Genomic DNA, 144,179 nt, shown 5'->3' with positions numbered 1-144,179 from the left:
GATTCCAATCTGTTACATATTGAACAAGATGTTGGATTTGATCCATAACTTAAATTTCTCAACTGATCCCAATAAATTATAGCATTCATAAGTAAAGTACAGTATCAATGACATAAGATTTTAATTGATTAATTCAAAAATCTAAAAAGCAAAATCAACTTAAACACCTTAGCATTAGAATATATCTTACCACCCACATATACAAAATTACACACATATACATACAAACATACAATTAAGAAGATGAAGAACTCTATTTAATAAAGAAATGTCCAGAGTCCAAATTTAAGCCAACATAACTTTCTCAGCTGTAAGCCATACTCAACAGACGGTTTGCACTAATGAGGGGTAATCTGGGCTGAGCAACATAGGACACTGTGTTCCATTCTTGGCTGTGTTGGTGAATAACTGTGTGACTTCGGGCAAGGCAGTTAACAAATTTGGCCTTTGATATCTTAGCTGTAAAAGTGACTTAGAAAACTAGACAATGTACTACCACCTACCTCCTAGGCAGATGGTCAGAATAAATGGGAACGTGTGATGAGCTTTGAACTCCTCAGGGGACAAAAAAAAAAGAGCCTTGGAAATTGAGAGCAGGAAAAATGATAGGGTGTATAGAGACCTCTAAAAGTTATTCCCTCTACCTCATAATTATTCTCAACGTATTCCTCACAAATAATATATATTATTTATAATATATATGCACATATATGGCTATATAGCAACTATAATATTTCTGTACATATATGTTTGTGTGTATATACAAATATATACATATATACACATGTATATATATGTGTGTGTGTGTGTGTGTATTTTCCTGGTGATTCCTATTAATCACTACACTATTACCTGAAGTTTAAAAAGCAAGAATTCTTATAGGACAGTAAGTTTTAGAGACTGATAGGTTCATAGATTGTATCAATTTACTCTTGATGAAAATTGACACTGGCAAACAGATAAGTAGACATCTTGCTTAATTGTTTGATTGTAACTTAAAATTTACCACTGGTTATGTTGACATTAGTAAATAAAGTCTAACTTGAGGGAAGTTCATTCATATATTTAATTCAAATCTATTCTCTAGTTATTGAAGTACATTCAATCATACTATTAGGAAGGAGCTATCTTTTACTTGAAGAAAGTTACAAAAAGAAAAATGTAGTTCTTATTTATTCAAGTTTATAAGTATTATTATTTACAGAATAGGAAAGGACTTCAGAGATTATTAAGTCTGATGCTTGTCTTAAACATGAAACACATTTACAAATAAATTAATAAGACATATCATAGACCATAATTTCCTTAAGGGCAAATATCCTCAGAATCCATTCCAAAGTCTTGCACAAAGAAAGGCCTTGATTTTATTGTTCATTCATTTCATTCATGCATGACTCTTTATGGGGTTCTCTTGGCAAAAATAATTGAGTGATTTGCCTTTTTTTAAATCCAGATCATTTTACAGATAAGGAAACTAATGCAAACTGAGTTAAGTGACTTGTCCAGGGTCACACAGCTAATAAACATCTAAGACCAAAGTTCCAAGTCTTCCTGGCTTCAGGCTCAATGTTCTGTGTATCAGACCACCTCATTGTCCCGAGATGTTAAAAGGAAAGGCTAAATAACTTGTGGAATGTGAATATGATGCAGTTATTATGATGATATAAGCAATGAGGAAATAGACTTTGAAAAACATGGAAAGATGTATACAGTCATGCAGAGTGATGTAAAAAGTAATAGAAGAGTAATTTATACTATCAAATGACCAATTCTGAGCATTTTTATAATCTGATTAAGGATGAAAGGAGCAAAAGCAGGACAACATTTCATACAATAGGAACAATATAAAAATTCTAAAACTATAAAAACTATGATCACTACAATGACCATTCAAGAATCCAGAGGACCAAATAAACATCCCTGTTCTTCATAGTTTTGGTTTTATATGCCTTAACTGTGGTGGCCTTCTTTTTTAGGACATAAAATTGAAATTATGCTTGTCTCTCTTTGCAGTCTTAGAAACGGATGATTAAAAATTTAGTGTCCAAAAGTCTCCTTTTTTATGATTGAACCAAAATGATGATTATTCTAATTTTAGGTGCACACCTGTTTGGTGCAGAGGATAGAGCACTGTGTCAATAGTCTCGAAGATTTGAAATCAAATCTGATCACAGGCTCTTATTAGCTGAATGATTTTAAACAAATCACTTAACCTCTATTTATCTCAGTTTCTTCAGTTGTAAAATAAGGATAATAATAGTAACTATTTCTTAAAGTTTTTGTAGGTATCAGAGATAACATTTGTAAAGAGCTTAGCACAATGCCTGGTACATAGTAGGTGCTATATAAATCTTTTATTCAACAAGTCAAGAATTTGTAGTAGCCCTATTGTCATCAGAGAGACCCTTCCAGCAGATATCCAGATATGACTCCATTATAAAATTTTGGAAACTAACTGTAGGCTCAGCACCCCAACCCCTGCATTCTAGTGCTCCTCTAGTATCAATCTCTGAATACTTTTCTGTTTATGATTCTTCTTTTTAAACTATAGAATCCAGAACAACACAGATTTTCAGATGTAGTCTGACAAGGGTAACACAGCATAGGCTTGGCATTCATGAATACTAAAAACACTGGGAAATGGGGTGGCTAAACCACTTGCCATGCTCTTTGAAAGAGAACAACAGATGTAAAAGACAAATGTCATAACAATTTTTTTAAAAGAAAGAAAATGGAGTTTGCAAATTATAGGCCAATAAACTAGACCAAAATTATTGAGCAAATTTGACAATATATTATTAAAGATTTGATTAATCAACATCTTTAAAAGGATATGGTGATCATGAAGAGCTGACACTGCTTCATCATGAGAAACTAAATTAATTTTCTTTTTTATGAGATAGATAAAATTACTTAGATTTTATGCAAATATTTTACAGTCATTTCTCTTCTAATATTCATTTATTTTATTCTTGTAAAAGATATATTTTCAACTTCAAGCCAATATTTTTAAAATTTATTTTTTACCTTCTTCTCTATTCCCTATGTATTTGAAAGTTTTTCACATAAATATAGTTGGTAAATATCCCTTATCTTAACTCCTTCTAATTTGCTCATTGTGCAATATTGCAGATTTACTTCACAAATATATTTTCAGCTTATCATGGAACATAACATAAAAATTACTTTAAACCTATTTTATGGCAAAGGGCTTTCCAGCTTTCAAAATAGTTTTTTTTATTAAAAAGCATATTTTTTTCCAATAGGTGCATAGGTTTATTAAATGTCTGACCAATATTATTGATCACTTCTTTCTTGCTTCTCTAGGTTCTTCAAATGATCTACTTTATCTGTTGTATTCCTTTATATATTTTTTTAAATCCACAACAAATTAAATGTTGCTTTGGAATATAGATCTGCATCTAGTAATGCTATATCACTTTTATTTATAATATTTCTTGTTATTTCCCTAAATAACTGGTCTATAGACCAGTGACATCAAAAAGAAGTGGAAGCTACTGCTCCATAAATAAGGAGCTCTGTAGGCCACATGTTGACTTAGTTTTAAAATATATTTTGTATACTCATTGTATTTTAATGTACTTTGTTAAATATTCCCAATCACCTTTTAATCTAGTTCAGGGCACAACCATGAGTCTTATAAGCCACATGGGTCTCGTGTTTGACACCTCTGTTCTAGATCCTTATAAATGAGGTTATATTCTAAACCTGTGTTGCCTTTGGCAACCCACTCTCTCCTCCATGGAAAAAAAGAGTCAAATATTTGCTGAGTAAGGGCCTTTCTCAGATCTTTATTCTTCTTGTAGCAAGATATTTAAAATGGTAAAATTTCTCAATAGTTATTTTAATCAGTGTTAATATAATTTTTGTCTGTTTTCTTATTTGTCAAATATTAAGAAGAAGGACAAAGACTCATTGTGAACAAAATTGTCTCAAAAAGCAGAGAAATTGGAGAATAAAATGTTTACACAAAACTTGGTAAGAGAACTGAATAATCAAAATCATCCCAAAGATATTTAAGCCTGAAAACAAGTGGACTTTTCAGAGATGTGGGGGATTCTTTATAGATTACTCTAGCAAAATGTCTTCATTATTAAGTAAAATAAAATGAAACTTTCATAAGAGCATGCTAATCCTGAATGTGCTTATAGAACAAATAGAAATATCACTTTGTAGAACAAAGGAAGAATAGTCAAATTGAACCAAGCATGTATAAAAAAGATTTGTACTGGAGGACAGTGAAGGGGGATGGCACAAGTGTTTATTTAGCATCATCTATGTGCCAGACATTGAACTAAGTATATTACAGATATTATCTTATTAGATCTTCACAACAACCTTGTGAGGTAGGTGCTCATATTATCCCCATTTTATACTTGAGTAACTGAGGAAAAAAGAGATTATGTGATTTGCTTAGCAAAACTTCAAAAATAAATATCTAAAGGTAGATTTGAATTCAGGGTTTCCTGCCTCTACAACCAACATTTTATACTGCTCCATACAGCTGCATTAAGAAACATAATTATAATGGAACAGAGGTATTGATAGGTGCATATCTGAAAGAGTAGAAAACATCAAATACTTGGAGTGGGAGCAAAAGGAGAAGGAAAAATTCCAAAAGAAAACATTAAACTTTTTTTAAGTACAGAGAAAAATATGATTTATATGTTTTCTTTTTAAACTATTTAACATTTTCATGAGTCATATCTAAATGTATTCAGCACTCCCCCCAAAAATGATTATTAGTAAGAAACATACAGTATTTTGGAAGCACTATTAAACAGTGGGATGTAACTATACCATTTGACAATTAACTGAAAGATGTAATTATAAGATCTCATTGTACCTGTTTGTTCATTATGGAGAAACAATGATTTGGTAGAGGAAAACAGAGGCTTTTAATCTTTTTTCAAACAAAATATCGTCTATTCACAAGTCAAAATCATTCAATATAACAACAGAAATAAACATTGTTCAACAACTCTAAGAAAATATACATTAGTCGTGGCATGAAATAGGGAGATGCATGTTTAGCAAATGTTAGATGTATGTTCACCATTATATAGGAGGGGATTCAGTGCAAAGCACACCTCACTCCAAATGCTCCTATTTGGGGGACTTTGTGGTGATTGTTTTAATAAGCTCTGCATTCTTTCAGAGCCTCAGAGAAGAAATTTGTAACCATCAGAGTTGTTTGAAAACATGATTGTCCACAAAGGAAAGACCAAGTAGATGATGAATGTTTATCACCCAAATTATGACTTGAATTTGGATGGAAAACCCATAGAACTCAACATCAGTTTGCTAATTGGGAATAGAGAGAGAATACAGGTAGAAAATAAATTGAACCCGGTGCTGAACTGGAAAAAGATAGTGAGTTAGAGTGCTTCTATCATATGGCAAAGCCCTTTTAATAAGCTTCAAGTTTCCCATGGAAACAAAGAACTATGTTTAATATAAAAATTCTAGTGACAATGAAATACTATGGTCTCTGAAGAATTAAAACAAGTACAATGCAAAGATAGGAAAGAGTAAGTAGGCTGGAACAATGAAGCATTTCAAGAAAGAGAAGAAAAGAAAATCATTACCTAGGTGTATGGTAGAAATAAAACTTTGGATGGTCATATGATGAGAATGAGAGGTGGCAGTTAGACACTCATCGCACTCTCTTCTTACTCTCATGTTGTCAGGGGAATTCAAGAAATTCTTTGAGCAGATTGGCAACCCTCTCTGGAAAACTTTGGGAAAGATATGAGTAAGAATAATGAAGCATTGGAAGCAATGGATGGATTGTGATTTGTATCTTTGGCAGGATTTCTAAAATCAATGAGATCAAAGATCCATTTCAGTATGTAAGTCCTGAGTATTCTAAATGTTTTATTCTTTCTTTTTTTTTTAATTTTACCAAGTGTTATCTCTCCCTTAGAATCCTTCCAAATGAAGGATTTAGAGAGATAAAAGGGAGGGAGGGAGGGAAGAAGAGAAGGAGGGGGAGAGAGAGAGAGAGAGAGAGAGAGAGAGAGAGAGAGAGAGAGAGAGAGAAAGAGGGAGAGGGAGAGAGAGAGAGAAGAAGAAGAAGAAGAAGAAGAAGAAGAAGAAGAAGAAGAAGAAGAAGAAGAAGAAGAAGAAGAAGAAAGGGAAAGAGAAGGAGAGAGGGAGAGAGGGGAGGGAGGGAGGCATCTAAAGAAGAAAAACAAATTTTCATATTAGCCATTTCCAAAAATGTATGTCTCAAAATTAATTTTAAATCCATCATCTTTCTGACAAGGGGTATAGCAATCTTCATCTTCAATCCCATGAAATTATTATTAATCACTGCATTGAGCAGAGTTCTAAAGCCTTTCGAAGTGGTTTTATTTTATATTCTTCTTTTCTTTGCATACTTGTTCTAGTTCTTTTTACTATACTCTGCATCAGTTCATAGAGAATTTTTCTTTCTCTGAAGTTCTCCATTTCATTGATGCTTATGATACAAAAATATCAAATCCATTTATATCCTTTAAGTTGTTTAGTTATTCCTCAGTAGTTATTCCTCAATATTCATTCTTCCAGGAAATTAAGCATTATACAGTGCTTACTTACTATGTACCATGGACTGTGGCAAGTGCTTTTACAAATATCTCACTTGATTCTCACAACAACCCTGTAAGGCAAGTGCTATAGTGATCCCCATTTTAAATGAGGAAATTAAAAAGAGAGATTGAGTTACCCAGGATCCTCTAGACACTAAGTGTCAGAGGTAGGATTTGAACTCAGCTCTTCCTGACTTTTTACCTATTGTACCACACCAGCAGTAGGTAGGTACTCCATTTGTTTTTTGTGTGTTTGTTTTTCCAACAAAATTTTATTAACCACAACATTCAAGATAATGTGCTAAGCACTTACTACTTTTTTATCTTAGTATTTTATTTTATTTATTTTGCTTAGGCAATTGGGGTTAAGTGACTTGCTTAGGGTCACACAGCTTGGAAGTATTAATTGCCAGAGGCTGTAGTATTTTATTTTTCATATTTTTTCAATTATTTTTCAATATATTTTTCAAATATATGTAAAGATAATTTTTAACATTCATTTTGGAAAGCTCTATGTCTCAGATTTTTCTCCCTCCCTCTCTTACTTCCAAAACAGTAAGCAATCTTCTATAGTTCAAATATGTGGGCACCCCACTTTGTTACCAGTTTTTTGATACAATGGAAAGAAATGTATTGTGTGTGTGTGTGTGTGTGTGTGTGTGTGTGTATACATATATATATATATTTCTTTTTTATTTAATCTTTTTGTGTGTATGAGGCTAGAAATTCCTAGTTATGGACAGCTTAGTAATACTTGAGACATGGCTCCTAATCATTTTTAGGGATGGTTGAACCAATTCATAACTCCCCTAAGGGGACATTAATATGCCTGTATTTCCATGGCCCTAAATTTCTTTTTTTTCCTTTTGTTATCTTTGTCAATCTGACTAATGTGAAGTAGAATATCTGAGTTATTTAGCAATTTTTCTATTAGTGATTTGGAATATTTGTTTGCATGGTTATGAAGAGTTTTGATATGTTCTTTGAAAACTGTCTGCTAATATCCTTGAACTATTTATACATTAACCATACTGATTTGGATCTGTTTCTTATATATCTCAGATATAAAACTTTTATCAGATAAATTTTCTATAAGGATTTAGCCCTTTCTATATTTAAAAATATTAATTTTATTTTTGTAAAAAGTTTTAAATTTTTATATAAGCAAAATTATTACTTTTCTGATTCTCTTTATATCTTGTTTGGTTGACATTTTGTTTTTCCAAATGATTTTTTGTTCTTGCATTTATTTCTAAAATATATCCCTTTACTAATTATATCAACTTAATTGAAATTAAATTTATAAATTAAATTAGTTTTTATATTTTAATAACGACACAGCCCAAACATGAATGGTAAATCTCTTCAATTGCTTTTCTCCTTTATTTTTGCAAAGATTATTTTGTAGTTGTATTTTCTTAAATAGTGTATGTGTTGTGGTGGCTTAACTTCCAGATACTTTTATGTACATTGTAATTATTTTGAATTGAATTTATACTATTGCCATTTCTCACTAGTTTCTGATAATACTAGATAGAACTGCTAATGGCTTGTGTGTGTATGTTTCTGTTGTATTTTGCTACTTTCCTGAAGTTATTGATCATTCGAGTAAGTTTTTTCACCCTGGATCCTGTGTGGTTTTCCATTAATATTATCATATCATCAACACATAAGACTTAAAAAAAATTGTCTTCTTTCATTTTAGAAAAACTTTAAGAAAGAGTTTTTCAGTGCCTCAATAGGTAGATCCTAAGTTTTTAATAGCTTTCCTTCTGAAGTATCTGCCTCAGATACTAAACATACTAAACAGATTGAGTAAAAACGGATTACAATCACAAGAGACATATCTATCTATCTATCTATATCTATCTATCTATATCTATATGGATATCTATCTATATACCTATATCTATGTAGAAAAGTGGTCATAGTGGTTTTAAAATTCATAAATAATATTATCCCACAACCATAACACCATTTATGCTTAGTTAACATCAATAAAATAACTAAAGGGAGAAAAGAGATTGCTGAATAGAGAGGACTTTTGGAATCAATCACAAATTCCATTAGAATAAATTCCAGAAAAAAATCATTTACCGAGTACCTCCTAGATGAAAAGCACTATGCTAGTTACTGGAAGAAATAAAATATATATTTAAGAAATGGTGCCTGCCCTCTTGCAATTTGTGGCATGGCAGTGAAAGTTATAGTCCAATAGGTTAAACCCAGATCAGCATTACACTTATCATTCTTTAATATTTGAAATTCCTCTTAAAAGAGGTCATTCTTTGCCTCAATTCTTACCTAGCCTTAATCACTGAATTGGTCATTGCCTCAGTCAAACTAAGACTTGTTAAGACTTCTAAAAGATCAAAGTCTTCCAGGGCATCCTTAGCCATATCAATCTTCCTGATCTATATCTTGCCACTGAGCTCAGATGACTTGGGAGGAGAAAGTAATGCTGGTGCTTTTGCACAGTTTTTCCTCACTTAATTCCAATTCATTTGCATATCATGGAATTGTTCTTCTTTGAGAACAAAGGACAAACAACAAGAAGACTGTCCAAAGGTTGGACTGATTACATATCTCAAGAAAATACCTTCACAATACAGATATGTACCACAAAACCTGCACATAGAAATGTTTGATAAATATTTGTAGAATGGATAAATGAAATCCTTAGAAGCATTGAATGTATGGCTCTCATTATAATTCTGTATTACCTTTCTGATATTTCCTATTTATTTTAATATCTTGTCCACAAATAATACAATTCAAAAAATAATTTATAATCAACTTGAATGCATTGTAATGGACCCTAGACTAGGACCAGAGAAGCAGAACATAAAATTAGCTTCTGCTAAGATTGAAGAACTAAATTATACTCAGTACAGTAAGATTGGTAGTGGGAATGTGTTCATAAAATTTGAAAATCATAAATATCCCTTGAATAATTTATTTACTCATATTGCATTCATTTAAATTATCTCTTGCAGATAGAATTTTTGTGAATGAGATTTGATTCACAACTTTTTGAATTGCTTTAAAAATTTACATATCAATCTCATCATCTTTGATGATGAACTCCCAATTACTCTTATGGCAAATCTCTAAACATTTTACTTTTAAAAATTTGTCCAGTTTTTGGACACAGAAGCTATATACTGATTGTGCTATACCTTCTGCTTCCAGAATTATAACAGCCTGAAAGTTAAGCATGCTAAAAATGTCCTGACTACAAATCCCTACTGGTTGTGAACATCTGAAACAATATTAATATAGATCTATTTTCAGAGTCACAAAACTCATTCCAACAACATTCTTATTAAACATCTAACTCATTGTGTGAGCTGTGAAAGTTGGATTTTGAGGAATATTCTCTTTAAATTCCCTTCCCTATTTTTCAGTCACAGAATCTTAGAGTTGAAAGGGGCTACAGAAATCCTAAATTGTAATTCACATCTGACTTTTAAAATAAACAAGTGTTCATTAAAATTTTGCTTAAAATTTCTAGAGAAGGGGAATCCATTATTTCCCTCCTCATACAACTCATTATCCTTTTGCATGCCCCAGATTATTAAGAAGTCTTTTCTTGAAGCTAAGTCTGTCTCTTTAAAATGTCCATCCATTGCCCCTATTTTTGTTGCCTTGGGTAAAACCTAAAAGGTCAATTTCCTCTATTATGTGGCAGTTTAATGTACCACTCTCCCTTAAAAACACATATACGAACAATCATAGAATCTTCTCACAGTAAATATTCCTGGTAACATGCTACAAACTCAAGATACTTCAACATTTTGGATGTTCTCTTCTACACACTCTTTAGCTCAGGAATTTCATTTCTCAAATTTTGCAAGTAGTAAACAACATGAACACTAATAATATTCCTGTGGAACTGGGACTGATAGGATGAAGTATTTCTCAGTATTGTCACATGATCCCTGTTCCCAGAACTTTGGACCTTGGGAGTTCATTTGTTCTCTGGAGGAACGAACTTTTAACCCGAGATACAGGAAGTTCCAGGAAGTGACATGACCTGTGGGAGGCAGTCAACATTGGTGATTATTGGTCAAGGATGATTAGGTCCTTTTAGTCTATCCAAAGAGAAGGCTGGAATCCTTTGCCTTTTAAACCCTGGACAAGCTGGAAACTGGTCAGGCCAGGAGCACATGGTGGGACTTGGGATGGCTCCCAGGTGTATGTCTGGACCTCTCCCTGCAGGGATTAAATAAATGTTTTCTCTTTGTATCTGATGATGTCTCTGATTAGTTAATTGGATTGGGAAGGGGGTCTTGCACTCTACCTGTCCCACACACTGATAAGGTAACATTTGCTTCCTTGATTACTATAAAATTATCTCGAGCTTTCCATTAATTAAGACTTTCAGGTATGTTTCAGATGAACCACAATCTCACCATTCTACAAGGACAAAATTCAGATCAATTAAATCTTAGTCTATTTATTGAAAGCATTTTCCTCCTATTTGGTTTAGATGGCAAGAAATTAATTGAAAGAAAGGAACCAAGGATGTAAGTAGGAGTGTGAAAGATGGTTCCCTATGTAAATGAACTTATTTTGACATTGGGAATTGTAAACACTGCTTATTTTCAGAAAGAGTCATGAATTCTCGTACCTAAATGGGATGCCATTGGACATCAAGTTTAATCTAATACCTGAATAAGGATCCTCTCTACAACATACCTCATTGATGGTTACCCAACTTTTGCTTGAAGAATTCAAAAGAAAGGGAACTCACCCTACTAAAAATTTCGCTTGAAAGTTGCCCCTTCAGTTCAGCACCCTTTCAGTTTCTATCCATCGCTTCCATTTCTGCCCTGTATGGCTGAACAAAACAGATATAATTCCTCTTCCAAAAGAGAGCCCTTCAAGTATTAGAAAACAGCTATCAGGATTTTCTTCCCTGCCTCAAATCCTTCTCATCTCCAAACTAAATATCCCCTATTCCCCCACTTAATTCCCCAATGATTCTCATTCATTAGCAATTCAACCAACTCAACTAGTTAACATTCTCTAATGCAGGAAGTGTGAACTCTCAAGAACAAATCAGCAATCCAGAATGTCAATCTGAAACCTAAAGAAAAGCAAATGAAGAGAAGTAACAAGAGAGAAGATTTAGTGAGTTTATTTAACCTCCGGAAGAAGCAGGTCATTCTCTGAACTTGGTTTTACAAACACGCAGGAAACCCTATGAGGCATTGCCCAGGGAACTAAGGAGGACAAGCCCCAGCCTTGCTTTCCCTAAGTACTTTGACATCCATAACAACCACTGACTGTTTAACAGCTACCTTGCCTTCCCAGGATGTTACTGGAAAAACCATTGACATTATGCAGATTCTCTTCTCTCCCTGCAGTTACTGGATCCTGGATTCTATTCTCAGAAGGGCAAATCAATGTATTCGCTTCCCTGGAGAGAGGAGACATCAACAGGAAGTCATGGCAGACATGTCACTTTGTGTGTTCCCCACAAGTACCAAATGCTTTGGACACAAGTACCTCTCATCCCCCCTGCTGTCAATAATCCCTTCTCCCCAAACTACAAAGTCTTCCATGGCATCAGAATGCAGGTGCAGCACTGCATACCATTATTATTTTTTTTTAATCCTTAGGCATTCATCTTTGATTACAGAAGTTGAAACTTGAGAGCTCTGGGGAGGTCTGTTCCAAGGCAAGCACAACCTCTCCTGGTCCTCGCACAGTGTGCAGCTACTCGAAGGCATCCTGGTACATTATCAGCCGGCTCCATTTCCCTGCTTCTCTCTGCAGGTGACAGTGCTCAGGCAGGGCAGAACTGCCTAATGGGTCTGGTTTCACAACCTCCGGTCCCCTCAGAGAAACATTATAATGCTGCACAAAGGCAGACCTGAAAAGCCCCTGGAAGGTCATTTGACTTTTTAAAACTGTGCTTTTATTTCCTGGAAGAGGCTGGAGGATACTTCCTTTGCTCTTTTCAAAAGGTCCTGTAAGAAATGGACACTTGGGATTTTACAGAGCTTGTATGGAACTTGGGGAAATCCATTGTAACTCAAGTCAATCATTAGTCCATCAGATCCTAGATCTAGAGCTCAGAGAAACATGTATTTCCACTCTTTTATTTTACACTTGAGGAAACTGAGGCTTAGAGAGATTGATTGAACTAAGGTTATACAATGATGGATTGGAATTTGAACTTAGGTTCTTTGATTCTAAATTTTTTAGTTCTGTGTGCTATAATACACTGAAGGGACTATCAACCAATAAGCATTTAGGGAGTACTTACAAGGGGTGGAACTCGGTGTTAAGCCTTGGAGGAAAAAGGCCTTGTTCTCAAGTTGCTTAAAGTCTATCAAGAGAGAGATGTCCAATATAAAGACCAAATAAGTACAAAGTAGCTTAGGTAAGGAGGACTTTGGGAATTGGGGAAGAGGACTAGGAAAGGCTTCATATAGAAATCCTTTTTAAGGAGTAAGGGATTCCATGATTCAACAATAAAGAGACAATGCACTCCAGAAATCAGGGGAGACATTGAAGAGACAATGAAATGGAAAATGAAATGTTGAGTGTAAGGAACAGAAAACTGGTAGATTTAGCTAAAATATAAAGTTCAGGAAAATAATAAAAAAATGGAGCTAAAATATCAGTTGTCATGAAGTTGTGAAGGGCTTTAAAAGTTAAATATAGGAGCCAGGGAGCACAAAGGAGAGAACAGCAAATCTAGAATAGGAAGACTGATGTCAGATTTAACCTCAGATAGTTACTATATGTATGACTGGGTTAAATCCCTAAATCTGTTTGCTTCAGTTTACTCATCTATAAAAGGGGGATAATAATAGTACCTACTTCTCAGGTTTGTTCTGAGGATCAAATGACATTATATTGGGCATAGGAATTGAACCTTGACCTTCTGAATCAAAGTTCAGTGCTCTTTCTACTCTCATTCTGTTGTTATTCCACTTAGCAGTGACAATTCAAATTTTCACTTTTTCATAGTTAAGATTCCCTCCCGGTCTCTTTTCATACAGATAAGGTGTCCACTGGTAGTTTATTCTTTCCCCTGAAATGTTTAATTTATTCCCTTACTTTGAAATCCACTATTTTCTTGAGAGAATACCTCAAAGAGAATTAGTACATTAAACAGAGCCCTGACTAGAAATAGAGCACCTGGATATGAACACTACCTGTAATCTTTGCTTCCCACATGAACCTGTACAGTAATTTAACTTCCTAGATTTCTGTTTGTTCCTCTATAAAATGAGGGAGGTGAACTAACTGGCCTCTGAGATTCCTCCCGCTTTATGTCTCAGATTATATGATCTTATGAAAAATACAAACTGTAGTTACCCCTATTTGTTTCACTGCGAAATCATTTCCCAGTAGAATAGATTAAAAAATGCATAAACACATTTTCAAAGATTTTATTTTAGAAACTGGCACCAAAAGAGAACAGTGGGGAAAGAGAAAAACAAAAAGTTTGCTACTCGATTCCCCTTCACACCTTAATAATTACTAGAGTTCCACTTCATAGGAAGTCTCTTGTGAAATGTCATAATAAAAATATCTTAGACTTTCATTGTATAGCGAAGCCACAAAAGCATCTAGGTTGTAAATAACAATAAATGGATTTTTTAAGCTAGAAAGAAACTCAGAGATCAACTATTACAGTTTCTCCTTTTGCAGATGAGAAAACTGATTGTCAAAAAGGTTATACAATCTGTCTGAAATTACACAATTAATTAATGGCAGCTACCAAGAGGAATGTCTTTTCCTCCCTCTTTCTGAGGATAAGAGGATGCCCAAGGGGATTTTTTCCTAAATCCTAGGGGAAGGTCAACAGGGGACAAAGCAGTTTTATCAGTATAGCCTGCAGTATTAGCAGTCAATACTACCCCTCTTGAATCTTCCTTCTTAACAGAAAATCCTTAGCTATTCCCCACCATTACTAAGAGTGCCAATTGTGCAACTTCTAAATTCAGATGTTTCTGAAGTAAATTTTTGCTGGCTTCGACCAGATCATATGTCTTTACTAGAATGAAGAATAACAGTTGGGAGGATATTATTATAATTTAGTTAAGGCAAGGGCCTAAACCAAGGAGACATAGACAAAGCTGAAGGAAAACGGTTATAAGAAATGATGGAAAACTAGAATCAGTGGGAATGGTTAAGTACTTAATTGTCTGTTCTTTTAATGGGGTGGGTTTAGATTTATTTGTAAAATCATCTATGCAGACAACCTGAGGCAGTTAAAAAGGATACTGAATTTAGAGGCACAGGTTAAATCCAAGTTCTTCCATTTTTCATCTATGTGACTTTGGGCCTCATTTCCTTATGTTTCCAGACCTTATTTTCTTCATTTATAAAATGAGGTAATCATATTAGTTTGGATTTCTTAATGCATAGTCCATGAACTTTCAAAAAAAATATGATTATATTTCAATATAATTTGTTCTTTCTCATTTTATATATTTTATTCATTTAAAATAGTAGTCTAAGAAGGATGTATAGGCTTGTCCAGCTTGTTGCTTTGAATCCAGTTTTTTGTTGATATTGTGTCATTTTTCAATAGTGTCTGACTCTTCCTGACTTCACTTGACATTTTCTAGGCAAAAATACTAGAGTGGGTTGTCATTTCCTTCTCCATCTTATTTTACAGAAGAGGAAACTGAGGTAAACAGGGTTAAGTGATATGTCTGTCCATGGTCATACAACTTGTAAATGTCCAAAGCCAGATTGAAACTCAAAAAGTTGAGTCTTCCTCAGCATGGTCATACAACTTGTAAATGTCCAAAGCCAGATTGAAACTCAAAAAGTTGAGTCTTCCTCACTCCAAGCCTGGCACTTTATCCACTCTTCCATCTATCTGTCCCAAATCCAGTTCTAAATCTACAAAATTCTAGATTTCTCCTACTTGGCTGTCTTTATTTTTTTCTTTTTTTGTCAACTGGATCAATTGTAAACACACACACTTAAACATATACACATAGTGTTTTAACCATCAATTGCCCTTGGTTAATGAAAACTGCAAGCATACAAGGTCAGTTATGTAAACAAGTCAGCCAGGCACTTAAGCCCTTTTGCTTAACCTAAAAATAAATCTCCTACAGATGTCAAAACTATGTTCCACATATATCCCCCATTTCCAGGAGCAGAAGATGCATTTCAATGCAGTTGTTTATGTAATCAAAACCTTTGTAGCAGGTACCCTATCATGTCCTTGCCTCTCCCTTTCCTTCAAGAATTACCACATATCCTCCATCATTTCTCATGAAAATCACAGGTATAGAAGAAAGTACAAAGGGATACTTATTCTATCAAAGGTGAATCATTGCAAATCAAATAGAACATTTAAGATCATAGTTCTAGCTTTAGAACTGGAAGGGAACTCAACAATCATTAAGGGTAAATCCCCTCTCCCATTTCACAAATGAGGAAACTGAAGGCTAGTGACTTGTCTCAAATCACACAAATAGTACAAGAGAGAGTTGGGATTTGAAACCAGGTTCTCTTGTTCCAAAGCTAGTATTTTCCCCACTATGTTCTTCATAGAACATTTTTAGAAGAGGACCAGTGACAATGGGTGATGCCTTGGCTTCTCTGTGAATCAGATTGAAGTAAGAAAAAGTTACATAAAGTCATCCGTCTTACTCTCTGTCTAGGGCATGGGAGTCCAATGACAAGACCAAAGTCCAGTGATGGCCCAGGATACAATGGATGGCCTTGACATGTTTCATGTCCAACTGGTCCATAACACCTATCTCTGTCACCCTTCATGACCATTGAAGCAAATTGTTCTCATCTGCTCATTCCATAAGGGGAAATTTTAACATGCTTAGGGTAGACATCTCCCTAACTCACAGACAGGTTTGAGGATTGTTGGTTTTCCCCAGCCTGGTTTAGTCTTTTACCAAGATAGTTTTACTGGTGTATGGTTGTAGAACATGCTACAGCTTCTTGTAGCCATAAATAGATTTCCTACTCTACCACGCAAGAGAGATAAACGGTTCAGTCCCAGTTTCTAGAAGCTTCTCTCTTTGATTTCTCCAGATGTAGGATGGGGGAGAATTAGGGCAGATTTTTCCTTTTCTTTCCCGCAAGTATCTATCTTCCTATGGAGCATGATAATTCCTTGGAGAATAGAGTGTTAGATCAACAAAGAATAGATTCCAGGCATTTTATCATTACCATTTTTCCCAACAGCTTTAATCAACAATGGAGAACATTGCCCCATGTCCCTTAAAACATTGATGAATTAGGTGACAGCTCTGCGCCTGCCACCATGAAATTAATCAGACAGTGTCAGCTGCTTCTGGGACCCTCCACAGAAGGAACTTCACAGCTGCATGATGGGAAGCCCCAAAGACCAGACGCTAGCATGTACAAGATTCTTTACTTCTGTTTATTGTTGGAGAAATGGCCTTAAAAGAGAAATCCCTCCCCCAAAGAAGACAATGTAAAGAGATCTTCCCTAAGAAACATAAATTTTCTCAGTAAGACAAATGGACAGTATATTTGAATGAGAATAATTGTAAATTACCTTCCTGTTTTTTAAAAATTTCTTTTAAATTTACATTCTTAACCTTAGTGGGGAAGAACAAGATGCCTCTGGCATTTTGTTAGAGATTCTGAGAGGCAGCTTGACATATCAAATAGACAACTGGACTCAGAGCCAAAAAGACCTGGTCTCACGTCTTTCTTCTGACACAAATGAATAGTTTGATTCTGGAAGTTGCTGAGCTCTCAATGATCTAGCCAATTTTCTAAGTCTATAGTTTGTAGAGAATACTAATATTAGCTTTCCTTAATATGCTGCTTTCAAATGTGTAAAATGCTTTATACATATTATTTTATTTTATACTCACAATGATCCTATGAGATAGGTGCTATTACTATCCCCATTTTACAGATGAGGAAACTTACTAGGTATGTAACTTTGGCCACTTCAAAGTGACTCTACCAGGATCACACAGCTAGTAAGTTTGAGACAGGAGAGTAAGGAGATACCGTAAAGAGGGGAAAGGAATAAATATATCAACATTTGTAAAATACAACAACATATATATACAAACATACATAAATATACATCTACATATCTAAATATATATATGAATAATTTTAGAGTAATAGGTACAAGTATGTACATATACATATATAACAATGTATACTACATGTATTTTAAGTGTGAATGTATAATACATAAATATAAAACATATATTCACAATAGATATAGTATATATATATGTGTGTGTATATATATAAATGTGCATATATATTTTCACATATACATATATGGTGAATATATGCATGTGTATCTGGTGTGTACTCACACATATATATCAACTGTTAGAAAGTATTCTCCCTGAGGGTATTTTTTTTTTCATTCTTTATACCTAAATCTCTGATTTTAGAATGGTAGATACTGCACTTAGAAAATGCTTAATTGCATGCTTGCTTACCGGCTTACTTGTAAGAGACATTCAAAAAGCAAAGAGTTTCTCTGAAGCCACATAGCATGGCCCAAAGAAGGGTAGGTTTGGAGTAAGCAAGCTTTCATTTGAATCTAGCTCTTTCACTTACTTGGAAGATGATGTTAGGCAAGTGATTTCACCTGGCTGGGCCTGTTTCCTTCTCTGTGAATTGAGGAGGGAGAAGAAAATGACTTCTCAATCACTATCTACCTCTAAGTATATGATCCTGTAAAGGCCTTCTCTTTTTGTAGTTGGATTTGGAGTAACTCAGTTATTCATTGTTTCTCTTGCTTACTGAACCAGGCAGACATTCTTCAGGTTTTATCTTGATAACCCAAATCTCTTGCAAACAACTGTGATGAGAAACTGAAACTCAATTGTGAATAAATATATGATCCAAAGCCAATAGAAAACCCTATCCCATCCCCTAAATACCCTCCTCCTGTGCCCTAAAGGGTTCTATACACACTCAGGCCCAAGTTTCCCCAGGAGAATATATTTTTGTTCTTCTACTGCAGGCATTAATCACTAGCTATGTTATTTGTTGTTTTCTCAGTCACTTTTTCTCTATAGGTGCAAATGCATCTGAGCACTTCACCTAGAAAAGATGTAGCTGCTTTCTTGTAGCCTCTTTGGAAAGTGTGAACCACCATAGATTACCTGCTTTAACTCTGTCTATTATTACTCCCACTGTCCCTTAGTTCTATTTTTTGTTTAATATGCTTTGAGCTCATCAGATGAAGGATTCTATAGAAGTTCAAAGTCTGGTATTATTACTGCAAGCATCAGAGCTGTCTCCCCTCAAATCATCAATGAAATGCTGTTCCATTGACTGAAAGTTGTCTATTTTTTTTTGAAGTATGCTTCTATCACATCTTTAGGATATTACAAAAATATTAAAGTTCATACAGTGAATTGCAGGATGCTTTCTTTTTTTTTTTAATTCTAGTGTCAATCATTTAATCATTAATTAATTTAATTTCAAAGTGCTCACTCTTTATTAAGCAGCATACTAATTACTAGCATACAAATACAATGATTGAAACAATAACTAGCCTTAAAGATTTTGCCTTTTAAAAAGGAAGAGAGCAAAGAAATACAAATTATAGACAGAATAAATATAAAGAAAATAATTACAAATAAATTTGCATTGAATTACAAGGTAAGTAAATTTAGCTAAAAGAATGTTAAATACAAGGCAGCTAAGTGGTATGATAGATATATCAACAACTCTAGTATCAAGAAGACCTTAGTTCAAAACTGCCCTAGAAACTAGCTTATGTAACCTTAGACAAATTACTTAACTCTGCTTTCCTCGGTTTTCTTCATCAATAAAATGAACTTGAGAAGAAAATGGCAAATTGCTCCCGTGTCTTTGCCAAGAAAAACCCAACTGGTGATCCCAACGGGTAAATAAAGGATTGGGCACAACTGAAACAAAGTAAAAAAACAAAACTAACAACATGGTTGGGATATATAGTACCAAAAGTTGAAAGGATCATTAAGGCTTTGATTAAAGGTGGAATGGGCAGATGAGAACAATTTGTTCCAATAGTCATAAAGGAGGCTGAAATAGGTGCTGTGAATACTTGGTTAGAAAACAAAACTGTCAGAGCCAAGATGGCAGAGAAGACACATGTTTATCTCTGACATTCTCTCTAAGCCTCATAATAAATAGGAAATCCAGCCTCTGAATTACCTCTGAACCAACAGAACCCACAAATATTGGGTGTACAACAAATTATCAGCAGAAGATAACTTCAAAGATCACCAGAAAGGGTCTGTTTCAATTAGAAATGGGAGGGAGGCAGCTTATCACAAACAGCTGACCACAAAAGCCAGCACAGACAGCACAGAGTCCTGAGGTGTTGCTGACTGTGAGGCAGAGAATCTATGGGGAGGAATCCACAGGAATCTACGGTAGTGTTGGCTACTCTGCCCTGGTTGCAAGCCAGTAGATCAGCAGAACAGTTATAAAGCCTCCAACACAAACACAAAAGATCAATAGTGAACCCCAAAATGTCATAATCTCACAGTACCTGGCCATGCCCACCCAGGACCAGGAGTGAGCCAGCATTGACCCAGCTTGACTACTTGGGAAACTTCCCCTGCCCTAAAAGCAGACCTTAACTTAAAAAAAAAAATGAGTAAAAAAAGTAAAGAGGAATCCAACAACTGACAGTTTTATGGCAAAAGAGAAGAACGGATTTCAAACCCTGAGGAGATTAAAGGCAGATTGTCTACAGATAAAGCCCCAAAAGGTAATATAACCTGATTCCCATCACACAAGGCTCTCCTAGAAGAAATTTTCAAAGATCTTAAAAGAGAGCTAGAAGAAATGAGGAAAGGAAATGAAAAATTTGCAAGAGGGTCTGGAAAAGGCAACACAGAAACTATCTGAAGAAAATTCATTACAAAATAGACTCAGTGAAATGGAAAAAGAATATAACTCATTAAAAGATAAATTCAATAAAATGGGGGGGGGAGCAACTCCCAGAAAAACAGAATTTGTGAAACAGAAAAAAGAAAATAACACCTTAAAAAACAGAATTTGTGAAATGGAAAAAATTCCATAGAACAAAAACAACTTAAAAATTCATTTGGACAAATACAAAAAGAAATTAAAAAGTAAATGAAAAAAAAACTTCACTAAAATTCAGAATTGAACAAATGGAAATGAATGATTCAATGAGACAACAAGAACCAGTCAAGCAAAACCAAAAAAAAAAAAAAAAAAAAAAAAAAAAACCAAACAAACAAACAAACAAACAAACAAAAAAAAAAAAAAAAACAAAAAAAAAACCAAAAAACAAAAAAAAAAACAAGAGCCTAGACACTATCTTTCAGGAAATCATTAAAGAGAACTGCCTGAAATGAACATTGAAAGAATTAGCAGAATGCCTCCTGAAAGAGACCCCAAAATTAAAACTCAAAGGAATACTGAGGCTAAATCTGAGCACTATTGGACCAGGGGAAAAAAAACAAAAAAATATTACAAACACCCAGAAAGAAAACAATTTAAATATTGAGGAGCCACAGTAAGGATTACTCAGGACCGAGTAGCTTCCATTTCAAAGAATCAAAGGGCCTAGAATCTGATATTCCAAAAGGCTAAGGAACTTGGAACACAGCCAAGAATAAACTACCCTGCTAAATGAAGCATTTTCTTTCAGGGAAAAAGATGGACATTTAAAGAAACTGGGGAATTCCATGTATTTTTGATGAAAAGACTTGAGCTAAACAAAAAATTTGACTTCCAAATATAGAACTCAAGAGAAGGATAAAAAAGTAAAAAGAAAAAAAAAATTCTTGAGAACTATATTTTTTATGGGTATATATTGAGAGTACATGTATAATCTGATTTTATTATTATAATATAAAAAAGAAACTAAAGATGGAAAGGGGATTGTAACAGAAAAAAGGGGAAAGTGGGGGTAAAATGAGGAAAATTACATCTCAGGAAGAGGCAAAAAAAAATCTTATAATTGAGGAAAAGAAGAGAAGGTGATAAATATTGTGTAAATCTTACTCTCATCAGATTTGGCCCAAAGAAAGCATATTAGATATCTTTGGTTTCCCCGATAAATATCTCTCATCTTATAGAAAAGTGGGAGGGAAAAAGGAAAAGGAAGGGGTAGGCTAAAGAAAAGGGAAAAGAGAAATACTAGGGGGGAAGTATAAGAAAGGGGAAGGTTCTCTAAAGAGGAAGGGCTAAATATTGAGGAGGAGGGAAAGGGGAAAAGGAAAGAGAAAAGTATAATTTGGAGTTAATAAGATGGCAGGAAATACAGAATTAGTGGTTTTAATTTAATTTAATTTAATGAATGGGGTAAACTCTCACATTTAAAACAGACCAATACACACAGAATAAAGGTAAAAGGCTGGAGTAAAATCTATTATACTTCAGTTAAAGAACAAAAATCAGGGGTAGCCATCCTGATCTCAGATCAAGCAAAAGCAAAAATTGATCTGATTAAAAGAGATAAGGTAGGAAACTATATCTTGCTAAAGGGTACCATAAATAATGAAGCAATATCAATATTAAACATATATGCAGCAAGTGGTATAGCATCTAAATTCCTAAAGGAGAAGTTAACACAGTTGCAAGAAGAAATCGGCAACAAAATTATAATAGTGGGAGATTGTTATGGGCCAGAACTCTGAACTTGAAACAACGGATTCTTATAAGGTACTAAATCAGTGGAATTGATAGAGACAATGGTTGTTTAGCATTGTGCTTAACAGTTCTCTAGTTCATTACATGTACTTAGTACTTACTATAGTTCTAAAAGATTTACACCTTTGATAAGAGAGCATATAAGCCCAAGTCACTATTAATCAGAGAAATGAAAATTAAGACACCTCTGAGATACCACAACACACCTGTCAGACTGGCTAGAATGACAGGGAAAAATAATGTGGAATGTTGGAGGGGATGTGGGAAAACAGGGACACTAATACATTGTTGATGGAATTGTGAATACATCCAGCCATTGTGGAGAACAATTTGGAATTATGCTCAAAAAGTTATCACACTGTGCATACCCTTTGATGCAGCAGTGTTACTACTGGGCTTATATCCCAAAAGATCTTAAAGAAGGGAAAGGGACCTGTATGTGCAAAAATATTTGTGGTGGGCCTCTTTGTAGTGGCCAGAAACGAGAAACTGAATAGATGCTCATCAATTGGAGAATCGCTGAATAAACTGTGGTATATGAATAATATGGAATATTATTGTTCGGTAAGAAATGACCAACAGGATGATTTCAGAAAGGCCTGGAGAAACTTACATGAACTGATATTGAGTAAAATGAGGAGGACCAGGAGATCATTATATACTTCAACAATAATACTATATGATGATCAATGAACCTGGCCATCTTCAGCAATAAGATGAACCAAATCAGTTCTAATGGAACAGTAATGAACTGAACCAGCTACACCCAGTGAAAGAACTCTGGGAGATGACTAAGAACCATTACATCAAATTCCCAATCCCTATATTTTTGCCCACCTGCATTTTTGATTTCCTTCACAGGCTAACTGTACAATATTTTGGAGTCTGATTCTTTTTGTACAGCAAAATAATGATTTGGACATGTATACTTATTTTGTATTAAATTTATACTCTAATATATTTAACATGTATTGGTCATCCTGCCATCTAGGGGAGGGGGTGGGGGGAAGGAGGGGAAAAATTGGAACAAAAGGTTTGGCAGTTGTCAATGCTGTAAAATTACCCATGCATATAACTTGTAAATAAAAAGCCATGGAGAGAGAGAGAGAGAGAGAGAGAGAGAGAGAGAGAGAGAGAGAGAGAGAGAGAGAGAGAAAGAGCGCATATAAGCTTGGAAAAACTCAGCCAAAATCAGAATTGGAAGACAGAGACCATGGTGATGCTCCTCCTGCCTCCCCCACAAAAACCAAGACACATTCAGAAAGACCTCAAGAAGCAGGCAGAAGCAGAGAAGACAAAAGGCTGGCGGCAGAAGTTTAAACCCATGGAACCAAGGAGAGATATTGGCCTCTAAGAAAACTAGCTGAGTCCCAAGTGAAAGAGATAAGACTTTGAAGGAGACAATAAAGGATTTGGACTTTAATCTCTGGCTACTCATGTGGTGATTACTGAACTGAAACAAAGGCTACCTTCAGAGACTCCAAGAAAACATCAACAGAGAACATTACATTTTAAAGAGAATATTATAGGAGATCTCAACTTTGCTCTCTCAGAACTAGATAAATCAAACCACAAAATAAATAAGAAATAAGCTAAAGAGGTAAATAGAACACTAGAAAAACAAGATATGATAGATCTTTGGAGAAAATTGAATGGAGACAGAACTTTCTTCTCAGCAGTTCATGGAATCTACACAAAAATTGGCCGTATATTAGGGCATAAAGATCTCAAAATCAAATGCAGAAAGGCAGAAATAGTAAATGCATTTTTCTCAAATCATGATGCAATAAAAATACATTCAATAAAAAGCCAGAGGAAAATAGACCATCATGATCTGAGAATTAGGGCTAGTTCAATATTAGGAAAACTATTAGCATAATTGACTATATCAATGACCAAATTAACAACAACAACAACAACAACAACAACAACAACAACAAAAAACCCATATGATTAGCTCAATACATGCTGAAAAAGCATTTGATAGAATTCAACACCCAGTCCTATTAAAAACACTAGAACATATAGGAATAAATGGACTTTTCCTTAAAATACTCAGTAGCATCTATTTAAAACTATTGGAAAGCATCATATGTAATGGGGATTTCAATTAGAACCATTCCCAATAAGAGGGTGAAACAAGGTTGCCCACTATCACCATTGCTATTCAATATTGTATTAGAAATGCTACCCTTGTCAATAAGAGAAGAAAAAGAGATTAAAGGAATTAGCATAAGTAATGAGGAAAACAAATTATCACTCTTTGTAGATGATATGATGGTATACTTAGAGAACCTCAGACAATCAACTAAAAAGCTATTAAAAATAATCCATAACTTTAGCAGTTTTAGCAGTTTCAAAATAAATCCACATAAATCATCAGCATTCTTATATATCATTAACAAAATCCAACAGCAAGAAATACAAAGAGAAATTCCATTTAAAACAACTGTTGATAATATAAAATATTTGGGAATTTATCTGCCAAGGGCAAGTCAGGAACTATATAAGCAAAACTACAAAACACTTTCCACACAAATAAAGTCTGATCTAACAATTGGGAAAATATCAAGTGTTCATGGATAAGTTGAGCAAATATAATAAAGATGACAATACTTCCTAAACTAATTTATTTATTTAGGGCAATACAAATCAAACTCCCAAGAAACTATCTTACTGAACTTAAAAAAAAAAAAAAAGCAACAATTCATCTGGAAAAACAAAAGGTCAAGAATTTCAAAGGAATCAATGAAAAGAAAAGCAAATGAAAGTGATCTAGCTGTACCAGATCTAAAACTGTATTATAAAGCAGCGCTCATCAAAACCATTTGGTGCTGGCTAAGAAATAGAGAAATGGATCAATGGAATAGGTGAGGTTCACAGAACAAAATAGCCAGTGACTATAACAATCTAGTATTTGACAAACCCAACCCCTCCCCCCTTTTGGGATAAGAATTCACAATTTGACAAAAGCTGCTGGGAAAAAATGGAAATTAGTATGGCAAAAAGTAGGCATAGACCCACACCTAACATCATATATCAAAATAAGGTCAAAATGGGTTCATGATCTAGACATAAAGAATGATACGGTAAAAAAATTAGAAGAAAATAGGATAATTTATCACTCAGATTTATGAAGGAAGAAGGGATTTTTGACCAAAGAATAACTAGAGATTATTATTAATTATAAAATAAAAATTTTGATTATATTAAATTAAAAAGTTTTGTACAAACAAAACTAATATAGACAAGATTAGAAGGGAAGCAATAAATTGGGGAAAAAAAACCATTTTTACATCCAAAGGATCTGATAAAGGCCTCATTTCTAAAATATAGAGAATTGACTCAAATGTATAAAGTTCAAGCCATTCTCCAATTGATAAATGGTCAAAGGATATGAATAGACAATTTTCAGATGAAGAAATTGCAACTATTTGTAGCCACATGAAAAGGTGCTCCAAATCACTACTGATCAGAGAAATGCAAATTAAGACAACTGTGAGATACCACACACATACCTGTCAGACTGGCTAAGATGAGAGGAAAAGATAATAACAAATGTTGGAGAGAATATGGGAAAATTGGGGCACTGATACATTGCTGGTGGAGCTGTGAATGAATCCAACCATTCTGGAGAACAATTTAGAACTATGGTTTAAAAATTATCAAACTGTGCATTCCCTTTGATCCAACAATATTTCTACTGGGATTATATCCCAAAGAGATCCTAAAGAAGGGAAAGAGACCCATATGTGCAAAAATGTTTGAGGCAGCCCTCTTTATAGTGGCAAGAAACTGGAAACTGAATGGATGCCCATCAATTGGAGAATGGCTGAATACATTGTGTTGTATGAATGCTATGGGATACTATTGTTCTGTAAGAAACGAGCAGCAGGATGTTTTTATAGAGGCTTGGAGAGACCTACATACTAAGTGAAATGAGCAGAATCAGGAGATCATTATATATGGCAACAACAAGACTATACAATGATTAATCCTGATGGAAGTGGCTCTCTTCAATACTGAGATGATTCAATCCAGTTCCACTTGTGTAGTGACAAAGAGAGCCATCTATATCCAGAGAGAGAACCATGGGAACTAAGTGTGGAACACAACGTAATATTCTTACTCTCTCTGTTTCTCTCCATTGTTACTTGCTTGCAATGTGTTTTCTTTCTCAGTTTTTCTTTTCTTCCTTCTTATCTGATTTTTCTTGCACAACAAGATAATTGTATAAATATGCATACATATATTGGATCTAACATGTATTTCAATGTATTTAACATGTATTGACTATGTGCCAGCTAGGGGAAGGGGTTGGGGGAAGGAGGGGAAAATTTGCAACAAAATGTTATGCAAGGATCAATGTTGGAAAAATTACCCATGCATATGCTTTTAAGTAAATAAGCTTCAATAAAAAAAAATAATAATAAAAAGGGAAAAAAAAGAAAACAAAGACGTTCAGTGGATGACCTGGACGTCTTTGTTTTCTTTTTTTTCCCTTTTTATTATCCCTAGTTGTCTTGATTCTGTTCTGCCACTAGACTGTGATGACTATGGAAGAGAGAGTGAGGCTGCCAACTTCCTGCAATTTTGCTTTATTTAAATCCAATTTACACCCAAATAAAAAGACATCACCTATACCATTTTGCCATTTCTACTTACTTCAAAGTCCTATGGTGACAGGCAAGTGATGAAGCAGCAGGCACAGATACACTGGAAACTATAGTCACAACCCTGCACCCTGGCAGTCTGTGCCGTAGGGTCTTCTTCTCAATGGAAACATCAGTGAAATTCAGCACTCTCCAGGATCTCTGAGAGACCCTTTAAGGATTGCACTGTTCATCTTTTGATATCAGGAAGGGGCTGGAAAAATGCTCTAAAAATTGTCTGCTTACTCACCTGGCCTCTTCATGCCAGGTGGGAATGTCCCCTGTGGTTGAAATGCAAAAACTTTAAGGATTCAAATTCTACTGTGGTGCTACTGGGCTGACCATATTGCTTGCATACGAAATTTACGCTTGACAAAATGACTCATACAGGGCAAGCATTCACATAGTAGTCAGAAAAAAAGCAACACAAAGACATTCTCAAAGTTTCTTTTAGGAAGTTTGGAATTGATTATATGACATACAACATACTGGCACAGGACCATGGTATGTCTTCATCAGAAAAAGTCTTGTGTTCTAGGAGCAGTAGCTCATAGATGTAGCTCAAAATAAACATGAAATGAACAAATTTAGAGAATCCATCACAAATGTTAACATTGACTAGTATTTTACAATTTATGGTAGAACATTCTGAATTTGTATTGATCTGATCAGCCAGTTTTGCTCAGACACACTGTAACTTGACTCTAATATAGTGATATCATTTTGGTCCTTTTCGGGAACAAAGGACAACAACCAACCTACCTACCCACTAAGTCTTTTCTTTTCTATGTTGCCATGACAAAGTAGCACTGATTATTGTTCTAAATCTTTTCTTTTGTAAAGTTGAGTCAAGGACTCTACTCAAGTAGGATCTAAAGACTAATTCTCATCTCTTTCTTTTTTTTTCTAAATTCTTTTCTCTTTCTCTATCTTCTCTTCTCTTCTCTTCTCTTCTCTTCTCTTCTCTTCTCTTCTCTCTCTCTCTCTCTTTCTTTCTCTTCTCTCTCTCTCTCTCTCTCTTTCTCTTCCTCTCTCCCCTATCTCTATTTCTCTGCCTCTGTCTTTGTTACTCTATCTCTCTCTTTCCTTAAGGATTTATTGTTTAAGATTTTATTTTCATTACAAAGAAATCATTTTAGATAGATTTCTATGTTTGCTGTTGAGATCATAATTTCAGTGGGTAGTCTTCTAGATGGAGAGAGATTCCATCAATAAGTCAATGAAACAATTATGATAATTTTTTAGACTCCACCTTTCTTTATGATCTTGGAAAAAACACTAATCTATTTGAGCCTCACTTTGTTTTTTTGTAAAATGAGAGGGGTTGAACTTTATGTCCTTTTCAATTCAAAATATGTGGCTGCATGATCCATTTGCCTTAATAATATATTTACAATTGAATTGAGCATGCCTCTGATAATCCATGCATTTCACAGCCCCAATCAAATATTTCTCTTAATCAAAGTTTTATAATGTGTGTAAATCCATTAGCTCTGCCATCATTTTTGTGCCCAAGAACTCAAACATTCTAGGAATCCTGGCCCCAAACAGATTTATAGTACAGCAGACTTTTTAACAATTGACTAGAGGTGTAAAGACACCAATGGCAAATGTGTTAAGGCATTGATATTGGCCAATATTGTGTGAACAAATAAAATGGTGTAAAATAATGGCTATGTGTATATTCGTTTATTTATCCCATTCATTCATTTGTTTGTTTGTTAAAATAGTCTAGGTTTTTCATCACCTTGAACATGCATTCCAATGCATCTCCACCAGCTGGTCTGGCTAGAAAAAGCAAGTCAATTGACTATACTATAGATAAATTCATCAATCCTGTGTTTCCCAGGAGAAACCTTCATGTCTCCACTACTAGTGCTTTACATATATTATTTCCTTTTAATAGAATCCAAAGTCTTTGAGAAACAGAATTGTCCCTCTCTTGTATCTATGTTTCTTACATTCATCATTATCTGATACCTCATAAACATAATAATTTTTAAAATTCTTTTTCACAATTTTTATTCACTTATTGATTCATTAATTTCTTCATCTCCAGCTTTTCTTGGAAGACCTCTTTTAAAAAATGGCAGCAAATTTAACTCCAAATGATCATAAAGATTCTTCATATCATGCAGATTTCAGGGAGTAGTCACACTGCTTCACAGGTTTCCATAATATTGGGTAAAAGGGAATTCCTAGCTCCACATGTTGTATATTTTTTCATTAGTATGGTCACACAAAACTCCTTGAAGTTGTGCCAGGAGACAGCTATAGAGATATGAAGGCCCACAAATAATATTTGCAGTAAAATCTGTAGTCATGCTCAAAGTGGGCCAGAGGCAACAAACCTGTATCATCTGCCTAACTCTGTCGATGACTTGATTTGTGATCCTGAACAAACCATTTAACCTCTTTCATTCTCAGTTTCCTCTCTTATAAAATACAGGCAATGTCACTTACTAGAGAGGATGGCACAGGAAGAAATGGAATGATTGATTCTTTAAATGTCACTAATTCTTTTTACCAGGTCCACAAGCAGTCTGATCCCTGTTCTGTGTATGTGCACAAACATGGGTGTGCCTGGGCATATGAGTATATATATACATCTGTACACATATGTGTGTGTATATAGATATAGATATAGATTGTGTATATATGTGTATGTATATAATTGGGATGGAGAAAATGGGAAGCAGTTTTGAGAGTTCCATATCCATACTGGGCAGAATAATGAAGAAGTATTCAATTCCTATTCAACTCAGGCAGATTTCCAGAGTGGAAAGATTTTCACAATTGCTCATAAGATAACCAGTAAGTGATTAGGGAGAACTTGGAACATGATGGGGTCTTAATAAATACTGATTTAATGAATGGATTAAATGAGAAGTCACTGCAAATATATAGAATGGCTTCGAAAACCATTATAATAATGATGGTCAACATTTGTATAGTATATGTTTAAAACTTATTTGATTATTGTGTTTTCATTTTAATTCAAAAAGCATTTGATAAGCACCTAATGTGTTCCAGATATGGTGCTAAATAAGGGAGAAGAAAATATGAACATATATGAGTAAATTACCAGTAGAATATAAGCTCCTTGAGGGTAGTGCTATTTTCCCTTTTACTTTGTGTCATCAGTGTCTAGCATAGTTCCTGGAAGAAAGGAAAGAAATATATTTGAGGCAATTATGCACCCAGTACTATGTCAAGTACTTTGCAATATTATTCCATCTGATTCTCACATCAATTTGGGGAGGTAGGTGCTAAAATTAATCTTATTTTACAGTTAAGAAAACTGAGGCAGATAGTGGTTCAGTGATTTATACACATCTAGTATGTATTTGAGTCTGGATTTTTGACGCAGGATTTTCTATTCCTTCCTGTAACATAAAAATCTCCTAATAATTTTTTTATTGTTTTGCTGATAAATATATTTTCCAAGGGGGTATGACTAGTATCTAGGGGGATCAGAAAGTTTCACATAGAATGTGGCCCATTAATTTGCTTTGAAATAAGCTAGGAATTCTAAGAGGTTAAAGTGAGTAAAGAGTATATTCCAAGTATGAAAGCAGATAAAAGTAGAGCAGGAGAATGTTTCTAAAATGGAATTATAAAAGAGGTTCAAAAGATGTAAGCAGCATAAACATTCAAAAAGGATAATTTCCTTAATTCTCCATGTCACCTCAGACAAGAAACTTTACCTCTCCAGGACTCAATTTCTTCATCTGTAAAAGAAATGATTGAGTTAGATTAACTTTATACTTGGATATACTTGAGATGCAGAGAACTAGGGAATGAGGGTCCAGTACTTGGGGAGTAGTCTACAAAGAGCCTTAATCCTGGTTAGCTGATTATTTGAATTAGTTTCAAGGTAATCATCTCCCCTTCATCTTTTTATCTCTCCATTTCAATAAATGAACAAGATGAAGGAGAGAAAACCTCTCTACCCAGTTGAGAATCCTGTGGCTACTTTACATAACTTGCTATTTCAGATGAACTTCAAATTAATAAAATTTTATTACATTGAAATCATGTTAAATCTCATTAGAAGGTGCCGGATATTTCATATCATTTTGTATTGTGAACTTCTAACATGCAATAACAAAAGACCATTGAAATATTGAGAGGATAAATCTACCAAATATTAGATGCCATGGAAATTCAAGAATTTTCAAGTACTATCAAAATTCAATACCAAGGCTAATGATAAAGAATACTGTGAAACAGATAAAACTGGACTCCAGTGCTCTTCACCCTATCATTTTATTGTTAACTGGGGTAGTTCTTCTTTTCTGAAGACATTCAGTGGTCTGATATTATCTCCGGATTATCCAGTGTTGTCACATAAAATGTCCCACCTGATTACATAATGTCCCTTGCTCAGATAGTCCTCATCTTTCCATTAAAACTTGACTTTTCTTTTGTCTCATTATTCAGAGCTTGGCAGAGCTGTAAGTTTGTTACTAGAGCAATATTGCTGGTCACCAACATTTACTGAAAATAAAATTTAAATTCATGATTTTAAAAGATCAAGAAGTTTTGAAGATCATAACATGTTCTTTTAGCAATTTCATTACTGGGATAGAAGCTATCAAGAATAATTAGATAAACTAGGAAGTTACCAAGTGGTGTACTTCATTTTGCAATCAAATACCAGGAGAATTCCTACTTGTCCAACTCCACCTTGCTCCTAGTTATAAATGGATTGCCTAAAAACAATCTGTAGTTCAGGGTCTCTTTCTCTTGTCTTTTTCTTTGTATATATGTATGTGTCTCTGTCTCTGTCTCTGTCTTTCTCTCTCTCTTTCTCTCTCTCTCTGTCTCTCCCTTCCTCTCTCCATCCCTTCCTCCTTTTCTCCCCACTCTCTGTCTTTGTGTATATGTCTCTGTGTATTGTGTCTGTCACACACAAACACACACACACACACACACACACACACACACACACACATTCTCCCTCCCCAAGACTGATTTTAGGGCATGTTGTGTGGTTCTTGCTTCTGGCTCCAAAATTTTCAACAGTGACTTTGGGAATTTCTTCCTTTTCATAAGCCAAAAGAGTACTTAATCAAATAAAACATTCTCACAACAATGTAACTACTTTATTTTATCTCTGGTTATATGATGTTTTCACATCCATAGAGTGGTGGGAATATGAAATGTAATAAGGGACTGGGCAGTGAGATGCATTTATAAATGAGCATTTATACGGATTTATAATGTGCCTCTTATGAACCAGACATTGTATTTAGCACTGAGGATACAAAGAAATGCAAAACACAGTCCCTACTACTATTCAAACTCAATTAGGAGGGGAGGAAGATATACAAACAACTATTTACAAACCAGATATGTACAGGATAAAATGGAAACAATTACTTGTGACTAAAAGGCATCAGGATACTAAGATGAGAAGCAGGAGAATCAATGAGTGAAAACAGTCAAAGAAAATGGATGAAGTCAGAAGATGAAGCATTGTGTTTGAGGAACAGCAAGGAAGCCAGTATCACTGAATCTCAAAGTATATTGGAGGAGTGAATGTAAGAAGACAGGAAGGTAAGAGACAAGTTACAAATGCCAAATAAAGGGATTTATATTTGGTCCTGGAGATAATAATGAACTACAGGTTAGACATTTGACTTTTGGAAGATAATTTTGATAGCTGGATGGAAGATGGACTTGAATAGGGAAAGACTTGATGTACTGATTGATGTGCAAAATAGTGTAATGATCCAGGCCACAGGTGATGAGGGGCTATACTAAGAAGATTCTAGATATGTTGGAGAAAAGAAGGGAAAAATAAATGAGAGATGTTATGAAAATAAATTCAAAAGGACTTGTAAACATTGGATTTGGGGAGTGAGAAAGAAAAAAATGGAGTAGAATATGTCAACGAGGTTGCAAGCTTGGGTGATTAGGAGAATGGTGGTACTCTCAACAGTAAAATAGATTATTATAATATTGGGGAGACTTGGGGGGAAATAATGCTTTCAGCTTGGGGCCTGTTGGTCTTAAGATATCTATTCAACATTGAGTTCAAGGGGTTCCAAAAGCATCTGGAGAAATGAGACCAGAATATAGCAATGAAATTATGACTAAAGATGCTTGAGAATAATCCCTCAGCCTAGAAATGATAATTAAATTTATGGGAGTTGATAAGATCACCAAATCAAATAATATGTAGAAAGAACTAAGTAGGAGCAGATCCCTAGGTTACAACATTTGCAGAAATGACCAATGAAAATCCAGAAAATGAGACTGAAAAAGGATTGATCAGGAATAAGTGGGAGAAGAACCAAGATAGATTGGTCGTGGAAATCTATAAAGAAGATTGTATCAAAGAGAGAGTGAAAATATCAATGGCTGCAAAGAAGTAAAGAAGTGTTGATTAAGAATGTGATAACTTTGAAAGGAGATTGCATGGTTGGATGAGGAGATTGGAAGCCACACTGTAGAGAAATAAGGAGATATGAGAGGAATGGAAATGGGGCAACAAAGAGCTAGTCTTCTTGAGGCACTTAGGTATAAAAGAGATGAGATATATGAGACAATAGTGGTGATAAATGGAAAAATTAGCACTTTTTTAGGATTAGTGAAAACATAGACAGGGAGAAATTGAAGGGAACGAGTGGGCATATGAGGGCTTGTAATCTGCTAAAGAAGATGGAATGGAATAGGATATGTCATGAAGGAGGAGCTTGCCTTGGCAAACTCATAGGTATCAGTGGCATTAAAGTATTGGGTTGATTTTTAGTTCTTCCTATTATTTACCTACCATAATATTTAATGATGAAGTGAGATACAATACAGGAAATATATGCTGGAATGTTGGGTAAAGCACAGTATCCAAAATGTACTTCAGGTAAGGAATCAGATTAAACCAAGAAAAGCATCAAATAACCCAACTGCCTCCTAAACATCTTTGCCTCCATGTATTATTGTCATTTTAAATCCAACATGTATAAAAGAGAACTGATTATCCTGCTTTCAAACCTCCTAGCTTCAAAATTCCATATTTCTCCTAATCACCCATATTTATAACTCTAAATCATACTTGACTCTTATTTTTCCTTTAACCATATAGATATGGATATAGATATAAAGATAAATATAAATAAACATAACATTAATGTGTGGGTCTGCAATACATCATATTCTTTCTATAATTCTTATAACTTCTCTTCTGAACTACTATTAGCAACCTCCTAATTAATTTCCTTATTTTGTTTTCTCCCTCCTTCAATTTATTCCATTGATACTCTATATAAAAATCCAGATTAACCTCTTTAAAGGCAGGCTCACATATAATAATTATGTTATTCTGGGCACATCACTCAATGTTCTAGCAAATTGTAAAAGTTTCAGAAAAAGTCCTGACTTACTTTGGTAAAGAGTCCCCTTATTCAGAAGATGCCAGCCACATGAAAATCATAAGGCTAGTTCCTAGCTCCAATATTTCACACAATGCGATGCACACAGAAGACCATTTAGTAAATATTAGTTGAATTGAATAGAATTCATACACAATATATATTTTTTTTAATTTAAAACACCAAATTTTCAGACACAAAGGGAGAACTAAAAGAAAGGTTTAGTGTCTTATAAAAAAAGCTGAATAAAATGCATTAGAATCTCTCCTCTGCCTCTTTTCCTGAGCTTATTTTGACTTTTGCTCTTTCCCCTGGCCTTCTTCTGGCTTGTTCTGAGCTTCAGGCAGGGATGGTGAGTGAGTGATGTGGAACAAATCTGTGTCCTTCACTCTCATCCGCCAATCTATCCCCTTATTTTTTTTTTTTGTTCTTCTGAAAACTCAGTCAGATCTCTTTAGCTTTCTGAATAAGATGTCTTTCTTCATTTCCTCTTTTTATTCCACATTAAACTCCTCTTCAACTGCTCCATAAATCTGGCCTTGCTTTGTGGAAAAGGTATTACAGCAGTCCCTGCTTTAGAATATAGAATGCCTGTAGTTCCTTAGAAAATGAACTCACCAGCACTTTTCAGAAATCACGAGAGACCACCTTTTCCCACGAAACTGAATTTTTTTCCCTCTTATTTAATTCAGCAAAAATGTTTTGACAGGCTATTAGAAACAGATGAATTCTATACTTTTAGTATTACAATTTTTTCAAATGAATTTGCTCCAGCATCACAGAGATATTTATCACTTGTCCATGTACTTTGCCATATTCCTGTTATAGGTTCCATCTCCATGGGGAATGTGATAAAAGAATTATGTCCAGTGTTAGTACAATAACATCAATCAAAAAAGGAAAAAAATAACAAGTTACAAGTCTGTTAAAGCTTTCATCATAGAATCAGAATAGAGGGATCATCAAGTCCAATTACTCCATTTTACAGTTAAGCAAAATGAGATGCCATGAAGTTAAATTAATCATCCAGGATGACACAGCTAATCTGAGGCATGATTTGAATCCATGACTTCCTAATATTAAATCCAGTGTCCAAAACAACTGAAATATCCTCCTGACAAGTATCCTTCTGCTTGTCTTTTTTTCTAATCCATCATCCTCCTTAATGGGTTAATTTTCAATTTATTTAAATAAATATTATTAAACATCTACTCCAAAATAATAAAAATAACCCCCCTCAAGAAATGCATTTATTCTCATCAATTTATACTACTGCTCAGAAAAAAATTTATTCCCATTACATTGCCTACATAACCAAGTTCAAATTCATTAGTGTAGTATTTAAGATCCTCTTCTATCCACTTTTTGTCTTACTTATCTAATTCACTCTCTCTTAGACTCATAAATGAATCTTATCTTTGAGTCATCCTAGTCTCACAACCTCCTGACCTTTATGCCCTACTTGAATGTGCTGTCTCGATATCTTCTATAAGTGAGTCTTAACCCATTCTTCAAGACTGTACTCAAGTTTCACTTTTTAAAAATGAAGAATTCCTCAATTAACTTGATTAGCAAGCTTCCAGTCTTCTCCCCAATTCTTAGACCTGAGTTACATGCTGCCAGAATGAATATTCCTTTCCCTTACTATTCCCAGACCTCATCTGATGTCTTGTAAATCTGTGTGCCTGCTGACAGCTAAACTTTACAAAGTCAGTATCCTAAACTGTTGGAATCTTTACAAAATGCTAACTCATTAGAGTTGATAGATTATTGATCTGATCTTACAAGAAGGCCAGAACCTGAAACAAGGTACTACTATGTTTCCCTGATAATAAGACACTGTCTTATTAATTTTTTTGGACAGAAAAACACCAGAAGGCTTATTTTCAGGGGAGGGCTTATTTTAATGAACATTGACAGCAATTATAATAAATAGGTAAATATGAACAAAAAAAAAGTACCTTTATTCAATAATGATTATGTCATCTTCTTCAACAACATCGTCATAAGTGTCCATACCCTGAATTCCGTCCTGGATGTCTTGCGCCTCTATTTCCTTCAGAAGAAGTGGACCCAATCTGTCATGTCTAGCAATATAGATCTCTTTAAATGAACACATCTTGTCCAGGTAACCTGCTCGTAGTGCCTTGGCGACACAGCTGTCAGTAATTTTATCCCATGACTTTTTCACCCAAGTCACGACTTCTTGCAGACAGGGCTTCACAAAGTTTCCACGCTGATTTCTTTCCATTCTATTTTCAATGTAGTCATTGACTTCCATGCGCAAATAGTCCTTGAATGGCTTGTTTATTGCAATATCAAGGGTCTGGAGATAGGCAGTCATTCCTGCAGAAATCATTACCTGATCTATTCTTCTCTCTCCAAGGAAGTTCTTCATTTCTTTAGCGCGATGAGTGCTGGCTGAGTTCTTCTTTTATCCTCCATCATGCCCCCTGAGTTCTTCTTTTATCCTCCATCATGCCCCTTTTAGCCTCCATCATGCCCCCTCACTTCTACTTACATACCAGGTTTTTATGTTGTCCTGCCTCAGCTCTCCTCCGCAGCACTGCTCTCAATGGAGCCAGCAAGCAAATCACTGGGGAAGAACAGGATGACGGACTCACTGCTGCAGCTCTGATTGGATGCAGCTCAGAGCATGGTGTGCCTTTTACCTGGGGGGTAGGAGGGAAGGACGGTGCATACAGAGGGTACTGTAATGTAGCGTGTAGTGCAGGGGATCACCTTCACTACAGTAGCAATCTCAATAGGGCTTATTTTCGGAGGAGGGCTTATTTTAGAGAAATCTTACACAGTAAGGGGAGGGCTTATTTTCGGGATAGGTCTTATTATCGGGGAAAAATGGTAAGTAGAACTAATTAATACAGTGCTTGTGTTCACACCTTTACTCATTGGAATTCACAAGTATTGGAGATTCCCAAAGTAAACTTTGTAACTTTGTGAATTCACACCTCCCTTGAAGCTCTTGGGGCCAGAGAGCACTATGGGAGAAACCCATAATCCCTCTCTCTCGTATCCTACAATTCTTCTCTCTCGTATAAAAGAAACAGACAGAGGCTCTCAGACAGAATTCAGCCAAATTACATGAAGAGAAGAGCGTCAAGTCAGAAGAAGCCATGAGTCGGAACTGAAAGCTGAAGATTTTAAAGTTCTTTTGACAGTCTCATTGTCAGCCATCTGATTCCTTCTCCACCTGTGGAAATATAAGCAGACACTCTTCCCCAAGCATTTAACCTATCTAATAACATTTTTATTTGTATTGGAAGAAGTTCCACTACCTTTGTAGGCTTTCTTCCATAATGCATGTGAAAATATTTTTATATATTACATATGTATTATAGTATATATACATGTATTTGTATGTGTATGTATTATATGTATTGGATTTCTCCAAGTAGATTGTAAACTCCTTACAGATAAGTGACACAATTTTGGTAGATTTTTTTCTTCCCTCACAGACCCTTACATTTATGTTGTGTTCTTGTTCTTCTTTAAAATGATATAAGATGATGGTTCTCTCTGGGAGAGAGCAGGTTTCTTGGGGAGGTTTTCTGGAGGCAGCCTTAGTATCAGTTCAGATCAATAATTACCCCAAAACACAGCCAGGTGATAAAAGTTCAGATCTTTTATTGTCTCCAGTATAGCCCGGTTAGCTTAGAGGCCTCTCTCTCTGCTTGGTTCCAAGAGCTCTTGCCACTTTGTCCTTTGCTTCTGCCTCTGCTTTCTTCAGCCTCCAGAGCCAGCACCAAGTTGAATCTGTCTTGCCTCTAAGAGAGCCTTCTCAATCTTCTCCTGAACTCTCAACTCGACTTTTAGCTTCTTCCTCTGAAAATTCCTCTGATTGGCCCCTTTGAAGCTCTATTTATTCAAGAAAGAGGAATTATGGGATTCAAGAGAGAGGGATTATGGGTTTCTCCCATAGTGCTCTCTGGCCCCAAGAGCTTCAAGGGAGATATGAATTCACAAAGTTACAAAGTTTACCTTTGTGAATCTCCCTTACTTGTAAACTCCAATGATTAAAGGTGTGAACACAAGCATTGTATTAATTAATTCTACTTAGTACCTTGTTTCAGATTTTGGCCCAAAACATTTTCTTGTAAGATCAGATCAATAATTTATCAATTCTAATGAGTTAGCAGTTTGTAAAGATTCTAACACTAAACTTTACAAAGTTATTGCCACTTCCTTCATGTCCTCTTTAACCTTCCTCCCATTACATCATGACTTACCTTAATCTTACATTTCTTTCTCTCATATTTTGTCCATGTTCCTTCACTGAAAGAATTCAGCCCTTCACAGAAGATACTATATCCCTAACCAGCCTTTCAAGTATAGGGTGTATCTTTTTTCATGACCATAATGCTCTAGGAAAATTAGACCTAGTCCTCCATCCCTCCTACCATTCTTAGACTAACAACTTCCTTTGGAGTTAGCTTGGTACATACCCATAACTCTAATGATATTTTAGTTTCAGTTAACTATGTTTACCACAAGCATGTGGAAACTTTCTTGGTGGAATAAGCAGATGAGAAACAATTTGTTCCAATGATCATGAAGGCAGCTGAAATGGGAGCTGTGGAGTGCCTAGAACTATTAGACATCAAAGATTCCAAAGTCATCCTCTGTATACCAGAAGCCAATTATCTTTTCTTTTGTCTTGGTGCTAGACTTTGAAAGCTCTGGAAGAGAGAGTGAGGTCACAAAATTTGAGCAATTCTTTGTCATTTAAATCCAGTTTATGCATGAGACAAAAGACATCACCCAATGGTGATATTATTTGATCCTCTTTTTTTTTTTTTATTCCTTTTATTTTATTAAAGCTTTTTATTTACAAAACATATCCATGGGTAATTTTTCAACATTGACCCTTGTAAAATCTTCTGTTCTAACTTTCCCCCTCTTTCCCCCAACCCCCTCCCCTAGATGCAGGTATTCCAATACATATTAAATATTTTAAAATATATGTTAAATGCAATATATGTATACATATTTATACAGTTATCTTGCTGCACAAGAAAAATCCTATCAAGAAGGAAAAACAAACAAGCCTGAGAAAGAAAACAAAATGCAAGCAAACAACAACAGAAAGAGTGAAAATGCTATGTTGTGGTCCACACTCAGTTCCCACAGTCCTCTCTCTGGGTATACATGGCTCTCTTCATTACTGAACCTTTGGAACTGGTTTGAATCATCTCATTGTTGAAGAAAACCAGATCCATTTTGATCCTTTTTGAAAACAAAGGACAACAATCACCAACTAACTACCCAATAACTGCTTAGGTGCTTCAGTTTTTCTCTACCCCAAGCTCTGTCTCTCCTTTAAATATCCATATTCATGTTAATATCTCTTCAAAGATAGGGCTTCTGAATTTATCTACCATCTCCTTTCAGAATTTTTGCAATCTTAACTGGACCCTAGCTATTATACAATAATTCTTAACATTATTTTATACTGATTGCCTGTAGCAGTATCTATAAAAGCTATTCAAAACCTCTTTTTTTTTTGAATCTCACAATCACTACACGTTATTCTACATTTCCCCAATGAAGGACTTTGCCTCCTATATTATAGGGGAAAAATTCATTCTGCGATAAGTACACTTTTGCCCTAACTCTAGAATTCATAAATGTAATAGTAATTTGCTCTAACTGTATTATTTTGTTTTTTGCATTCTAGACAATATGCATCTTTATATAAGGCATAGTTTATGAGTTATGTCAGGAGAGAGAACACACGTACACACACACACACACACACACACACCCCTGCATGCACTTACAGGGAGATAAAAATGTTTTAGATTAAATTAAAAAGATAGTAGAGAATGTCTATCTAAATAATCTTTTTTTGGTTTATTTTTATTTGAATTTTATTTCAATATTTTCAGCTGTCCCATATAATTGCATGTGACTGGAGCTAGCTAATGGGAACATATTGTTAAATTTCCAATGTAAATACTTAACACCTTGAATATCATCAAACACTATAAATCAAGATCTGATTTACTGTTTTGTTGGTTATTCTGAACTTAAGAAAGTGATGAGAAGATGTTAATAAAGTAAGTTAAACTTAAAAATGTTTCATGCCAGTTTTGCAGATTTGGTTGTTCAATATTTACTGGCACCTCTGCCTGCAGGTATCGCCCTACATCAGGCCCTCAGCCAAGACTACTGTACCAGCTGTCTAAGTAATCTTCCTGCCTCAAAGTTCTCCAATCCACCCTAAAAAAAGATGTCAACGTAGTTTTCCTAAAGTGTAGTTTCAGTATATTGGCCCTTATTCAATAAATTCATTTCTCCCTATTATTTGAAGGATCAGAAATAAACTCCTCTGATTGGCATCTATTTCAAGCTCTTCACAAGTGGCCCCAACTGACATAGGAGTTATTAGTCATATTCAAATGGAGAAAATCAAGAAAATCTGATGAAGACTCAAGTCCTAGGATCATATAGACTAGAAAGGAAGTTAGAAATGGTCAAATTCACCCATCTCGTTAAATAGCCTTATCATACCTTTCTCCTTTCTATGTTTGCTACAATTTAACCAAACAATCTTTTTAAACTATCCTTATTCTTGATACTCTGTATCATGTCTCTGTTCAGTTGCTACTAACTTTCCAATCTCTGGAGTTCACTCCCTTTATGTTTTGGATGCAGCACTTTCCTTTTTAAAAAACTTTTATTAATTTTATTCTAAACTTAAGAAATAAAATTTCATTTTCAACACAGATAATTATACATGAAACTTCAAATCCAACTTGATATTCCTTTTTAAATATGTAAAAATTATCATGTAATTTTCTTTTTCTTTGTTTTTCTCTTTTCCCTAGAAATTCTCATTCTGTGTGTGTGTGTGTGTGTGTGTGTGTGTGTCTTTTTCTGTGTGTGTCTCTCTTTCTCTCTCTTTTTCTCTTTCTCTTTCTCTCTCAGAGAGAGATTATATATAAAATACATGTATACATATATTCTCATATGATTATATATATACATACAAATATAGTTATATATTTAGATACATACATGCATACATATATAATACACCTATGTGTGTGAGTAAAACCATTCTATACATTCTTCTATACATTAATTCTTTCTCTGGTTTCAGATAGTATCTTCCTTTATATATCCTTTGTAGTTAGTTTTTGGCATTTATAATAGCAAAAATGAATTTTCACTCAGAGTTGTTCTTAAAACAATATTATTAGTGTATACAATCTTCTCTTGCCACTTTCCTTCAAAGTTCAGGTTAAATTCCATCTTCTATATGAGACTTTTTCTTATATTGTCCCCCCCCTCCCAATCTACTAATATATTTCCTTCCATATTACCTCCTTGTTTAGTTTGTAGCCATAGTCTGTACCCCTATAAATGTGTACATTATTTCTCCTTGTTGGATTGTAAATTCCTTCAGTGTGATGATTTTGGCTTCATATCCGAAGCACCTAACACAATGCCTGGCACACAATGTTGTTAAGTCATTCTACTGTGTCTGACTCTCTGTGACCCCATGGACCATATAGCACACTGAATATCTTGGCAAAAATAATGGAGTGGTTTATTATTTCCTTCCCCAAATAAAGAGGTTGAATGACTTGCCCAGGATCACACAATTAGCAAGTATCTGAGTTCAGCCTGACAAATAATAGGCTTTTAATAAATAGTTTTGGTTCTTTGTTTTGACCCAAATCATAACGAATTTTTACTGAGTCTTGAATACATATACATATAGCTGAACATTTATTAAAGGTACTTTACTATTTGTTTTTCAATGAATCTTATCTTCCTGGCTTAATAGGAGTTATCAGTATTTGACCTATGAATCCTGACAATGAGATGAAAGACAGAAAGACTCAAAATCCAATAACTCTATCTCTTCACACCCTTCAGCTCCACTAACAGCCCGGCTGTGTTTATTGTTTCTCCAGAAGAGAGTGGGTAACAGCCGAAGTATGGAATGATGATGCCAGGTGGTCTAGCATCCTAGAGGTCAGATGAGTGAACCGACAGAACATTTTAAAATATGCTGCTTTGTCAGAATGATTGGCAGAGCTGTTCTGTGCATAAAATCCCACATTTCTCCGAATGCTAAGTTACTTGTCAAGAAGTCATTTTGCCATTTTTTTTGCCTTGTGTCATGTAAGATTCCTTGAAGCAACTAAAAAAACAGCCATAATCCATTTGATTTTCTGCCTTCCCACGAGGCAAACTTTTGACAGATGATAAATAGCAACTGCTGACAATCATCAATGTGAAGCTATCATGCTTTTACATTAAATACAAAAACAGAGTTGTAAAGTCACCAGGGAGAAGACTTTTGACACATAAGAGACAAATATATAATCCTCAGAACTAAATCACTGTTGGGATCTAAGCAAGCGCAACAAAGCCCAGCTGCTTTTACAAAGTCAAACTAAAGCTAACTTTGATACCAGGGGCCTCGTGCATGTTCCCATCCAGGGCGCCATGATGCTTCACTGGGAGCTACTACTCAACATGCAAACATCAGTGACTGCATGAGCACAGGCGTGATACCCATTTTATCATCTTGTCTTCTTTAATTAAGGTTTGAAGATGACTTTTAAACAAGTTTTAAAGACTGTGAAAGTCTGACAATTAAGGTGGAAGAATACAACTTTGAATAAAAAGACGTTTGACGCATCTCATTCTTATACTTCCACCTAATGAAATCAACCTAAGCCAATAAGCATGTATTGCATATTCAACCCCTGCCAGGCACTGTTGAGAATCCAAATTCAAAATGAATGAGAATTTACATTCAAGTGAGGGAAGATATCATTTAAGAAGAAACTGAAATTTTAAAGGAGGAAGGGGAGAGAATGTCTCATGGAAATTAGTGAAATCTGAATAAAAACAGACAAAAGACTGGAATCACATTTATGTCTGATTCTTTTTGACTCCATGGGTCATAGTACACCTGGAGCTTTTCTTGGCAAAGATGTTGGACTGGTGCTGACTTTTGGTTTCATCCAACAAGCATCACTTGAGGTACAGAAACATTTTCCTGATATAGACTAGAATTTCCTCTGGGATACAGCATTTCAGAGAGTTGTCTGAGAGCACTAAGAGTTTAATTTGAACACCCAGCTAAGCTTATATTAATGGAAGAACTTAGTACAGGTATTCTTGATTTCAAGGCCAGCTTTTCTCACTGTTCCTTCTTGCCTACTATGTACAGTAGACACATCAAAGATATTTGTTGAGAGAGGCTTGGAGAGACTTACATGAACTGATACTAAGTGAAATGAGCAGAACCAGGAGATCATTATATACTTCAACAACGATACTGTATGAAGATGTATTCTGATGGAAGTGGATTTCTTTGACAAAGAGACCTAACTCAGTTTCAATTGCTCAATGATGGACAGAAGCAGCTACACCCAAAGAAAGAACACTGGAAAATGAATGTAAACTATTTGCATTTTTGTTTTTCTTCCCAGGTTATTTTTACCTTCTGAATTCAATTCTCCCTGTGCAACAAGAGGAACTATTCATTTCTGCATACATATATTGTATCTAGGATATACTGCAACATATTTAACATATATAGGACTGCTTGTCATCTAGGGGAGGGGGTGAAGGGAGGGAGGGAGGGGGTGAAGGGAGGGAGGAAGGGAAAAAATCAGAACAGAAGTGAGTGCAAGGGATAATGTTGTAAAAAATTACCCTGGCATGGGTTCTGTCAATAAAAAAATTATTATTAAAAAAAGATGTTTGTTGAAAGAATAAAAAACAATACAGAGGAGAATGCACTACTTTTGGAGTCAGAGAACTAGAATTCCAATCCCACCTCTACTATGCTATTTGATACCTATAGTATATTGGACAGGCTACTTTATGTCTCTTGCCCCCAATTTTGTCCCTTATAGTTTCTCCCAATACTAAGTTTATGATCCTATAGCCTTATGAAAGACATGGTCAAGTAACTTAATTGTTCATCAGCAGAGGGAAGTTGTTTGAAGAGTGGCTTTCTTTCTGATCCTCCCCCTTTCCCTCTTATACTGTTGACAAGTAATCAGGAAGGTTCTCAGATCATTATTTTCTTTAAGGTTAGCTTGCCAGAAGCTCTGTGACACTTACTTCAAGTTATCTGGCCAATTTAGTCACCCAAAGCCCCCCTGGGAGCTCGTTTCCACCTCAAATTATGTCTTTTCTGTACTTTGGATTAAGTGAATGATTTTAATAGGGACATCTTATCTAACTGGCGGGGGAATAGCAGTTACTTCAAATTTCATGGTATTCTGAATGATCCTGATATCAAATTAACAAGGTTTTACTGCAGACTGTTTACTTACCCAATTAGTAATACACTGGTCCTTTGAATTTTATCTAAGCTTGCTTTTTGCTGCCTTTTTGTCTTGGGGTTCCCCTGGGAGGGAAAAACAATGGTTGAGCAGGAGTAGGGATTTTTTCCCTCTCCTTTAAGATCACTCCTCTCCTTTTTTTATTCCCTCCAGAGAAGGCCAGAGACATAAAGAAAAAGATGGAAACAGAGTTAAAAGGAGAGACAGCAAGAGATTTTCATTGTTCTACAGTCCCAGGACATAACTAATTACCCAGAATCCACCTCCATGATCTCTGTCACTTGAGCCCAATGGGTAGGGATCAGGAAACTTGAGTCTGTCCTGTATAGAAACTGAGTATCACCTCACTGAATGTGAGGTGGTACAGTGTATGTGTGCAGGGAATTATGCCTTTAATGCTAGGTTGGGATATTTGTATATTTATTCTTGGTAAATAATCCTTTGTAAAACTTAATCTGACTTAAGCAGTTAAATGGAACTGAGTGTCCGCAGCCCCCACTCCTAAAATTGAGGGAACACTATTGGTGGGGACAAGAACCACTAGTTAAGAACATAGACAGTAGGAAACTCTTTAAGAATACTAGAGAACCCTAGGGGATGAGAACACTGTTACTTAGCTGCTGTGCTAATGGGCACCATGGTAATTACTTTCTCATAGACAAAATCTGCACCTAGTAAGAGAATAGTTTTGTTGCCTGTCACTATAAATCAAAGACAAAGCTTAAATGATTTCCTCTATGACTCTGGTCCTCTTCATCCTTTGCATTACTTCATTTTTAAAGGGAGGAGCTGAGAGAAGGAGAATGCTAAGGATTCATGATTTAATTAAGGTAGGAAATTGCCAGTGTAGAAACTCTCTCAACAGATGTTGGACATTGACTCATCTGTTACCAGAGAGTTGCCAAGGGTACTCATAGACTCAATGATTTCCCAGGGTTGTGTGTCTGTTGTATGTCAGAGGTGTTATTCAAAGTTAAGTCTTTCTGAGTCCAAAGGTAACCTCCTGTATTCATCCCAAAGTATATGAAAATAATTCAAAAAATTCATCTCTTCACAAGCAAAGTGTTATAAGTTAATTCCCCCAGACAGGAGAATGAAAGGGCTTCTACCATATTCTCTGGCACTATTGTAGTCCAGAAATCCAGGGATTGCCAACCAACCTGCCAATGCATGCTATTTACCATTCAACTAAATGGAGCATTTTACCCTCCCATCTACCTTGGACCTGAATCTGATTATATGTTCTCTCCTCCTCCTCAAAGCTCTTTGAGAGCAGGGGCTGTCTCATTTTATATGCCAAGCCCTTACCAAAATACTTGGCACAAAGAACATAAAGAAGCAGGCACATAGCAAAATACTTGGCACATAGCACATAACTCATGTTTACTTGTTTTTAATTTTATTTATTTCATTTATTTAATTGTTTCATTAGTTATTTTATTCATCCACTTACCTACTTCATTTAATTTAAAAACTAGGCATTAAGTGTTTATTAGTTAAACCTTTATAGGTATGGGGATACAAAGTTTATAGCTGAACTCAGTTCCTATATAGCATAGTTCAAAGTCTACCCCACCCTCACCCTTGGGGTCAACTTCCAGACATCCTTGGTTAGTTGGGATTCTTCAGCGGTGTTTTCTCTAATTAAATCTAGCCTGAGTCTCTGCCCCTAAGGTTGTTTTGTGAGGGTCAAAGAAAATGATTGATGAAAAATATTTTGAACTTTTTAAAGCACTTTTTATTCATGTTGTTCCACACTTATGGCTTCATCATGCAGAGGCATAAACATATTTTCAATTCAAAATAATGAAAAAAAAACATTTCTCAGTAAAATCAGCATATATAGATTCTCAAAATATGGTCCATTCTGACCAATTTTCTCTCAGTTTGTTAGTGAATTAAAATTATTTTCATAATAATTTTGAGTATGTTGGTTTCTAAAATAGTATATTATAGATAAGGCATATAAGCAAATGCTTTTGGAGGGGTCTTCAATCATTTTAAGACTGTAAAGGGGTCCTGAAACCAAAAATCTTGAGAAATTCTAGTCTACAAAATAAAATAAAGGAAAACAAAAAAAAAATCAGTAGAAAAAGGTTTTGTCTGTTCATGAAAAATTCTGTGACATTTAAAAGCCAAGTAGTATGTATGCATGTGTGCACACATGTGTATACACACATGCTTGTGTTAAACAAAAATAATTTCACCTTTACCACTGAAGGTTATAATAAAGATTTTGTTCACAGCATTATACTTAAGTTTCTGTGTCTTCTTAGGAAATTGAAAATAATTTTTAAAAGATATACATGAAGGGTAAATATGTAGTTTTCTAAGCACACCAGCCAGAAAGGTCATTCAACTGAATTTTAAAGCTGGGGATATACAGAACAATTAATTATTATTCAAGTAGGCCTGACTGAGAAGTGGAAAAATAACAGCAAGGATTCTGAGCCCATAGACAAAGTTCAGTTATATTCAAAGCAAGTGATTTGGATTAAAATGCATTTGATTCTGAACTCTGGTATCCTCACTTAGGCTGGATAGGGTGAGATACTTTTTTAAAAGTATGACAATATCAGAGATGCATTGAGTTTCAAAAGCATCCATAAATTCCTATACTAAATTTATTGCTTTGGACACAAATGAAGCTTAAGATAAAAACAATGTGTCTTTGTCTTACTGTTCCATGATGAGTACAATAAATTAGAAGGCACCATGTCTTGGAAAGAATAATGGATCTGAAATCAAAAAATGAGTTCAAATTCCAGTTCCATTCTTTATTAGCTGTGTGATGTTGTACAAGTGACTTGATTTCTCTGCATCTGAGTTTTCTCCTTTGTAAAATTAGGAGACCTTTAAGGTCTTTTTCAGCTCTAAATCTTTGATACTATAACTTTCCATTAATACTAGGTAGGCTCTTTCATGCAATGAAATTGCATTCTATCTCTGAAAAGGTTACAAGAGAATTAAGAAAGCCAACTGACCCTATGATAGATTTTTAATGGGAGAATATATATGGAATCTATTCATTGTAAAAATTTCAGATGAGGGATTTGCTCATAAAAAATATTATCCAACCTTGAAAATAAAACAATTTTAAGACTCTCATCTTTCTACAGTCCTCATCAAGTACACTTGAGAATACAAAACATGGGAAAACACAAATTTCTCTCTAAAATTTCTTCAACTTGGTCATTATTTCTCTCTAATGAAACTTCACAAATTAAAATTCAGTTCAATCTAAAGTGAGAGTTTCAGATATCACTACAGATGAAAAGAAGGACAGTTTTAGTGTTTCTTGCTGACTTCTATTTACTGGATTAGGATAGAATTCCCTGAGGTAATAATGGAGAGAGAAAGGGAAACCTCATTTCTTTCAGCCCCAATATGCATCCACAAGAGAAGGTCCTCTTTATCACTGGCTTCAAAGCAGTATTGGGCCACTAGACCTCCAAAGGAGTAGCATGAAGTGATGCATCTTTATTTACTTTGCTAGGTAATTATTATTCTTTGGGAATCAAAGGAATTCAAATTTTAAAATATTGTCATATTATGCTAGGTACTTGGAATTGCATTATAAAAACAAAAATATTCCCTGACTACAGAGAGCTAATATTGTCATAGGGGAAACAACAAGTATTCAGATAAGGAAAAATGCCAGTGATGCTTGAAACTGCAGATGGAAAATTATAATGACAAATTTCATTACATCATAGTATTTCGTTTTTAATTCAACTGAGGGAGATTGATACTTCCTTTTCAATGTATAGCTTTATAGCTTTTCCTGGGACATGGAGATTTAAGTTACTTGATCAAAGTCACATCCTTTATATGTGTCAGAAGGATTATTTGAACATGTTCTTCTTTACTCCATAGTTAGCTACACCAAGATGCTTCTCATCCCAGTAAATAAACAAAAGATTATTAAGTCAACCCTTCAGGAGTAGAAACCGAAGTCCTATTGCTAAAACAGTCCAGTTTGCTTTGCATAACCAACTGAAGATCTACTTGGGAGGCCCAGACAGCTATGTAGCAGGGTGTCAGAGAAAGGATATATATTCAGAATGAGGTTGGGTTAGATGACCCTTTATTTGTCTTCCAAGTTCTAAATTAAGTAGAAAAATAGAAGCCTAAGAAAAATAAATTACCTTATGAATAACTAAGACTAGTAGAAGATTCCAACAGCTGTCAAATCCCATTTCTCTTTTGAATATATTCTTTCATCATTGCACAAAAAAAGTTTGGGCCAATCAGTTCAGTTGTTGAGCTCTCAGGGTTCAGAAGATCAAGGTTTGGGTTTGATGTCCATATAGGTCACTTATTTTCACATGCAGGAAAAAATGCCTTTTTGTTCCAAACCACATGTCTATTCCTCACTTTAAACCTACCCCCCACTTCCATTCTCCTAACCTCCTGTCTCAGATCAATCACCACTGAAGCCATGTGTTTATTGCAAATTCATTACCACTTGTCAGGGATAGGGAAACAAAACAAAACAAAGAGAAACATATGAAGCTTATGTCTTATTAATGGCTGGTCAATAATATAATTTTACATACAAATAATACAAAGACAATTGTGTACTAAGTACCCATCAGCGTGAATACTTCCACCATTAGAGATTACAATGATTCTTCATTGGTAAATATTTAAAAACTGGTTCTCTGAAAAATGATTTCTTTTTAGAGTTTAAATTACATAATTAACATTTTTATCCATGACTTTCTTAAGTAGATGATACACATAATCAAATGATTTGCAGTCTTTGTTGATTTCTGGTGTAAGCAGAGTAAATGTTCACATTGAAAATTTGAGTTGGTTCTTCCTAGCCAGTTAAAACAACACTGAACTCTTCAATCTTAGAATATGATGAGTCTGATCCTTATCATGGTCAAATGTCTTCTACTTCTTGACATTGCCTTCTACTCCACTTTTTGCATATAAGCAATGACAGTCAATACTTAGAGCCTCCTTACTATTTGTTGTCTTTGGGGTGATGTGCAATTGTGATTCTTCTGAGAGTCACAAAGTATTTTCAGGAACACACTGGTGTTAAAGAAATGGCCATTTTATATAAGCAAAGTAGATTGGGAAGAAGAGTTGCACAATTTCCTAAATGCCTCAATCTCTTCCTCCTCTTCAGTTCTGAACAGAATTCATTATCCAGCCATCATATTAAACCCACCTCTTTCAAAAGACAATGGATTTCATCCAGGTCATTTCATGATATACTGGGACTTAAGGATCAAATGAGATACTGATTGTAAATTGCTTATCACAGTCCCTGGAACAAAATATCTCTGTTATTATATTCATTACCTATTGTAATGATTACTTCAGTGAACATTTTCAATGGGTCTTTATATTCCTGATGGTAACATTCAATTAGTGGATACTAGATACCTATATTATGATGTCTGTCATTGAAAAATTTGTATCTTACCTGTGAGACATCGCTGCATTTTGTTCCATGGAATCATTTTATTAAAAAAAAAAAAACCATCAACAGGCAATAGGATCTTGCATTCTCACACTTTTCATTAAGTCGTATGATTATGAAGAGATAGCAGCCTGACTATAGAAAATTACCTGATAAAGCCAGTCTTTTCTGTTGTGTTTTCATCAAGTATAACACTGAAACAGCCATAGATTTTTATAGATTTTATACAGATTTTATAGTAATGAAACAATAAGCATATGAAATAGTGGCTACTGATGTCTTCTCAATAACCTTGAAAAAAGGGTAAACATGTTCTGTGATCTTAGGCTTTCCCCTCTCCTCTTTCCTCTAAGTTATTTAATGTTATCTCCAGGCATTTCAATTAAAAAAAAAATGATGTTAGTGCTTGAATAAAGGGCTTTGAGTTTCTGAGCAGTAATTTTATTCCCGTCTCTGAAAATTATTTTTTTAAATGTCTTTCATGGATTGAAAAACCTTTTGCCAACTAATAGTACCTAATATGCTAGTGATGGGTCCCTCTATACTTTGCTAGGCTGGTGCTCAGAAAGTAGAAGCAGTTTGTTGCCAGGTCACTACATGAAAACCTTTCCAGATTAGCAGAACCTTCTAGAAATTATACTCTGTTAGCAGGGACTTCGAGAAATCAAGATAACTTCCTGCAAAGAATATGAACCAGAAAAAAATGACAAATGATTTGATTCAAAGAAAACACATATTTTTCCTTTCCCCATACAATACAAACAATAAAAAATGCTATCTAGTTTCATCATTTGTTGTTGTCACTGTTATTAGACAAAATAAGAAAAAGATCCTGAATAGTTGCATAATCTTTTAATTTTCTGGCTGGTATATTTACAAAACCTAAATCTTTATTCTTGTCATATTCATTTTTGTGACATTCAACAGTTGGGACTCTTTTCCTATTTTTAAAAGTTTGAGGGATTTTTAAATTTCTTATTTCTTGTTAATCATTCCACAGTGGACAGATGTAAGAGAAATCCACACAACAGAAATGAGAGTAACCCACAGTGACAAAGTATGCCAGCTGAAAAAGCTGATGATGAGACTCTCACTTCCCAAATCCCTGGCATTAGGAATGATCCAACTTCAAAACCACTCTTAATAACTTGCAATTGAAGAGCCTTCATTATTGCTTTACTTTTATTATTTGAGGCATACTTCTAAAGACATAATTTAACAATCCCTAATTACAGTAGCAATGCCTCCCTCAAAACCTAAAATTATGGTTAACCCAAATAGTTGTGTATTGCCTCCTAAGTTATTATTGCCAAGGATATTTTCCATCATAAACGTTGAACCAGTGACACCAAAATGAATGACGATTGATTAAATCTTTTTTTTTTAACCTTCTTAGTGAGTATTTGAAATTAAGACACTAAACAAAAGAGAGAAAATATGGCATAAGGGAAAATCTGGATGGAAGTACTGTCCCTGACCCATACTAGAAGTATAAGTATCAGCCAGTCACTTCACTTCTCAGTTGCCCCCAAATAAACATAAAAATAAATGAAAGAATGAATAAACAAATAAATACATGATAACTGAGTTCCCTGTCTTCATTGGAGAAAGAACTCAAATGGGGGCTCTCTGCATTGAGGTAATTAGTGTTTAATACCACAAAACAAAATAAAAATCTTACATAAAGATACCAAAGGGAGTTGTCATGAAATTTGATTCAGTGTCTTAAAGTTTTCTAAAGTTGTGTTACATTATTAGTAGTATAGATATAGTTAAGTCACTTGGAACTAGAAAATATATGGTCGTATTCCAAAATTGTTTCCATCAGAGAAACAGAGAAAGTTTCAAAGAGACCTGAATTATTATCTTCTCTTCTCCATCATCATTGTATTTGACACTAAAGTCTTCCATTGTCTTTAAAATAGAAATGATCTTATTTTCCTATGATCTTTAGCCTTTAAAAAGCTTGAAAGTTCATCTGAGACATTCACAAGTGTTCAATTATATATACATTACAGACTGGGAAAACTATGATCCAATTCTTGATTACCCAAAAATTAAAAAACCAAGGTTGCTCATTAAGATCGATATTGAGTCTGTTAAGTGAAGAAGATACAAAAAGAGGCAAAAACTGCCTTCAATGATTTATAATCTAATGGGGATTTAGAAGAAAATAAGCAAATTTTCATGAAGATAATGCATAATTCATGTAATGAAAGAACTGAGAGGACAGATCATAGTAAGAAAGGAGCAGTTTTCTCTTTTTGTCTCTAAAAAGAGAGAAAAACCATATTTTGTAAGCCCCTGATACTTGTCAGATATTAGCTAAATACATTACAACTATTATTCTCTGTTCTCAAAACACTTGGGAGATGGAAGGGTGTTATAATCCCCATTTTATAGCTGAGGAAACTGTAGCAAAGATCTATTGTGGATGTTCTTTCTCTGTTCTTTTCATAGAAGACCAGTAACGTCACAGGTAACTTTCAAGTCATTTGGATTTAAGTCATACCAGAACTACACAAAATCCTCAGCCTCTCTCTTTCTAGGTTATCAAAATCCAATGGAAAGACAAAAGTTAAAATGATGATGATGGCTCATGTACAGTAGATGATCTTGGCATTTTCAATGGCAGACCAACTTCTAAGCATTCCACAGCACTGAATTCAGCCATTTTTATGACTTTGGGAACAAAATGTTTTCATCTACAGATTCTGCAAAAAAAAGACTTCACATGTACAGGGTAGACATCAGCATAACTCATCAACAAGTTTGATGTCTCTTGTTTACACTCAACATGGTGAAAACCATATGCTGAGATGGTTGTAGCAGGATGTTGCCACTGAGTATGCTCCAATTTCTCAGTCACAGGATGAATCAGATGGACATCTGTGTGGAAGAGCACATATTTTTTTCTTGACCCCAATTTGTAATTTTATTGCTGTGGGAACTTCTCAGTGAGGAAATTCCTCTGTATATGGGTACCTCAGAAGTCATGCAGTGTACTTAACAGATTTTCAAAATTAAATTAAGAATGAATCACTGCTCTATGATGGTAGAGATTGACTACTACTCTTAAAAAGGTACCTGAGGGCACTGAAATGTTAAATAATCTGTCCAGTCACTTTCACAGTATAGGTCATAGGCAGGGCTAGAACTAAGATCTTCTTGACTTGATTTCAACTTATGTCTTCTTGACTTTAAGACAAGTCATATATCCACTACATCATGTTGCCTTTCTGTGTGCTATAAAAAGTGTTTAATAAATTTCAGTGAATTAATGAAATCAAATTCAATATAGTCATGTGTTAAATACCATGACTAAGTGAAGGGACAGGTCAATTCTCCAAGAGACTCCACAGCAATGGAGCATAACATCTGAAGGAGTTGCAAAGCAACCTTTACTGACACAGGGCTTATGGGCTGGGAATGAAATAAATTGGAGGCAGAGGGAAGAGGAGGGAAGCCAGACAATGCAATAGCCTCTCAGTCTCTTTGTATCATCATCATCATCATCATCATCATCATCATCTGCTCATATGAAGCGATCCATTCTGCAGGTCTAAGTTAGACCTCCAGCAGCCACTGGCAGGTGGTTCCCATATTTCAATATATGGTGCCCAAACATGGGGCATAAGCAGCAGCACTCTAGAGCTGCTTGTGATAGGATCCCAGAGTTCCTCCAGAAAATTGTGGGGAAGGAAAGGGAAAAGAGACCCCATAAGACTTTTTTTTTTTTAGTCTGGGTAATTAAATGGGCCAACACATCAAAGGGCCAAGCCAGGAGACTGATGAGAGACTTAAATGCCTGACTATAGTCCTCTTCTCTGTTTGAAAGTTTTCTTCAATGACATCTCACAAGATCAACACCTACTATAGTATTTCACCCATCCAGAGGTGATAATGCTGCTTGCATTCCTCAGTGTGCAGATTCAGATAACAGCAAATGCACAAATTTACTGACCACGCTGTGGGGTGAAAATAATAGCGTCTAAAACAAAACAAAACAAAACAAAACAAAACAAAACAAAACAAAACAAACAAACAAAAAACAAAGAAACAAAAAAAAAACAATGGGGAATTATTAAGGACCATGTCTAAGTGAAGGGGTAGATCAATTCTCCAAGAGCCTCCACAGCTGTGGATCATAACATCTGAAGGAGTTGCAAAACAGCCTTTACTAACACAACTTTGTGTTACTTGTGGGCTGGGAATGAAATAAATTGGAGGCAAAGGGAAGAGGAGGAGGTCAGACAATGCAACAGCCTCTCAGTAGAGAGGTCAGAGAACAGCAATTGCCTCTCAGTCTCCTTGTATCATCATCATCTGCTCACATGAAGAAATCCATTCTACAGGTGTGAGTTAGACCTCCAGCAGCCACTGGTAGGTGGCTCCTTTATCGTAACAGTCATGCTCAAAATGTTCTTTTAGATTGGCTTTTTATATTGACTCTTTTGTCTCTTTTAATCTTTTGGATAGTATTCAGAATAAAAGTAGTCATTACCTGTAGTATGACTGGACTCTTCACAATCACTCCCCCAAAAGTTCTTAAATATCTGGATATTATGAAATGATTTTGCCATTTGGGGTCACAGGTCACTTGACTGACATCTAAAAAGTTGTTAAATCTGGTATCATCTCAGAATACTAGTTAAATCCTAGAATGGCCCCAAAGTACTAGATAGTACTTCAATTACTACTGATGCTACTAGATTTTTACAACTCTTTGGATAGAATGAAAAAGACATTCAAATCTCAAATGACAAACTACCTTCCAAATGAGAACATGTTTCCCTGACCCTTTTCTTGAAATAATTTCTGCCTGAGTCAAACTCCAGTATAGCCCTTTGACAGGGGAAATAGAGAAAGGGAAGAAAAGACATAAATTCAGTAGTCAGTTGCTTTTACAGTAACTTGACTCTGGATTCCTCAATAAAAGCACTTTCTTAAAGAGGCCAGCTGGAATTTTGACAGAAGTGAAACCTCAAAGTCCCAAATGCTGGAGGAAAAATAGACTATCAACTAAAGGAAAAAAAAAAACTAAAAGAAAGTGCTTCCAATTGTATGTCTTCCCCAAATCCCCAAATATTATACATAAACATGAGTACAAATTATTTACTTATATTTGTATATCCAAAGGAGACAGCTCAGTAAAATTTCCTAATTTAATTAAATTTAGCAAATATTTGTTGAATGTCACTGGGTGTACACTATTGTGTTAATATGATGTAATCAAAATCAGGCCTTATGATTTGTATGATGAGATAATGAGAAGGAAAAGGAGGAGGAAGATTTGATATTTATCTAACACTTTAAAGTTTATAAAGCATAAACTTATCTCACTTGAGTGTCATAATATCTTGCAACATAGGTAATACAGATGGTACTTTATCCATTTTGCAGATGAAAAAGCTGAGGTAGAGTTAGATTAATTGACTGCTCCAAGGCAATATAGCTAGTAAGTCAGATGCAGAATTAATCCCTATATAATTGTGGCTTTTGAGTCACCAGTTCATGTAAAATGTGAAGATTTGGGGATAGGTCCCTGATCCAGCCACCAAAATTTAATTCCCAATGTGAATAGACCCTTATGTTAGGAATTGGAGATTATTTAAATTTCGATTAGACACATTCCCAGCCCCCCTATAGAAGTCAAGTATAACATTGTTTCACACAATGGGTATGTCAAAGAGTTATATACAAGAGTAAAAATGAATCTCTAGCTTCAAGGAGACTAGCTTCAAATTGAAGGGCTAAGTCAAGGACACAAAAAAGTATAATATAATATAAACCTGTAGTGAAGATATAAAAGAGAAACAAAGTTCTATAGTAATTCAGAGAAAAGAATGATGACATCTTGTTGGCAGGAAAAGAAAAAAAACTTCAGAAAAGGAATTAACTTTTGTAATAGACTTTAAGGATGTATAGAACTTTGAAATAAACAATCAAGTGAACATTCCAGGTGGAAAAAGGAACATGAAGAAAGGTATTGATATGGTAAAGGATGGGGTATGTTCAAGGAAGAACAAGGAAGTCAATTTAGCTGAAGCTAAGAATACTGTGCTACTGAAAAGGTAATTCTTCCTCTCTTTGAAATCTTTAAGTAAAAATGATATATAGTTAGAAATCTCTTAAAGGAGATTCTTATGAAGGTAAAGTTTTAGGAAAAGAAAAGAAAATGGCACCCTCTATTCTAGTTGAGATTGCTAACTGATATAATAACATATTGGAGAGTAATAAAGAGTAATATGATATTATTATATGTGATATTTCTCTCTGTTTTTGGAGAAATATTCAAGATTTAAGATTAAAGTGGTACACAACAAAGAACAAAAGAACAATTTACAAGGAAGTAAAGAGATGATGGACATTCATAAATATAATTTCTTGTATTGATATATATGCTTTCTTGAACTGGTAATTTGTTATATATTTCAAATCCTCCCTGATTTGAGGAGGCACATGGCAATGTTCTCTTTTGTTTTGTTGTTTTTTGTATTCTTTTTCTGTTTTTCTTTTTCCTTATTCTGCTTTTTTAAAATAAATTTTAAAAAAATGAATAAGTGGTCAACATTTTAGAAATAGTGAATGGAATACTTGAGAGAAACCTGCCCTCATAATTAGGAATGTAGATTTCAGTCCAGCCTCTGAGATAGAATATTTCTGTGACCCTCAGCTAGTTGTTTAATTCTAAATGCCTCAGGTGACCATAAGACCAAGTTATAAAGAAAAGACTGATCTGTCCCATTGGAGGGACTCTTTTACACAAATGAAATCACAGATCATGTCTGAAAAAGTCTACAATCACTGTCATCACTTGCTCACAGAATGTGGAAGTTGGAAGGATGCTAAGTAACCACTGATTCTAACCAGTAGCTGACAAAGAAGCCCCTCTACAATAACTAAGAAAAATTATCATCCAGCCTGAACTTCAAGATCTTCAAAGAAGGAACTAAAACTTATGGACCAGAACTTGAAACAAGGTACTAAGTGGAATTGAGGAAACAATGGTTAAATCTAGTTTAACATTGATTTAATCCTACAACAAATTATGGTTTCCTAGTTAAAGAATGATTGGTTATATAATGATTACTCAGTGTAGAGCATATAAGCTAGGAGCCTTAGCCAGGATTGATTTGGAGAAGATAAAGGACTGACAGCAGGAGCTTAAGCTCTCAGAACCAAGGGGAGAAATTCAATTCGATCTTTGATCTTCCTCGTGGCTGGCCTGGACTCCTGCACTTTCCTCACTAAGACCAAAGCCAGACTAAAAGGCTCTCCAAAAAGTTGCTCAGCCCCAGGAAGGAGATAATAAAGGGTCTGGACTATAAGAAAGCTAACCAGGCCCCAGGAAAGGAGACAAGACTTTGAAAGAGATAATAAAGGATTTGGACTTTAACACCTGGCTGTACTTGTGGTGATTATTTTTTTTATTATTATTATTCTTTAAATAACTTTTTATTGACACAACCCATGCCAGAGTAATTTTTTACAGCATTATCCCTTGCACTCACTTCTGTTCCGATTTTTCCCCTCCCTCCATCCACCCCCTCCCCCAGATGGCAAGCAGTCCTTTACATGTTGAATAGGTTACAGTATATCCTAGATACAATATATGTGTGCAGAACTGAACAGTTTTCTTGTTGCACAGGGAGAATTGGATTCAGAAGGTAGAAATAACCCAGGAAAAAAAACAAAAATGCAAGCAGTTTATATCCATTTCCCAGTGTTCTTTCTTTGAGTGTAGCTGCTTCTGTCCATCCTTGATCAATTGAAACTGAATTAGCTCTCTTTATCAAAGAGAACCACTTCCATCAGAATACATCCTCAAACAGTATCATTGTTGAGGTATATAATGGTCTCCTGGTTCTGCTCATTTCACTTAGCATCAGTTCATGTAAGTCTCGCCAAGCCTCTCTGTATTCATCCTGCTGGTCATTCCTTACAGAACAATAATATTCCATAACATTCATATACCACAATTTACTCAACCATTCTCCAATTGATGGGCATCCACTTATTTTCCAGCTTCTAGCCACTACAAACAGGGCTGCCACAAACATTTTGGCACATACAGGTCCCTTTCCTTTCTTTAGTATCTCTTTGGGGTATAAGCCCAGTAGAAACACTGCTGGATCAAAGGATATGCACAGTTTGATAACTTTTTGAGCATAGTTCCAAATTGCTCTCCAGAATGGCTGGATGTGTTCACAATTCCACCAACAATGTATCAGTGTCCCTGTTTTCCTTGTGGTGATTACTGAACTGAAAGGAAGGCTGCTGCCAGAGACCCCAAGAAAACCCAAAAGAAAACATTACAAAAGACATCTTCAGACAGCCAGTTTCATTTTTTTCCACTGCTAACATTAAAGATTATGCATATATTTTTCTTCTCGCATATGGCAGAAATCTGTCACATTCCAACTTCTACCCATTTCTTCTTGATCAAATATCCCAGACAAAACAAAAGCCATCTAATCCTCCTTCTGTTTGATAGTCTTTCAAAACTTGAGGCCTGATATCAAGCTCTGTCTCTGAAGTCCAATCTACCCCAATAGCAGCATCAAGTCTAACTGGAGTTCAAAGAAGCTATCTTTTCTCTTCTTTGGGATACTATGTATCTCTTAATGGAATCAGCTGAGATTTTTAAACAGATGTTTTAAATTAAAATATTAAACATTAAAAAAGCAAAGGAGATAACATTTATATAAGTGCTAGTATGAAAATGATGATGAGGATTGTTATGGGCCAGAACTCTTTACTTGAAACAAGAATTCTTACAAGATGTTAAGTCAGTGGAATTGATAAGACAATGGTTATTTAGTTTAGCATGGTGATTAATAGTTCTCTAGTTCAATATGATTGATTTAATCTTACAACAAATAATGGTTCCCTAGTGATATAATGATTGGCTTATACTCAGTATACTGCATATAAGTTGGGGCAAATTCAACCAGAGAGATTCATTTCATCTCCCACTTTTGTGGTGGCTGGAGGCTGGAGCACAAGCTCTTGGACTGAGACAGACTTCAAGACAGAGACCATCATGGTGGTCCTCCTGCTTCCTTCATTGAAACCAAGACACATTCCAGAGGACCTCAAGAAAGCTAGCCCAAGCCCCAGGCAAGGAAACTAGATTGTGAAAGAGGTAATAAAGAATTTGGGCTTTAACACCTGGCTATTCTCATGGTGATTACTCTGCTGAAAAGAAGGCTGGTCCAGAGATCTCTAGAAAACCAACCAGAACATTGCAGATGATGATGATGATGATGATGATGACGATGACGACGACGATGACGATGATGATGCAACCTAGTATCAAATTCACTACAGCAATGATATAGCTAATTAATTATTCAGCAGGAAACTGAGATTGGAACAGCTGGTACTCCAAGAAGAGTTGGTATTCATCAATATGGATAAAATTTTTTGTAACATAAATTTAATTCTGGGCCACACCTTAAAAGTTTTCAAGTTCAACTGTCCATTTTACAGATGAGGAAACTGAGACACCAAGCAATTAAGTGACTTTACCAGAATCACACAGTAAATGATTGCAATAATATTTGTATCCAGGTCTTCAAACCCTGACTCCAAATCCAGAATTCTATCTAACAATAAGTCACATTGCTCCCTTTCCAAGTACCTTCAAATATCCCTTTTCTCAATTTGTTATTTCCTCATTTCCTTGGCTATAAGGTAGAGATGATCAACTGAAACAATATACACAAATAAACTTTGCAAAACTTAAAGCACTACATGATTGCTAGCTATTATTATATCATATATCAATTAATATATTAACACAAAAATTAATATATGATATGAATTTTAACTGCTAATATAATCATCTTCAGTCCTATTGTTACTACTAATATATTTTGCATTGTCCCTTGTTTGGTAGTCTCTCAGGGAACAAAAGTGGAGTAATGAATAGTACATCTTTCACCTCACCCAAGACATCTAAAACCTAGGTATCATTTTAAACCTCAGCAGCAACATTCTAAAAGGACTTTATAAGACTTTAAAATAATAATCACAATAGTTGACATTTATACAGTACTTTTACATTTGCAAGCTTTGAATTCAATCAGTCAATAATTCCTTATCAAGTTCTTACTCTAAACCAGGCTTTCTGTTAGATGCTAGGGTTACAATGACAAAAAACAAACCAACAAATGAACAAACAACAACAACAAAAAAAAATAGCACTTGCTCTCAAGGATCTTACATTCTAAAAGGAAAGCAACATGTATATTGCTAAATATATAGAATACACACATATACATAAATATGTATGTATGAATTATTACATGCATAGTTATATAAACAGATAACATATTTAATAATTATATTAAGTTATAATATATAATAATATATAATTACCTGATAAAACGATTTGCCTATATATTATATAAATATATAATATAAACATATACTATATAATATAAGTAACCAAATCATATATAAAGATATAAATTCATGTATATGTAAATTAAATGTTTTAAATACTTATTATACATGCACATGTATATGTACATATATACATACATATATTCATGTGTGTTGCATGGCAAATTCTTTGTAGATATGTTTCTAAGTAAATGGGTGGTCGAGAGAAAACTTCATTCTAAAGTGAATGTCTGAACAGAGTTTAAGGCAAACTAGGTATTCTAAAGAATTTAAGAGGAGTCAGTACAAAGATATATAGAAAGGCTTTGAGCTATCCATATGTAAGAAATAGTAAAAGAATTGGTATAGCTGGATCTCTGAAAGCAAGAAGGGAAGAATATCAAAAAGATGGAAAAGTTGGTTGGGATTGAGTTATGAAGAGCTTTCAAAGCCATTCAGAGAAATTTATCTTTAATCCTAGAGGCAACAGGAAGTCATTGCTGGCATTTCCTGCTTTTATTGCAAAGATATACATGAGCTCATCCCTAAAACACATCTGTGAGGCCAATGATATAATTATCTGCATTCTCATTTTCACAGAGAAGGAAGCTGAATCTGAGAGGGGATATGTAACCTAGCAAGGCTGCAAGAAACCGGAGGCGATAGGATTTGAACCTAGAGAACTTTTATCACCCTTCACTACACTTTTTTTTTCTTGGTGTCATATGAGCATTTGATATTTCTCCAGATGAAAGCAAAAATGCTGCAAAATGTATTGAGCTGTTCTATTTCAGAAATTCGGGGAAAGCTTGAAAGCAGCCTTTCCTTGTACCCTTACCTTTTGAGAAAATTGCTTGTGATTTTAGTATCTACTGGGCTGCATAAGGCAATATGTCCCTGGGTTCTCTGGGAAGTCAAAGTATGGGTCAAGTGTTTAATCTAATTCATTTTTAATACCTTTAGTAATGCCACTTCAGCAACCTCCCCTGACGAGTTTTTCATCGTCTAATTGTCCCTAACAATTAGAAAATGGTTCCTAATGTTTAATTTAAGTTCCCCTTTTCAATTGCATGCCATCACCAATACATGCTCTTCCTCTGCATCTTTAAAATGATGTTCTTGAAAGTCTCCCTTCAGTTTTTTTTTCCCCCCTGGGCCTCAAGTGATAAAGAAAGATAATCATTCATCTTGAATGACTCTATGTTCTTTTCAGTCACAAGCTTAATTGAGTTGCTTTGCATGCTACATTTCTAATATTTGATTTTTTTCCAATTACATGAAAAACAATTTTTAACATTTATTTTTAAATGTTTTGTTCCAAATTCTCTATCTCTCTTCCCTCCTCCTTCATTGAGAAGGCAAACAGTTTGATATAAACTATACATGTGCAGTCATGAATAATGTATTTCCATATTAGTTATGTTGTGAAAGAAAATACAGAAAATAACCATTTTTAAGTAAAAAAGAAAGTTTCTATCTGCATTTAGTCACCATTAATTGTTTTCTCTGGAGATAGCATTTTTCATCAAAAGTCCTTCAAAATTATCTTAGATCATTGTGTTGCTGAGAATAACTAAGTCATTCATAGCTGATTATTATTATTGTATACACTGTACTGCTTTTGCTCACTTTACTTACCATCAATTCAGGTGTCTTTCCAGTTTTTCTGAACACAACCTATCATTTCTTATAATACCATAGTATTTCATCATCATAATAATATACTATGATGTTGCATATTCCCCAGGTTATGGGTATATTGTCAAATTCTAATAATTTGCGATCACAAAAAGAGTTGCTATAAATATTTTTCTATATATGTATGTATGTGTTCATATATACGTGTATACACACACACACACACATATATATATATATATATATATATATGTGGTCACAGATACATACATATATGTATACACACATACACATACACATATGGGGAGAGAGTACCTAACTTGAGTGCATTGTGTTTGTGTGTGTGTGGGTGTATGTATGTGTGTGTATTTATTTACAGGTTGGACACTCTATCCACTATACAACCCAGCTACCCTCATTCATCATGCCTTACATTCTAATAATTGCCAAGTCTTAAAGATTCTGTTTCCACAGTATTTCTCATATTGCTCCACTTCCCTCTACTCAAATGGGTATCTCTTCAGTTTAGGCCTTCATCACTTTTCATCTAGATTATAAGCAATCTCTTAATTTATGTGCCATCCTCCAATGTGTCCCTATTTTAATCCATCTTCCCTCCACCCCTCAAAATTCATATAGGATAATTCTAAACATGTGTCTTGTTTCTCCCCCTTCAAAGAAACTACAATGCTATAATATTGGATACTATACAGCCTCCACTGTTTGACATGTTAAAGCAAATAAGGCAGGAAGAGTTGATATGAATGAAAAACTGAAGAATATATGTGACATTTAATCTACTATATCCATGGTACTGCACAGGTTGTCTCTCATTCCCAAAATTCACTGAACTGTAATCTCTGCCTCATATAATCCTTAATATCTTACTGTCCTTTGCTCAAATTCTGCTTCTCATGGGAACCTGTACTGATCCTCTAATACTTTCTTTAGAAATAATTTTGTATTTAAAATTGATTTATTTTATTCTTGACATAGACACTGTACCACCCCCAATGGAATTTAAACTCCTTCAATGTAAAGACTGTTTCATTTTTCTCTTTCTATTCTCAGCATATAATAGGTATTGAATAAATACTTGTTTGATTGATGCTCTTGATTACTTAATTTGTATTGTTAGTAATATAAATAATATGATAATATTGATAATATACTAATATATTTTAATACTTGATTGATACTCTTACTAGAATGCTCACTTCTTAAAGACAGAGACATTTTCACTTTTGTATTTATATCACTGGAGGCTGGAATAAGACTGTCTGATATGTATAATTGATCCTCCTTTATGAAGAGGTTTCACATGATTGAAGAGAAAAAATTAGTAAATTTGTTTTTATTTAATTCATAAATTCTCTATCCCTACCTCTAAGTCTCTCTCTGTGTCTCTTTGTCTTCATGTCTGCCTCAATGTCTGTTTTTCTCTTTTCTTATCACTGCAGATGCAATGCTTTGCTTAATTTGCAATGTTAATCATTTTCAATTAATCATTTTAATATGTTAAAGTATTTTGTAACATCACACTCCCTGTTTATTTTCCTAATTTGTTCTCTTTTATTTGACTTACCTTTAGTGTATAACCTCAATGAATGTTTTCTGCACATAGACTCATTTATTACTTCACTGTTCTTTTGGTAAGGCCTCATAAGCTACTTAGCGTCCTGTAAACCTAATCTACCTCAAACATTATAACTTTGTTTGCTTGGCTCCTGCATGTTTACTGCTTCTGGACTCAAATATGCGTGATCAGCAGATTTAGCCTCATAGTAACTAGACCTTGCTCAAGGACATTTCTAGCCAGCCAAATAGATGTGGTCTTTGCCCAAATGTTTGTGCCCTGAATTGTTAGGTTAGAATATGACTGGTTCCCTTTTTGTCCTTTGATTTTATTTCCCACAAGATATTTTTACTTGTGATATTTGGTTTTTTAATTGTGTTTTTATTGATATATTTTTTTCATATTATCTAAATATCCCCTGTAATCTTTCCTCATCCCTTCTAGAAAGTCATCCCACATAACTAGACTTTTCTTTTAAAATGAAAAGAAAAGGTAATTTAATTGATATATTATATTATATTATATTATATTATATTATATTATATTATATTATATTATATTATAAACTTATAAATTAACTTTTGGAAATATTGTCATTTTCTTAAATTGGCACCTCCTAGCCATGTGCACTGAAGATTCCTCTATTTAAATAAATTTTTATTTCTTTAAGGAACATTTTGTAAATGCATGAAAAGACATACTGAGATTTTTTCAGTAGCTTGATCCACAAATATTTTGTATAATATAAGGTTTTCTATAATAAAGTGGAAATGTACGCTGGAATTTTTTTTTCTTTTTCTTGCCATAGAATCATTGCATAAAAGTACTGTAGCTCTGGGGAATATTTTATGCAAACTCTGCATTTAACAGTGGAGTCTCAAAAAGTCGCTTGTCCTTCTGTTAGTGGAATAGTGATGACAATCCTGAGTTGTCTGTATATGGCATAACCTCCCAACTAGTTCCAATGACCAGGATAGCATGAATGTTTTAAAGTTCTCCTCTGATGCCTCTTCATGGTATGGTAGGTGAATTTGATTAGAAGGGAAAAGTTTTCATTATTATCCTGGAAATAGACCAAATGTAACAGATATAGGTTTAGAAGTTGACTGAAAAACAATATTTTTAATCCTCAACAATTTTTAAAGAATATCAATTTGAAGGTCACTGAACTTGGGGATCTATCATGCAGCCTGTTTAGTCAGTAAGTCAACAAGCATTTATTATAATATTCTTATTATGGACCAAGTAGTATGCTAAATGCTGAGAATTTAAATAGAAGCAAAAAGAAAGACAATCATTGTTGCTAAAGTTCTTGCACTTTAATTGGAAGAAACTACAGGGTCATGGTGAAGTCACACAGAATTTGAGCAGGAGAGAAATACAAGATAGCTGAAAGGAACCATACCTCAAAATGAAGGTTCTAAGAGGAACTTATCAATGAGAATAGATAGTGGCAAAGAGATAAAGGACTCCCGGATGAAGAAATATCTGGGACATAGTGGTGAAGTCCAGAAAGAGAAAACAATAATTCAAATCCAAGCTCTGCCTCTTTATTTCCTGTGTAAACTTGGACAAGTTCCTTTACTCTTCCAAATCTCAGTTTGTTCATCTGTAAAAGGATGGTTCTAAAACAGTCCCAACAAAAAACTATATCTCTGATCCTCTGGTCATACTAAGGCATAGAAACACTGTCATTTGCACTGGAGAAGAGTGCCTAGATGAACGAAGCATAACTTAGAGCTTTAAAATTATATATAGGAAAATCTGATGGAATGTACTGAAATAGTTTTATTAATATCATCCAAAAGAGTTAATTGCTATTGTCATTTTACTGTGGATCTAAAATAATATCAGGACTCTTAAATGAAGTAATTATTTTTGTTTTTAGCAAAAAGTGATGATCTTTCGGCCAGCTTAAAAATTAGAAATAATTTTGTGGTACTGAAAAAATGTTCACAGATTTATAGAATCACAGAATATAGGAAAATCCTATATTCATTTTCCATAGTACATTCAACACAGTTGGCTTTGAATAAATCCTTTTGATTATTTGTTCAAATTTATTTTTACCTATTAGGGGGCTAAAGGAGAAATAAGAGAGGAAAAGACATAACCTTTATCTTCAGTATATTCTAATAGTTTGAAATTGTTGCTGTTGTTCTTAGAATAACAAAAGTCCTAAATGATTAGAGAGTCATTTAGACATGTTGAATTATACAAGGAATTCCTTTAGTTTGCTAGCCTGCACAGTAGCAGCATTAGCTTTGTGATCCTCTTCTAGATTTTTCTCAGTTTTCTACATAACAAATCTAAACATCATTAGAAAGAGAATGACAATCATTTTAGATTGAACAGTTATGCCATCAGTTAAATAATGGTATCATCTTTTGGGAACTGGGAGGGATTTCATTTGATTTTATAGAAGTAAATTCATCCTAGAATGACAAAATAATGTTTTCCCAAGATATATATGTGGGAAATGAAAGAACAAAGATTTGAACACAGATCCCTAATTCTCTTAACTATGTTTGTTCTGATCCAGGTGAAGAAAGTTTGATTTTGGATAGTCATGAAATCATATAGTCCTAGAGATAAAAGTGACCAAGAGATCATGTGACACATACAAAATCCTCTAACACTGCTGATGAGGAGTCATTCAACTAGAGTATTTCTATTTAGTATATTCCCATTCCCAACCAAGGAGATCCACTATGATTTCAAGGACATTTCTATTTTTCTATTAAGTGCTGAACCCTAACTTTATTTTAACTTCCACCTATGCACTTGAAATCACAATTCAGTTTTGTATGTGAGATAGATTTTCCTTTTTTTTTTTTTTTTTTTTTTTTTACTCCCCTTGTTCTTCTTCCCCATCTCATAATGCTTCTGCACTTATATTAATGTAAGAACCATTGGGATCTACTGAAATTTGTAAAACATGAGTAAGTCAAAAAGTACTCTGTAAGTGGTAGGTATTACACAATTATTATATTAAATGGTTATTAAGTGTGACAATATTAAATGCTTTCTTAAAATTTCAGCACTAATCCTTTTAAAGAACACAGAGCAAGTTGACAGGAAGGCTCTGTCTGCACTGACTATAGCCTTCCTAAACTATATAAGTATTTGGTGATTAACTCAGCAATAGTCCTAATACAATCTCCCTGACAAGAGGACAGCATTGAGATGGGAATAATTCAGTTACTTTGTTTTTCCACTTACTTTCTAGGTGGCTATGTGCAGATCATTCAGCTTATGTGCACCTGGAGATTTCTGATTCTTACCTATAAAAAGCAATGTGGGAGGTTCTTAAATAAGCCTTATTACCTCCTTTGGAAGAAGGCTTTAGAAATTAACGGGTTCTTGTCCATAAGCATGTTACAATCTTTGTCTATAAAACAGCCAGAAGAGAACAAATAATTCTGTTTTTCCAGAGTAACTGTTACCACAAATTTGTATTCTCTTTTTCTTAAATGCAAGATTACATTAGCACCCTACAACTCTCTGGTGGTATGTTGTCCTTTCTGAGTTATCAAAAGTATTCTTGGAAGATTTTTTTTTTTTTTTACTATTTGTTACTTCCTTCAGAATTTTAGTATGTAATGCATTTAAACCTAATGCTCTGTCAAATTTAATAGTTGTAATTGCCTAATTATCTGCTCTAGTGTGATGGTAAAACCTTTTAACATCTCACTTTCCCCCAAGGAGAATGCATTGCAGTCTCTAGAATGTTACCTTTTTTTCTTCTTTGGGGAATACTCCAGCAAAGAATTCATTTTGCTCTCAGCTAAATGAACCTCATCCCCTTCCTCAAAGACTTGTTTCTCTACTGTCTCTCTTTGCATGTCTTCTTTCTTCCCAGATATACAGAATATTTTTATCCCTGATTAGCATTCATATTCCTGTGATATCAATATTCCTGAACTCTTTTGCCTTTTAATTACTTTTAGAGCATTTATTTCCATTTAATCCTTTCCCTTGTTCAATATTCATTTAACAAATATTTATCAAATACTTATTGTGTGTCAGACACTGTGCTAGGCAATCAATGGGCATACAAGGACAAAAACAAAACTCTCCCCTCAAAGAGCTTATATTCTATTCGAAAAAATAGCATATAGCCACAAAAATATTAATGTTAACAATATATACATATGTATATGTGTAATGGTCCAAAACTTAGCAGATGCACTGAGGTCCAAGCACTTAAGGCTAATTACCAATTGGACAATACTCTATTAGCATTTGCTTGGGAAATGGCCCACCCCACTATTCAGTGCTGGCTCAATCTGTTGGCCTATACAGAGAGTTGGAGGAGGAAAAAAGGGAGGAATGAGAGTGACTCCTAGCTGGATTCGTGTTGCCATCTCATTCACTTCATAGCCATTCCATTCACATCCACAAAGAATAAAGATCAAGGACTTTTGCTGATCCTGACTCCAGCTGATTCTAAAGTATCCAGGGTGCTAATGCAGTCTTCACATATATGCAACACACACACACACACACACACACACACATCCTATAAAGTAATTTTCAGGGATGACAGATCAGAAAATCTGCTTTCATTTCTCAACATAATTAAAATTATTTTTATTCGTCTTAAAAATCATTCTGTTTCTCTCATTTGATGAGGATCAGGGAAGGGGAAAGATCTGTAGTTTCACTAGCCTGAACAAGTTTTAGTGTAGAAACTCTCTCCATAGATACATATCAGTAAATCTGGGACTGAGAGATTTAATGACTTTCTGTTGGTCAGATAACTAGTATGTCTGATTTGAACTCATCTTCCTAAGATCAACTTTAGTCCGCTGTCCAGTAGCTGCACAATTTCTCATTTAGCTCATTTCAGTCAACAAACTAGTACATATGTCTTTATTACCTAAGTGGTAAGGTGGATTCGTTACTATTGTTTCTAAAAAAAATATGTGTTTAAGTACTATTTGGGTTGCCTGGATTTCCGGAAGGCTAGGCTTTTAGGTACTCCCAGCTGGAAAGACTTCAAGAAACATAGTGATGGAAGATACATCTATTGTCTTATATTTACATTAATCTTACTCTAGTAAATAATAGGAAGATCTTTTTTTAGATAGGTGATTTAGGACCTAGAGAGCTAGACTTGGAACCAGGAAGATCTGAATTCAAATTATACCTGAGAAATATATTTTGGGCACTAGTCACTTGAGTTTCTATCTCAGTTTCCACATCTGTAAAAAGGAGAACAGTAGCATGTAATCCCCAGGGTTGTTGTCAGGATCAAACAAATTCATACATAAAATGTTTTGTACACATTAAAGTACTACACAAATGGTAGGTATTATAGTCATTTTAACAAAATCTCCTAGAAAGCAGTAATATCAATATTCTTATTAGTAAAAAAAAATGTACATCAGCAAAGTATTTACTTATTTATAAATAATATAATGACCCAATAATCATGTATCTTATAAATTTTATGCAGCATAATGATTTAAAATGATTGAGATAAAAAAGTAATATTATTATACCCCAGAGTAATAGAGTCATGACATTTATTCTGTAGAAGAGTGACGTGGTCAGACTTGTATTTTAGAAAAAAAATAATTTTGTCATCTATGGAAGACAGCTTGGGGTGATGAGATATATAATGGGAGAATCCAATTAAGAAATTATAGATAGTCCCAGAAATGGGGAATGAGTATAAGATAAGGTGGTAGCTGTGTAAGTACAGCTATGGAGGTAGAATGGATAAGACCTGGAGAGTAATTGGATTTGTGGAGGAGAAGTGAGGCAAAGTGAGAAGTCTAAATTGATGCTTAAGTTGTGAGAACCTGAATGATTAGAAGGATAATGTTGCTGATTCCTATTAAGGAATTTTGGAATATAGGTGAAGTTTGGAGTGAGGAAGATAGTGTAATGAGATCTGTAATGAAGTTCACAACCCATCCTTGCATGCTCATTCTTTGAGACTCATTCAATCCCACAATGAAGGGTTAAGTTATTTTTCCTATTAACCTGTCATTGTCCCCAGGTTAGCTGCTAGCCCAGTTATGGTATGAAGGGAGGACTACACAACATTCCCCATGATGCCTTCTTACATGTGTGGTCACCCAAATCAGAAGGAGGGATGGAATTTGAAATAGCACACAGAAAGTAAATGGGCTGGGGAACTGAGGAGTGATGGAAAATACAGATAGATTATTGTACTGAAGACCAACTTCTCATTAATGGCTATTTCAGTAACAGGGAGATACAATTTGTCTTGCCCCATTATCCTACGATTAACTCCTTCTTCTCCAGTGAATTCTCACCTTCTTCCCCGACACAAACACATACATACCACCTGACAATATTCTAGCTTGAGGATCACTGCCATAGACAATTTCAATCAGTGAAAAGGAATACATACATTGATGAAATTATGGCTCTTTAAAAGTACTGAGGAAAAAAAAACACAATATAATAAACTAATCATTGACTAGGAACCTCAATGGTACTAACTAATCTTTAAAATTTCTAACTTTTATGAAAATTCAACTCAAATATCTCGAACTAATTGAAGTCTTGCCTTGTTGTTGTATTATTATTGTTGAGTTGTTTTCAGTCATATATTATTCTTCCTGATCCCATTAGGGGTTTTCTTGGCAAAGAAACAAAGTGATTTACTACTTTTCCTCAATTTATTTTACAGATGAGGAAACTGACTTAAATAAAGTTGTGACTTAACTCAGATTCACACTGCTATTAAGTATCAGAAGCCAAAATTATACACAGGTCTTCTTGATTCTGCGCCTGGCATTCTATCCTCTGGGCCAAATAGCTGCCCCAATCTTTCCTTGTGGCTTAGCTACTAGTGCTTCCCCCCACCAAATCATGTAACACTATCTACATATGTATGTAAGTATGTATGTATATAAAATGTTTTAAAGGCCAAAAATAATAGGTTTACTTCTTTTAAAGAAAAATGTTACACTACAATTTTTAGAAAGCAAAAGGTTGTAAAAAAAAAAAAAAGGAATTAAAATATAAAACATCTTGATAAAATCTTTTTTTTAAAATTATTATAACTTTTTATTGACAGATCCCATGCCTGGGTAATTTTTTTTTACAACATTATCCCTTGCACTCGTTTCTGTTCCAATTTTTCCCCTCCCTCCCTCTACTCCCTCCCCTAGATGGCAAGCAGTCCTATATATGTTAGATACATTGCAGTATATCCTAGATACAATATATGTTTGCAGAACCAAACAGTTCTCTTTTTGCACAGGGAGAATTGGATTCAGAAGGTAAAAATAACCCGGGAAGAAAAACAAAGATGCAGATAGTTCACATTCGTTTCCCAGTGTTCTTTCTTTGGGTGTAGCTGCTTCTGTCCGTCATTTATCAATTGAAACTCAGTTAGGTCTCTTTGTCAAAGAAGTCCACTTCCATCAGAATACATCCTCATATAATATCGTTGTCGAAGTGTATAATGATCTCCTGGTTCTGCTCATTTCACTCAACATCAGTTCATGTAAGTCTCGCCAAGCCTCTCTGTATTCATCCTGCTGGTCATTTCTTACAGAACAATAATATTCCATAACATTCATATACCACAATTTGCATTTCTCTAATCAATAATGATTTGGAACACTCTTTCATATGAGTGGTAATGGTTTCAATTTCATCATCTGAAAATTGTCTGTTCATATTCTTTGACCATTTATCAATTGGAGAATGGCTTGATTTCTTATAAATTAGAGTCAGTTCTCTATATATTTTGGAAATGAGGCCTTTATCAGAACCTTTGACTGTAAAGATGTTTTCTCAGTTTGTTGCTTCCTTTCTAATCTTGTTTGCATTAGTTTTGTTTGTACAAAGGCTTTTTAATTTGATATAATCAAAATTTTCTATTTTGTGATCAGTAATGGTCTCTAGTTCATAGTCCTATAGAAGTTAAATATGTCACAGTGTATCCTAGATACAATATATGTGTGTAGAACCAAAGTTGTCTTGTTGCACAGGAAGAATTGGATTCAGATGGTAAAAATAACCTGGGATGAAAGACAAAAATGCAAGCAGTTTACATTCATTTCCCAGTGTTCTTTTTTTGGGTGTAACTGTTTCTGTCCATCCTTGATCAATTGAAACTGAGTTAGATCTCTTTGTCGAAGAAATCCATTTCCATCAGAATACACCCTCATACAGTATCATTGTTGGTGTATATAATGATCTCCTGGTTCTGCTCATTTCACTTAGCATCAGTTCATGTAAGTCTCGCCAAGCCTCTCTGCATTCATCCTACTGGTCATTTCTTACAGAACAATAAAATTCCATAACTTTCATATACCACAATTTACCCAACCATTCTCCAACTGATGGGCATCCATTCATTTTCCAGCTTCTAGTTAATACAAACAGGGCTGACACAAACATTTTGGCACATACAGGTCCCTTTCCCTTCTTTAGTATCTCTTTGGGGTATAAGCTTAGTAGAAACACTGCTGGATCAAAGGGAATGCACAGTTTGATAACTTTTTGAGCATAGTTCCAAACTGCTCTCTAGAATGGCTGGATGTATTCACAATTCCACCAACAATGTATCAGTGTCCCTGTTTTCCCACATGCCCTCCAACATTCCACTTACCTTTCCTTGTCATTCTAGCCAATCTGACAGGTATGTAGTGGTATCTCAGAGTTGTCTTAATTTGAATTTCTCTGATTAATAATGATTTGGAGCATATTTTCATATGGCTATAAATAGTTTCAATTTCTTCATCTGAGAATTATCTGTTCATATCCTTTGACCATTTATCAATTGGAGAATGGCTTGATTTCTTATAAATTAGAGTCAATTCTCTATATATTTTGGAAATGAGGCCTTTATCAGAACCTTTGACTGTAAAAATGTTTTCCCAGTTTATTGTTTCCCTTCTAATCTTGTCTGCATTATTTTTATTTATACAAAAACTTTTCAATTTGATATCAAAATTTTCTGTTTTATAGTCAATAGTGATCTCTAGTTCTTTTTTGGTCATAACCTTCCTCTTCCACAGGTCTGACAGGTAAACTGTCCTATGCTCTTCCAATTTATTTATAATCTCATTTTTTATGTCTAGGTCATGAACCCATTTTGACCTTATCTTGGTGTACAGTGTTAAGTTTGAGTCAATGCCTAGTTTCTGCCATACTAATTTCCAATTTTCTCAGGAATTTTTGTCAAATAATGCATTCTTATCCCAAAAATTGGGGTCTTTGGGTTTGTCAAACACTAGATTATTAAAGTCATTATCTGTTTTGTCCCTTGAACCTAACTTATTCCATTGATCAACTAGTCTATTTCTTAGCGAATACCAGATGGTTTTAGTAACCACTGCTTTATAATATAATTTTAGATCTGGTACAGCTAGGCCACCTTCATTTGATTTTTTTTCCCATTAATTCCCTTGAAATTCTTGACCTTTTGTTTTTCCATATGAACTTTGATGTTATTTTTTCTAGGTCATTAACATAGTTTTTTGGGAGTCTGATTGGTATAGTGCTAAATAAATAGATTAGTTCAGGTAGTATTGTCATCTTTATTATACTTGCTCACCCAATCCAAGAGCATTTAATATTTTTCCAATTGGTTAGATCAAACTTAATTTGTGTGGAAAGTGTTTTGTTGTTTTGCTCATAAAGTTTCTGATTTTCTCTTGGCAGATAGATTCCTAAATATTTTATATAATCAATAGTTACTTTAAATGGAATTTCTCTTTGTAACTCTAACTGTTGGGTTTTGTTAGTGATATATAAGAATGCTGATGACTTTTGTGGGTTTATTTTGTATCCTGCAACATTGTGGAAGGTGTGCGTTGTTTCTAATAACTTTTTAAAAGAATCTCTGGGGTTCTCTAAATATACCATCATATCATTAGCAAAGAGTGATAATTTGGTTTCCCCATTGCTTATTCTTATTCCTTTAATCTCTTTCTCAACTCTTATTGCTAAAGCTAGCATTTCTAATACAATATTAAACAGTAATGGTGAGAGTGGGCAACCTTGTTTCACTCCTGATTTTATTGGGAATGGTTGCAGTTTGTCCCCATTACATATGATGCTTACTGATGGTTTTAAATAAATGCTGCTGATTATTTTAAGAAAAAGTTCATTTATTCCAATATTCTCAAGTGTTTTTAATAGGAATGGATGTTGAATTTTATCAAATTTTTTTTCTGCATCTATTGAGATGATCATATGGTTTTTGTTAATTTGGTTATTAATATGGCCAATTATACTAATAGGTTTCCTAATATTGAACCAGCCCTGCATTCCTGGTATAAATGCTACTTGATCATAGTGTATTATCCTGGGGATGATTTTCTGTAGTCTTTTTCCTAATATCTTATTTAAGATTTTAGCATCAATATTCATTAGAGAGATTGGTCTATAATTTTCTTTCTCTGTTTTCAACCTACCTGGTTTAGGTATCAGTTATCAGTACCATGTCTGTGGCATAAAAGGAATTTGGTAGGACTCCTTCATTCCCTGTTTTTTCAAATAGTTTATAAAGCATTGGGGCTAATTGTTCTTTGAATGTTTGGTAGAATTCACATGTAAATCCATCTGGTCCCAGGGATTTTTTTTTTTTAGGGGGTTGATTAATAGCTTGTTCTATTTCTTTTTCTGAAATGGGACTATTTAAGCAATTTACTTCCTTCTCTGTTAATCTGGGAAGCCTATATTTTTGGAAGTAGTCATCCATTTCGCTTAGGTTATCAAATTTATTGGCATAAAGTTAGGCAAAGTAACCCTTATTATTTCTTTAATTTCTTCTTCATTGGTGGAAAGTTTTCCCTTTTCATTTTTAAGATGACTAATTTGATTTTCCTCGCTCCTTTTTCTAATCAGATTTACCAAAGGTTTATCAATTTTATTTTTTTTTTCATAAAACCAACTCTTAGTTTTATTTATTAGTTCAATAGTTTTTTTTTTACTTTCTATATTATTAATTTCTCCTTTTAATTTTAGAATTTCAAGTTTAGTAATTGATTGGGGGTTTTTAATTTGGTCTTTTTCTACCTTTTTAAGTTGCAAGCCCAATTCATTGATCTTCTCTTTCTCTATTTTATTCAATTAAGCCTCTAAGGATATAAAATTTCCCCTTATTACCACTTTGGCTGCATCCCACAAATTTTGGTATGATGTCTCATCATTGTCATTATCTTGAGTGAAATTATTAATTGTGTCTATAATTTGCTGTTTCACCCAATCATTCTTTAAGATGATATTATTTAGTTTCCAATTACTTTTTGGTCTATTTACACTTAACTTTTTGTTGAATGTAGTTTTTATGGCATCATGATCTGAAAAGAAAGCATTTACTATTTCTGTCTTCCTGCATTTAATTTTGAGGTCTTTATGTCCTAATATATGGTCAATTTTTGTGTCCATGAACTGCTGAGAAGAAAGTATATTCTTTTCTGTCACCATTCAGTTTTCTCCAGAGATCTATCATACCTAATTTTTCTAATATTCTATTTATCTTTTTAATTTCTTTCTTATTTGTTTTGTGATTTGATTTATCTAAATCTGAGAGTGCAAGATTGAAATCACCCACCATTATAATTTTGCTCGCTATTTCTTCTCGCAACTCTCTTAACTTCTACTTTAGGAGCTTAGGTGCTATACCACTTGGTGCATATATATTTAATATTGTTATTGCTTCATTGTCTATAGTACCCTTTATTTTTTTAATAACTTTTTATTGATAGAACGCATGCCAGGGTAATTTTTTACAGCATTATCCCTTGCATTCACTTCTGTTCCGATTTTTCCCCTCCCTCCCTCCACCCCTTCCCCCAGATGGCAAGCAGTCCTTTACATATTGAATGGGTTGCAGTATATCCTAGATACAATATATGTGTGCAGAACCGAACAGTTCTCTTGTTGCACAGGGAGAATTGAATTCAGAAGGTATAAATAACCCGGGAAGAAAAACAAAAATGCAAGCAGTTTATATTCATTTCCCAGTGTTCTTTCTCTGGGTGTAGCTGCTTCTGTCCATCTTTGATCAATTAAGACTCTCTTTATTGAAGAGATCCACTTCCATCAGAATACATCCTCAAACAGTATCGTTGTTGAGGTATATAATGATCTCCTGGTTCTGCTCATTTCACTCAGCATCAGTTCATGTAAGTCTCGCCAGTCCTCTCTGTATTCATCCTGCTGGTCATTCCTTACAGAACAATAATATTCCATAACATTCATATACCACAATTTATTCAACCATTCACCAATTGATGGACATCCTTTCATTTTCCAGCTTCTAGCCATATAGTACTCTTTAGTAATATATAGTTTCCTTCCTTATCTCCTTTAATTAGATCAATTTTTGCTTTTGCTTGATCTGAGATAAGGATGGCTACCCTTGTTTTTTTGACTTCACCTGAAGCATAATAGATTCTGCTCCAGCCTTTTACCTTTACTCTGTATGTATCCCCCTACTTCAAATGTGTTTCCTGTAAACAACATATTGTAGGGTTCTGACTTTTGACCCAGTCTGCTATCCGCCTCCTCTTTATGGGAGAGTTCATCCCATTCACATTTATGGTTAAAATAACCAATTCTGTATTTCCTGCCATCCTAATATCGCCAGATTATGCTTTTTCTTTTTCTTGCTCCCCTTCCTCCCTTCCCTAGTATTAAACTTATTGGTCCCACTTGTGTCACGCAGTTCTCCCTCTTTAGAATCTCTCCCTCCTCCCTTTGAATTCTTTCCCCTTTCTTGTATCCTTCCCTTATTACTCTTTTCCCTTTTCCCTTTTCATCTCCCACTCTTTATTGAGGTGAGAAAAGATTCTCTGTAAAACAAATATGTCAATTATTTCCTCTTTGAGCTGACTCTGATGAGAGTAGGATTCACACAATGTTCCTTCCTCTCTCTAAGTTCCCTCAGATGTGATACATTTCCTTTGCCTCATTGTCACATGTAGTTTCCTTCTTTTTTATCTCCCCTTTTCCCTTTTTCTGACACTATCCCCTTTCCATTTCTACTTCCCTTTTTTATGTTATATCAATAAAATTAAATTATACATGTGGTTTTTATGTATATCCACAACAGAAATACAGTTCTCAAGAGTTCCTTTTACCTTTTTCTACTTCTCTTAAGTCCTGTTGTTGGAGATCAATTTTTTTGTTTAAATCTGTTTTTTTCCTTAGAAACAAATGGAATTCCTCTGTTACATTAAATGTCTATCTTCTTCATTGGAAAAAAATGCTAAGCTTAGCTGGGTAGTTTATTCTTGGCTACATTCCAAGTTTTTTGCCATTTGGAATATCAGATTCCAGGCCCTTCGATCCTTTATTGGGGAGGCAGCCAGATCTTGCGTGACCCTTATTGTGGCACCTCAGTATTTGAATTGTTTTTTCCTGGCTGCTTGTAATATTTTTTCTTTAGTCTGAAAATTCTGAAATTTGGCCACAATATTCCTTGGAGTCTTTATTTTAGGTTCTTTTTCAAAAGGTGTTTGATGAATTCTTTCAATGTCTATTTTATCTTCTGATTCTATTACCTCTGGACAGTTCTCTTTGATGATTTTGTGTAAAATAGTATCTAGGCTCTTTTTTTCATCATAATTTTCAGAAAGTCCAATAATCCTCAGATTATCTCTCCTAGATCTATTTTCCAGGTCTGTCATTTTTCCAAGTAGATATTCCATGGTTTTTTCCAATTTATCATTATTTTGGTTTTGCTTGACTGATTCTTGCTGTCTCAATAAATCAGTCATTTCTATTTGTTCAGTTCTGATTTTTAGTGCGTAATTTTTTTGTTTACTTTTTTTTTCTTTCTTTTTTTTTTTTTTTTTACTTTTTTTTTGTATGTGCCCAATTGAGTTTTTAAATGAGTTGTTTTGCTCTATGGAATTTTTTCCATTTCACTAATTTTTTTTAATGAGTTATTTTCTTTTTCAAATTCATAAATCCTACTTTCTTGGGAATTCTTAACCTTTTCCAATTCATAAATTCTGTTTCCCTGCACTTCTTGGGAGTTTTTTGACCTTTTCCAATTCACAGTTTAGGAAGTTGTTGCTCTCTTGCATAGCTTCTCTTTCCTTTCCACATTTTTCTTCTAGTTCTCTTTTAAGGTTTTTAATAGTCTCTTCTAGGAGAGCCTTTTGTATTGGTGACCAACAATTGTTCCTCCAAGAATTGTCTGCTATTAGTCTCTTCAGGGTTGAAAAGCTGCTCTCTTTCTGTATGGAAACTATCAATTTTCCTTTTGATTTTTTTACTCATTTTGTTAAAGCCTGTAGGGTCTGCCTTCAGAGTCAGGAGGTTACCAGCTTCCTCTGCAGAGCAGATAGGTAGCTGTCCTGCCAGCTGGCTACAAAAAGCAGAGGGGTACTGGAATGCTATGGGAAAGAGTTCCCCACACAAGAGAAACTCAGGCCTGTAGGGCTGAGCTGGGAAAGTGCCCTGTAAAGAACCCCCACTTTGTGGGATAATGACTGTACTGGGGCTAGATGCTGAGCGGTGAGAGTTTCACTACCCCAAGCCAAATCCCACCCTGGGGCTGTGGGTATTGGTAGTTGAGCAGTAAATGGCCCTGCAGGGATTGGAAATGTCTCTTCCCTGGGAAGTACAATCTGCTGGGGAAGTGCTATTGCCCCAGGCTGAACCACCTACTGTGCAAAGTAGAGGCTGCCCAGCTGTGCCCCCCTGCTGTGCAGATTTGTACCTGCGTGCTGCCCCCCCCCCCCCGCCCCGCAAAAGTCCTAACTGCAGGGTGTGGCTGCAGGGCTATGTTACAGTCTGTCTGAGTCACTTCCAGGTTTGAGTGGTTACAGGCAGATCTTGTTAGGTTCTGGCATTTTTTAGTGTATTCTCTGTTTTAGGCTTTAATTTCTCTGCCAGTTTACTGCTTTGTAATCAAGGCAGAGCAGTTAGCCTATAGCAGAGTCCTCACTATAACTTCTTTAGCTACAGAGATCACCCCCTCCCCTGGTCTGCTCAGGATGCTAGTCTCTCTCTGCCTGTGCTAGTCTGTTCCTGGTCCCTCAGGACAAATCTTTCCTGGTGATTTTCCAGATTATCTCTGGCTGGTAAATTGTGTGCTTCTAATCTTCATGAATTTAAGCAATGAGGAGCTATTTTTGAGGCTAAATTTAATAGTTGGTTATGAGGGGAATGAGAGGAGCTTAGTAAGTGGCGTGTGCCTTCTCTGCCATCTTGGCTCTGCCTCTTGTGTATATAAATTTTATATAGAATCATATAAATCATATATGCATGTGTATTTTGTTCTAAAAATCATATTGCCCTTTTAAGCTACTAAAGTTTAAAACTATATTAAGATTTTATTTTATTTAATAATTTTAACAAATTATATATATGTATATATATTTCATATATAAATAATAAATTAATGAAAATATTTATTGTTTTTCATTTTATTTTGAAAAGAAAATTTAAAAAGACAAAGATTGCCATGTGCACAGCAAAATATAAGACAAGATTCAAAATTTAAAAGAATAAATTTCCATTTCAAGAAATTTTATGTAATAAATACTACATCTTATGTTATTTCAAGTTGTCCTCTATTTTTCTATAGGTAGATAGAATCTTCCTTCAAAAATTCAGCTATTTCCATATTTTTCCCAATCTACCAACTCATTTACTACACCACAGTAATATTCCAACTTCATACTATCTACTTATTTTAAATAGCATGACAATATTGCTTAATATGGCTGACATATAGTAGCATTTCCCAATTTTTCTCTTGATTAAATCTATTTTAGCTTTAACTTTGTCTGAGGTCACGATTGCTACCACTCTTTTTGTTTTTACATATTAAATTTTAACATTTCTTGAATGCAAAATTTGGTTGTGTTCAAATTTTTAATCTAATATCTGATTCCTTTTATGGACAAAGTCAGCCAATTGACATTCTAAGCCATAATTATGGCTTCTTACTATTTTCTTCACTATCCTTCTCACATAAATTTTAAAATCTGCTATCAGTTTCCATTTTATGGGTAAATTCATCCCATTCATATTTTAAGCTATAATTACTTGTATTTTTTTTCCTCCTTCCTGTTTTTCCTCACTATCCTCTCCATCCTATTTCTTTTTCTCCTCACTCATTTACTTTCCTTCTACCTAACACCTTGCCTTCCTATCCCTCCAAGGAATTCATTCCTCCAAGAATCCTTCCTTTATCCTCTCTCCTACCCTATCCCCTTGTCCTTTTATTTCTGAAATTAGAAGAGTTTTATACCTTTCTAGATATGCATGCTGTTCCTTCTCTAACTTATTCCTAATGATTGGCCCTCTCCCCTACTAGCTTCTTCTGTAATAATTTTTCTTTTTTTTGACACATCTGTATGGGATAATTATTCCTTTTTAATCTCTCCCAACACAATTTTATTTTTATAGAATCACTCCAGCATACTTAACTTAGCCCATCTCTCTTTCAAACTACCCAAATAAAAATGCCAATCATAAAAGAACCAATAATATTTTCATATATGTGAAGTTAATAATTTAATTTTATTGAGTCCCCTTATAATTGGTCTTTAATACTTCTATTTCTTCTCAATATTCTATGTCAATTTTCCCCTCAAGTCCTGCTGTTTTGTCACAAAACTCTGAAAGTCTTTCAGTTTGTTGAATATTATTTTTTTCAGGATTATACTCCAGTTTTTTTGCTCTGTGAAATATGGCATTTTATTATCTATAGTCCTTAAACATAGTAGCTTCTAGGTCTTGCATAATATTATTATAGCTCCATCTTTTTTATAGGAAATTTTAAAACTTGGTTATAATATTTCTTTAAGTTTTCCTCCTGGAATCTCTTCCCAATGGTGGCAGGTGTTTTTTTGTTTGTTTGTTTGTTTGTTTTTTACTATTTCTATTTTGCCTCCCTGATCTAGAACTTTAGAGAAATTTTCCTTGAGAATTTCTTATGTTATCATGTCAAGATTCTTTTTTTTTTTAATCATAAATTTCAGGCAATCCAACTATTCTTATTTTCTCTCCATATGTTTCCGGACTAGTTGTTTTCCTGATGAGATGTTTTACATTTCTTCTATTTTTTTTCCTCAACAGTGAAGGGTACTTTAGTCTTCTCCAACTCTTTCATGAGACCCCACACACAGTTTGTGAGATAAAAGTTTCTAAGACTGAGATCACCTCCCAACCCCAGCTGCCTCCAGGGCATGTTTGTTGATTCTGTAGAGTTGGCCTGAAGATGTTTGCATGTCACTGAGGCTGACCCTCTGCCCTTGAAAGTCAGGTCTTTTCTTGGGCCATCCTATGCTGTTTTAGAAGAACAACTGCTTTACCCTGATTTTTGTTTATTTCTGAAGCTCAATAGTCCCTTTAAGGAAAGATTCTTTTTTCTATGGAGGAAGATAGCAGAGTGACATATAGTGTGCCATTAATACTTGTTGATGGATCAATCAACTGTCTAATCAACTATTTAGCCTTATAATATAAAGTTGGTTCTTAAAGCACAGTTTTATTTTATTTTATTTTGGGTGATTTTATCCTTTCTGGGATCTAGTCACAAGTTAAGGAAAGAGGGGAGAGCTAGGGCATTTTCCTAGCAAAAGTGAAGAAGAGTCCCTATAACTTTTTTTTAACCTCTAAATTTCTGATACCTAAAAATGGTTTATAACATTCCACTGCACAAGGGTAAGGTAAGAATATGCTACAAATAATTGGAATATCATAAAATGCTATATAAATGCTAAATATTCATGAAAATTGGAAATAAACCAAGTTTGTGTCCAAATGCAAGAAAACTCTCATGAACATTTTAAAATAACTGAAGAGAAAGGTTGTGTCTCTCAGGGATGGGAAGACTAGTTGAGAAAATGAAGAATCTTTCATTATATTTTACATCAAACCAAGTAAGATTCTGAGATGTTCAAATGTGGAGTGAGTGAGGGAATGAATGTGATTTTTTTTTTAATTCCCCATTTCTGCTTGAAGTCTTTAGCAAATGAGTGAAATACCCAGAGAGCAAGGTCCAATTATGGTATGTCATAACCATGGCCAGAAATCTCATGAAGGATCCTGATTTAATGAGAATTTCTTTTTTTATTTATGCTGACTCAAAATGTTGGAATAATTTAGATGCACTAGCCAAAAAATCCTAATAATCATGTATTTCCATGTTTGTGAATTTTTATTATTACCATGCATTTGAGCTAAGAGAAGGAAATTGTCACTGAGAGAAAAAAAATAATAGGAAAAAAGAAGGGATGGGGGGAGTTCTTGTTTAAAAGTTGCATTTTTCTAGGAAAAAATAATATATATCCCAACTAGAATTTTTTATTTTAATATATTAATAGGCTTAGTATGGGAAGCTGCCTTAGAGGAAATCTAATCCCAAACAACTTATTTTGTATCTGAGAAGAATGAGCTCAGAATGGTTTGCCCAAATTCATAGCTAGTTAAGCAGGAGAATTAGGATTCAAATTCAAGTCCCAATTCTAATTCCAATGTTCATGTCACTGTGCCATATATCACAAAGCTAATGTTCCCTTGAATAATTATGGTTCCATTAAACAACTGATCTCCTTTGGATACACTGCTGTCTAGCTTCCTTTTCCTCATTTTGTGTAATTAGGTATGCCTAGAAGATGAGTTAGTATATCCTGCATCATATTGCCCTTCTTCTTCCCTTAAGAATTTCTGAGACAGTTCCTTCATATTGGACAAGTATTTCTAGGCCAGTTAATGCTCAAATTTGTGAATCTGACTCAGTCAATATATGAATAATCACATTGGAGAACCCTAAAACTAAAAGATTCCTATGTATCATTGAAAGTGTTAGAACAAAGCTAGATGGCAACATATTACAAAAAGTTCCAGGCCTGGAGTGCCAGGAAGATTCCTCTTCCTGAAATCAAATATGGGCTCAGACATTTACTAGTTGTGTGACTCTGAGCAAGTCACTTATCCCTGTTTTCCTCAGTTTTCTCATCTGTAAAATGAGCTAGAGAATGAAATGGCAAACCATTCCAGTATCCTTGCCAGGCAAACCCCTAAAAAGTCACAAAGAGATGGACACAACTTAAAAAAAAAAACCCAAAAATCATTTTGTACTCCTGAATCTTTCATTACTTTTATTCATTCTTTTTGCAATTATCACCAGACACTATCTGTAAAAGTTCTCTTCGAATGTTTATACATGTCCCAAGTTCTAATACAGTTTTAAGTTAAAGGCTTGAAAGCTATTAAACCTTGAAATTACATTAAAACCTTGACTTTTACTTACAAACAATTCTTAAATGTCCTTAGCAATCTCCAAACCTCACTTTACCCAACTTGGTTTAATGTAACAAATAAGAAGTGCAAAGAATTTTAGACAATATGGTAGTTACTTAGGAAAAAGTAGAAATAAATGATATCCAGCCTTAGTATCCCAGATGTTTATGATTCTATCATCTACTAAAGGGATATGAGGGTATGTATGTATACACACACACACACACACACGTATGTATGTATATATATGAATTGCAACATGTAAATAAAATAAATGCATAAGAGGCTTAATCAAACATGTTAGAAGGTTTTTCTTAGTTGATATTAATAAATCTTTGTTTAATTGATTGAATGATTGCAAGAATAGTCCACTAATGTGGCTACAGATGGAGTTCTGGTATAGTATTATCCAACTGTTTCATGAGTTGAAATAGCACAGTATGACTACCAAATAAAATTGTGGGCTTCATGGTAGGCACAAACAGAACACAACATATTAGCAGTGATTTGTTATATATGAGAAGGAACATGAAATATGTAGCCAAGATTTAGTATGACTAAAAAAAGTATCTAGGCCACCCATACATTAAAAAATAAGACAATAACTGGACATGTGGTCTAATGGGTCCCTAAAAAAAATGACAGGATTTCCAAAGTATCAGATGCTCTTTTGAAGAATTTCAGGATTTTGACCTGGTAAAGTCATTAGAAGCCATCTAACAACCCTTATTTTACAGCTGAGGAAACTGAGGTCAAAGGAGTTAGTGGCTTGTCAAAATCACACATAGAAAGTGAAATAGGCTGCATGTGAATTTAGGTCCTGTGACTCCAAAGGTAGAGTTCCTTTAACTATACAAGGCTTTTCTTATGGAACCAGGGATGTGAAGATTTAGAAGATAGATGATTTGCTTTGAGGAATAAATAACCAATGTGGATAGGGTTGCAGATTTTTCATAATAGCAAAGGAAAATCTGCTCTCCTGGTTAGTTATGCTGACTGACAGTTCAACCAGCCAATAAAATTGGAAAATATTGGATCAACAGCCAATATTTACATATCTGCTGAATCAACCAAAGGAGAATACTTTCAAAGATTTCACAAAGAAGGTTGTGATGTGCTAATTATCACATAGGTAATCATCATTAGTGATATAATTGAAGTCTGGGGCTCTGTCTACTGTACTACATTGCCTATAAACCCCATCTGACTATGCAAAATGTCTGCCCTGTTGATTTGAAAAGTCAGGCCTAAAAATATGTACACAACTGAATCTCCTGACTGCTATTTAATCCCTCTCATTATCTAGTGAATAATTGAGAAGAGGGGGAGAGTTCCAGCTGGGGCCCTGGGTTCCCCCAAAGGGACAATAGCTTCCAATACCCAAGTGATATTTTAGCTTTGAAATCGAGTGCTATGAGAATTTAGACAGACAAATGTTTTGCATCAGCTTCGAAGACATCAAGAAGGGTGAATATTATTTCATTTATGAAATAAAAAAGAAGCTAATCTCATCCCAGGATTATGGCTCTATTGATGCAATGGCCCTTAGAAGTTATCTAGCCTGGTTCATTTATTTTATGAAAGAGGAAACACAAATGGAAAGATTGAGTTACTTACTCAAGGTCACTTAGGGAGTAAGTGTCAGAGTCAGCAGTCAACTCAAGTCTCCCTGACTCAGTCCACTACTTGATACAAGGAAACTTAGAAACCAGTTATCTCAACCATTCATTTTCCAAATGGAGAAAGTGAAGACAGGGGAATTTAAGTGTCTTGTTGAACTTTTAATTTAAGTGTTTTAGTTCAACCTTCTAAAGACCAATGATCTCAGGAGGGTGATATTTCAACTTGCACAAAAGGATTGGATTTAAGGGAGGCAGAGTTGTGCAAAATCATTAGCCTTCCTCTCTCCCCCAGAGTCATCAGATGTAAGGGAAAGACATGGTCAGTTTGACTGGTAAGGCCTTGGATGCAATGGGAGAGCTCAGCCTTTCTAAGTTAAAGTCATACCCAGATATCATTTTGTCTAAGGCAGCCACCATTCATTATTTAAAAGCTGGATAAGAATTGAGATAAAAGATGACCTAATTTGCCTTCATGAAAGAATCAGTCTGAAGCGGGGGACCCTCAGAATTTCAAAGGCAATAATGCTTCAAAGAAGGAATTCAACCCCAGGTTCTCTGATTCCATAGCCAGCAAACTTTTTACTCTATTATATCTTCTTTATTTAAGTTATCATCTTAATTTGTGGAGATATGCAAGTTAGATAGGCAAGTAGGTGATATGGATAAAGTACCAAGCCAGGAGTAAGAAGATCAATCTTCAAGAGTTCAAATTTACCCTCAGTCACTTGACAGCTCTGTGACACTCTTCAAATCACTTCACTCTGCCTCACTTTCTCATTTATAAAAATTAGCCGGAAAAGGAAATGACAAAGCACTCTAGGATCTTTGCCCCCCAAAACCCAAATGGGCACACAAATATTTGAGTAACACTGAACCAACAAAACAATAAATTCAAGTTGTACAAGATGACCTCTAAGGTCCCTACCAACTATTTCATTCTATACTCTTATTACTGAGGTATTACATTATAAAAGTTCTGAAAATCTTAGCTGAAATTGAAAGCTGTCAGGTAAAAAGTACAAGTAACATTTTAATGAAGAATTTGCCTCCCTGCAATGAAAATTTGCATGAAAAACTCTTGGTATCATCAGAAATTTGAATACATTGCATAGGAGCTAGACTAAGCTAAGCAAAGTGGATAGTCATCTAGTTACACACAAAGAGTAAAAAAAAAAGTCATATTTGTTTTGAAAAAAAAAACAGTTTTAACAAATGTATATTTGCAAGATAGCAGAATTTAGGTTTCATGTGAATTTTGGGCCGCCCCTGATGTCCACTACAATACTCTGTATATCTACCATAATTAGCAAATGTTTTATTTTAAACATAAGTTGAATTCATTCAAAGGGTAGAGAAAACATAAGAGAAATTTTTTATTGTAGATCTGATTCCCATCAAGAGGAAAGAAATGGTTTCTGCAATGGAAATGATCAGAACCCTGGAGATAATGGAAATGGGAAAGCAAGCAGCCACTCCCTCCTAGATTTTATAAGGAATGAAGTAGAGGAAATACAGCCTCAGTCTGACGTGCACCTTAGATTTTGCAAATCACATTTCAAATGGTACAGAGGAAATACAAGGAAAGATATCTAAGAAAAAATTGGGGGGAGGGGATGCTCAAGAATGTTTGACATAATGGGAAAATGATTCCAGTGGGGATGGAATATAGAATTTGTCTGAAGAGATCAATGTAGAAGTAAACCCACCAAACAATTAAATTTTAAAGATAAATAATACAGAGAATGGAAATAAAACCCAGTTATGACGGATGGATATTAAAATGAAGCTCAGTCCTGTGAAGAAAGTACCAGGAATGCTAAATTCCAGAATGAAGAAAAAGTGGCAAGGGAAGCTCAAGACGGCAAAAATATTTTTTGTTGCTTGCAATTATTTACAAGTTGTTAATTTTTTTAAATTACTTCAGGAGAAAGAAGATGAAAGAAGGGGTAGAACTGCCATTTGGGTAGGATGGCACAATGATAACCCAAAAGATAAAGAGAGAGAAAGAAGATGTACTCAATTCTTTTGTTTCTGTTTTCTCTGTCAAGGAGAATGACCTTTGCATTTTAAATTTCTAAGAACAAAAATGACAAAAAGACATTCATTGCTCAAGATGAATAAGGCAATATTGAAGGTCACTTGTTGGCCCTTGATGAATTTAACTCACTTGCCTCAAATAAACTTCATCTCAAGATCTAAAAGAACTAGCAAATGAAATTGATGAGCTTCTATCATTGCTGTCAGAAAAATCCTAGAAAACGAGATAACTATCACAATATTTTTTGGTTTTGTTTTTGTTTTGTTTGCTGAGGCAATTGAGGTTAAGGGACTTACCCACAGTCACACAGCTAAGAAGTGTTAGGAGTCTGAAAACAGATTTGAGCAAAGGTCCTCCTGACTTCAGGGCTGTTGTTCTATCTACTGTGCCACCTAGCTGTCCCTAGTTCCTACAAGATTGCAGAAGAACAAATGTTGACTCAGTTTTAAGCAAAAGTGAAGAGAATTAAGCCTGTAACAATAGGATATTAACTTTAACTTCAATCTTTGGGAAAATTCTAGAATGGATTATTAAAAGATGATTAATGAATACTATAAAAAAGTAAAGTGGTAATTATAAATAGCATGAAAAAAAATAAAAAAAATAAAAAAAATTATAAATAGCATGTTTTCATCAGGAACAATACATGTCAAACTACTCTTATTTCCTATTTTGACAAAATTACTAAATTAGTAGATGTAAAGGATATTATAGATAGAGTTTACTCATTTTGCTAACAAAGATTCTGTTAAAATGTATCATATATTTCTTATGGAGAATCTGGAAAGATATAGACTAAATTATAATTAAATTAAATAAGTTTCAAACTGACTGGATGTCTGCACTCAACAAATATGACATAATAGTTCAGGGCTGTTTCTTGTAGAATACCTCAAGGAATCTCTGTTTACAACAGTGCTGCTTCATATTTTTTAACAATTATTTGGACAAAAGACCACACATAAAATGAATGCTCATGAAAGTATCAGATGATTCAAAATTGGGAGCAATGTCTAACACAGTGGAGGGGAGTCAGGTCCAAAAAGAGACCTTGATAAGCTAGAACACTAGGCTGAGTCTAATGTGATGAAATTCAATAGGAATTAAAGTCTTCTAAAATTGGGTATAAAACAACGTCACTAATACAAAATGAAAAAAAAAACAAAACATGGTTAGAGTAGTTATTCTGAAAAAGATCTGAGGGCTCAGAATGAGTCAACAGAGTGATAAATCAATCAAAAATTTAATACATTCTTGAAATATATTAAAAGGAACATATTTTTTAGTACAAGGAGATGAGAATTACACTCATCTATCCCTCCTTATTGACACTCGACTAGAATATCACAGTTCAAGAAGGACATCAAAAAGCTTGAGAGGATCCAAAAAAGAGCAGGCAAGATGGTTTAGCTACCTGGAATCCATTTTATACAATATATATACATACATGCATGTACATACATATATGCCTGCACATACACATATACTTATGTGTATATGTATATATAAAAAGACACATACATGGAAATGAACATGATAGGCTTAATTGTCCTGGAAAAAATCAGCATACATGAAGGATTTAAGTATTGAAGAATTATCATGAAGATTAGACATGATGTGGTTTGTTCCTAGGAATCACTCTTGAAGCTCACAAAGACTTATATTTGATATCAGGAAGACATTACTATCAATTAGAACCAACCAAAGTACAAGCAATTGCCAATGACATGGGTTCTTTTTTCTCTAAGGTCTTCAAAAAGAAGCTGCATAGTTACTTGCAAGATATATTAGAAGGGGATTATTTGTTGGATGGATTAGAGAAGCTTGTTATCTCTCTATAAATATTGTACAAGCATAAGGGGGTGTGATATATCTTCACATGTGCATGCACACATATGTGTCAATTACCATAGTCCTAAAATACAAGATTTTAATATTCTAACAAGATATTCTGTGGCCTCTTTATGAAAATGAACACTTCTATTATTGTAGAAAGGGACAATATGATTTGCTAAAGAAGTGCTACACACCTGAACTTTAATTAACTAAACCCTGCATCTATTTCAGCAATTGCAGAGTTGGGAAGATCGCAAGCCTGGAGCTGCCTGTGGAGAAGACTTCTGCAGAGTGAATGAAGGAGATTTCTCTCTCGCTCACCACATATCAGCCTTATGGCTTTAAAGGGGAGGTATTGAACAGTAGGAGACCCTGAATCAAGAGAGAAATAGACACACACTCCAGACAGACATAAATATAGCCAGTCAGCTCACAATGAATAAAACAACCTCAAGAAGTGTGACTCTTGGCAACAGAAAAAAAGTCAGACTATGAAGGAGACCCTTGAGATTTAGCTGAGCGACTTACCCAGCAGAGACACTGCACCAAGAGAAGCAGTATGAGAACTTTATAAAGAGAAAAATCATTTTGCAGGCCTTTCAGTTCCAAAATATTTAATAGCCTTGGACACAGGTGCTCCTTTCATTAGCATGTCATTATCAACATATACCCATTCTTCCCATGGAAATTATGTGTTGTAATGAGATATGGACTCCAGAATATTTGGGGTTTGGTTTTTGGTTTGAGGCAGAGAATCAGTGTCCTGTAGCTAGCATTCTTAGGTCATATTGATAAATCTAATGAATGCTTTTTTTTTTTTTTTGGCTTAACTAGAAAATAGAAAAAGAAAATAATTGCCTTGTGCACAGCAGAACATAAGAGGATTCAAAATATAAATCATTAAATTTCCATTTTAAAAAACCCTACATAATAAAGATTATACATTGTGTCCTGAGCTGCCCATTTTTTCTTTGCTTCGTTATAGGTTTTCTTTTGTTCTCTACTGTTCACTTTTTATTTTATCCCCCCTCCCAGTAAATATTTTTCTAAGAGCTACTTATATGACAGGATTGATTTACTAGGAAACACATCTGCTCATGAACTATAGTAGTCAAAATAGCTGTCCATAGACTAGCCCACTGGATTCTGAAGTAACTTCAGCCCTGGGAGTGCTGAGTTTGGTGGTTTGTCCTGAGGGGATGCTATATAAGGACATCACAGCACCATGTAAATCTAGAGCTGAGGGTCCATCTTATCCAAATACCTTTTAAAAAAATACTTGAGGAAACTGAGACTAAAGTAAGTTAAAAGCCTGGCTCAATGTCACAGAGGTAGTAAGCAGTATAAGTGAAGTTTGAACTTAGTTTGCTCTGATGCCAGAAATAATGCACTTGCCATTGTATCAAGTATAATCTCCAGGGTCTAGAGACACAGCTGTGAAAGAACTGTGTATTAAGCCAGAAGGAGGGCATGTCTTGGTGGAAATTCAGAACTAAGGCGATTGTTCTTTAATACAAATAAATTACAGTTTTAAGAGACAAAAATGGCTTCATACTTTCATGGAAGAGGGGATGGGGGGGGTAGAATGGAATAGGGTGTGTTGTGTGTGTGTGTGTGTGTGTTTTCCAAACCTTGCCTAAGGACATAAATGCTTCCACTCATGGGAAATGAGCAATGAGAAGTCAAAGAACTCTTGATAAGTAGAAGGTACTAAAACGCCTGCATGCAGTAGATGGAGCTACAAGCTATCCATGAAATTTAGTGCTTTGAGGATCCCTGGTTAGTTACTTAATTTGTTTCATGTTGGCTTTCATAGTGTCATTTACCTTCTTCCCCTCCTTCCCCCCCACCCCCTTCTATCTCCCTTTCACTTTGAGACAACCTGTCCTGGATTCAACTTCCAGGAAGTTCTGCACAGCCATAAAGTACCCATAGAAATGGTGAGCCCAGTGCCAAATCTGTGAATAGGATGATAATGTGAAAAAAAAATTATAATGGGAAGGGATTTGAAGTTCATATAATCCAAACTATGACAATTTTTAAAATGAGGAAACTGAGGACTGTCAAAGTCAAATGACTTTCCTAAAGTATCATAGCACATGTTTGAAACAGAGAGGGAGAAAAAGGAGAGAAAGAAAGAGAGAGAGAGAGAGAGAGAGAGAGAGAGAGAGAGAGAGAGAGAGAGAGAGAGAGAGAGAGAGAGATATTCCATGGAGAAAATAAACAAACAGTGGATTTGGAGTCAAAGTAACTGGTACAAAATCTTGTATCTGTTACAATTACTAAGAATGGGCACACATATGTATCCAAGTGTGAGAAGATGGAAGTTGTTTTTTTGTTTTGTTTTGTTTTGTTTTTTTTTTGTTTTTTGTTTTTTTGGTTTTTTTTTTTAGCTTGGCTAGTATTTGTTTGGCTACAAAAAAAGCAAATACATCTAGAATTTCCTCAACTTCAGACTGGGATTGAGTAGTTTGAAAATCCTTGACTTCCATCAGTACTAACATTGCACTTATACATATATATCGTTCATACACAAGAGCTGCATGTGAGTTAATTTCACAGCATTGGCCTCCTTACCTAGCATCTCCTTTCTACTTCAGGGATAGACATAAGCTGTAGCCAGGTGACCAGGCATAAATAAAAAGAAAGCTATTTTTTTCTCTTGGCTTCCAGCTGGAAGCCAATAGCATTCAAACTGCAAAAACTAAGCTCCTCACAATAACACTATTTTATGAGCTGTCAGGGTCTGACTTTCACAAAATAAGTAGAAAATTTGAACTATTTCAGAGTTTGCTTCAATTATTTGTTTTGGGCCATCTCTGATTTCAACAGGGAGAGGGTTGGGGGGAGGGGATTGAAGGTGGGTAGGATTCTGACCATCTATAAGGTTAAATTGAAATAGACCTTTTCTAAAATATATCCTGATCTTCAGAGAATAAGGGATCCATGATTTAAAAAAAAAACAGTTGCTAATATTCAAGTATTGTAGGGCTTTTCTAAGTTACATTAATATCTGATATAATAGGCACTTTTTTAGATCACTCCATTTCCTTCTGATTCATTTTCTACATTTGATCCTATGGAAATTCAGATTTAATTAGTTTCCCAATACATATTTAGTAAGTAGTATCTATATGTCAAATGAATCAAGGATATGTAATTTGCTGATGGAATACTAAAGCAGAATGCAAGTTGGATAGATGTTAATAAAGAGGTCTTAAAGAATGTCATCTGGCAAAGTGAGGTTAAATGGATTATCCATATTTACATAGTAAGAATCAGAAATCAGACTTAAAACAAGTATTTTACTGATTCTAAAGTAACACTTTAACATCAGTGTTATATGATCTCACAACTCCATCTATGTAACTCAAACTTTTAACCATTTTAACCATATAAAACCATTAAAAATCATTTAAAGGAAAAAGTTCTTCTGGAAATAATATGGAACTGTGACTGAAGTGGTACTAAATTATATACTCTTTGACCCAACCATAAACTTACAAGTACACTGACCTTCAAAGAGAAAAAAGAAAGGAGTTCTATGTCCAAAAATCATTGCAGGAACTGTTTTTGTTGTTGTTGTTGTTGTTGTTGTTGGTTTTTGTGTGTGTGTGTGTGTGTGTGTGTGTGTGTGTGTGTGTGTGTTTTAAAAGATTTGGACAAAACATCTTACATAAATAAGTAGGGAAATGGCTGAACTAATTATGGCATGCTTTTTAAAAAAGAAAAAAAAATTAAATTAAACTCTTCTATTTAAGTTTCTAAAACCCTTTGCAATCTTGCTCCAAATTGTCTTTTCTGCCTCACTGAAAATACCTCACCCCTTATTTCCTAAACTCTGGGACTAGACAAAATCATGTTTTCTTTGTTCCCTCAGTTTCTATTTCCATGTTTGTTTGTTTTTATTTGCCTTTCTGTGTATCTGAAATGAAATCCCTCTTCACCTCTGCCTCCCACTCTTTCTTTAATATATAGCTGAAATTTTAGTTTTTAAGTGAAGCCTTTTCTGATATATTTTCCCATTCCTCCTTCTGCATCTCCCCTGAGCCTTGCATTCTGAAAAATCTTGTATTTAACTATTGTATTTGTATTATATTTGTTTTCTTTTGTTCTGTATATATTATACATAGAGAAATAGGTCTTTATGGGTCAAGTGAGCTTCTAAACATGTATTACATTCCACTTGAAGTATACAGAAATTAGTCATGTTGGGTCAAAAACAGTGTATATTGTTGTCTTCTTCACTTGAATGTAAACTTGTAAGGACAGATTCTTTCCTTACTTGTATTTGTATTCCCAACACCTAACATAGTGTTTGGAATGTTATAAGTATTTAAAATGCTTTTTAATTGATTGATTAGTTTAAAACTATCTTATCTTTCCATCTCTCTCTCTCTTACTTTCCATCTACCCATCCAAATATCCATCCATCTATCTATCTATCTATCTATCTATCTATCTATCTATCTATCTATCTATCTACTTATCTATCATGTGTATCTTAGACTCTCACTAGATTATAGGCTATAGGCTCTTTGAGGGTGAAAGTAGGGAAATGCAGATTATAAAATATATGAAATGATATTAAAAAAAGAAACTCCTGACCTCAAATTCACAATATTTTAAGATTTGTTTGAATACAGAAATCTGATTGGAAGTCACTCTACAAAATTATTAGCACATTTAAAAAGTTGATACAGAGTAAACTATATATATATATATACATTTAAAAATTATAAACCTATGATTCTATTGATATAAAGAATAGTTGGTCTTTAAACTCTTTCCACCAATACACATTACTAACTTGTCTATAATTTATAGTTTTAGGTTAAATGGTCATATAACAAGTATGCATCCAAGGTAGAAATTGAACTCAACTCTTTCTGATTTCAAAGCCTCCATCTGCAAGGCCTTCTGGCTTTTATATATGTACTATTCTTAAATCCCTTTGCCAGGGATTTCCAAAGCAATTTTTCAAAGAGTTTTTGTTTTAATTATTATTATTATTCCAGGTTTTAAAGACTTTTTAATAAATCTAAGTCAACTCATTCATAGTCCCTAAGTAAATTAGGGACAAAATTAGCAATAAGATATAGATTTCATTTCATTATCTTAATTTCTAGATCATCAACTTAAATATGCAACTTATACTGTCAAAATGTCAATGTGCTTTGGGAGGATAATTAAAAGTTATGTTAGATATAGTAAATAGGAATAGAATTGCACCATGAAAAGGATTGAAGCAAAAAAATGGACTTTAAATTCAGCTTTGAGGGGAAATTGGTTCCAGTGTCTCGTTATTCAGGAACAGTAAATTTCTTGAATAATAATAAGAAATTTGGCTACCTCAAAGGAAAGGTGAAAAATGAGTGTTTCTCATTTACATTGCTATACTTTATTTTGTTTTGCTTGCTAATTGCAAATCATGAAACAACATTCATCAACACTTCATTGATGCAAAGGGACATCAGAGAACTGGCTACATGTCTACTTCTATCAGTTGTCAGAATGACATCAAGTAATGAGCATTCTCTTATTTCTCCCTGTTTGCCCAAGAAAACACATACGCATTGTTTATAAACACATTTCCTCTCAACTCATTCTTGTTCCTCACTTGTGCATGAAAATATGTAAGTTGATTAGAATTGCGTGGGTAGTAGACTATCTGCCATTTGAAAGTACCACCTACAAGCTATAATATATCACCCTTGTCTCTTGGGAATCCAACTAACTAATTACTTCTCCAGAAACATACAAGAGGTCATTTGCCTATTACCTTTCATCATTATTTACCTACCAACAAGAACTTTGAAATATTTGTCTGTGGGGTAGAAAAAAAAATAGAAAATAGACAAGAAGCATTTTTTTTTTTAAAGCTGGAAATAAACTTTTTTTTTTTTTTTTTTTTTTTAGTTTTCATCAGTAATTTAAATGAAAGTACTTGCATATTGCCAGAGACAATATGGAAAATGCAATAATCAGGATAATATAGAGATAGGAGCATCACAGTTCAGGCAAGAGGTAGGATGATGTTTTATTTTTAATCCTAATTATTAGTACATAAATATCTATTTTTAAAAAAGCATTTTTTCTTTTTCAACTATAATTATCGTAGTGACCTATCAATTCTCTATTGCTTCTTCTCTTCCTTTTCTTCCTCTTTCTCCTTTATTGGTTTTCTTTTAATCTTTGTTATAGGCCTAATGTATGCCAGAAACTGTGCTAAGATTTCAGAGAGTAATTCTCTGGAGGTGACCAGAGTTAAGCTATCTTTAGTAAACCAAGTATGGGATAAAGGAAATATTTTTATTGCTTTATTTCTGCTTCATTCACTCAAGAAGCATTTATTAAGTATGAACTCTGCAAAAGGCCCAGGGCTCTGAGTTGGGGATTAAAAAATGAAAAATATTCTTGCCCTCAAGGTGCTTAAATTATATTTAGGGAAAATAGAATATATACAGAAAAGTAAAGACATTAAAAAGTAAACTAAAATATGAGGGAAAAGGGGATACTAGCAATTAGAAATGATAAATAAAAGCTCCATGTAGGCAGTAGCAATAAAACTAAAGCTTAAAGAATACTTCAAATTTTAAGATGCAAAGAAAATAATGGTATGAGTATACTTAGGTACCTGTGGCAACTTGAGGAAAGGAAAGAGTTCAGAAATATGCCACCTTTAGGGAACAGCAGGAAGGTTAATTTGGTCAAAATGAATATTTTGTGAATTAAGCAATAAGGCAGAAAAGGCAGCCTTAACTTAATTCTGAAGACTTTTAATTGCCAAATAGAAAATTCTATACGATTTTCTAAAAGCAGTAGGAAGTCAGTAGATTTACTTGAGTAGAGGAATGACCTAAATGAAAAGAATTTTGCTTTTAAAGAAAAATCATATTCATCCAGCAAGCTAAAGTCATGTTAATACTGACCCAGCTTTTCCAGAAAGGAAAGCAAAATACATAAATAATATTTAATCTCATTAAAACAGGTAGTTGTGACAATAGCTAGCACTTTGCAAAGCACTTTAGAAATAACATATTTTATTCTCATAACAACCTTGAGAGGTAGGTGCCATTATTATTCTCATTTTATAGATTGAGGAAAGTAAGATTAAATATAGTATAAGTGACTTGTCTCAGATAAGCTTCTGAGACTGGATTAAACTCATGTCTCCTGACCCCAAGTGAAGCTCTTTATCTATTGTAGCACTTAGTTGCATAGTAGTATAGACAACTATTTTGGTTATTTTTTGGTTATATTTTATGTTATATTTTGGTATTCAAATTAATTTGAGTAATCATATATACATACATTTCTCTTCACATATACAAGGGAATATACATGCTTTTAACATATACATAGTGGTAATTATGTATCAATAAATACATTTTCTAGAAATTGTACATTTGGTTTTTTGCTCAAAATCACTTTCTGAGTAATAAGGTTCTATTCAGAGTTCGGCTTCATCACTTTTTAAATTATTTATTTCTATTAATGTAATAAAATAAGACTTCTATAACATAGGTTAATAAAAAGATTATTGCACATGAAACTGCAAATCTATTATGTACAATTTGCTATTCCTTTTAAATATATAACAGTTGCCATATTAATTTCTTCTTTTTTTTCTTTTTTATTCCCTCCCTCTCCTGCACAAATATGTGTATGTGTATGCATACATACATATATGTATATACATACACATATTATATGTAATATAGATATATGTAATTTATCAATTCTTTCTATGGATTCAGGTAGCATTTTCCTTTGTTTTTTATAGTTAATGTGGATATTTATAATAGTAAAAATATCATTCACTCATTCTTAAAACAATATTGCGGTTACTCTGTATAATACTATAAGAGATGATGAGCTCAATGATCTTGAAAAAACATAGAAAGACTTGTACAAAACAATGAAAAATGGAATGATCAGAACCAATAGGACATTATATGCAATAATCATTCTCTTGTTCAATTCAAAGAGTAAAGGAGAGATTAAGTATGAGCTTCTAGCATCAAAATCCATAGGTACTTTCTCCTTCCCTGAATCTGAATATAGTACATATTTAATTATTTTTTTTTTCTTATTTGCAACTTGAACAAAGAAGAATTGAAAGAGAAAACTGAAATACACAGTCATTAATCCCCATTATGTAAAACTTCTTTTTTTAAGTATGTACTAAAATCAGCACAAAATTCCAAAGCTATACTGTTTGTCTCTGTTTCCTTTAGAACTACCTTCTGTTATTTTTGGTGTGTTTTTTATGCTTTATTGATTTTTTATCCAAAAGAAAAAAATTCCTCTTCTCCTTCAATACATTCTACTCCTCAAAAAAAAAAAATTCCTTGTAGCAATTGAGCATAGTCAATCAAAGTAGATACTCACATCTGAAAACAAGTTCTTTATTAACCACCAATTAGGCTAGACAACAGGAGATAAAGACAAAATGAAAACCAGATGTGGCCCTCAAAGATCTTACTACTGGGCAAATGCAATAAATAAGTACATAGAAAAGTACATTCCTATTTATTATACAAAATACTGTAGCTGATTTGTTTATATAAGAGGTAAAAGCCGTCAAGAAATGTAAAGCAAGAGCAAATGTAAAGCAAGATAGTCTCAATAGAAGGCAGCTAATTTGGTCAAAATGAATATTTTGCGAATTAAACATTAAGGCAGAAAAGTCTCAAATCTGAAAGCCTTTAATTGCCAAATAGAATAATCTATATGATTTTCTGAAGGCAATAGGGAGTCAGTAGACTTACTTAAATAGAAGAATGAGCTGAATGAAAAGAATGTTGCTTTTAAGGAAAAATCATATTCATCCAGCAAGATAAAATTGTGTTAATACTGACCCAGCTTTTCCAAAAAAGAAAGCAAAATACATAAATAATATTTAATCTCATTAAAACAGGTAGTTTGACAATAGTTAACATTTTGCAAAGCACTTTAGAAATAACATATTTTATTCTCATAACAATCTTGAGAGGTTGTCTCAAACTGTCTCAAAGCATTCTGTATCACTTTAATTCCCTTTCCCAGATTTAAAAAAAAAAAAAAAAGTTTATATCCACTTAGAACCAACTACATTTAAGATATATTAGCTGATAAACAAATGGATATGTCTTTTTCCATTGTGAGATATGGATTGCCATCGCCCAGTATGATTCATCACGCAAATTAGAATTTTCTTTTTTTTTTATTGTAACTTTTTATTGACAGAACATATGCCTGAGTAATTTTTTTTTACAACATTATCCCTAGCACTCACTTCTGTTCTGATTTTTCCCTTCCCTTCCTCCACCGCCTCCCCTAGATGGCAAGCAGTCTTATACATGTTAAATATGTTATAGTATATCCTAGATACAATATATGTGTGTAGAACCGAACAGTTCTCTTGTTGCACAGGAAGAATTGAATTCAGAAGGTAAAAATAACCTGGGAAGAAAAACAAAACTGCAAACAGTTTACACTCATTTCCCATTGTTCTTTCTTTGGCTGTAGCTGCTTCTGTTCATTATTGATCAATTGAAACTGAATTAGATCTTCTCTTTGTCGAAGAAATCCATTTCCATCAGAATACATCCTCATACAGTATTGTTGTTTTAATGATCTCCTGGTTCTGCTCATTTCACTTAGTATCTGTTCATGCAAGTCTCTTCAAGCCTTTCTGAATTCATCCTGCTGGTCAACAAATTAGAATTTTCAAAAGAAATTTGTTTCAAAGAGATGAAATATAGTATTTTAGAAATGGGCCAAACTTACTTAAGGAAACTCTCAGCATTATAGATGGCATGAAATGGTCATAAGCTAGTATACAGGAACTTAAGAGAAGTTTACCTCTCTACTCAAAGTAAACACAGTCTTTATTATAATTGATATAATTATGAACACATATCATAATTATATGCAACTGTAAGATTTTAATTATTCAAATTATGTGTATGCAGATTATATCAACAATAAAATAAACTTGCATTTATACTGAAATATCTATTTAACATGGCTGATAAAATTAAAAGAATTGGAAGAATGGAATTAGTAGACTTTTCCCCAAGTCCATATAATATAATTTTATTCTTTCACATTTTTAAGATAAGTTGAAGAATTTTCACCTTGTATATGAAAGGCTTTCTTTTTCCAAAGCTAATTTCTGGGGCCAACTTGAAAACCTGAAGAAAAATAAGCAAAAAAATAAAACAGAGAGAATCTGTTAGGCTGAAAAGTTTACTTAGTAAAACAATCCAATTTGGTAAAAACAATCCAAACATTTGGTAAAAACAAGACAGTTTGTAAGATTTTGGTTACCCTTCCATGTTAGATTTAGATTCACGGAAAGGGAAAGGGCCTGTGGTTTTGATCTTGTAAGCTCATACTTTATCTCTTCTCTACATTTTGAATTGATGAAGTAAATAATTATTGTATGTTATGTTCTCTTGGTAATAGCTATTTCACTCTTCATTATTTTTTTTTCAAGTCTTTCCATGTTTTTCTCATCATGCTAGGCATATGTCAGCTTATAGCAATTCCCTACTACACTTAAAGATTTCTTCCAGTAATTAATTGACAGTGACCTACAAACAAAACATTCCAAATTTAGTAATGGAGCAGATTATGTCACATAAAATAATCACTTTCTGCCTCAATAATTCTTTTATTTAAAGTAGCCACAGCTTTCAATGTAGTCTAATTATTGACATTGTATGAACATAGGACCCCAAATTTCTGACCTCTGAGTCTCACACCTTATACATTCAGGCTTCTACTTTTCCAACTGACTAACTGACAAGCACGAGATATATTGTTGTTTCTATCATTCTTTCTCTGAAATAAAGCAAAAAAAAAAATCTGAAAGCTTTTATTTTGTTAGTTTGAAAAAAGATGGCTAAAATCAATCTCTTCAATGACCCCAGAGGTTGCACTATCATTTCAGAGTTGAAAGTGCTTCTTTCTTTCAAGAAAAAGGGTAAAAAGCAAGAGACAAGGGTTCAGCATCAGGGGCATCAAACATAGCTATTCAACATGAATGTTGAGAGGAAACTGATAGCTGAAGTGGCCATAGGAACAACCTCACCCTACTGTAACAAACAATAACCTACTAGTGTGGGTCTTATATCTCTGTGTCCATCTGCTTTCCTGTCTCTGTGAATTTTTTTTTTAAAAAATTAAACAGAAAGGCCATCTGTCCCCTGGCAAATAATTCTCGTGTAATATCTTTAGACTTTTCCATAGCTTCTTCATACTGTTCCATCTTAGGCATTACTTTTATTTGTGGTCTTAAATTAATTATTATGTCATCCTTGAAATGTGGCAATCAAATATTTGTTCCAATGATGAAAGAGACTTTCATCATTTACAGGTGCACCCAAGAAAATGAGGACTGTTCCAGAAACCTGAAGTGTGAGATACTAGTTTTTTGTTTTTTTTTTTTAATCTCTAATGTTTAGGTTAAATATATGATGGGAGGTAAGTGAAATGTTTCTATAATTTCAAAGATATAATAAAAAGTCAAAGTATATGATTGTGATTATCATTATAAAATGAGTTTCATATTCGGGGAAGGAATGGGACTAGAAATCAGATATGAACTTGGAAAACATTGATGGTACTTAAGGTACTCTATTTACTCATTAATTAATTCTCCAGTACCACATTTAAAAATCTTCTCAAAAGTATTGTGGGACAATAGTTTATGCAATTATTGACATCTTCATATACTGGCTGGATTTCTATTTTGAACCAATTTTATTGACTCAAATAATCATAGATTTGGAAAGAACTTAGGAGACTTTGGATAGTATCCCTGATATATGGTCATCTAGTTTCTGTTTACTAGTCCCACAGGAGCACAGAACTTAAGTAACTTGTCCAGAATCACACAGCTAGTGTCTGAGTGTCATGTGAACTTATGAAGATGAGTCACTTTTTACTTCAGGCCCAATGCTCTAACTAGAGGAGAAAGTGAGGTTGGTGACTTTGCACAGCCCTCCCTCAGGTAAATTAAACTCATTTACAAGTCATATCATCACTTTTCTGATACCATAATTCTCTTAGGGACCAAAGGACAAACAATAGCCTGTGAGTAGCAATAACAGTTGCACCACTGGGCACCCAACTGTAAGTGGCCAGTTGTGCAACACAGCTTCTTTCTCCTCCCTCCCTACTTCCCTTCTTTCCTTTCCCTTTCCTTCTCTTCCCTTTTCTTCTCTCCTTTCCCCTTCCCTTCCTTCCTCTCCCCTCCTCTCCTCTCCTCTTCTTTTCCTTTTTTTCTTCCTTCCTTTCTTCTTTCCTTCCTTCCTTCTCTCTCCTTTCTTCTCTTCCTCTCCCTTCCTAACCCTAACTCTAACCTTTTTTCCTTTCTCTCCCTTCTCCTTCCTTTCCCCTCCCTTCTTTCTTCTCTTCCCTTCCTTTCCTTTTCTTTCCTCTAACCCTAACCCACTCTTCCCTTCCCTCCCCTTCCTCCTTTCCCTTCCCTTTTTTCCTCTTCCCTTCCTTCCCTTCTATTCCCTTTCCTTCACTTCTCTTCTGCTCCTTTCTCTTCTTTTCTTTCATTTCTGTTCCCTTTCCCTTCCTTCCCTTCTTTTTTTCTCTCTTCCCTTCCCTTCCTATCCTTTTCCCCCTTCTGTTCCGTTCCTTTCCTTTGCTTTTTTCCCTTTCCTTTTAGCCTTCTCTTCTCTTTCCTTCTTATGTACCATTCTCATCTTCCCACTTCAGGCTAAACCTAATACTTGATAAAGGTTGTCGAAGTTTTCCCCATCCTGGTCACCATCTTTGGATCATCATCAGTTTGTTAAATTGTTTAAATTGTTTATCTCTCTTCTACATGATTAATAGGATTACCCAAACTAATGTGGAGTATAGGGAGAGATAATCTCTTTTCCTGAATACTATATATTTTCTATCTTTTCCTCCCACAGTTCAATTATTAGCTCTATACAAATGGCTTTAAACTTTTGATTCTAATTTTGACCTTTTATTTTCTGAGCCCCTGCCTCTCATTTTCTATTACCTACTTGACATCTTCACTTCAAAAATCCCACTGTAAGACAAGCATGTCTACAACTGTGTTTGCTTTAATACAAAGAAAAAGAAATATTCAGTAATGAAATGGGCTGACTTAGAGGTATTGATTTTCTCCTCATAGTAATTATTCAGTGATAGCTGTATGGCCACTTGTTGGAAATATTGGTTAATTTAAAATTGTGTGTGTGTGTTTTAGATTTTGTCTTTATTTTATTGTATATGATGAAATTATAAGTAAATAAATACAACTCATATCAGAGCCCAAGAGAATTTTCCATATACCTATAGCCATCAATCCCAGACAATTAACTCTTCTATAAATGTATAGTCAACTCCTTGAATGAAAACAAATGTGAGATTCCCATATCCAAGAAATATTTAAAGTAATACTATCTTTCTTTATTGACACTAATCCTATAAATTAATCCCTTATAAGAATAAAAAATATATTAATACACACACATAGAAAAACATTTTTTTAAAAAACTCTAGTTAATACTTGGAATATCTTATAGCATTCAATATTTCAAAGGAATAGTTATTCCAACTCTACAATTAATGGACTAAGAGAAGATTTTGTAGGATTATGAACAGGTAAACTATGTGAATTTTAAAGAATAAGGAGGAATTATAAAGAAAAACTTTGGGATTTTAGAATTATGAATACAGGCAAAATTAAATTTTGTTAAGTGGAAATTTGGGAGCATGTGAAGAAAAGTTGAAAAATTATAAACTAGAAAGGGATTATGAAGTTAGAAAACATGTTATGCTAGGTACTACCATGTTTCCCGATAATAAGACCTATCCCAAAAAGAAGCCCTCCCCTTATTGTGTAAGATTCCTCTAAAATAAGCCCTCTCCCGAAAATAAGCCCTATTGAGATTGCTACTGTAGTGAAGGTGATCCCCTGCGCTACACACTACATTAGGTACCCTCTGTATGCACCATCCCTCCCTTCCCCTCCCCCTCCGCCCCCCGGGTGAAACGCACGCAGCGCTCCTAAGCTGCATCCAATCAGAGCTGCAGCAGTGAGTGCGTCATTCTGTTCTTCCCCAGTGATTTGCTTGCTGGCGTCATTGAGAGCAGTGCCGCGGAGGAGAGCTGAGGCAGGACAACATAAAAACCCAGTATGTAAGCGGGAGTGAGGGGGCATGATGCAGGATAAAAGGGGCATGATGGAGGATAAAAGAAGAACTCAGCCAACACTCACCACCCTAAAGAAATGAAGAACTTCCTTGCAGAGAGAGGAATAGATCAAGTAATGATTCCTGCAGGAATGACTGCCTATCTCCAGACCCTTGATATTGCAATAAACAAGCCATTCAAGGACCACTTGCGCATGGAAGTCAATGACTACATTGAAAATAGAATGGAAAGAAATCAGCGTGGAAACTTTGTGAAGCCCTGTCTGCAAGAAGTCGTGACTTGGGTGAAGAAGTCATGGGATAAAATTACTGACAGCTGTGTCGCCAAGACACTACAAGCAGGTTATCTGGACAAGACGTGTTCATTTAAAGAGAGCTATATTGCTGGATGTGACAGATTGGGTCCACTTCTTCTGAAGGAAATAGAGGCGCAAGACATCCAGGACAGAATTCAGGGTATGGACACTTATGACGATGTTGTTGAAGAAGATGACATGATCATTATTGAATAAAGGTACTTTTTTTTGTTCACATTTACCTGTTTATTAAAATTGCTGTCAATGTTCATTAAAATAAGCCCTCCCCTGAAAATAAGCCCTCTGGTGTTTTTTTTTTTTTTTTTTTTTTTTTTTTTTCTGTCCAAAGAAATAATAAGACAGTGTCGGGGAAACACGGTATAGAGTATTGGTTTTGAATTCAAAAAGACCTGAATTCAAATTCTCCTTCACATACTCACTTACTAGGTATATGATCCTGGACAAGTCATGTCATTTATTTAAAACCCAGATCTCCTATTTATAAAATGAGAATGGTAACAGTGTTTACTCATATTGTTGTTATGAAGATCAGATAAGATCGATAGTATTTGTAAAGTATTTCAAAAGCTTAAAATCACTAAATATTGGCTGGTTTTATTTAACTCTTTTTCTTTGTTAAAAAGGAGGGTTAAATTTGGAGGAAGGAAGAAAACACCTAATCCATTTCAAGCACTTTAAAATATCTTATTAGATTCTCACAGCAACCCTGTGAGATCGGTGCTATTATTACCCCTATTATAACAGTTGAGGAAACTGAGACATACAAAGTTTAAAGTATTTACCCAAGATCACACAGCAGTAACTACTTGAGGTTGAATTTGAATTCAGATCTTTCTGACTCCAGGCTCCATCAACTAAGCTGTGTAATTGTGTTCTAACTGGAAGTAGTATATACAGATTTGACTGTGATGTCATTCACTTGCTATTTGTTATGTGCCTACTATGTACAGCAATAAGCTACATATACAAAAAAAAAAAAAATTCCAGAAAAAAGTTCATGTCCTCAAGGATTTTACTGTTTAAGAAGACAATATACAAGCAGTATATGTACAAACAATGTACTTTTAAACTAAAAATAATCAATGGGAGTCAGGCTCTGGAACTAAGGGAAAGAGACAAATATTTATTAAGTGGCTACTGACTGTGTGCCAGTCACTATGCTAAGCACTTTACCAGTGTTACTTCATTTTATCCTTATAACAATTCTATAAAGATATGGGGATTGGGAAAGTGGGGTTTTAACTAAATTTTGTAGGAAGTCAAGAAGCAATCTTGAGGGAAATCTTTGCAAGTATAGAGAACAGTCACTGAAAAAGCCCAGAGATGGGAGGAGTACTTTGCTCAAAGAACAGAAGAGACTAGTTTCCTAGAATCACAGAACACAAGGGGTGGAGTAGGGAGGAGTAAAGTATTTTTTTAAAAACTAGAAAGGTTTGGGAGGAGGTAATAGACTTTAAATGCTAATTAGAAGATTTTCTATGTGATTTTGGCAGTGATAGCCACTTTAGTTTATTGAGTGAAGGTTGGGAGAAAGAGGTGATATGATCATATCTGCACTTTATGAAGATCACTTTACATCTACATAATCTTACTCTAAATATGGAGAATATTGTCACCAAATACAATGGATTCTAACTGCAATATCTCTTAAGATTGTTCTCTCCTTACAATGCCCATTAAATCACATCAGTTCAAAGCATGATTGTTTGTACTATAATAAGAACCATCTAACTTCCTCTAATCAGAACTTTTAACTAGTATCAGAAATCTTCTCAATGTACAGGTATGATTAGTTCACTCTGATCTCTAATTATTATTTAAACAAAATATAAAGCCTTCAGTCTATTTTTTTTCTTTTATTAAATCTATTTATTTATTTTACATTCACTTATAGCCTATCTCCTCCCTCCTCTCCCCACCATGAGACATCAACTACAAAAAAGACAAATCCCAATCCTAAACATGCATAATCCAGCAAAACTAATTCCTATATTGGCATGCCCAAACATATAAATCTCTCTCTTTCTTTTAAGTTCATTAAAGTAAGTAAGAGGTGAATGGGGAATCTTATCTTCAGCTATCTGGATGCATGACTGGACCCTGTTTATATCAGAACTCCAAAGTTGTTTTTCTCTAGAATGTTGTTATTTTAAATACTTTTTCTTAGTTTATATGTGTGTCTTTTCTGAAACTATCAATTTCATAATTTCTTATGGCATATTATTTCATTCAGATGCCATATTTTTTTTCAGCTATTATCCAATAGGAAGATATCTCCTGGTTTCCAATGTGGGTTTATTGTGGAATAGCTGCTACAAATACTTTCATTGTAGTTTATTTTCTGGTTAATAGCTAGATCAAAAGGTATGGAGAGTTTACTGACTATTGGGGTATAATTACAAATTGCTTTCCAAAATGGCCGGATCAGTTCTTCTAACATTTATCATTTTCCCTTGTTTAAATTTTTTTCTAGTTTGATAAGTATGAGAGGAAACATATAAGTTGTTTTAATTTTCATTTCCATTAATATTAATTATTCAGAGAATTTTTATGTGGTTATTTACAGTTTGGACTTTTTACTTTGAAAACTATATGTTATAATCTCTAAGCACTTAACTATTAAGGAAAATTTTAGTATCCAAAATCCTTTACACTCTGCCAAACCTAATTTTTCAGTCTCATTTTATACCACTCTCTCATTATTGCTATTTTTTTTTTTTAGCCAAATGACACTACTTACTATATCTCAAATATTTGCCATGATATCCAACTCCATGTTTTTGGTTATGACTCTTTTTGGTTATGCCATTTTTTCCATCTCCATTTCTAAAGCCTAAACATGCAACTCTAAGCTCAAATACCACTTCCTCCATTTAGGAGTTATTCAGAAGCAGAATCACCTGCCTTTAGAAAGAATAAGGGTTTTCAAGAGAGTACCAGGAAAGATCACTTGTAAAAGATAAAAGGTTTTCATATGTAGGATATGGGTTGAGCGATATCATGGGCTATGATATGGGCTTTGTGATTCCTTTCATCTCTAATATTATATTTCTTTCCCTTTTCCTCCATATATTTATGCACAGCATCACCCTTGTCTGCAATATCCTCTTTCCACATGTTTCTTCTGAATTTTTTTCTTTTCTTCATGGTGTAGTTAAGGTAAAAATTATTTCCTTTTTAAATCTCCACTTCTTCTCTGTATTGCTATCTCTATTCTCTTATTCTCTTAGCTAATTCAAACTTCTTTTTCAGTTTCTCATTTTTTTAAACTCCCTCCTTCTTTATTTCTCTTTTGACTTGGATACCACTGCATGGTATATATCTTAAAGATATATATATATATAAAAAGAATAAAAAGAATCCATATGCCAAAACATAGCTATTCTTTTTATAGTGGTAAAGAACTGGAAGTTAATGGAGTATCAATTGAGGAATAGCAGAACAAATTATGTTATATCAACATAGTGGTCTATTTTTTTTTTTTTTTTTGATTTCAAGACCAATGTGATCTATTTTTTTTTTTGTAGAGTCCTTTGCAAACTTTTTTTTTATATATCTTTTTTTTTAATGATTACTTTATAATGACAACATTATTCCTTGCACTCGTTTCTTTTCTGATTTTTTTCCCCCCTTCCTCCCTTCACCCCCTCCCCTAGATGGCAAGCAGTCCTTTATATGTTGGATATGTTGCAGTATATCCTAGATACGATATATGTTTGCAGAACCGAACAGTTCTCTTGTTGCACAGGGAGAATTGGATTCAGAAGGTATAAATAACCCGGGAAGAAAAACAAAAATGCAGATAGTTCACATTCGTTTCCCAGTGTTTTTTCTTTGGGTGTAGCTGCTTACAACATAGTGGTCTATTATCACACGTTAAGAAATAATGAAAGGAATGTTTAGAAAGAAATCTGGGAATACTTGTATGAACTGAAGCAGAGCTAAATGAGCAAAACTAGGAAAACAATTTAAACATAATATTAGAAAGAAACAAAATTATAAATGAAATTGGTACTTAGGTGGTTCATTAGATAGAACTCTTAATCTGAAGTCAGGAAGAACTGAATTCTAATCCAGCCCCAGACATTTATTAGTTGTGTGACTCTGGGGAAGTTATTTAATCCCTGTGTGCCTTAGTTTCTTCAACTAAAAATGGAAATAATACAACTTATTTTTTGTGAAGATAAAATAAGATGATATATAGAAAGTGTCTGTCACAGTGCCTGATTGGCATTATTATAATTATTGTTAAAGAAATATAATTATTATTAAAGAAAACTGAAAAATTCTTATTGATCCAATAACCAATCATGATTCTAAAAGGACATGTTAAACATGGTGTTGAACTCCTGACAATGAGGTGATGAATTTGATATGCATAAGGGGTTATCTATTTCAGGTATAATTAATAATAAAGACATATTTTACTTCAATATGAATATCTGATAAAAGTGGTTTATTTTTGTTTCTTTCCATTTTGAAGTGGAATTAGGGATCAAAGGAGAAGGCTATTGATGGATTTACTAAAAAGGAAAGAGAAAAGTAAAAAAATTTTATTGAAACATTTCAAAATGCAGTGAAGAGAACAAAATGAAGGTCAATAGAAAATTGGCTGGCTAGCCAGCCGAGCTTAGATATAAAATGGTGAATTTATTATATACTCAAAGAGTAAAGTGAGCTGCTTATAATGCAGATATTTGGCTTTTTGTATGGTCTTTTTGCTTTTTAACTTTTTATGTGTAAATTCATATTTTATTTTGTATTTGCTAAATTCAAAAATTTTTAAAAAAGGTAAAATAATACTCTCCTAGTTAAGATGTTAAAGTTCCTTACAATCTTGCATCAATCTATCTTTCTAGGCTTATTGAACATTGCTTACCCTCATTCCTTATACACAATGATCAGACAAAATGATGGTTTCTTTTTTCCCCCCTCAAACTCTTGTCTCCATGTCCCCGCTCTCACCCCACAGGGGCCTATCTTCCTAGCTTAAATGAAACCTCTCTTCCCCTCTGCCTTAAACAATTCCTCTTTTTCTTCAAGACATAAGTAAAATCTCCATTTTAAATGAAGATTTTTCTGATCACTTCTGTCCATTTCCTCATCCTCCCTTCTACCTATAGTTTGCTAGTGCCCTTCATTCTGAATTGCTTTGTATTTAACTAATATATATTATTTTCTCTCTTGTATAACATATACATTATACATAGAGAAATTTATCTCTGTGGGTCAAGTGAGTTTCTGAATAAGAGTCATGTTCTGGTTAAGGATACAGAAATCAGAGACTTATGCTAAGGATATTGCTGTACTTCCAATTTGAATGTAAATCTCTTATGGGTAGAAGTTGTTCATTCCCTGTATTTGTATTCCTAATATCTAGCACTGTGCTTAGAAATTTTTTAGGTACCTAAAACATGTTTGACTGATAATTTTAAAACTCTCTATATCCATACATGCATATATATATAAACATTTATGTTTATGTGTACGTGCATATACACATATGTAGAGATATATATGCCCATATATGTGTGTGCATATGTATATATTTATACATCTTTCTCTACCTGAGTGTAATTATACACACATATACATAGATATAGATATATAGATACACAATGTATATATCTATCTATATATTTATTTCATCCTCCTAACAGATTACAGGCTATATTCTTTTTAAGGATGTATACCATGACATCTTTTCATTTTGATAATCTTAGTACCTAATCCGCTACCCCACAGGAGTTAAATAAACCTTTGTAAATTCATTTGAATCTGGTCTTTATGAATGGGGTTATCTTATTCTAATTTTTATGGTATTAATTTGTGCACATCTTCAAGTGTATTGCAGACTCCTTGAGGGTAGGTACCATGTCTTTTTGCAATTTGCATCTCTCTATTACACATAATAGCTATTTAATGATTCTTTATCAAATGAATAACTTATTAATGAAACTTAACATTGCATTCATTTTTGGTACAAATATATCCCTTTCTTGACTAAAATTGGTATTATAGTCAACTCAAATCACCAGGAGTTCCTTATTTATAAAATTCTTAGCACTGTATCTGATACATAGTTGATGCTTAATAAATGCTACTAACATTATTGTTGTTGTTGTTGTTGTTATGTCATTATCATGATTAAATAAAACTTAAGAAATATAGTTGATAAAATAACTCACCATGATACCAAAGGAGTAATTATGAAATATGGTACACACTTTTTTATCCTTAAGAAATAGGTTCTCAGTTTTGTAAATTTATAATTGTCCTTTTTTTCCTAGCCTAAATATAAGACTTTTATTTATCCTTACTAAATTTCATCTTCTCAGAGTTGGCCCATTTTTCTTATCTATTAATGTATTTTTAATCAAAATTCTAGTGTCTTTTAATATTTTAGCTCTATCAGTCAGCTTTGTGTAAACCACAGAACTAATAAACATGCTTTTTGTCCCTTCATCTGATTCATTAACAGTACTGTTGAAAATGGCAGTTTCAAGGACAAAGCCCAATGATATTTTAGTAGATCATTCCTTCCAGTCAGTCAAGAAGCATTTAAGTGCCTACTATGTGCCACTCTTTCTACTGAATGTTATAGAAAAAATGAAAAGGAAAAATAAGTCTCTGCTTTCAAGGGGATTAGTCTAATAATACCAAGTAACATTTATTATAGTATTTTAAGGTTTGCAAAACTCTTTACAACACATTATCTCTTTGGAAATTCCACAATAACTCCAAGTGATAAGTATTACTGTACTCTTCATTTTATAGATGAGAAAACTGAGCTGACTTACCTGAGCTTAAGTGACTTGCCAATGGTGACATTGGCTGAAGCAGAATTAAAACTTCCTGATTCCCCTCATATCAGCATTGATCAAGTCAAGGAGCATTCATTATATTCTTCTAATATGTTATATGTTATGCTAAACATTGTGAATACAAATATACATAAATATAAAAACATACCCTCAAAGAACTTAAATTATAGTAATAGAAGTATCACACATGAAGGAGTTGACTCTTTAAAACTGCCTTGACCAATAGAATTGTGATTGTGAAGTAAAGGCATTGCTTCACCTAAACTCTCCCAAATTACCCTCCAAAATAAATTAAAATTATGCCTCAAAACAAATACTGAAGTGGAAGAACTAACAAAAGGATGAAATAAAATAATTTTCCATCCCAAAACAATTTATAATGTTGACAAGAAAGGTGTGTTTCTGTAAGGTTAAAGTGGAATACAGTCCAATGCAGGCCATGCCCTCACAAGCCAACAATAGATCTTGGAGGTGGCTAAATCAGCAGCCATGGCTTTCAGAGCTCTCAGCCCACAGATGTTAAAAAAAAAATAGCAGACAATTAGTCAGAAGTAAATAATAGAGGACCCTTTGATGACTTTGGGTGCAGAATTTGTTTGTATTGTCCATAGTCAGATTCAATCCCTGGGTGAAGAGGAGCACTAGTGCACTAAAATATTCCTCTGTAACTGGGACCTGGGTCACAGTTTCAGGGTTGAAAGGAGTACTCATGGTTACTCACAAACTGGAACATAAGCCAAGACAGCACTGATGACACTTCTCTTTCTATAATACCAGTTTGAAAGTATTGAAAACTTATAAAACTCAAAAATTATTTCTGAAAACAGCAGCATGAAAAACCTGAAAATTGAGACACTGTCCCCTTCACTTAGAATCCAACTTTAATTTTTTGAATTATAGCTTTTTTATTTTAAAAATATGTACATGAATAATTTTTGATATTCACCTCTACAAAATCCTGTGTTCTATTTTTTCCCCTTCTTTTCCCTCTTTCCGAACATGGGTAAGTGATCCAATATATGTTAAAATGTGCAATTCCTCTATCCATATTTCCAGAGATATCGTGCTACCTAAGAAAAATCAGATTCAAAGGGGGGAAAATGAGAAACAAAACAAAATGCAAGAAAACAACAACAAAAAAGAGTGAAAATACTATGTTGTGGTCCACATTCAGTTCCCACTTTCTTCTCTCTGGCTTTCTTCATCACAATAACACTGAACTGGTTGAATGACCTCATTGTTGATGAAAGCCATGTTCATCAGAATGGATGATCATATAATCTTGCTTTTCCCATGCATAAAGATCTCCTAGTTCTGCTCATTTCACTTAGCATCAATTCATGTAAGCCTCTGCAAACCTCTCTGAAATCATTCTGCTAATCATTTCTTATTGAACAATAATATTCCATAACATTCATATAACATAATTTGTTCAGTTATTCTCTGATTGATGAGCATCTATTCAATTTCCAGTTTCTTGCCACTACAAAAAGGGCTGCCAAAATATTTTTTATATATGTGGATCCCTTTCTCTCTCTTATGATCTCTTTTGGAAACAAACCCAGTAGAAACAGTGCTGGATCAAAGGGTATGCACAGTTTGATAGCCCTTTGGGCACAGTTCCATATTGCTCTCCAGCCAGAATGGTTGAATTAGTTCACAACTCCAACAACAATGTATTAGTGTCCTAGTTGTCTCACATCCCCTCCAACATTCTTCATCATCTTTTCCTGTCATTTTAGCCAATCTGAGGGGTGTGTAGTGGTACCTTAGTGTTATTTTTTTGTTGTTGTTTTGTTTTGTTTTTTGCATTTTCTTAATTTACATTTGTCTGATGAATAAAGATTTAGAGCACATTTTCATATGACTAGAAATGTTTTTAATTTCTTCATCTGAAAATTGCCTGTTCATATTTTTTGACCATTTATCAATTGGAGAATGGCTTGAATTCGTATAAATTTGGAAATGAGATCTTTATCAGAACCCTTGAATATAAACATGTTTTTGCCAATTTACTGCTTCCCTTCTAATTGTGTCTGCATTAGTTTTGTTTGTACAAAAAATGTTTTAACTTAATATAATCAAAATTATCCTGTTTACATTAAATAATGTACTCAAGTTCTTCTTTGGCCACAAATTCCTTCCTTTTCCACATATCTGAGAGGTATTCTATTCTTTATTCTTCTAATTTGCTTATAACAGTACTCTTTATGTCTAAATCATGAACTCATTATAACCGTATCTTGGTGTAGGATGTTAGGTGTAGATCAGTGCCTAGTTTTGGCCATACTAATCAGAATCCAATTTTTAACATTATGTAAAAAATTCAAGAAATTGCTGGAAAAATTGAGTGAGCAACAACAACACAAAAAGAACATGGCCAAAGGAAGTTATTATGGTTACAAGGAAAATCAAAACAAAGAAATCAAAGTAAAAACTGCAAAGAAAATTTAATAGTCTCAGGCCAAAAAAAAAAAAATTCCTGGAGGAGCTCAAAAAGGATTTAAAAAATCAAATAAAGGAAAACATGGGGAAAATATGATAGTGATGTAAAAAAAATCAACAATTTGATAAAGGGAGCCCAAAAATGCTGAAGAAAATAATGCTTAAAAAACAGAATAAATCAAATGGCAAAAGTGGCACAAGAATTCACTGAATAGTAGAACTTCCTAAAATGTACAATTGGAAAGCAGAAAAAAAAGAACAAGAGCTCACAAAAAATAATAATTCCTTTAAAATTAGAATTTGACACGTAGAAGCCAATAACTTGTATAATTGCTAAACAAGTTGTATATGATTCTGCTAGAATAGCATTGTGCTAAAATCTGGAAAAAATTTACATTTATTGATGTAAAGTAAAATGAACAGAATCAAGAGGACAGTGTACACTGTAACAACAACAATGTATGAGGATCAACTGTGAATGACTTAGCTATTCTCAGTAATTCAATGACTCAAGGCAATTCTAAAGAATCTTCATTTTTATACTCAGAGAAATAACTGGAGAGGTCTAAATGCAGATTGAAACAAACTTTTTTTAAACTTTACTTTTTTTGTCTGTTTGCTTGTTTGTTTTCTTAATGTTTTCTTTCATACCGCAACTAATATGGAATTGTGTTTTACATGACTACACATGTATAACATATCAAATTGCTTGCTTTCTTGATAAAGGTAGAGGGGAAGCAGTTGAAACAATACAATTAGATAGAATCAAAACTTTTTATATGATCAGACGCTAAGAAGATGCTCTTCATTCTCATTTGTCATTTTTTCATCCAGATCATACAAAATAGTTTTATATGATCATCTCATTAGATGCCAAGGATTCAAATATTATCTCTATGTTAGTGATTTTCAAAGCTATTTTTCCAACCCTAACCCATTTCCAAACCTCTAGATTTACATTTCCAATTTCTTCTTGGATATTTCAAACTCTATATCTTTGAGAAATTTTACATTCAATATGTCTAAAATTGAATTCATTATATTTTCCTCCTCATTAACCCTCCTCTTTTATTAACTCTCCTATTACAAATGAGGGCACTGCCACCCTCCTAATAATGCAGGCTCTAAACCGAAGTATCATCACATACTCTTTACTTTCTCTCTCTAATCCAATCTTTTACAAAGTTCTCTCTATTAAATTTGGAATTTCCCTCTGGAATATCTTCTCTGACACTGCCACAAGATTGGTAGAGAATCTTTTCATCTCTGAAAAATTGCAATAAACTGTTGATTGTTTTCCCTGACACAACACTTCAGTCCATCCTACAGTGAATTGTCTAATTGATATTCCTATACACAGATCTGACCATGTTACATGCATTCAACAAATTCCACTATAATCATCTCCAAGGTTCGATATAAAGTCCTCTCTTTGGTATTAACGCCATTCATAACCTAGTCTTTTCCTAACTTTAGAGTCTTTATATATCTTACTCCCTGACATGTAATATTTATCCAGTGACCTCTGGAATCTTGTTCTTCTTCACTTAATATATTCCATCTCTTGACCTTGGAAATTTCCATTAGCTATTCTCCATGCTTGGAACTTTTGCTCCTCATCTTCCTCTCTGGCTTTTCTCAAGTTCCAGCTGACATCCCACCTACAAGAAGCTTTTCACAATTTACTTAATGCTAATGCCTCTGCACTTTTAATTATCTTCCATTTATCATATAAATATACATAATGTAACATATGTATAGTTAAATATGTGTATATATGAGTATATATACTTCTGAATGTATACATACAAACATATCTTATTTGTACAGAATTATTTGTCTCTTTTATTAGATTGGAAGCTTTTGCAAGTAAAAACTGATTTTTTTTTTTTACTTTTCTTTGGATCCTTAGCACTTAGTGTAGTACCTGGCACAAAGAAACCACTAAATTAATTAATAAACTAATGCTTAACAATTAAGAGTTGCTTAATTATTTTGAGAGAGTAAATGTCCCTAAGTAGTTGAATATCTTGCCCAAGATCACAGGTAGCAAATGACTGTCACAATTGGAATCCAGACCTAAAAACTTCACATCTGGACATCTTTTTTACTATACCATGATGCCTAAATATTTGTTGACTTCATAATTTTTATTTCTATATCATAACACTTGTCCATTTCATCCAAGCATGATATTTGACTATCCTGAGAGAAGTTTCTAGATGAAATATCTTAATAATTGCATATAATGGCAATTGTCTATTAGATTATGATTAGTACTTTTTTCAGTTAACTGATATGTACAACTGTAGTTGGCAGAAAATATGCTTTAATGAAGCCTGTAGAAAGTAGAAAAAATAGGAACTCAATGATAATAATGATAGAAATTAAAATTAGAATAAAACAAATTCATTGAATATGCAATAACAGTGTTCTATCTTAGACCTAGAGGAAAGATCTAGAAATATATCAACCTGCCATAGGTGAGAATAGGTGAGAAGGAAGGAAGACGTGTTTATGGATGTGAAGTATTGCAATACATCATTAGACATGGCTGCTGTTTTAGATTTGTTTAACTCTTTTTCTTTGTTACAAGAAAAAGTTCCCACGTGATATGTGTGGTAGAAATGGATATAATAAAAAACAAAAGATATCAATAAAGATTTTTTAAAAATGAAATAAAATAAATCTTCAGGCCCATGAGAAAATCTGGTCTTTCCTTAGGGAAATTTGGGTTTCCACTTAATATACTCACAAAATCCATAAAGAAAAAGACAAATGTCCCAATGATCTTCCAAATAGTAATATATTGTTCTATAGAAGTTACCCATACTCCCATACATACTGTTAAACAAAACCCTTGCTTTTTTTATTCACAGATGGTTAACTCTTCTAGATCAAAAAGTTGACTTATTTCTGATCAAGATACCTTTTCTTCTCAATTTTGCCAGCCAGCTCTGCAGTGTCAAACTTCTGGGAAGAACACAGTTGTGCATAAGTAGTTCTGTTGTCCTAGGGAGCCCTTTGGTCTCCGTGTTGATGGGGCGTCACTGTTGAAGCAGAGGAAGTGAAAAGAACAGCTGTCTTTATTCAGCTGAGACTGAAAAGGATTTTAATGAAAATTTTAACTTACACGTTCATTAAAAAGTGCTATGTCAGTAGCCCTACAAATGATGAACTAAGTTGCAGGTTGGTTTAAGCAAAATACAAACTAACATATAGCTTTCTTCCCATCTCATATCTATCCAAAGGCATGAATTCCTCTCACCTCCTAATTTCTCTTTAATTGCAAACTAACATTGGAAGAAGTGAAGTCTACTTTCTAAAAGCCTGTCAACTTAGAAATATACATACATATAAACAAACATGCATGAATATGCACATATATAAGTATATATATACATATATATATATATGTTTTTATTTATAAGTTGCTTTTGTTGACACTGAACAAATTGACAACATGATAATAGTACTTGGCTCATTGCTTTCATTCAGGTAAAAGAAACCTGAAATTTAAAAGGCTATGAAGCAACTACTGTCATAACCTGTTCTCCTACTTTGTTTATCTGCTTCCCCAGGGTGTTGAGCTATGGACTACAAGCTTGTATATTTGCCCATGAGAAAAAAAATCTAAAAATTCTTTTTGCATATCCTCTCTTCCTTTGGTTAATTTAACCACAGATAGCCAAGAGGACATTAGCTCTCTCTGTTTGTATATATGTGTGCATGTTTCTGTGTGTTTGTTTATATGCCCACTAGAAATTGGTCTTAGATCAACAATTCTCATAAAGATCAAACTTTTTTTTTATCCACAATATTGCTAAGACTTGTAAAGATAAATATTTCTAATAAACAATGGGTTGTGTCTTTTTGTTTTGTTTTGTTTTGGCTCTCTACATATATTGGAAGCTTCCTGATCAACTGTTTTCTTACAGATAAGTTATATCTCAAAAATAAAAAAGCAGTAAAATTGACTAATCATTCCCTGAAGACATTCAATGTAAAAGCTGATGTTTTGTGCTTCTGGTCAAGATTAGGCATTCCTCAAATTGAATAAATGGCCATTTATGATCTCGCACTTGAAAGAGTTACAAATCCTTGTTCTGGAAGCTTTGTAAATTGTTGTGGGGTAGGGAGAAATTCTTCCCTCACATTTGAGAATAATATAAAGAGTATCATAGAGAAGAAGGGAACATAGAAGCAGTCTTCATGTTTTACAAAGGAGGAAATGAATGTCTTAGGAAATTTAAGTGATTTGTTCAAAGTTATACAGATTGAAACATAAAATGATAAATTTAGAGTTAAAAAGGACCCTGAAAATTATCTAATTCAACTCCCTCATTTTATAAATGGGAAAAAAAAACTTAGGTATGGTTAAGCTATTTGGCAAAGCTCACAAGTATTAAGTGGAAAAATTAGGATTTAAGCTTCTGTCATCCAATACAAGAATCTAGAGTATTTATGTAGAGTATTCATTGCACAATTTTATTTTCAGAAGAATGTTTTGTTAGGCAAATCAAGCCAGTTTTGTTAAAGTATTGATAAAATTAATTCACTAATAAAAGTCTGTTTACTTTTTTTAATAGCATGAAGATCCCCCATCCTTGACAGTCTGGTGAACCTTATGGGTCACTTCTCAGAATACAATTTTTAAATGCATAAAATAAAATACATACAATTATAAAGGAGGGTAAGCATATTAAAATAGTTACCAAAATATTAAAAATAATATAAAGTACTATGCTGAATCTCTCTATTAAGCTATAAAATAACTATAACCTTCTTGTTAGAAGTCTGCCTGCATAGTGATCCCTTGGCAATATCATAGTTATTCACTAGCACTCATTATCTTCTAGTTACTAGCAATGGTTGGGGGGTGTGGTGATGGTGGTAGTGGCAACAATTCAATCCTCCCCTATTTGGATTCATTAGTTCTTGAGAAAGTGAGAGGCAGTGAATTATGGCGCTGGGTTGAAGCAGAAGCTTTCTTTTGCTGATTGGAGGTAACAAGTATTTATTAAGTGCTGACCATGTGTCTCACATACTTAGTGCTGAAGATACAAATATAAGAAGAAAGTCAACCCTTGCTCTTAAGTAGCTTCAGATCTAACAATGCACAAAAGGGACTAGAAACTGAATGACATGATTTGGAAGGAAGACAGAAAAAAGGACCAGAAGGGGAATGCTAAGAAGGCTATTTACATAACTCCATAAAATGTTGGCATCTGTATATTATCACCAATGAAAGAAGAAAATAAGACCTCTAGTGAGATGTAATATGTTGGGATGGCCATAGGAATGATTGGATGTTCCAAGGTTATGATGCTTCAGGCTTTGAGGGCAGTTCCAAGATGAGACAGAATAGTTTAAAAACACAGAAATCAGGAAGAAGGGTACAAAACACATGACAACGCAGGCTAGGCCAGTCCACAAAATAAGGGGGAAGAAGGTCAAGAGGTGCTATCATTAAGTGTACTATTTTTCATTGTCCAGAAGATCTTGAATTCCTGAACAGGAATAGAAAAGGGAATTCAGGTTCAAATATTGCTTGACCATGCTAAAGCTAGTAAAAATACCCAATCTTTAAAAAAAAAGTTTTATTGATTTTTGTTTTTCTTTCATAGGCTTTTTAGATATACTTCACTCCCAGCAACTACTAAATCTCTCTTATAAGGAAGAAAAAGCATTTAAGCAAAAACAACTCACACAGTGACATTATGCACATATAATGGAAAGGCTTTCTTAATGTCTTTGTGATGCAGATTGGTCATCATAATTGCACAGTATTCTGCCTTGTTTTAGTGATCTCATAATTTATATTATTGTCATATCTATGTTCTTTTCTTAGTTCTATTTATTTCATTCTCTATAAGTCTTATGACTTTCTATTTTATTATCTGAACACTTGATATTTGGTGTTTCTTATAGCCCAGTAACATACTTTTATTGTTCTCTTACTATGATTCAATTTGTTTAGTAAACTGTCATCATACTCATGGTTTGGTTTCATTCATTTATTACCAGAAAGAACTATGATGAAGGTCAAAGGACCTGAAGGGGAATACTAGAAGGTCTTTCTATACAACTCCATAAAATAGAGGTACCTGTAGGTTGTCACCAATGACAAAAGAGGGAAAGACCTTCTCGTGAGATATAATATGTTGGGATCACCACAGGGATGGTTTGCTGTTCTAAGGTTAGGAAGTTTCAGGCTTTGAGGGCAGTTCCAGAATGAGGCAGAATAGTTTAGAAATACAGAAATCAGGAAGAGGGCTATCACAAAGAATTCTTTTTAAAAAAGAACAACTCACAGAAAGGAGAAGCAACCTATTAACCACTAGTGCAAGTCTTACCTGAGTTCAGCTATGATGTGGAGAATAGGAAATTTTTATTACTTCTTCACAGAATTATCATAAGCCTAAAATACATGGAACAAGAGAAGACTCCATTTTAAGTAGCTAGATAGATTTAATTACTTTGTTTGGAAGGACCATATCTTAGCATCCCCTATTAATTTTCCCCAAAATAAATGTCAGAAAGTGAACACATAGCCCTGTTACAAGTGTTACCTTTTCAGAGTAAATCTAGATATTTTCCAGTGAAAAGGGGGAAAAGGGACAGGAATGGACCAAAACCAGTCAGTGTTCCCCAGGGATGAAGATGGCAGTCTCCATCCAGACTATCTGATGATCACTGATTCGAAGCCTGCTTGGAGTTATTTCCCAGCTAAGTAACATTCTTACCCAAAGGCACTGAAAATACTTAGCTTTTCCTTAATAATACTTAGCATTTATGTAGCACTTGCTAATCATTAATTAGTTAATCTGCACAACAGCCCTATGAGGTAGGTAAAGATAATGATCCTCATTTTACAGATGAAGAAACAAACACTGAGAGGTTAAATAACTTCAACAGGGTCTTTTAGTGAGCTCAAGGCAGAACCACAATGTCAGTGAGATTTTGACTTGGGAGAAAGATATGGATTTTTTTAGTGCAGATTATAGCATTTTAGAAGCATCAAAAGACCCATGTTAATACATCCTAAAAATTCATACCATGGAATTATCTTCAATTCAATCCAGGGTATTTTTGAGCCTCAAACTGAAACCATCTGAAGTAACACAGGGTCAGTTATGGTGACCATTAATATTACAACATAGGGTCTACTATTTCTCATAAGTAAAACAATGCTGGGTTGAAGGAAATGTAGTTACCAAAAAGTCTAAAAAGTATATAGAAAACCAAATACTTAGCTTAGGTGGTGAACTGCAAGTAATAGAAATTTATAGCATAAGGGAAAAAATTTAAAATTATTTTTATTTATGTAACTGAATATTTTACAATTATATATAAAATTAATAAACATTTTAAAATTTGAGTTCTAAATTTTCTCTCTGACTGTACCCCATTCTCCTCCTTGAGAAAGCAAGCCATTTGATATTGATTATATATGTGAAGTCCTGCAAAACATACTTTCACATTACCTATGTTGTAAAAGAAAGCACAAACAAAATAAAATAATAAAAATAAAACTTTTAAAGAATACTTCATTTTTTATTGAATTCATAAAGTCTCTCTCTCTCTTTCTCTCTCTCTCTCTCTCTCTCTCTCTCTCTCTCTCTCTCTCTCTCTTTCTCTCTCTCTCTCTCTCTCCCTCTCCCTCTCTTTCTCTGTGTGTGTGTATCCCTTTCTCTCTGTGTCTGTCTTTTTTCCTATTCCTCAGCTATTCCTCTTTACTATTGTCCTCATAATTCTGCTCATTTCATTTTGCATCAATTCATTTAAGACTTCTGAGGTTTTGAAAAAAAAATTACAGCCAGTATTTCTGATAAAGATCAGTTCTCATTCCTAAAATATATAAAGAACTGTGTCAAATTTATGAGGATATAAATCATTCTCCATTTGATAAATGGTCAAAGGATATGAACAATTTTCAGATTATGAAAATAAAGTCATCTATAGTTATATAAAAATGTTCTAAATCACTATTAATTACAGAAGTACAAATTAAAATAACTCTGAAGTACCACCTCACATCTCTCAGATTGGCTAAGATAATAGGGAAAGATAATGATAAATGTAGGAGGGGATGTAGGAAAACTAGGACACTAATAAATTGTTGGTAGAGTTGTGAAATGTTCCAATCATTCTGGAGAGCAATCTGAAATATGCCCAAATTTTAAAATGTGCATTCCCTTTGACCCAGCAGTGTCATTACTGGGTTTATATTACAAGGAAATCATAAAGGAGGGAAAGACCCCACATGCACAAAAATTCTTGTAGTAATTCTTTTTGTAGTTAGCAAAGAATCGGAAAATGAGTAGATGCTCAGCAATAGGGCAATGACTGATTAAACTGTGGTACATGATGGTAAGGGAATATTAAATGATGAACAAGCAGAGTTTAGAAAGGCCTGGAAAGAGTGTGCAGTGATCAACTATCAAAGACTTGGTTCTTCTCAGTGGTTCAGTGATCGAAAGCAATCCCAATAAACCTTGGATAGAAAAATCTATCAGAATCCAGAAAAAGAATTACAGAAATGGAAGGTAAATCAACACACGCTATGTTCACTTCTTTTTTTTCTCTGTCTCTCCCATAGTTTTTCTCTTTTGTTTAATTTTTATCTCCCAACATGATTCATGATTTTATTAATAGGTTTTTATTTACAAAACATAAGCATGGGTAATTTTTCCAACATTGATCCTTGCAAAACCTTTTGTTCCAAATTTTCCTCTCTTTCTCCTTACTCCCTCCCCTAACTGGTAGATAGTCCAATACATTTTAAATGTTAAAAATACATGTTAAATCCAATGTATGCATGCATATTTATAGTTACCTTGCTGCACAAGAAAAATCAGATCAAGAAGGAAGAAAAAGAAACACTGAGAAAGAAACCAAAATGCAAGCAAAAAGCAGAGAGAGTGAGAATGCTATGTTGTGTTCCACACTCTGTTCCCACGGTTCTCTCTCTGGGTATAGATGGCTCTCTTCATCACTGAACAAGTGGAACTGATTTGAATCATTTCATTATTGAAGAAAGCCACATCCATCAGAATTGATCATCGTATAGTCTTTTTTGTCATGTATAATGATCTGGTTCTGCTCATTTCACTTAGCATCAGTTCATATAAGTCTCTCCAGGCCTCTCTGAAATCATACTGATGCTCATTTCTTATAAAACAATAATTTTCCATAACATTCATACATCATAATTTATTTAGCCATTCTCCAGTTGATGGGCATCCACTCAGTTTTTAGTTTCTTGCCACTACAGAGGGCTGCCACAAACATTTTTGCACATGTGGGTCCCTTTCCCTCCTTTAAGATCTCTTTGGGATATAATCCCAATAGAAACACTTTTGGATCAAATGGTATGCCCAGTTTGATGACTTTTTTGAGCATAGTTACAAACTGCTCTACTGAATGACTGGATCCATTCACAGGTCCACCAACAATGTATCAGTGTCCCAATTTTCCCACATTACCTACAATATTGGTCATTATCATTTCCTTTCATCATAGCCAATCTGACAAGTGTGTAGTGGTATCTCAGAGTTGTCTTAATTTGCATTTCTATGATTAATAATGATTTGGAGCACTTTTTCATGTGACTACAAATAGTTTCAATTTCTTCATCTGAAAAGTGTCTGTTCATATCCATTGATCATTTATCAATTGAAGAATGGTTTGAACTATTATAAAAATGAGTTAATTCTCTATAAATTTAAAAAATGAGGCCTTTATCAGATCCTTTGGATATAAAAATGTTTTTTTCCAGTTTATTGTTTCTCTTCTAATATTGTCTCCATTAGTTTTATTTGTACAACAATAGTTTTAACTTAATATAATCAAAATTATTTATTTTGTGATCAATAATGATCTCTAATTCTTTGGTCACAAATTCTTCATTTCTCCACAAATCTGAGAGGTAAACTATCCTATGTTCTTCTAATTTATTTATAATATCATTCTTTATGTCTAGATCATGAACCCATTTCAACCTGATCTTGGTATGTGGTGTTAGGTGTGGACCTATGCCTACTTTCTGCTAGTTTTCTACTAGTTTCCAATTTCCCCAGCAGTTTTTTGTCAAATAGTGAATTCTTATTAATTAAAGGTGGGGTTTTGGGATTTGTTATAATCATTGACTATTTTGTTTTGTGAACTTAAGCACGGATCAACTGCTCCATTTCTTAGCCAGTACCAAATGGTTTCGATGACCACTGCTTTATAATATAGAATTTTAGATTTTATAGATAACATAATATCGATTTTAGATCTGGTACAGTTAAGCCACCTACATTTGCTTTTCTCTTCATTAATTCCTTTGAAATTCTTGATCTTCTGTTCTTCCAGTTGAATTTTGTTATTATTTTTTCTAATCAGCAAAATAGTTTGGGGAAGTTTGATTGATGGAGCACTACATAAATAGATTAATTTAGGTAGTATTACCATCTTTATTATATTCTTTTAACCTATCCAAGAATATTGGTAACTTGATATTTTCCCAATTACTTAAATCTGATTTTATTTGTGTGAGAAGTGTTTTGTAGTTTTGCCTATATAGTACCTGACTTTCCCTTGGCAGATAGATTCCCAAATATTTTATATTATCAATGGTTATTTTAAATGGAATTTCTCTTTGTATTTCTTGCTGTTGGATTTTGTTAGTGATGTATAAGAATGTTGATGATTTATATGGAATTTTTTCTTTGTATCCTGCAACTTTCTAAAGTTGTGGATTACTTTTAATATTTTTAGTTGATTCTCTAGGGTTCTCGAAATATGCAATCATATCATCTGCAAAGAGTGATAATTTGGTATCTTCATTATCTAATCTAATTCCTTTAATATGTTTTTCTTCTCTTACTATCAAAATTAGCATTTCTAATAAAATATTGAATAGTAATGGTAATAGTGGGCAAACTTATTTCACCCCTGATCTTACTGAGAATGGTTCCCCTTTATCTCCATTACATATGATGTTTGCTGATGCTTTTAAATAGATGCTATTGACTGTTTTAATGAAAAGGCCATTTATTCCTATAATCTCTAGTGTTCTTTAATAGGAATGGGTGTTATATTTTATCAAATGCTTTTTCTCCATCTATTGAGATAATCATATATTTTTGTTAATTTGTTTATTGATATAGTCAATTATGCTAATAGTTTTCCTAATATTGAAGCAGCCTTGCATTCCTGGTATAAATTCTACTTGGTCATGGTATATTATCCTGGGGATGATTTTTCAAAATGAAGAGATGATCATCAAAGAGATGTTTTCTCTTTGCTAATATTTTATTTAAGATTTTAGCATCAATATTCATTAGGAAGATTGATCTATAATTTTCTTTCTCTGTTTTCAACCTACCTGATTTAGGTATCAGTACCATGTCTGGGTCATAAAAGGAATTTGGTAGGAGTACTTCATTCCTTATTTTTTCAAATATTTTATATAGTATTGGAGTTAATTGGTCTTTAAATGACCAATTCATATGAATTCATATGTAAATCTATCTGGTCCTGGGTATTTTTTCCCTTAGGGAGTTGATTAATAGCTTGTTCTATTTCTTTTACTGAAATGGGACTAGTTAAGTAATTTATTTCCTCATCTTTTAATTTAGATAATCTATATTTTTGTAAATATTCCTTCATTTCACGTAGGTTGTCAAATTTATTGCCATAAAGTTGGGTAAAGTAATTCCAAATGATTGCTCTAATTTCCTCTTCACTGGTAGATAGTTCTCCCTTTTCATTATTGAGACTAACAATTTGATTTTCTTCTTTCCTTTTTCTAATCAAATTAACTAAAGATTTATTTATTTTGTTGTGTTTTTTTTTGTAAAACCAACTCAATTTCATTTATTAATTTAATAGTTTTTTTACTTTTAATTTTATTGATCTCTTCTTTTAGTTTTAGAATTTCAAGTTTGGTATTTGATTGGAACTTTTAATTTCTTCTTTTTCTAGCTTTTTTAGTTGCAAACCCAATTCATGGATCTTCTCTTTCTATATTTTATGCAAATAAGAATCTAGAGATAACAAATTTTCCCTCATTCCTGCTTTGGCTGCTTCCCACAAATTTTGGTATGTTGTCTAATTATTGTCATTCTCTTAAATGAAATTATTGATTGTGTCTATGATTTGCTGTTCACCCATTCATTCTTTAGGATGAGATTATTTAGTTTCCAATTACTTTTTGGTCTATTTTCCCCTGGCCTTTTATTGAATGTATTTTTTATTGCATCGTTATCTGAAAAAAATGCATTTACTATTACTGCCTTTCTGCATTTGATTTTGAGGTCTTTATGTCCTAATATATGGTCATTTTTTGTATAGGTCCCTTGAACTGCAGAAAAGAAAGTGTACTCCTGTCTCCATTCAATTTTCTCCAAAGGTCTATCATATAGCTTTTCTAGTATTCTATTTATCTCTTTAACTTCTTTGTTATTTATTTTGTGGTTTGATTTATCTAGTTCTGAGAGAGCAAGGTTGAAATCTCCCATTATTATAATTTTGCTGTCTATTTCTTCTTTCAACTCTCTTAACTACTTCTTTAGGAATTTAGATGCTACACCACTTAGTGCATATATGTTTAATATTGCTTCATTACCTATGGTACCCTTTATCAAGACATAGTTTCCTTCCTTATCAATTTTTTTTTTTTGCTTTTGCTTGATCTGAGATCAGGATGGCTTTTTGATTCATAAAATTTTTAAAAATAATTTTACAAAGTTAATTAACAAGAACTTCTCAGGTTTTTCTGAAACCATACTTACTGCTCATCATTTCTGATATCATAATAGTATTTCATCACAATCACATAAGACAACTTATTCAACTATTCTCCAATTTATGAGGATCTGCATGATTTTCAATTATTTGTCATCATGAAAAGAGGTGCTATATATAGTTATAAAAACTGGTTTTTCTGCGCCCGAAGGGCTATCACACTGTGCATACTCTTTGATCCAGCAGTATTTCTATTGGGCTTATATCCCAAAGAGATCATAATGGAGGGAAAGGGACACACATGTGCAAAAATATTTGTGGCAACCCTTTCTGTAGTGGCAAGAAATTGGAAACTGAGTGAATGCCCATCAGTTTGAGAATGGCTGAATAAATTATCATGTCTGAATGTTATGGGTTATTATTGTTTTCTAAGACACAATCAGCAGGATGATTTCAGAGAGGCCTGGAGAGACTTACATGAACTGATGCTAAGTGAAATGATCAGAACCAGGAGATCCTTATACATGGCAACAGCAACATTATACAATGAACAATTCTGATGGACATGGCTCTCTTCAACAACAAAATGATTCAGAATGGTTCCAATGAACTTGTGATGAAGAGAACCATCTGCACTCAAAGAGAGGACAGTGGGAACTGAATGTGGAGCACAACATAGTATTTTCACTTTTTTTCTCATTTGTTTGCATTTTGTTTTCTTTCTCATTTTTTTTTCTTTTTGATCTGATTTTTCTTGTGTTACAAGATATTTTTGGAAATATATATATAGAAGAATTGCACATTTAACATATATTGGATTACTTGCCATCTAGGGGAGGAGGTGGGAGGAAGAGAGGGAAAAATTTTAGAACACAAGGGTTTGTAAGGGTGAATGTTGAAAATTATTCATGTATATATTTTGAAAATAAAAAGCTTTAATTAAAAAATAAAAATTTTTCTTTTCACTTTTTCTTTAATCTCTTTGGGATATAAATCTAGCAATAGTATTACTGGATCACAGTTTTATAGTCCTTTGAACAGTGTTCCAATTTCTTTCCAAAATGTTTGAACTAGTTCAGAACTCCATTAATTGTGAATTAGCATCTGATTTTTCCAAATCCTTTTTAGCATTCATCATTTTCTTTTACTATGATTCTGACAGATATAAAAAAAGTTTTTCAGAAATGTCTTAAATTGTATTTATCTAATACATTTACATACATAATTTGCATTATGCCAAGTGGTGATTTGGCATTTTTTTTCTGTGACTATTAATAATTTTGATTTCTTCTGAAAACTGCCTCTTTATATCCTTTTTTCATTTATCAAATGGAGAATGTCTTTTAGTCTTATAAATTTTATTTAGTTCTCCATAAATTTGAGAAATGAGGCTTTATCCAAAAAGCTTGCTGTAAGATATTTTTGTAGTTTCCCATTTTTCTTCTAATTTTGGCTGTATTCACTTTCTGTAACAAAAAAAAAGTTTTTAATTTTACATAATCAAAATTATCTATTTTACTTTGTGTAATTCTCTCTATCTCTTGTTTGGTCATAAATTCTACCCTTCTTTATACACTTGACAGGTATAATTTTCCATACTCCCTTTATTTGTTTATGAAGTTATATTTTATGTTTTAATCCTGTGCTCATTGACTTTATCTTAATAAACAATGTGAAATATTGCCATATGCCTAGTTTCAGTCAAACTGCTTTCCAGTTTTCCTATTTTTTTAAATCAAATATTGAATTCTTACTCCAAAAGCTTGGATCTTAGAGTTGTTCGTATGTTATAGATTGTCATGGTCATTTACAACTGTGTTTTATGTGCCTAGTATAGCTCACTGATCCACCACTATATTTCTTAGTACCAATTCTTTTGATGATTGCTATTTTGTAACATAATTTAAAATATGGAAATGAGAGGCTACCTTCTTTAACATATTTTTTCCAGTCATTCCATTGATATTCATGACATTTTGTTCATCAGGATGTATTTTGTTAATATTTATTTAGTGCTATAATCACTTAGTATTTCGGTTGGCATAGCATTAAATAAATAATGAGGTAGAATTATCAATTTTATCCTTTTGGCTTGCTCTACTTGTGAGCAATTAATAATTATACATTTTTAGTTCTTTCTTTGCTTCTGTTTTCTATTTGGATTCATATAATTCCGTCTTGGCAGATAGGCTCCCTAGTATTTGATATTATCTCTCACTACTGGGTTTTGTTGGTAGTATATAAAAATGTTAATGATATAGGTGATTTTAATTTTTATATTGTGGCTATGTTAAAAATTGTTAATTCTTTCAACTAATTGTTAGTTGATTCTCTAGAATATACTAGAATCTCTAGTGTAGCATCCATCATGTAATCTCCAAAAAAATATTTGTTTTGTTTCTTCATTGTCTATTTTTATTTATTAAATTATTTTACCTTGCCTTATTGCTATAGAAAGTATTTCTGGTATAATATTGAATAATAATGATAATAATTGACAGCCTTGCTTCATTCCTGATCTTATTGAAAAGACTTCAAGTTTATCCTCATTTGACATAATGTTTGTTTTTGGTTTTAGATAGATACTATTTATCATTTTAAGCAAAGGTCCATTGACTCCTACGCTTTATATTGCTTTTCATAGAAATGAGTGTTGTATTTTGTCAAAGGCTTTTCTGCATTTATTGATATAATAATGTTTTTTGATGTGATCAATTATTTTGATATTTTTCCAAATATTGAACCATTTCTGCCTTCCTTGATAAATCTCACCTGATCTCAGTAAATGATCTTTCTTATATATTGATGTAATTTCCTTTAAAATATTTTATTTTAAAATTTCGTATAAATATTCATTTAAAAAACTGGGCTGTAGTTTTCTTTTTGTTCTTTCTGGTTTACATATCATTAACAATTTGTAACAAAAAAAGAGTTTGGTAGAAGTCCTTATCTATTTTTTAAATAGTTTGTGTGGTAATAAAAATATTTTGTTCCTTAAATGTTTGATAGAATTTACTTGTAAATCCATCTGGTGCTAAGGATTTTTTCTTAGGAAGTTCACTGATGGCTTGTTCATTTTTTTTCTGAGACAGGATTTTTTAGTTTTCTGTTTTCTGTTGATCTGGGTAGTTTATATTTTTGTAAATACCCATAGATGTATGGATATATATTTGAGCAGAATAGCTCCTTATAATTTTTTTTTAAATTAGTTTTCATTGGTGTACACCTTTGCCCTTTTATATTTTTATTTCTCTTTCTTTTTTTTAAATTAAATTATCGCATGGATTCTGTTAATACAAAGTTATTAATTAAATAAAATAAAATTTAAAAAATAAATAAATAAATAAATGAAAATAAAAAGATAAGTGCCCCCCCAAAATAAATTAAATTATCAATAGTATTTTATTTTCAAATAATTAGCTCCTAGTTTTATTTATTAGTTCAATGTTTGTTTGCTTTTACTTTTAATTTTATTAGTCCTTCTTCTGATTTTCAGTATTGCTATTTTGATGTGTAATTGGGGTTAAAATTTATGATTTTTCTAGGGTTTTTTTGTTTCTTTCATGTCTAATTCACTGATTTGCTCTTTAATTCTTGTATTAATGTATTGTTTTAAAGATGTAAATTCTTTGCTTACTCCTGTTTTGAAAACATCCCACAAATTTTGGAATATTGTTTCATCGTTATTCTCTTTGATGAAATTATTGCTTCTAGGATTTTTTTTTATCCTCTCATTCTTTAGGAAGAGATTATTTAGTTCCCAATTCACTTTTAAACTATTTTCGATGGCTCTTTATTAAATGTAATTTTTATTGCACTCTAGTCTGAAAAGGGTACATTTAATATATTTGCTTTTTTATATTTGGTTGTGAGGTTTATGGCCTAATACATTGTCTATTTTTGTGAAAGTGCCATGTATAACAGAGGAAATTGGACAGTCTTTTTCCCATTGACTTCTTTTCAGAGGTCTATCACATCTAACTTTTCTAAAATTAGTTTATCTCCTTCACTTCTTTCTTATTTATTTTATGATTAGATATTTAGTTCTGATAGAGGAAGGTTGACGTTACTCCGTTAGTATAGTTTTACTGTCTATTCCCTCCTGTAATTCATTTAACTTTTCCTTTAAAAGGTTGGATGCTATCCCACTTGGTGTATATATTTAGCACTTTTATCACTTCCTTTTGATTGTATTCTTTTAGAAAGATGTAGTTTCTCTGCATATCCCCTTTTACTTAGGGCTAATTTTGCTTTTGCTTTGTCTGAGATCATGATTGATATGCTTGCCTTTTTTATTTCATTTGAAACTTAACAGATTCTACATCCAGCCATTCTGGAGAGCAATTTGGAACTATGCTCAAAAAGTTATCAAACTGTGCATGCCCTTTGATCCAGCAGAGCTACTACTAGGCTTATATTCCAAAGAGATTTTAAAGAAGGGAAAGAGACCTGTATTGCAAGAATGTTTGTGGCATGCCTCTTTGTAGTGGCCAGAAACTGCAAACTGAGTGGATGCCAATCAATTGGAGAATGGATTGTGGTATATGAATGTTATGGAATATTATTGTTCTGTAAGAAATGACCAGCAGGATGAATACAGAGAGGACTGGCCACGCTTACATGAACTAATGCTTAATGAGCAGAACCAAGAGATCATTATATACTTCAACAACAATACTGTATGAGGATATATTCTGATGGAAGTGAATTTCTTTGACAAAGAGAAGATCTTACTCAGTTTTAATCAATCAATGATGGACAGAAGCAGCTATACCCAAAGAAAGAACACTGGGAAATGAATATAAACTGTTTACATTTTTGGTTTTTCTTCCCAGGTTATTTTTACCTTCTGAATCCAATTCTTCCTGTGCAACAAGAGAACTGTTCTGTTCTGCACAATATTGTATGTAGGAAATACTGTGACATATTTAACATGTATAGGACTGCTTACCATTTATGGGAAGGGGGAAGAAAGGGAGGGGAAAAGTTGGAACAGAAATGAGTGCAAGGGATATAATGTTGTAAAAAATTACCCAGGCATGAGTTCTGTAAACAAAAAGTTATAATTATGAAAGAAAAAAAAAGAAACTTAACAGATTCTGCTCCAGCTCCTTTTTTAATGCTATATGTGTGTCCTCCTATTTTAAGTGTCTTTCTAGTAAATATCATATTGTTGGATTCTGGGTTTTAGTCCATTATGCTATCTGCTTCTCTTTTATGAGTGAATTCACCGCATTCACAGTTTCAATTGCTAACTATTGATTTTCATCTTGGTTCCTCCTCTATTTTGCCTGTAACCAGTGCTTTCTCTCTTTTGACTCACCTCCCCCTCCTACATCCCTGTTGATTAAAATAGTTCCATTACATATATACATATGTTTTATTTAACTTATACTTTAACATATTTAATATGTATTAGTCAACCTGCCATCTGGGTGAAGGGGTGAGGGGAAGGAGGGAAAAAGTTGGAACAAAAGGATTTGCAACTGTCAATGCTGAAAAATTACCTATGCATATATTTGTAAATAAAAAGCTATAAAAAATAGAGTTCTGTTGTCAATTGAATATGTTTTTATGCACACACACACACACACACACACACACACACACACACTTCCCTCTTTAAATTTAGATATGGGTGAAGTTCAAGCATTGTCCATCCCTCACGATTTCTCTCTCTATTTTAAAATCATTTCTTTCATGTGAGATAATATTCCCATTATTCTTATACTTCCCCCCTTTGCTCAAGTCATAACTCTTCCTTATCCAACAATTTTTTTTTGTATCACCTGAACAAAATTGACTTCCTCCTACATCTTCTTTCTATGTAGAATCCTTCTAACTTTCCTTCTAACTTCTCTAGCAGTGATTAAGCTCTTAAAAAATATATATATACTATCTTCCCACATGAAAAGATACAGTTTAATCTCATTGAGTCAGTATGCTTTTGTCTTTCATGTTTCTTTTGAATCCTATACTTGCAAGTCAAATTTTCTATTCAATTGTGGTCTTCACATCAGGGATATTTGAAAATTCTCTATTTCATTAAGTTCATAAATGTCCATTTTCTCTTGAAAGATTATACAATTTTATTGGGTAGCTTAATCTTTGGTCTTTCAGGATATCATAATCCAAGCCTTTTTCTCCTTAAATGTGGTAGCTGTTAAATCTTGTATGAGCCTCACTATGTCTCCATGATACTTTAATTTCTGGTTTTTTTTTTCTTTTTATTTTGTCTAGCTGTTTAAAATATTTTCTCTTTGACTTGAGAATCCTGGAATTTAATATTACTGGCTATTTTCATGTTGAGAACTCACTCAGATGAGATATATATTTGCAATTTCTATTTTACCCACTTTCTCCTTCTAGAAAATTGGGGCAGGTTTCATTGAAAATTTATTGAAACATGATGACTTTGATCATGCCTTTCAGGTGTAATCTAGTATTTCTTAAATTAGCTCTCTGATCTATTTTCTAAGTCAGTTGTTTTTTCTTTGCGATATGTCACATTTTCTTCTCATTTTTTTCATTATTTTGACTTTGTTTTATTATTTTTATGTATCTGTGAGGTATTAGTTTCTGCTTGATCAGTTCTTATTTTTAAGGTGTTGTTTTCTTCAATGATTTTTTGTCCCTCATTTTCTATTTAGACAATTATGTATTTTATACCTCCTTTACCAAATGTTTAATTGCATTTTTATCTTTTTCTTTCATTTCTCTACCTGTCTTTTTCCTTTGCCATTTTTATTTAATTTTGAAATAAATTTTTAGTTTTCCAAGGAATTCTTTTTTGTTTATTTGATCATTTTGTCACCCTCTTTCTTGATTTGGAACTTTATAAGAATGTTAGATTCTATTCTAACCATGGAAGTGGAGGAGTGCTATCTTGAGTTTTGAGATTTTTTTTTTGCACTACTGATTCTAGAGTACATTTTAGGGTGTTTAAATTTTTTGGTGCTTCCAATATTGTTTGCTATGGGTAGAAATGGGCTTACTACACTCCTGCTGTACTCTGGTCCTTACCTAGGAAGGACTTTTTATCTCTTGGTATTGCAATTAACACTTGAAATCATATTAGTTTAATTTAAAAAATAGAAACCAAATCAAATGCATCTAGGCTATAAACAATTTAATTTTTTTCTATAACTTCAATTTTAATTTTGTCTAAAAAGACTGATTAAGAAAACAGTTTATTCGATAAATTTCAACTTCAGAATGAGTTTAGTTCTTTGAAATAAGACTTTCTTTATAGCTAGCAATGTGAGGCAGAGTATATAATGTGTTCGGCTGTCATTCAGTAAAAACTAAGTTCAAATTTTGTCTTAGATTGTAATTGACATTGCTCAAGCTATATTACCCTAGATGAGTTATATAATCTCTCTCAGGTTCATTTTCTTCATTTGTAAAATGAAAGGCTAAACTGGATTGCTTTTGAGATTCCATCTAGAATTCTGATTGTAGTTTTCTTACTTAAATCTCCAGCACTTAGTACTGTGCCTTGGGCATTGTAGAGAATTAATACTTTTCTTGGTTTTGTATTGTTTTTGAGAACAACACTATAAAGAAATTGAAATATGAAGTATTTTCATGACCAGTCCTAGTCCTAGAAAAAGAATACCTTGAGAAATAATATGCCTGAAAAAAAAAATAAACATGCCTTCCTCCTCTCAGTAGAGAAACAGAGGCCATAGCTACAAGTAATAAGGTACATTATCAAAACTATTTCTCTATAAGTTTGTTTTATTGTTATTGTTATTATTATTATTATTAGTGTATTTGCTGGATTACAAGAAAGATTTTAACTGGCAAGACAATTTAAAGGATCATATCAGAACAAAACCAAACTAAAAACAGAATCAGAAAATTACATATATATGCTGAACTAAATAGTTTAATTCAACCTATAATTTATGGAGACATTTGTATAAAACATATTTTTAAAAATCTGCCCTTTAAAAAATATCTGATTTACAAAAGTTGTTCCTGGAATTAAGACTGTGTGCATAACAACATGATTTTCAGGATGTGGCAATCAATAAATCTTAATAGGAAGGATCTCAAATGCATTTTATGTTCCTGAAAGTCCTTCCAGTTTATCTTTTTCTTAAACACAGCATGTTTATTATACTGCTGAGTTCCAACGTCATCTTATTTATGGCAATATTCAAACATATCAAAAGGATGCAAATCTCTATGCATGTGATGAAAAGATATGGGACGCCTTTTTGCCCATGGCCCTAAATGAAACATTATCTTAGCCAGTCTTGCAAAATGATAATGTCAAAATTCTCATGTAGGCACTATGGCTAGATTGCATAAGAACTATAGCTCTCAGAGTCATTCTTCTAGGGTAGGCAGTAATATGCAATTAAGATTTTTACAACTGATTTCTTCACCCAAATCTAATCTATATTCTTAGCTACTTGACTCCATGGACAAGATCTAAAAAGGAAAAAGAGGAAAGGTTACAGTATAAATGTGTTTTAAAGTGATCTCTACCCTTTTCTTGCATGCTTTCTCTTATAATGACATTTTCCTGTGGAATGTTGAGAGATGCATCAAAAAAGGAAGAATGATGGAGACAGGGAAAAGCAAAAGGAGAGGGGATGTGCAGAAAGGCCTTGCTGTCAGACAAATATCACAGGTAAATCCAAAGTATACAATAAAGGTATGGTGATTGGAGAAAGGGGAGTGGAGGGAAACCCACCATCTTCCAATTCCACAAATTTGCCTCTGTGAAGTCAAAAAGGGACCGAAAGATGATCAGATATTGTAGAAAGCAACACATTTCACCCCCAACAAGGGCTCACTTTCCCAGCAAAGGGTGTCTCTCCTGTGTTAGCCCCAGGAATCAGTGTTCAAAATCAATCTCTATTGAGCAGGGACAATTTCACTCTGGTGAAAAAGTCTTTGAAAACTGCTAAAGAAAATCTCTAAAAGACATACTGCTTCATAGCTATTCTGACAATAGCAAAGAAAGGTCACAGGCATCCCAGAGAGTGATAGCCCACCACCATCAGTGATCTTTTCAGTGACTTCATCAACCACCAAGGCCATGTGAGCTCTTCTATACTATTAGGTAGAGAGATTAATAGTTGTTAAAGTATCACCCCATCAAGAATGGCAAAGTAAAAAGTGGCAAAGCTGTGCTGGAAAAGTTTTGTAAATGATATTTTAGCTCCTAAACATAATGGAACAAGTATTTATTAATCATCGACTAAGGGCTTTACAAATATTATCTTATTTTATCTTCACAACAAACCTGGGTGGTGTTATTACATCCATGTTTTACAATTAAGAAAACTAAGGCAGACAGAGGTTAAATGATTTTAGGTTCTGATAAGCTCTTGCAATTTATCTGTTTCTAAACACAGCATGTTCATTGTCAAGGATCAAATTTGAATTTAGGTCTTCTTTATTCCAGACCCAGCATTCTGTCCCCAGCACTACTAAGCTGCTTCTACGGAGATGACAAGATGGTAAATACATACTTAACTCTCTTTTGATCAGGAGGGAAAAAAGAAGAAAACCATATGGAAATACATGAGACTAATATTTTTTCAATCCAGTGACATGGGTCTTCTGTCTTCCCCAAAACAAGACAATCCTCTTTTGGCTTCAGCATTCTTTCTGTCTGTTCCCCAACTTGGAATTCTCTTCCCATTTTACTCAGACTATTGACCTCCCTAACTTTCTTTAATTTCTAACTGAAATTTCACCTTTTATAGGAAGGCTTACCCAATTCTTCTTAATCATAGTGCCTTCCCACTGTTATTTCACACTTATCTTTTTAAAACTTATTTTTGTACATATGTTAGCATATTGTCTCTTCCATTAGATTGTAAATTCCTTGAGAGCATCCTCTTTTTGTATCCCTAGTATTTATAGTGCAGTGCTTGGCAATAGTAGGTTTTTAATAAATATGGATTGATTGAAATAATTACACTACTTCCTGTCCTCCTCCTGCAGTGGAGGTCAGCAACTGTTTCACTGTTCTGGTACCTAGTACAATGCTTGAAACCTTATGGGCTCTTACTAAATGTTTTGGATTGGAGGATTCTAGTTCACAAGCTAAAATGTTACCCTGTACAATCACCTCATTTTAGAATTAAGAAAACAGAAGCCCATGTAGATAAAGTGACAGGATTTATACCCACGTGCTCTGAATCCATAGCTCATGCACTTTCCATGATCCTAAATTGCCACCTTAGGTAATTAACAAATACCTGTTGTTTAACTGACAACATCTGCCATACAGTAAGGGCTTAATAAATGCTTTTACTTGATAGACTGACATAAAAGCAAATTCCTTGAGATCAGAGAGTATACCTCTAATATTTCAGTATTCATTCAACATACATTTATTAGATGACTAGGTGACATTCAATACACTAGAGCTACAATTTTTAAAGGGGACAAGGTACAATCCTGCCCTCAAGGAGTTTGCATTCTATAGATCCCAAATATTAACTAGGTACTTTAGGGATTGGTTGGCCCTCAGCTGTTCTCCTTTAAGCAGTCTGAATGATGGCATGCTGCACCAGCAAGACAGATAAAGCCTCAGGAAGCCAAGTAATGAGTGTTGATGGATGGATTTGTAAAACCATCTTAGACATTTCAACTCCATCTAATGAAAGGGAAGATAGATAGTGGATAAGTAATAATCACAAATTCTGATTTCATCACAGTTTGCTTCAAATCCTAAGGTCAATGATAGAATCTGTCTGATCCTTGGTTTCCAGTGATATGAAATGGGGAAGATATCTATCCTTATGTTTTGCTTTCTTTTTCATGCCATTTGATATAATGAGCTGTATTCTTAATTGTAGGTGAGGTCTAATTACACAATTAAATTTATAAACCTTTTGAAATCTTCTCATGAAAACAGATTTCACCTAAGGAAGTGTACTATTATTTTTTAAAGATAAAATAAAATAAAATAAAGTAAACCTGTAATAGTCACTCTAATTCAGCAAAAGCCATTCCACAATTGACAGCCAATTTATACATGCCCCAGCTAGTCACTACAGAAAACATATGACTTTTCTGTTTATAAAGACTGAGTGGTTTTGAGGGAATATGCACCTTCCAAATGTCAAGCACTCAGCAGGGCTAGCTCCTCAACTGGAGAGGCTCCAGCAGCTGTGGCTAAGATAGGAGTTTCTGATATAAGAAAGTGATTTATTCATACCATAGCAGGGGTTGACCCATGGGGCAAGGAGGCATTTGTTCAGTTGGCCTTTTCTGTGGGAGGGAAGACACCATTGGCTATATTTGTGGCCTTGCTTCTGACCACTGACCTGGGGATAGGAAGGACAGAACAGGTGAATAGAAAATAGCAGACCTGAGCTAGCCTGTCCAGCTATAGTTCCTTTTTTGCTGAAAATTGTCCGCTAGAGTTGATATATTTTGGAGTGTGGGTGTGGAGACAAGAAGAGAAGGTTTCATATATGTGAGGAACTCTCAGTATGAAAACTCCCTTTGCTAAGGCAGATCTGCAAAAATTGCTGCAGTATGCTTGAGTACCAAGAGTCTAAGTGACTTTCCCAGTTTGCAAAATTTATCTATGTCAGGTCAATGCTTCAGCTTAAGTCTTCCTAACTTAGGAACACAATTCAGTCTTTTATCCATTATTCATACCTCCTCTTGTATGGCAGACTCAACCAATTTCTCCATAGTGATGAGAGAGCTGGCCTTGGATATACAGAGTTTCCCTCTTCTCTTCTTCCTATATCTGGTAGACTTAGAGACCTGCATTCAAATCTTTGCTATCCTACTTACTATACTGGTGATGTTGATCAAGTCATTAACCCATTTGATCCTCAGTTTCTTGATTTGTAAATTGAGAACATTAGAATATTTGACTTTGGAAATCCCTTGAGCCTCTAAAATGTGTTCCTCCAATCCTTCTTCTGTCTCCTCTTCTCCCCCATTTCCAACTCCTCTTTCTTCATGCTAATGAATGAACATTAGATGACTCAAGTTAAAACCTATCATCATCATCATCATCAACATCATCACAAATTGATTCAACATAATTAAGTACAATAATGTAGCATCATCATCATTATCTCAGTGAGCCTGAAATACCAAAGAGAGGTTCCTCCCTTCTATGCCTTCTATTCCCACAGCTTTTAAGACAAAAGATTTGAACTTACCATTTTTTCTCTGTCCATTCTCTTTTCATATCTCCTTACATTACTTTCTGAAAACAGTGTTTCTGATTTAGTGCCTTTCTCTGTCTTTCTGTATCTATCTCTCTCTCTTTTTTAGTATCTTTCTGTTTCTCTGGATCTCTCTTCCCACCCACCCCCCTCTCTCCTCCACCTTTTTCCCTTCATTCCTAACTGATTATTGATCTTGGACCACAGATAAAGTGATAATGATAGCCCATATTAGAGAGGTACAGATATTTCATTCAAAAGTAGATTGACCTTCCTGCAAAGTATACCCAAGACTTGATTGCCCTATTATCTAAACTTAAAATTAAATAATGGAAATACTCAAAATTTAGTCCAATGAAAACCACCATAAGTGCATTTATATTGAGAATCACAGAAGGTTACAGAAACAATGAAAGTGGCTTTTCTGTATGAAAACTCTCACCTCTCTTGCTTCCCTTTCCAACTTCTTGCTGCTATTCTTGTTGTTAAGAACAGAATGAGTCACCTTAATGTCAAATCAATAATTTCAGATCCCTGAGATTAAAGAAGTGTGTTTTGCTATGAGTGTGTATCTTCCCAAGTCCCTTTACTTCATTCCCCATTGCAACTCAAGAAAAGCGATCTTCCAACAGGAAATGCAGAGTGTGCCTTTAAATTCGTTTTTATTTTCTAATCGGTGGCTCCTGCTTGTACTTTGCTGGATAAGTGGAATGGACGAGGTATGGCATCATCCTTAATTAATCGGTGTGCTAGCTACTTAAGAGGGCACACACAACTTGTGTTATTAAACGGTGTCATGTCAGACTTAATGGATGTCATTATGGGTTCCTTGGGGATCAATCCTTGGACCATTGTTATTTATGATCTTTATAAATGAGCTGACAGGTCGGTGTACTGAGTGCAGCATTCATCTTTATGCTGATGAGACAGTCCTATGCTAGAGTACCCAGTCACTGAGTGAACTTTGAAGTAGTCCGGCATGAGGATTTCAAGAGAGCCATTTTTGCTTAGCTTGAAATCAAATTGCTTTCAACAAGGCAAAGATAAATATGTTGCTATATGGGAAAGAAATTCTCCTAGAAATGTATATACAAAAAGGGAAATTGCTGGGGTGATCAAGGGGATCTCTAGTTAAATCTTTGATGGAGCTGTCACTGGCAGGACTTCTGAAGCTGGGATATTCACATTTAAGAGGACTATGTAACATTCAAAGGAGGTGGTCAGGATGAAAGGCCTTGAAAGTACATCATAAAGAGATAAGTAGAAGTAACTGGGGAAGTTTAGTGTGGAGAAGAGAAGACTGAGGGGATGAGATATCTGCATTTGAAAGATATTTGAAAGACATTTGTATTTGAAATGCTTTTCTATGGGAAGAACAAAGAAGAGAAACAGTCATTTATTAAGTATTTATGATGTTCAAATATTCCATTTGATTCTCATAATAATCTACAGATATTGGTGATATTATTATCCCCAAATTATTTTAACAGTTGAGAAAATGCTTCCTGGGGTCACACAATTAGTAAATGTTTGTGACTAGGTTTGAACTCAAAACTTCTTGAATCCAAGTCTCTTTGTGCCACCAGCTGTCTCTATAGAAGGGAGATAAGATTTCTGCCAGTTCCTAAAGAGCAAAACAAAGAATAAATTTGGACTTGATGTGAGAAGATACAATTTCCCAACAATTAGAACTATCTCAAAGTGTAATGACCTGCCTTGAAAGTAGTGTGTTGCCCCACACTTAGTGGTCTTCAAATTGAGACTTATCAGGGATGCTGGAATCCTTTTGGGATTTGAATTAGACTAGATTTCTAATGAGGTTCCTTCAAATTTGAACAGCAATTTTATTCTATGAGCTTTGTCTAAAAGTGCCAAAAGGTTGAAGATGGGGGCCAATGTCAATGGCATTTTCATCCTTCAGCATCATAAATATAATTCAGGTTAGTACATAATTGTCAAGAATAAGAGTTGTCAATAGAATCAAATAGAAGTGTCTATCCCTAAAGTGACCTCTTCCCTGGATTTGCCCTTAACCTGCTTTCACTTCTATTCCCACTTTGCACCAAACTGAATCAAGTGAATATTTTGTGGTTTTTGCCCTGATTACAATTTTTTGTAGATTTTACTGAAATGAGATGATAGATTTTGAGCTGGAAAGAACTTCAGAGTAATTTCAATTTATAGCAGAGAAACCTCAGACCAATAGAGATCATGTGATTTGTTTAAGATCACTCGGGTAGGAGCTAAAAGATTTAAACCCTTATTTATTGTCTTCTAGTCTTTCTCACTGGATCCCAATGGTAATGCTTGAACTTGTGTCAGAAAATAGAGAATAGTCTCATCCAAGATGAAGGAAATTGTATTCCTAGAGATACTTTCAGAATTTTTTTTCTATAAATTTGAAGAAAAGTCCCTGCAAGAATTAGGAAAGCTTTACAATTCTTCTCATAACTGGAATCCCATAGGCTAAAGAGAAATTCTTTGGTCCATAAATGAGATCCCAATACTTTATTTAATTGGAAGGGAGTTGGAAAGGCATTTCATTAAAATCCCTGAATACACTAGGTGTTTCAAAAAAAAAGGACTAATTTTACACAGGTGGAGGCAGGTCTCAACCTGTATTTGATTTAGATCAGTTTAGAAGGCATTGTAAGCAGACCCAAGCTGGAGAATTACAAGTTGGCAGCTACACCAAGAACTTGAATTAAATATTCCGATTAAATAGAGAGCATAAGGTGATAAAGCAGATTTTAATATGTAGTGAGAATGACACAGGAGAGGGGGTCAGGAAGTGCCCTAAAATTTTGGAGATAACCATCAAAACATCAGCAGGATGTGTCATTCATCAGGGATTGGGAACATAGCTAATATAGCTGTCCTTGGCTCTGCCAACAACTATTTTTGTCATGATGTTCTAACTGGAGGTATTTGTTTGTAATTATAATTGTGCATCGTGTGTGTGTGCATACATATATATATATATGTATGTATATATATATACATACATATATATATATAATATGTATATATAGACACATATATGTATTCACATGGCTACATTTAATCAAATCAAGTTAATAAACATTTGTTAAGTGATTGCTATGTGTTAGGTTCCTACTAACCTAGTAGTAGTAGTAGTATCTAGAAACTTTTTTTTTTTTTAACCAAGTACCAGGGATATACGGAAAGGCAAAATTATGGTCCCCACCCTCAAGAAACTTACATTCTTACAGAAAATATTCCTTATTTAATTGCTTTTTCACATTGAGAAGGTGATCTGAAGATCTTAGAGGCTGACAGAGTACTTCAGGACCTCTAAATGTAAAAAATCTGGTGCAGTGGCAAAGATTCTATATTTGCTGTCCGGAAGATATTATCAAATCTAGCTTTAAAAACTTAGTAGTTAGCTGACTCTGGGCAAGCCACTTATTTTCTATGACCAGCTTCCTTATCTGTAAAATCAGAAAGTTAAGCTATAAGGCCCCTAAGGTTTCTTCTAACTTAACTCTAATTATCAAAGTAGGGACTTAAGTCTGAATTTCTTCCTCATATCTTCTAAGAGAAATTTCCCAAAATATAGCCATAGCTTATGTAGAATGAAATTGGGTTAAATTTTTTTCACATGGGAATTATTAAGAAAAGGTTAAAATTGTTGTTGTTTTTTTTATCTGGAAAGGCTCAGACAAGGCCTTGTTGAAGCTGAGGTTCTGTCAACACAATTAGATTTATCACAAAATCTTAGGGTTCTAGCTGGAAAGGGTCTCAGAGGACATCTAATCCAAATCCTTCATATTGCAAATGAGGAACCAAAGCCCAAATATGTGAAAGAATTAACTCAAAAACATATCAGGTACCAGTGACAGGACTAGGACCAAAGCTCTCAGACTCTATTAAATGTTCTAGTTACAATAACATATGGTCAGTCATTGGTTTAAATACTCGAGGGGAAAAGTATTTGGTTCAATACAAAGGTTTTTTCATTATAAGTGATTAGACAAATAAAACATATCCTTGCGAGACTGAGTGGAGTAATAGATTCCTAAGAGACATGCTATTATCCATGATACCTGAGAGAGTTAAAAGCAAACCAGATTTATAGAACATGTACAAATAACAAGTGATGATGTAACTTTTTGCTTCAGGTCTGGGCAAAGGACCAAGGCAAGTCTTTGACTAATCAGATGGGTGCTTATCTCTCATACTTCTTCCCCAAAGTCTTCTGCAAACTCCCACAGAATTTCAATCTGAATTCATTTGATCACAAATTTAGAGAAGGCAAGGAATTTAGTATACTTTGCATTTGTTTTCTGGAATAGAGATGTGTATTATATACTTGTGTATCTATTTCCTTTTCCCAGTAAAATGTAATCTATATTCTTCATATTCATACTACTTTAGTACATTGCCTGACATATAGTAGAAACTAAGAGTGTTTGTTAAATTGATTGAATTGAACCTAGTACAACCCCTTTAGTTCCCTCAGGAGACTGAAACCCATAAAAGTGAAGAAACAATCCAAGATTGTGCAACTCATAAGTATCAGAACTGGGAATTTAAAATCAACTTTTCTGATGCCAAAGCAAGACTTCTTTGAACACTGTGAAAGAAGAATTATTCATCAAGTATAAGTAACAGGTATGGAGGAGTAGAATTAAGGTTAAATTCAATTCATTATTAGTTTTGGCAGTTGTACTCTAGGAGGATAACACAAAAAATTTCAAATATTGCAAATTTGTAAGTATTAACTGGCTAAATCTATGTATGAAGTTAAGTCTAATTAGTCACACTGGTCTTCTTATTTCCTTGACATTGTCACTAAATGACTCTCTCAAACTTTCTATTACCACTCATTTTTTTTTTATTCTTCACCATTATTCCTTCTAGAATAAACATTCAAAATCCTTTATAATATGAGCCCTCCCTATCTTTACAATTATAACTTACTTCTATGTATATATTCTTTAATCTAGTGACATTAGCCTCCTGACTGTTCCATGAACAATATCCTCCATCTCTCAGCTCTGGGCATTTTCTCTGGCTCTCTTCCAGGTTTGGAATGTTCTCCATTTTCCTCTCTGGTTGCTGACTTCCCTGGCTTCCTATAAATCCTAACTTTTACAGAAAACCTTGTTCAACCTCTCTTGATTCTAGTGCCTTCTCTCTATTAATTATGTTCTATTTATCTTCTATATAGCTTGATTTGTATGATATGTATTGTATACTGTATCCCCAATTAGATTTTAAGATTCCTGAACACATGGACTATCTTTCACCCTTTTTTGTATCCTTAGTGATTAGCATAATATCTGACACTTAATAAATGGTAATTTATTCATTGTATAGTGCATATAAGAGAATATTATATATAATGTGTACATGTATTTATAGATATAATATGTATATACTTTACAAATGTGTATATATCTATATATACATACACACATATATTTATGCACATGGGTGAACATGAATATTGTATGAACTTCTTAGTAGAATGCAAAAAAGATAAAACCCACAATTCCTGCTACTCTATACTAAGTTTGCCTTTGGTAGTGACAAGTTTAAATCTCTTTACACAAAACACAAAAGTCTTTTAATCCTATCTATTCTCTAAGACACCATGAGTGCCTCATAAATGAGAATGAAAGGATGCATCTAGGAGTAGATTTGGGCATTCTTTGGCATCTTTCTATGATCAGAAATACTGAGCTGGTCATTCATTGAATCCAGAACTTGAATTTTTAAAAGGAATTCTCCATAGTCATCTAGTATAATTCTAATGTGAAATGATATTTGAATATCCAGGAGCAATCATTTCCCAGAAGTGGTACCCAATCTCTGCTTCAAGACCTGTAAGAAGGGGAAGACCACGAGGCAAAAAGATTATTTCTGAGACAGCTCACGCCATTTCAGGATAACTCAAATTGTGAGGAATTTTGCCACCTTACACAATGTTTTCATTGGCTTTTTTTGTTGCAATTTTCACTTTTTTGTCTTGTTTCTAATTAGACACTCTGGGAAAAACACAAATTTATTCCCTCTGTATAACAGCCCTACATTTCACAAATAAAGAAGGCAAGGTCCTAAGTGGTGTCATAACTTGCTCACAATCACATAGGGAGTAAGTAGTACTCTTAGCATTTAAACAGTTCTTTGATTCCAAATCCATTTTCACAGATTAAAAAAAAAAAGTTAAAAGGAGTAAAGAAGAAAGAGGAGAAAGTTTTAAGAAAAAGTGAAGGATGGGAGATAAAAGCTAGAATAAGGAAGAGAAACAGAGATATAGAGCTACAGAGAGACAGAGAAACAGAGAGAGAGAGAGAGAGAGAGAGAGAGAGAGAGAGAGAGAGAGAGAGAGAGAGAGAGAGAGAGAGAGAGAGAGAGAAGAAGAGAAGAGAAGAGAAGAGAAGAGAAGAGAGAAGAGAAGAGAAGAGAAGAGAAGAGAAGAGAAGAGAAGAGAAGAAGAGAAGAGAAGAGAAGAGAAGAGAAGAGAGAGAAAAATTGCAATGTATTTTTTTTTCCTTTTAGGAGGAATGAATTATAATTGGGGGGATTAGGAAAGACCTTAGACAGTCAAGTAATTATCAAGGGTGGGGGAGTAAGGGGGCAGGGTGTGAATAAACAGTGAGTCCAAAAGTGTAAACTGGAATTTGTCTCTAAAGGACTTTAAAGTCAAACAAAAATGTTTATATTTGATCTTTGGGGTAATAGGAAGTCACTGGAGATTATTGAGTAATGTAGTGACACAGTTAGATATGTACTTACAAAAAATCATTTTGTTGGCAATGTGTAGAATGGACAGGGGAAGGGAAAGATTTAAGGCAGGGAAGCCTAATTACAAGGCTGTTTCCATAATTTGGTGAGAGGTGATGAAGGAATAGACTAAGCTGGGGATTGTGTGGGTAAAGAAAAATAGATGAAGGAGATACAGAGGAAGAAATGCCAAGATTGGGCAATTAGTTGGAGTAAGGGACAGTGAAGAGGCTTGGGAAACAAGAAATTAACAAATTGGAAGGCTGGAAAAGTAGTAGTTTTTTCCTCCAAAAATAGGACAGTTTGCAAGAGGAATGGGTTGGGGGAACAAGAAGATAACATGCCTTGTATTGGAAATGTCATTTGATTGTCTGCAATAATTCCAGTTTGAAATGCCAATAAAAAATTGT

This window comes from Antechinus flavipes, chromosome 4 (assembly GCF_016432865.1).
Source record: "Antechinus flavipes isolate AdamAnt ecotype Samford, QLD, Australia chromosome 4, AdamAnt_v2, whole genome shotgun sequence".
NCBI lineage: Eukaryota > Metazoa > Chordata > Mammalia > Dasyuromorphia > Dasyuridae > Antechinus > Antechinus flavipes.
The sequence above is the reverse complement of the archived record's forward strand: the minus strand, read 5'-3'. Positions refer to the sequence as shown.